Source organism: Liolophura sinensis, chromosome 3 (genome assembly GCF_032854445.1).
Source record: "Liolophura sinensis isolate JHLJ2023 chromosome 3, CUHK_Ljap_v2, whole genome shotgun sequence".
NCBI classification, from domain to species: domain Eukaryota; kingdom Metazoa; phylum Mollusca; class Polyplacophora; order Chitonida; family Chitonidae; genus Liolophura; species Liolophura sinensis.
Window position 1 is genome coordinate 24,474,313 of NC_088297.1, and position 144,179 is coordinate 24,618,491.

At 41.2% G+C, this 144,179-nt stretch overlaps 4 protein-coding genes and 1 long non-coding RNA gene across 12 annotated transcripts in view; all 5 read right to left on the reverse strand.

Moving 5' to 3' along the window:
* Nucleotides 1–24,981: 24,981 nt before the first annotated feature.
* On the reverse strand, nucleotides 24,982–50,348 carry LOC135463494 (receptor-type tyrosine-protein phosphatase epsilon-like). The gene is made up of 19 exons (XM_064740751.1): nucleotides 49,937–50,348; nucleotides 47,756–47,888; nucleotides 44,974–45,041; nucleotides 43,925–44,064; nucleotides 43,466–43,553; nucleotides 43,072–43,148; nucleotides 42,813–42,849; nucleotides 40,746–40,843; nucleotides 40,067–40,186; nucleotides 37,324–37,472; nucleotides 35,274–35,409; nucleotides 34,268–34,417; nucleotides 33,273–33,372; nucleotides 32,309–32,382; nucleotides 31,494–31,622; nucleotides 29,461–29,586; nucleotides 28,522–28,679; nucleotides 27,432–27,567; nucleotides 24,982–25,059 (listed from the first exon to the last, which is right to left on the reverse strand). The coding sequence occupies exons 1-19, from the start codon at nucleotides 50,346–50,348 to the stop codon at nucleotides 24,982–24,984; spliced, it is 2,409 nt and encodes an 802-aa protein (XP_064596821.1).
* Nucleotides 50,349–54,633: 4,285 nt separating this feature from the next.
* Nucleotides 54,634–60,426, reverse strand: LOC135463780 (uncharacterized). Its single transcript, XR_010443592.1, has 3 exons — nucleotides 60,354–60,426; nucleotides 56,896–57,024; nucleotides 54,634–54,650 (listed from the first exon to the last, which is right to left on the reverse strand). It is a non-coding gene; the product is annotated as an uncharacterized LOC135463780 (long non-coding RNA).
* Nucleotides 60,427–67,928: 7,502 nt separating this feature from the next.
* Nucleotides 67,929–71,842, reverse strand: LOC135464228 (uncharacterized). Its single transcript, XM_064741735.1, has 4 exons — nucleotides 71,771–71,842; nucleotides 70,889–71,029; nucleotides 69,514–69,655; nucleotides 67,929–68,758 (listed from the first exon to the last, which is right to left on the reverse strand). The coding sequence occupies exons 1-4, from the start codon at nucleotides 71,835–71,837 to the stop codon at nucleotides 68,686–68,688; spliced, it is 423 nt and encodes a 140-aa protein (XP_064597805.1). The 5' UTR covers nucleotides 71,838–71,842; the 3' UTR covers nucleotides 67,929–68,685.
* Nucleotides 71,843–78,147: 6,305 nt separating this feature from the next.
* Nucleotides 78,148–85,911, reverse strand: LOC135463736 (uncharacterized). Its single transcript, XM_064741147.1, has 3 exons — nucleotides 85,357–85,911; nucleotides 82,076–82,219; nucleotides 78,148–80,780 (listed from the first exon to the last, which is right to left on the reverse strand). The coding sequence occupies exons 1-3, from the start codon at nucleotides 85,658–85,660 to the stop codon at nucleotides 80,308–80,310; spliced, it is 921 nt and encodes a 306-aa protein (XP_064597217.1). The 5' UTR covers nucleotides 85,661–85,911; the 3' UTR covers nucleotides 78,148–80,307.
* Nucleotides 85,912–94,910: 8,999 nt separating this feature from the next.
* Nucleotides 94,911–144,179, reverse strand: part of LOC135463290 (MYND-type zinc finger-containing chromatin reader ZMYND8-like) — a 51,490-nt gene continuing 2,221 nt past the window's right edge. For 2 of the 8 annotated variants that reach the window (XM_064740541.1, XM_064740535.1), the window contains 22 exons: nucleotides 131,348–131,418; nucleotides 130,798–130,878; nucleotides 130,406–130,555; nucleotides 127,635–127,759; nucleotides 126,832–126,975; nucleotides 125,383–125,496; nucleotides 124,575–124,667; nucleotides 123,979–124,066; nucleotides 123,328–123,383; nucleotides 122,531–122,611; nucleotides 120,536–120,595; nucleotides 118,767–118,822; nucleotides 117,925–118,050; nucleotides 110,409–112,120; nucleotides 108,570–109,674; nucleotides 105,799–106,057; nucleotides 104,931–104,999; nucleotides 103,075–103,159; nucleotides 102,303–102,427; nucleotides 100,765–101,016; nucleotides 100,103–100,234; nucleotides 98,176–99,260 (listed from right to left, as the gene is read on the reverse strand). In XM_064740541.1, the coding sequence (XP_064596611.1) occupies nucleotides 98,712–99,260; nucleotides 100,103–100,234; nucleotides 100,765–101,016; nucleotides 102,303–102,427; nucleotides 103,075–103,159; nucleotides 104,931–104,999; nucleotides 105,799–106,057; nucleotides 108,570–109,674; nucleotides 110,409–112,120; nucleotides 117,925–118,050; nucleotides 118,767–118,822; nucleotides 120,536–120,595; nucleotides 122,531–122,611; nucleotides 123,328–123,383; nucleotides 123,979–124,066; nucleotides 124,575–124,667; nucleotides 125,383–125,496; nucleotides 126,832–126,975; nucleotides 127,635–127,759; nucleotides 130,406–130,555; nucleotides 130,798–130,878; nucleotides 131,348–131,417 (5,532 nt within the window). In that variant the 5' untranslated portion in view covers nucleotide 131,418 and the 3' untranslated portion in view covers nucleotides 98,176–98,711. Of the gene's footprint in view, nucleotides 95,390–97,184; nucleotides 97,223–98,175; nucleotides 99,261–100,102; nucleotides 100,235–100,764; nucleotides 101,017–102,302; nucleotides 102,428–103,074; nucleotides 103,160–104,930; nucleotides 105,000–105,798; nucleotides 106,058–108,569; nucleotides 109,675–110,408; nucleotides 112,121–117,924; nucleotides 118,051–118,766; nucleotides 118,823–120,535; nucleotides 120,596–122,530; nucleotides 122,612–123,327; nucleotides 123,384–123,978; nucleotides 124,067–124,574; nucleotides 124,668–125,382; nucleotides 125,497–126,831; nucleotides 126,976–127,634; nucleotides 127,760–130,405; nucleotides 130,556–130,797; nucleotides 130,879–131,347; nucleotides 131,419–134,384; nucleotides 134,499–138,297; nucleotides 138,542–141,083; nucleotides 141,520–144,179 lie in introns of those variants that run through there. The other 6 variants (XM_064740542.1, XM_064740536.1, XM_064740538.1 and 3 more) reach the window with 6 other exon arrangements.

A 144,179-nucleotide genomic window follows, 5' to 3' on the forward strand; every position in this document is an offset into this window, starting at 1 on the left:
TTTATTTATTTATTTATTTTATTTTATTGGGGTTTTACACCGTACTCAAGAATATTTCACTTATACGACGGCGGCCAGCATTATGGTGAGTGGAAACGGGGCACAGCCCGGGGGAACCCATGACCATCCACAGGTTGCTGGAAGACCTTCCCACTTACGGCGGGAGAGGAAGCCAGCATGAGCTGGACTTGAACTCACAGCGGCCGCATTGGTGAGAGGCTCCTGGGTCATTACGCTCCGCTAGCGCGCTAACCAACTGGGCCACAGAGGCCCCTCATTCAATTTTTTTTCCTTTACCTATTTGTTTGTCGTTTGACGTAACATGTAAGATAAATGTATCTATACGATGGCGGTAAGGTTCAAGGGTTCCGGAATCTATATTTTGGACTTCATACCGGACCGAGTGAGTGAGTGCATGGGGTTTAAGGTCGTACTTAAGGTCGTTCAGTCATATGACGACGAAGCTGTTCTTAGAGTGTTTGTAGTGTCTCCTTGTTGCAGGGCGGATTTCCACATCTCTTTGCTGCTTCACTGAGACGAATTACCGAAGGCAAATAAGCGGCCCCGTCCGAGCCATTATACTTTCTCTTAACTCTGAACGCCAAGCGAAGAAGCAACACCTTCCTCTTCTCAGGTTTAGGTGTGACACGACCCAGGATTGAACCTGGATGTATGTAAATATTAAATCTGGTCCTTAATTTAGCAACTCCCCGAGATGTTTTGGAATTGGAAAAGGCACGGAATTTTTCAAAAATACGATTCCAGGCGTAGATGTATTCGACAAACTGCCTACCTTCCCTGCCGTGGATAGCGTGTAGATCTGGAGGGAGGACGACAGCCGTTTCTGTGTAAAACTCCGACGTGGCGTTAAACTCGTGCTTCTCTACGTCAGCTCCATAACGGTTGAAGATGTCCTGTAGTTCCGCGAGCCATTCTGATTAACCAAAATTATGCATCCAATATTTAAATCAAATATACATGAATAATAAAGTTACAAAGCTAAATACCCGACCGCAATCCAATACTGTAAACCTACAGAACTGTAACCCTACAGAACTGTAAACCTACAGAACTGTAAACCTCCAGAACTGTAGACCCACAGAATTGTAAACCTACAGAACGTACTTCTGTGTGGAGAGTAATTTTTGTAGATCTACTCCATTCGTTTTTATAAAAGATTTGCAGCATTTACGTAAATCACAGGGCCCACTTGTGCGAAAGGGTATTAGCCAGCACTGGTATTTGTTCATGTTTTATATTTAAAATTGTAGCCAATCTCACCAGCCAATGCAGTTCTCTAAAGTCAAAGTAGGCTATAACAGCAGCAGTTTCAGTTCATATTTAATATGTTATACAATTCTTTTAGGTTAAGTGCAAAATTGAAGATTTCATTTAAAGTTTAATCTTAAACAAGTTTTGAGCAACCGGGCCCAGACAAATATTGTGTAGATATAGAGAAATAGTAAATAGTGAAGTATTATTAAACTAAGAGATTGTACTCCTAAGAGACCTCTGTAAATGGACACCAGCTGGAATGCGGACACATACACGCACTTGTACATGCTCCAGACACTTGAGCAAACATTTACCTTTGGACTGAGTTCTACAAGTAAATATTCAGTGGAATTAAGTTTGTTTAAACACGCCAACAAAACAGAAAAATCTACCTTCTTTCCTGAAGGCCCACGCGCCTCCGAAGACAAAAACAAGAAAGAGCACGTTGGAGAGCACCATGTTTCTGAGGCTGAAAGAGAATGATTACAGCTGGTTACAGCTGTGGAATCATGTTTTATTTATTTATGTGATTGGTGTTTTACGCCGCACTCAAAAATATTTCACTTATACGACGGCGGCCAGCATTATGGTGGGAGCAAAGCGGGCAAAGCCCAGAGGAAACCCACGGCCACCCAGCCGGAGAGGAAGCCAGCATCAGCTGGACCGCATTGGTGACAGGTCACTACTTCTAGGTCACTACGCTGCGCTAGTGCGCTAACCAACAGAGGCCCCGCGGAATCATGTGCTTATGCGTGCATACACAGAATAACATGTGGTTACATCTGTGGAAACAGAATGGCTTGTGGTTATAGGAGCGGGAACAGAATGGCATGTGGTTACATCTGTGGAAACAGAATGGCTTGTGGTTATATCAGCGGGAACAGAATGGCATGTGGTTACATCTGTGGAAACCGAATGGCAAGTAGTTATATCAGCGGGAACAGAATGGCATGTGGTTACATTTGTGGAAACAGAATGGCTTGTGGTTATATCAGCGGGAACAGAATGGCATGTGGTTACATCTGTGGAAACAGAATGGCTTGTGGTTATAGGAGCGGGAACAGAATGGCATGTGGTTACATCTGTGGAAACCGAATGGCAAGTGGTTATATCAGCGGGAACAGAATGGCATGTGGTTACATCTGTGGAAACAGAATGGCTTGTGGTTATAGGAGCGGGAACAGAATGGCATGTGGTTACATCTGTGGAAACCGAATGGCAAGTGGTTATATCAGCGGGAACAGAATGGCATGTGGTTACATCTGTGGAAACAGAATGGCTTGTGGTTATAGGAGCGGGAACAGAATGGCATGTGGTTACATCTGTGGAAACCGAATGGCAAGTGGTTATATCAGCGGGAACAGAATGGCATGTGGTTACATTTGTGGAAACAGAATGGCTTGTGGTTATAACAGCGGGAACAGAATAACATTTGGTTACATCTGTGGAAACCAAATGGCATGTGGCTATAGCAGCGGAAACTGAATAACATGTGATTACATCTACAGAAACAGAATGGCATGTTGTTATATCTACAGAAACAGTTCTTGTTTATATCTATCAGCGGTAACAGAATGGCATGCGGTTACATTTGTGGAGACAGAATGACTTGTGATTGTATCTGCGGAAACAGAATGGCATGTTGTTATATCTGCGGAAACAGAATGGTATGGTCTTATATCTACAGAAACAGAATGGCATGACGGTATATCCACTTAAACAGAATGGCACGTTGTTATATCTACAGAAACAGAATAACGTGGTTATATCTGCCAGTGACTCCTAGTTATACCTGCGGAAACAGATCATTTAATTACACTTATAGGACGCGATACAATTACACCTGTGATAAACACCTTCACGGTATGAAATTCAAATTACGTGATACAAACAGCCTCTGGCTGGAGAACATTGAAAATCCATAAAAAATATCACCGATTAACAGATTTAATGCGAATGAGTTAATCTCCAATACCCACGGGAACATAGCATAATGGATTTTCTGAAACTCTGAGTGAATGTTCACAGTTATGCTTAATCATAGACCAAGTAAACTCGTATAAATCCTGTAAGTGTATGACTCCGGAAACACAACCGTACTGCGTTCTCAACGGTATCTTGAGGTCTGCTCTCCATTTCCGCTTTTGAAACCATCTGTTCGACCATACTTTTTTCCATTAAACGTTTCGTCATGTTTGTCTTCATAGCATTTGTCTGCTAGAGGTTGTCCATTCATCGTGTTAAATTAGATCGCCATGCTGGATATATGAACAGCAACCAAAGCACATCTGAGATGCATGTTTTGTTATGGACAACTGATATTCTAGCATGGTACACGATTTGAACCTATGCATCGAAACAGACATTCATATACCAGCCGTCAACCACTAGGGAGGTTCCAGGTCAATAACTGGAAGACCAATTCCCCGAAACGACGTCTAACACGAACCACCAAAGAACTAAGAAAGTATTTAAAGTACGAAAATAGGAAAAATCATACAAAGAAAAGCAATCAAGTGTTTCTCAAAATCAATGATGTTGGACAGATGCAAGTTGTGTTCTAGGCAACTCAGTGAAATTAGTGATCAGTATAGTTCCTTACATTAGTACATGTAAACAATACAAAATGCTGATTTAGACAATTTCTACACACTAACCGTCTTGAGGACGTATCCCAGAGTGTTGAACGCTTCACGCTATCGATAGGAAGAACCCGGACTAAATCCTGCCGGACTTCACGCGTCCCCTCTTTCCAGTGAAACAGTTGTTCATTTGGTGCCCACACGTACATATAAACTCACTTTTTAATGATGTTTTCCTGTCAACGCTTAAAACGTTTTTTTCTATCATTTGTCCGTTTTAATTAAAAATCTCGTCTTATAACAATCTGGACATAAATGACAGTATGATAAGCGATCTTCCACATGCAAAATCAATACTTTTTGTATTTTTACAATATGTTTTACACCGGAGGCATGGAAAAAGTTTCATTTCAATATGCCTTTACTGCATTCTAAAAGGGATAACGTATTAATTTGCGTTTGTGTTATTTTATCCTAATATTTTCCCAAAAAATATATTAAAAAACGTTTTTGTCTAATTTGTTTATGATTATTTTAACGATTTTGGTCACATGACACGTATACATGTATATCGTACATTAACATCACATCTGATAAGATATCTCATAAGCAAACAACTTGTTATAGTTTAACAAAATGTTACAAAGGGACCAAAAGCTACGAAAATGTATACGACAACCTAAGTTCGACTTTTGCGCGGGCAGGAGCGTGAACTCTTCAGAGCCGCGCAAAAAGAGATCAGCCTGTATATTCCTTCAACAACATGTACTTATTGTCCGAGGGCGTTGTTACATCCTGGGGTCAACTGTTAACTGATATATGGCCTGACATCAGACTATTTTAAAGCGGTCTCTGACAGCACACGAACCCTGTCGTCTGTTCTGTCAATGTTTGACACTTTCAGTTGAGAAATGTCAGACCAAAGTGAGAAAGCGATCGATGAATTCGTTTAATTAGAAATATATACCCGGTCAAAAAGTTACTGTGCATTAACGTTTGCAGAATTTCAAAAACGTTTGAACGAATGCCGCAGGATTAACGCAACAGGAGATCGTGAGGCGGATGCATTGTCACAGAAACACCATAGCAACGCTCACCCGACGCTCTTGGCGCCCATGGCTAATGACGCATGGGCAATATCGGTGGATTTGTTTGAACCATTCCAGACCATTATCCCATAAACCCACAAACCGTAAGAAATCGTCTAACGGAGAAAGGGTAGCGCGCATGTCGTCCTCTGAGGCTGCAGTGGTGCAGACAGCGCGTAAGATGTCCTTTACACTGGTGACAAAATGCACTGTCTAGGGACGAATCCGCTTGCCAACGCTTGTCCCCATACAGCTAGAGTGACGAGAGCATTCATGGGTGCAAACCACCTTCATGTGAACCAATTTTGCATACAAATTCACCAGATTAAGCCCCTACTGAGCCCGTTTGCGAGGAAATGGGCCGACGCTTGAGACGACACAGACGCCGGCCCCAAAATGTTGACGGAATAGCTCTAGACCCAAGCAGAATATGACGGAGACTGAAATGCACAGAAACCTTTGAAGCTCGTGGTTGACACCGGTTACTGAGCTCGCCAGCATTCACTTTGACCCTTCCACCGTCACTGATCTTGAAAACACGTTTGCGACGTCACTTGAACAAACATTTTGGCATTTTATTTGACGATAGGGTCTTCGGTCATGAATAGAAAAAAAATACAGTATGTATTCGAAAATGGAAAAAAGAATATATTTATATCTATGCACAGTAACTTTGTTGAGTTAGTTTAATTCGGGCTAAGTGTCCAGCTTGGTGAGGTCAACACAGGTACAAGACTTGAAACGATTATAACATGCATACAGTGTGTTTCGTTAATCGCACTGTATTAAGGCAATACCACAAGCAGTTACATGAATCGAGGGGCCTATAATTAAAAGGCGGTGTCACGAGGATTGCTTGATACAAGATGCGATCTCGGAGCAGTCCACCCTAGAATTCCGCTTGCCTGATGTAATTTTCATGTACATGTAGGCCTAGATCAAAAACAGTTAATAATATGTTATCTCTAACCAAAATCTACCTATTTTAAGTACAGTTGGCCACATGACGAGCTCGTTTATTCTCGGATTCTCTCGCAGTTTTGCAAAGTTTCCTTGGGCTATATTTTACATACATAGCAAACAAACTTCACTGGGTCGACTTTTGAAGGTAAACATTTTAGGTAAAAGAAATGAAAAAAGGTCAGCCTTAGCTAAAAGACCATTGAAAACTATCTCCAAACTATTAATGGGTAAACTAGTTAAAAGTTTTCCATCGGGATTCATCCACTTAAAGGCTTAACTGTTTTGGCCAATACTGATCAATGTAGCTGTCTGGGATGGTAAACCGAAAGTTTCTAATTTAAAAGAGAGGAAAACATAATAATGTTGTCAAAATCAATCGAAAGAGCGTCAACTTTCCTGAAAATATGGTCTTTAATATTTTTCAGATTTTGCATAATGTTCTAAATAATGATGTGATGCTTGTCTTATAAATTTATTTGACATTTCTTAGCTGAAAAACCGAAGTCTAGTGCAAATATACTAGTATTTATTAACCATGTATTACATCTTATTCATAAAATTGTTACACAACGGTTACATATACCAAATACCTACCACACAGCACATTGCCACTTGTAGTCTTGAATGTGCTTCATTTTCTGTTTCTGTGCCGCATTAAACCCATTACTAGGGATTTAAATGAGTGGTTATCTCCCATATAGCGTTGGTGCTTGGTTACCTCCAACATAGGCTACTTCTCATATAGCGGTGGTGCTTCTTTACCTTTGATATGGCGGTGGTATTTGGTTACCTCCCACATAGCGTTAGTGCTTGGTTACCTCGCATATAGCAGTGGTTACTTGGTTACTTCTCATATGGCATGGGTTACCTCCCACATAGCACTTAGCTCTTATATAGCAGTGATACATGGTTACCTTCCATATGGAACTGGTGCTTCTCATATAGCGCTGGTACTAGGTTATCTCTCTTATGGCGTTGGTTACCTCCCATATGGCGTTGGTTACCTCCCATATGGCGTTGGTGCTTGGTTACCTCCCAGACAACAGTAGCACTTAGTTTGCTCACATACACAGGTGGTGCTTGGTCACCTTCCATACACAGGTCATGCTTGGTCACCTCCCATACACAAATGGTGCTTGGTCACCTCTCATACACAGGTGATGCTGGGCGATCTCCCTTACCCCGGAGGTGCTTGGTGACCTCCCATACACAGGTGGTGCTTGGTGACCTCCCATACACAGGTGGTGCTTGGCCAGCTCAAATACACAAGTGGAGCTTGGTGACCTCCCATACACAGGTGGTGCTTGGTCACCTCCCATACACAGGTGGTGCTTGGCCACCTCCCATACACAGGTGGTGCTTGGTCACCTCCCATACACAAATGGTGCTTGGTCACCTCCCATACACAGGTGGTGCTTGGTCAGCTCAAATACACAGGTGGTGTTTGGTCACCTCCCATGCACAGGTGGTGCTTGGTAACCTCCCATACACAGGTGGTGCTTGGTCACCTCCCATACACAGGTGGTGCTTGGTTACCTCCATACACAGGTGTTGCTTGGTCACCAAGCAGCGGGGATCAAAATTTGGGGTCCAAGACCAGCTTTTTGAGCCTGTGGTTAAAACAAAAGACAACCCCTCTTACAACTGGTCTTCCTTTATATTTTGACTAGAAACTGTGGAACAAACGTACACATTTTCAGTAATAATGTTAAGAGAGACATAAACGTATAAGAACTTTCTTTTATTATCAAATATTTTGCATGCCACACTAAATTAAGATTATGTACAGCTTCCATATCCACTACATTAGATGCAAGCTGAATGTGTTTCTTGACAACAATAACATGACCTAAGAAAAAATGATAAAATACAGGTTAAACTGTGATATGGATAAAACATTGACATGATATACATGCAGATTCTTAAGATCAATTTTAATTTCTTATTTCGTTCGTTTATCATCCTTTAATGAACATGCAGGTATTGGAATGTACAATCACGATGATATAATGCAACAAAATACTTCGTTAACATCGCCTCCATATAAACAGGGAGAGATATAAACATGTTAAATCATATTTTACATGATAATTATGGCCATCGCACTTGGTATGGATTGAGTAACGTAATAAATTCAATATGTTCTGCTAAATATGCTTCAATGTGCACAGGCCGAAACAGAATGTTTATACTTACATCAAGGTTTATGTGATGCCGATCTGCTCTTTTATTCATGGCCCAAATTTTCACAAAATAGCGCTGGATTCAATAGTCTGGTCTTTCCTTTTGCCCAAAAAAGTATGTGAACTGTTTACATGTACTTATTTTGAAGAAACAGGTAATTATTTTTACATCTGCGTGAATTATGTCCTGGTCGTGAGTTGTAGTCATCCTGGTCTCTGCTGACAAACCAATAGAAGGTACTGTGTGAGCTTATGAAAGGAAACAAAATTGAATGGAATGGCATCAATATTTAAAAGAAGGGAAAAAAATAAATGCCCTTGATAAAATATAATATGATAATATGTTTGACAGTTCTATTTGTATTGGAATGAAACTGGTTTAATTTTATCTACTATTCGCTGATGCCCCTTTCAAACTTCTAGTATCAGCACTGGTATACTTACAATATTCTAAATCCTCCAAACACCCGGCCATGCAGAGAAAGTATTATAACTTGATATATAATTTAAAAGACATATTTGATATCATTTTGAAGATTCAAATTTATTGGTCCTGTATGCTGACTTGTCCTGTTTACCTGTTCATATAACAGAGCACTCTTCTAATTCATGTACACCACAAAAGATGGCATGATGGTGGTTGAATTGGCTAAGGATTTAAATGTAGGCCAGGTGCACACATATACAATGTATGCTATTAAAGGCATTCACTGATGAAAAACCCAAGGATACCACGATATTAAAGGGCAACAAATATTATTTGTTTGGAAATTCAGAATGATTGAAAAGGACAAGACTATAAATAACAATTTTGCCCGCTTTCCTCATATTGGGCTGTTAAAAGGACCAATGAATTTGAAAGTTGAAAGTTCTGTACAGGCTTTCTAAACACAAAGCACTCAAATCTGAGCATTTTGTCTGCGTATACATATCTCAAGATTCAGAGAGAAGTGTTCCACAGCTGAATTCTGCATTTCAGGGAAAAGAATCTCACGAAATCCCAGGCGTCACGTGAACACTTGAAAATCTGAATCGTATTTGGGCCAGTGACTTCATACCAGGTTTTTATCATTTTCCACACACAGACCGATAAATTTCATCACTAAACATGTATATGCATATACATTTATGAACAGATTCGCCGAATTGACCTTGAAACCAGCTATTTGAAACAAAAACATATACATGTGATATCTCTCACACCCTCTACTTCACAACAGACCACCATATAATGCGATGTTTTAAAACTACTTTACTCTGTTGGAAAAATTCTAAAAAATTAAATCAAAGTATTTTCTGGAATTGTACACTTGTCTTTCATCTGATGTACATTTGATTCTTTTCTTTGCCTTTAATGACTTTTCCTACCACCCACACTAAAGCGACACTTCTTGAGAGCCACCGTAACTGCCATGTAATCCTGGGGAGAGATTGGAGCTGTATGGGGTGAGACTCTGGGGGGGGGGGGGTGGGGGGAGGGCTCGCTAAGCACCACCCCAGGGAACCCATGATCGTCATCTCTCATCTGGGGCAGGGTAACCATGGGTGGGGCTGGTACAGGCCTACCATAGGCTTTACGGTCTTGCGGTAGTCATACTGGCGGTAGACGGTCTCATCATCCAACGGGTGGTATGGGGTGCTCCGCACGTACTCCACAGCCCGGAGGGTGCGACAAAACTGCATCCAGAGGAGGACGGCGCTGGCGAGGGTCATGACTGCGCCGATAATGGCAATGAAAAATCCCCAGGTGAGCGACTCCAGACTGACTGTGGTATTCCGCCACATATTGTTACACCAGTTGTTACTACACGATGACCACAGAGAGCCCAGGGAGAGTAAGACGCTGGCTGCCAGGGAAACACCTGAGGGAAAATAACGTGATAACATCAGGGCAGAGAAGACTGTCTGACTGACTGTCTGACTGACTGTATGGCTGACTACCTCACTGACTGACTGACAGCCAGGCAGACCCCTGAGGGAAGATAAGGTGATAACATCAGGGCAGAGAAGACTGTCCGACTGACTGCATGGCTGACTGGCTCACTGACTGACTGACAGCCAGGGAGACCCCTGAGGGAAGATAAGGTGATAACATCAGGGCAAGACTGTCTGACTGACTGCATGGCTGACTGGCTCACTGACTGACAGCGAGGGGGACAACTGAGGGAAGACAACGTGATAACATCAGGGCAATGAAGACTGACTGACTGACTGACTGACTGACTGCATGACTGATGAGTTCACTGACTGACTGCCAGCCAGGGAGAGACCCTGAGGGAAGATAACGTGATAACATAAGGGCAGAGAAAACTGACTGACTGACTGACTGCATGACTGATGAGTTCACTGACTGACTGCCAGCCAGGGAGAGACCCTGAGGGAAGATAACGTGATAACATCAGGGCAATGAAGACTGACTGACTGACTGACTGACTGCATGACTGATGAGTTCACTGACTGACTGCCAGCCAGGGAGAGACCCTGAGGGAAGATAACGTGATAACATCAGGGCAGAGAAGACTGACTGACTGACTGACTGACTGACTGCATGACTGATGAGTTCACTGACTGACTGCCAGCCAGGGAGAGACCCTGAGGGAAGATAACGTGATAACATCAGGGCAGAGAAGACTGACTGACTGACTGACTGACTGACTGCATGACTGATGAGTTCACTGACTGACTGCCAGCCAGGGAGAGACCCTGAGGGAAGATAACGTGATAACATCAGGGCAATGAAGACTGACTGACTGACTGACTGACCGCATGACTGATGAGTTCACTGACTGACTGCCAGCCAGGGAGAGACCCTGAGGGAAGATAACGTGATAACATAAGGGCAGAGAAGACTGACTGACTGAATGACTGCATGACTGATGAGTTCACTGACTGACTGCCAGCCAGGGAGAGACCCTGAGGGAAGATAACGTGATAACATCAGGGCAATGAAGACTGACTGACTGATTGACTGACTGACTGACTGACTGCATGACTGATGAGTTCACTGACTGACTGCCAGCCAGGGAGAGACCCTGAGAGAAGATAACGTGATAACATAAGGGCAGAGAAGACTGACTGACTGACTGACTGACTGCCAGCCAGGGAGAGACCCTGAGGGAAGATAACGTGATAACATCAGGGCAGAGAAGACTGACTGACTGACTGACTGGCTGCATGACTGATGAGTTCACTGACTGACTGTCTGCCAGGGAGAGACCCTGAGGGAATATAACGTGATAACATCAGGGCAATGAAGACTGTCTGACTGACTGACTGACTGCATGACTGATGAGTTCACTGACTGACTGCCAGCCAGGGAGACCCCTGAGGGAAGATAACGTGATAACATCAGGGCAGAGAAGACTGACTGACTGACTGACTGACTGCATGATTGATGAGTTCACTGACTGACTGTCTGCCAGGGAGAGACCCTGAGGGAAGATAACGTGATAACATCAAGGCAGAGAAGACTGCCTGACTGGCTTCAGTGATGCTACAAAGATCTCTTTAGATCTTAACATGAACTGGCAAGAGCTACATGTAGTCAGATTGCAGGCTTCAAACAACCACCCTTTTCCAGTCTTTACTTATTCCAAATTCTCAACAAATTTGACCCCTAAAGTATAACTACATGCAATTCCATACGTATAATTCATACGATGTTGAAGACTTAAATGCACTGTTCGTGTAGGGCGCATATGAACTTTACAGGAATTTTAAAATAACCTGTTCGCTTTAATTAAATATGGCTCTAATATGACAAAATTATACCTTTTGTGTCCAGTTGAATTTGTTGGGGATTTAGTGTAAATACAAAGGTATACATGCATCACAAGCTCAGCACAATGCAGAAAAAATGGCTAACAGTTACCTCCCCCTGAGTGTATTACAGACAAAGCTATCCTGTACAGCAATCATGGAAATAATTCTCAAATTGGTACATGATAAAATGGCAAATCTCCTGGTATTTACATTATTAAAAACAACTAATCCTGGTAAAATACTATTTAGTGCAGAACATCGTCCTTGTCCTGCTACTTATTTTCAGTCTTGTACAGGTAAATGTATGTGTATAGAAAGAATATTAGAGACAAAAATTGTTACCTGCTCCTGACAAAGCCGCAGAAAATCCAATCTCGGCTACCAGGTGGAGGTAAGGATTGAGCGCCACGATGAACAGTCCAGCACACGTCGCACCACCCACTGTCGTCCCCAGGAGCCACAGGATCTGGGCAACTTTTCAGGTGTCTGAAAATTACTACAAAACTGTAACACTCATTCCAGTATGTATGAGGTTATGTCATGAATTTTTCTGTGGATTGTCATAGGTTTCCTCTTTGATTTCCTTCCTCCGTAACGCTCATATAAGTGAAATATTCTTGAGCATGGTGCATAACACCAATCAAATACATCAAATCAATACACAATTCAATTCAATTTATTTACACTGCTATGCCATTTGACCAAAAATAAAGCACAAAACAGAAATATAAAACCACATAAGTACAGTATACAGTGTCTTACAATCCCACAAAATTGCCAAAAGGATAGCTATGGAAATAAATTTACCGTAGTTCTTAGCTAAGTAACGTACGTTTTAATTAAAGTATGGTGTTTATTTATTTATTTATTTATTTATTTATTTATTTATTTATTTGATTGGTGTTTTACGCCATACTTAAGAATATTTCAAATATACACGACGGTCAGAATTACGGTTGGAAGAATTGCACATAGCTGCAACGAAACCCACAACCATCCGTAGGATGCTGAGAGACCTTCCCACGTATGACCAGAGAGGAAGCCAGCATAAGCTGGACTTGAACTCACATGCATTCCACTGTGCTGCGCTAGCACGCTAACCATCTGGTGAAGAATTAAGGTATGCATTTATTTATCTTATTGGTGTTTCACGCAGTACTCAAGAATATTTCACTTATACGACGGCGACCAGCATTATGGTGGAAGGAAACCGGGTAGAGCCCGGGGGAAACCATCCGCAGGTTCCTGGAAGACCTTCCCACTTACGGCCGGAGAGTTAAGGTATGTAAAACCTAAATATTCAACTTTTCTCATATAAAAGACCAAATTTCAGTGCTATTTATTCACCTTTTCAATTTGATTTTGAGGACAAAACTACACTGGTTGGGTTGGCCAATTTCAGTGCTTCAGAAAAAGTACAATTTTGTCAGTCTACATAGAACAACGCCTTCAGAAACTGCTTGAATAAACACTTTGCAAGCATGTTGTCTTCATGAGAAAACCTGAAGCTCTGCATTTATAAATAAAATCAACATTGGATTACTACATTCCACCTAAAATGTAGCATTTATCAAGAGACACTCTTTGCTTTATTCTAATTGATTCAACCACGTTTTAGCTTTTTGTGAAGATTAATTAATTCATCACAGATACCAGGAAAACTGCAGTGTTGGAACGAAGTGTGTCATTTTAAAGCCTTCATATCCTTCTGAAAGCACAAAACTACACACCAAACTAGGTGAAATGCAGCATCACTCTGCAGCATGTTGAGCTGTTGAAGGCTTCATGACCTTCTGACAGCGCATATTTACACACAGAACTACGCGAAATGCAGCATGACTCTGCAACATGTTGAGCAGTTGAAGCCTTCATGTCCTTCTGACAGCGCATATTTACACACACAACTAGGTAAAATGCAGCATTACTCTGCAGCATGTTGAGCAGTTGAAGCCTTCATGTCCTTCTGAAAGCACAAAACTACACACCAAACTAGGTGAAATGCAGCATCACTCTGCAGCATGTTGAGCTGTTGAAGGCTTCATGACCTTCTGACAGCGCATATTTACACACAGAACTACGCGAAATGCAGCATGACTCTGCAACATGTTGAGCAGTTGAAGCCTTCATGTCCTTCTGACAGCGCATATTTACACACACAACTAGGTAAAATGCAGCATTACTCTGCAGCATGTTGAGCAGTTGAAGCCTTCATGTCCTTCTGAAAGCACAAAACTACACACCAAACTAGGTGAAATGCAGCATCACTCTGCAGCATGTTGAGCTGTTGAAGGCTTCATGACCTTCTGACAGCGCATATTTACACACAGAACTACGCGAAATGCAGCATGACTCTGCAACATGTTGAGCAGTTGAAGCCTTCATGTCCTTCTGACAGCACATATTTACACACAGAACTATGTGAAATGCAGCATCACTCTGCAACATGTTGAGCAGTTGAAGCCTTCATGTCCTTCTGAAAGCGCATATTTACACACAGAACTAGGTGAAATCAGTATGACTCTACGGCATGTTGAGCAGTTCAAGCCTTCATATCCTTCTGAAAGCGCATGTTTACACACCGAACTAGGTGAAATGCAGCATTACTCTGCAGCATGTTGAGCAGTTCAAGCCTTCATATCCTTCTGAAAGCGCATGTTTACACACAGAACTAGGTGAAATGCAGCATTACTCTGCGGCATGTTGAGCAGTTCAAGCCTTCATATCCTTCTGAAAGCGCATGTTTACACACAGAACTAGACGAAATGCAGCATGACTCTGCAACATGTTGAGCAGTTGAAGCCCTCATGTCCTTCTGAAAGCGCATGTTTACACACACAACTAGGTGAAATGCAGCATCACTCTGCGGCATGTTGAGCAGTTGAAGCCTTCATATCCTTCTGAAAGCGCATGTTTACACACACAACTAGGCGAAATGCAGCATCACTCTGCAGCATGTTGAGCTGTTGAAGCCTTCCTGTCTTTCTGAAAGCGCATGTTTACATACAGAACCAGAAGAAATGCAGCATCACTCTGCGGCATGTTGAGCAGTTCAAGCCTTCATGTCTTTCTGAAAGCGCATGTTTACACACAGAACTAGACGAAATGCAGCATCACTCTGTGGCATGTTGAGCAGTTGAAGCCCTCATGTCCTTCTGACAGCGCATATTTACACACACAACTATTTGAAATACAGCATTACGTTGCAGCATGTTAAGCATTTCGAGGCTTCATGTTCTTCTGAAAGGTACGTGAGAAGGTCTGTCAGCAATCTGCGGATGGTCGTGGGTTTTGGCGGGCAGAGCCCGGTTTTCTCCCACCATAATTTTCTCCCACCATAATTTTCTCCCACCATAATTTTCTCTCTCCATAAATCTGGCCGCAGTCAGTAAAAAAGTAAATAAATCCTTCTGAAAGCTCATTTTTACACACCAAACTAGGTGAAATGCAACATTATTCTACTCCATGTTGAGCAGTTGAGGCCTTCCCAGACACCTTTTGGTCCTACTAAATAATTACATGTAGTCTATAACGGTAATACAGAGTATTCTGTAGTAGTTCTCTGATTTAAAGTAGTCAACATGGCCTGCCATGTTCTGTACAGGAGATGTTAATTGTGACACCCATTTTTCAACTTTAAAAAAAAAGATAACAAATATATATAAACTGAAGTTATTTCGGAACAGTCGAGAAAACAATTGTAAACGATCACAGACACGGTTGGTAACTCTACATATCAACTTCTCACACGGCATTCAGAGAATTCCGGTAGCTCCTGCTCGCCTCATTGAGCAGTTTGTCAAACTACATAGTGTTGAAGTCATGTAATACATTCAAATACTTACGTCTCCACCAAGATTTCAACGGATTATGGAATTGTAAATCATTGTGGTGGTAAAAAGATACTATGGGGAGTCAGTGCACAAATTGACCACAGAGGTCTATGATATGCGAATCGCGAACTGCATTTACCTTCCCTGTACTATGGGAGGAAACTGCAAACTGGGTGTTAGGTTTGGTATGTACATGTATGTATATGTATGAATGGGTTTTCACATCGTGCTCAACTATTTTTCAGTCATATGAGGAAGACGAGTCATTTGGTTTTTACCTACATGTATATATATATATATGTCTTCTTGTGGTAGGGCTAGTCCATGTCGCCAAAGTCCAGCCTTTAATGGCTGACTATGACTCGCTCAGTAATGTGTGCACATGTATGTATCCTTGCGGTTTAACGTCATATTTAACACTTTTTTTAGTCCTATGACGACGAGAAGTAAGGACGAGTTCATGCCGTCAAAGAGCTGCCGCTACTGAAATATCATTCCGAAGACACCAGACGTGATACCCCACCCAGTAGACAACGGGCCACCAATCGTGTTTCTTTGCTCTTACCTCTCCGTGCTGAGCAGCAAAGTTAGGCAGCAATAAGTACCATTTTCAAGGTCTCTAGTGTGACCCAACCCGGGTTTGATCCCGAACCTCCCGGCTTTGATCCGGACGGTCTAACCATTAGGCCACTGAAACTGTGTCATGTCTGGTGTCATCGGCATGATACTTTATTGGAGGCAGCACTTTGGTGGCATGGATTCACTCTCCCAGATTGTACATGTATGTACACAACTACAGGATGGCCCCAAACCAACGTCAGGTTTAAAAACCTGATGCAGGTGCTGTGGCAATGGGTTCATGAGACAAAAATTATCAAGTATGTCTTCACGGCCTTAAGTCAGCAGACGCTTATGTTCCTTGTCTTCTCGCCTGTCGATTTATCGTTAGCACAACGTCGATCTGTTATTTCCCAGACCGCATGGGTCCGATATCCCCCTGATGCTAAAAGCGAACGACTGTACTGACAGCTTAACATGTTTGGGCAGGTAACTATGTCAGGTTTTTTAAATGGAGCTCACTTTATTACAACTCGGGGTCCCGAGTTTACAGGTCGGGTCGGCGACTTAATTGACCAATCATAATTAAGGGTTACGGTAAGATCTTATCTATATAAAGGGGCCTACTCACTGATCGTCAGTGACATTATGCCTTTGCAAATTAACTTTTGTCGCTTGCAAATTATACTTTCCCAGTAGCAAAATGTTCTCTTAGACGACGATGACCGCCAACTCGATTAATAGTACAACCTTCAACAATCTGGGATTGCTATTAATAAAGTAAACACTCAATCAATAATTACGATAATTTTAAAACTTATCACAGCCGTCCTCAGACATTCTATGTGACATATGGTCTTCGGTCCTAACGTATAGATAGCTTGCCTGAGTTCCACCCTGTCTGGATCACGTATATGAGGTCGAAAGAGATCAACTAGGCTACGTGAGGGCGGGGCTGCACCCTATATTTAGTGGGTTTTTTTTATTTTGTCCATACATATGTCTTTGAATCTATCAATAAGCTGCCTCACTGATGTAGGGAAATGCATTTCCCGCCTAAAGACGAGTCGGTCTATAGCGAGTTACACTGTTTCTGCGCAGACCTAGTCGTGCTCGTCCATGCTGGTCAAAGCCCACCGAAACGTACCAATATCTACACAGGGGGTCGGCACACCACCTGTCCTGCTTTTAATCTTTTATCTGCGGTGAAATCACTAGGTACTGTCGACCCTGCAGCAATACGCTGGATTTCTTTAAGAAATCAGCACTCTTCAAATCTAAATTGCTCATCAGAGGATACTCGGAAACTGAAGTTGATTCCACTGTCAAAGTGAAATTTGAGGACCGTGCTATGACTTCTCCGAAAAAACAAGACTACCAAACACACAAATAAGTTTTACAACCACTTATCACAATCGTCAAAGGAATATTAGAAGCATCCGTAACACATACAAGCATCTAATTGAAGGAAATAAAGACTCTAATGAAATATTTCCTCTTCGTCCTCTAATCGGCTAATCCAAATTATAGCATATGCTAACATTGTCTTTGCCGTGGACCCGTGGATTTATCTCACGGTGAGACCCTAGTCAGTGAGTGAGAGGTGTTTGTCCGTGGCTGCCCTATTGGCTGTTCGATGGCAAACGACCTGTGATCGGTCAGTTTAATCGAGTTCCCGACTTGTTAACTCGGGGCCTCGATTTCAATGCTATGCTACTCTTGTTTAAAGGGAGCGCGAGTCTTCACGAGAATGCGGTTAGCTGTTTGTGATTTAATGGCGGAACCAGCGATCGCACTGAGGATAACAAAAGTAGAGGATAAGATCTAAAGTGCCACATTCTTCAGGAAGCATTCTTCTTTCCTTGATAGTGGATCAAATCCAAACAAGTGGGGGGGGGGGGGGGGGGGCGAGCCGTTACCAACCACGTCTTTAAATATTGTACAATATTGTTTTATTTGTTCTTGAGCTTACCTGATCAGTGTCTGACCTACATTTTCCCCTGTGTGTACGTAATACAGTGTGTTGTAATTCAGTCGAGCGTTCTCGAAGCTTCGGTGTGTATGAGTTTCGTGTTATCGTAAATAGGGTATACATTCTGGTAATATGTATCGGTGTTGTAAACATGTTTAACCATCCAGAATTCTCTTTACATTAGTCTGTAAATATGAGTGACGGGGCTGTGAAGCTGGCAGTCATTTACTCAAGTTCACTTGGAGCAGTCATATTTACTGTCATCCACTGTGAAGGATTTTACTGGGTTTGGAGACATCGGCTTTAACGCCATTCGCCGTTCATCATTTGTACTCCATTTTCTGTACGTAGCACTTTGTGAGCTTGTGTTTTGCCACATGCTAATTTCTTGAGACATTATTTTGGAGCTTGTATCGCTCATTGCCTCTCTGTTCGATTACGTTCATTTCATCCAAGTTTACCCTGAAAATGACTGTATATATTTCCGTGGAGTAAAACATACATCGCCAGCTGGGCATCACTGACGCTAATGTCAACCCGACCGCCCTGAGAAGTTACACCGTTACATGCAGTTGGGGATCAACCATCTTCAGAATGTCGTGCCCACTATAGCTTGTCACTTATCGGACTATCATCCGTCCATTGTGGAATTCCTCTTAACTGTGGATTCTATATTTACGTGGACTGACTCACCTGTGGAAGTGGAATATCCCATCCGGATTTAGACCCTGTATTCATTAAGAGACTATATATTTGTAATTATTTGTATTGTTTTGTATATTATTATCAGTTCTATTTTTTTGTCTATTTTGTTCAAATGTATTTATTGAACTAATTCAAGCGTGTTTGTCTTTATTTGTTTGATCTTGTGTAAGACCTATCGCTGATTTGAGAGTTGAAAAAGCCAATTGTTCCTCATCCTTTCTCTCCGATAGTGTTCTCATCTTTACTCTCCGATAGTGTTCTCATCTTTACTCTATGGTAGTGTTCTCATCTTTTCTCTACGATAGTGTTTTCAGAAGAACGTTTGCCGATAGAGTTTTTGTTATGATTTATGAAACCCATTGGCGTGGAAATTCTCTGTATACCAAACATTTGAATGAGCTGGATTAAGTAAATAAGTAATATTGAGTAAATACAAACACCTACATAATTAATATGACAAATATGTCGAACTGTATGTTGTAAATGAGCCCGATTGGCAGGGCGGTTTATTTCACTTATGCCCACGATTCGAAAAATTAGAGAAGAAAAGTCGAAATAGAATGTAGGCATAAGTGGAATGGAGGGACAAGGGATCAGGATTAGGATAAAATCATGCTCACTGTCAGAAGACATACGTCGTTTCCAAATACAAAGATCAAAAGCCGCGTCCTAATGACGTGATCTGTGTTAGCTTGACATAAAACGATAACGATCGACAAAGAGCTGACAGGGTGCTGTGGGACTGGGTGGGTCGGAGTGGGTGGTCTGGCTCGGGGAGGGAAGGACACTTGGGAATTCTCACACATGTTAAATAATGCGCCTACATGAAAACCTAATTCTGTTACCAAAGGCCAATACAAAACTCAGTCCAAGTGTCAAGTCCGGCACTCGTACACCGTTCGTGAACAATGAATGCGCGTTCCGATAGCAAGATACACTTCCAAAACAACCAAAAACACTATTTGTTCCCAAAGGACCATTTAAGGAATAATATATAAATGGTAAATAAGGTTGCTAAAATACACAAGAGAAGCATTCATTAGTTTTCAGTTTTCAATGATGCGCAAGACTTTCTAAGCAAGAAGTGTAATTCAAAATTCAAACTCGTAGTTCGTGAACAATTACCAGGTCAGATACAAACAAAGTTTGACTGGGGTGGCGGCCACATCGAGTCCAACACCTACTGCTTGACATATATGACAGGAAGAATTACATATTATCTTGTGAGGAAGCGACCGAGGTGACAAAAACGGCAAAAGTTAGTGATCATCTACATGTAGCTTGGACATCAAAAACTAAAAGCGGTAGTTGACTTACACAATGTTTTCATTGCTTGGTCATTCATTTCATGAAATCTCCAGTGTAGCGTTTGAAGTTGGAAAGAGTTTTCTATATTTTGAAATACACCGTAAGATATGTGACATTTTATTCGTATGTATAGGTTTGTAAAACTACACATTTTACTAATTTCAAGAAGTTGAAGAAGGTTTAAGAAGCAAGATGATACAACATTAACACCGTATAGAGTCAAATACATCTGTGTGGATTTCTCTGAAGCCGTCGAAATGAGCTATATGTCGATATTGATGTGGTTTTATTTAAGTCTGTTAATACGTCTGTTATCCATTACACTGGTGCCTTGACACGGTTTTACCACATCGTGTTACTTCGTGTTATCGTTTAGGTCCGCTTTTATACAATTTAGTAAGGTGTTCCAACAGAGTTTAAAGGAGCAGAAAAACTCAGCTTATATCTTACCTTGATTTCATGGCCTAACCAAAGAATGTAGCAAATTTTTATATTTTAAACAGATCTCAAACATGATTGTCTTCCCAGCAGATCTTGGTCTAGTGAGAGACCAAACCAAAATGACGTTTTCTAAAAACGGTAATTTCTTTGAACAAATACCACGGACAAAAATATCCAGCAACATTCTTTGTACTGCTACAAGTACGTAATATTCTATACAGATACACATAACAGCTCACTTGAAAGTTTTAATAGTAGATATTTCTTTATTATTGCAAATAGCAAATTTGTTCGATGAAAATAAACCCTGCTGTTCGTAAAATTTATTCTGCTAAACTAAAAATGGTAACCTATTTATCTTTTAGTCAATCAATAGCTGTATAAAAGAGCTTGGGCGAAGGGCTTTATGCAAGTGTTAGTGTTGTCGTTGAGAAACGCAGGTACCGGAAAGATAGCACGATGGTACGATGATGGCCTTTCGGGCTTCCATAGAAAGACGGAGCTACAGGTAGCTCAGATGCCGGAGAGTTTGTCGTTGTGGATCATATTTCTATGTATCTGGTGATACACCCGTCACCTCCCCAATCAGGATTGCTGATTTCGTCCACAATAAAATGTGGTAGAACACCTAACAAACTCCAGGAGGAAAAGAGACTTTCCCATTACCTTTTCCATCCTGTCTAGAATACAGAGTCATTTCCGCCCGCCATGACATCTAATTATTTATCTCATTGACTTTGTGCCGTATTCAAGAATTTCTTAACGTATATATGATGACTGTTGGGTTTATTGGTAGAAAAGGGCGTCCTAAATTCTGTATAGAAAACACCACCCATCACTAGGCAACAGGTAAAACTCTGTGCCTAGAGCTGAAGCTTTATTTGCCAACGAAACCTGAATGCGAACCCTCCACTTTTTGGCCAAGGGCTTTGTTCGAAATACAAACAGTTGCAATCAAAGCACAGCTGAGATACATATTTTTACTATAGACAACTTTTACGGATAGAAAATTGATTACACTCAATCGCCTAGAATACACCTTGCGTCTTTCAAGCATCATTGAAAATTGTTGACTATTTCTCTTTGCATAATTCCGTTTTGTTTTCGTATTTTATATGCTTTCTTAGTTCTTTGATAGTTTGTGGTAAACATTGTTTTGGGAATTGGCCTTGCCATTATTGACCTGGAACGTCCATCTTGGTTGACGACTGGTGCAGGAATGTCTGTTTCGACGCATAGATTGTAATATCAGGTTGTAAAAGTCATTAGTTCAAAGTTTTATCGGTCCGTTAGAATTCTTCACTGCTATTAGTTTACCTTAAAATATAAATTTTTTGTCAAGATTTCTTTAAACGGAATTGCATTCATGTTATTTGCGAAGGCTTTAACACAGTTTTTGACTATTTTGCGAATTTTAGTTGTTTTATGTCGGTTTGTTTTTTTTTTTTTTCGTTATTTTTCTCGTAATTGTCCAATTACGAAAAGGCTTCCGGAAATATCTATGTGTTTAGAATCCACTTTAAAAGCCATACTGATTGATGGCGTTACCACGGTCCTGTCCTTTGGTTTATACCTTATCCGTATTGTTTATAGAGCGTGTTACCATAGTCTCGTTCAGTCATCCAATCTTTTAATATTCCATGTTGACAGCCATCATATATATGGTAAATTTTTGACTTTGGATATACATGTGTAAGTAACGAACAAATAAATAAATAAATGAATAAATAAATAAATGTACTTGTAAGTTTTCAAGCGCCGTCTTGTACTTACGTGTGCATGCTTACATAAGGTCACTAATGAAGCGATGAAATGTATTTCCCGCGTTTACGGCGTATTATCCAACGTATCCAATATCAGTAGATTTTGTCAGCTTAATGACATTTGTTAATCGCATTTGTTACCTGATATATCATGAATGTTATCACTTTACCTACCACGCGCAAAATTAACCATCCATATTCGTTCTGAGACACTTGAGCCCATATTAAGATATAGCCATCTAAAACAGCTTTATACCCCAGGTACACTTTCGTTCTGAAACACGTGAGCCCATATTAAGGTATGCCCATCTAAAACACCTTTATACTCGAGGTACACTTTCATTCTGAGACACTTGAGCGCATATTAAGATGTACCCATCTAAAACAGCTTTATACCCCAGTTACACTTTCATTCTGAGACACTTGAGCCCATATTAAGGTATACCCATCTAAAACAGCTTTATACCGCAGGCACACTTTCATTCTGAGACACTTGATAGCCGCTTTGAAGAAAGCAAATAAAACACGGATGGTTGATTAAAAAATTGTGCATTTTATTAAGTCTGCGCCAAAAGTGGATATAACATCACAGGATAAGTAGCGTATATATATGATTTAAACAATTATATATAATTTGTTAGCAGAAAACAAATACCGTGTCCGACCCACAGCTTTGACGCACACATAACATACATTTAGATTTTAATCCTGTGTTACCATGGCAACTGGATGTCATAACAGGAAACTTTTATCCAACTGCATCGAGTGATGATATGACAATTTCAATATGTCACACCAAATGTAAAAATGACAGTAAGTTAATTTAGAACAGAATGCGTAAATAGTGCGGAAAGATTTCACGTGACACAAATTAAACTAATGTGTCATGAGGTAGTAAGTCTGGTAGCCATCATCTTTGTTATTTTGTTATCACAGTCAATTCACATGTAATTGTGTTATTTTAAATTTCAACATAATTCAAATGTAACTTTAGTCAATACAATTGTTCTATAGAAAGGGCTGACGGCAATGAAGAAGAACATACAAAACTGAACAGAATTAGATAACACTTAATGAAACACAATCAGCATTTTCCGACACGTGTTTTTAAATAATATTCCATTCCTTATCGCAAAGAAACGTAGCACATGCAAATAAAGACAACAAAATCTACCGATAGATTAAAAGCTTGTCTGCTCTCGTTGTGCCAATTCATTTAGTACAGCAGCAACAGCGGCAACCTCGGCAACAGTATATAACATCATCTGATCATATTAGATCTATGTGTAATTTGAATAAAAAAGTATTCTATAAACAATCGCAAAAACTCAAACCATAACCTAATTATATCAGTAATAAAAGTAATATGCCACTTAGAAATGGGTTGTATTTCTGTAGTTTCAGTTTCATAGTAAGATGTACGAAAAAGGCACTGCCTGATTCATAATACAAAGTGGTAAATACAAAAGTGTGCATAGCATACAACGTTAGTGTGCAGAAATCTAAAATTCATTCCAAAGGAGTCTGCAAGCTAGTTGAACAAGACATTGATATCGGGTAGAAATCCGTAAATTTATGTGAGCTGTTAACCCTTTGCCCGGCTGGCTTTGTTACTATGGAATGCTGGGTAATATTTCGTGGCACAGTTTCAATCGATCATACACATACATAAACTATACACACAATCTGGATCGAGAATTTTGCAGATGCCAAATGAAAATGTTTTCATGTATTTGACGTTTAAATCTGTGTTACACGGTGAAGGTCAAACCTCTTACCGTGCTACACAGTGAAGGTCACACCTCTAATCATGTTACACGTTGAAGGTCACACCTCTAATTGTTTTACACAGTGAATTATATTTATTTATTTGATTGGTGTTTTACATCGTACTCAAGAATGTTCCACCTATATGACGGCGGCCGTTATGCATGGTACGGTTATACTTAGGCCTACTATTTATTTGGTTTGTCTGTAATGTCATACCAGGACAGTTACTAACCTTTATTATGGTGGTTTATGTTTAAATGAATAACTATACTCCGATACGAATAAAGGTCTTGTATAAGGGTGGATGGGATTGAATGAGAGAACGAAGCAACAACAACGGTTTAAACACGGGAACTTTTATATTATATGACTTATATGTAGCCTATTTTATTGCAAAACAGATGTAGAACTTAACAGTGAGAGGGTAGATAGAAGTAATAAGAGTTATAAGGTGATGAACAGCGTGCTTCTGAGAGAAAATAAAACTGAGAAAGGAGGAAAGAGGGAAGAGCCTGTGGGTTCGTAACCGAGTTATCTCCCTTAAACAGCTTCCAGATGGCGCTATACTTATGTTGGTCATTTACCAAAGCTGGGTATTCTTTCCCATTTGTAAATATCGTACATGTATGTAAATAAAATGAAAACTTCAGACAAGTACATAATAGTGACAGCAAAGTCGGAAGCTAAGTTATAATTGGTGCCTCGCGCTGGCAGTCAGGCGGGGCTGTTGCTAAGACCCACAGAAGACTCAGTTACTTCCCTTTGTAAAGGTCGGCCTCGCTCAGGGGACAAAGTTGGCGTACGTATCGAAACTCTCAATGAACGTCCTAACAACTTCATAGCAAAATCCATACTGCTCCTGAAAAACAAAAATACAATAGGTGCTCACAAGGTAAGCATGGGGATCTATCCCATGTTATGATCGCTGATAATGGCCACAATATGCCTGCCGTAATACCGATGACAATGAAGCGATGAGGCGAAGTGGCGATACGAAAAGGCGAAGTTGTGATGCGATGGGGCGAAGTCGCGATGCAACTTCGCCCCTTCGCTTCGCAACTTCGGTAGAAATACATGTTTACAAAAAGACTGATGTTCATTGTTTCAGCGCTTGCTCTTACGGCTGCAGCTTAAATCAAGAGCTACTTTTTTCAGCTACCCTGCGAAGGGTCAGCGTGACTCCAGGTAATCTGGTCGCGTCCAGCCATACACCTGACCGACGTCACATAGGTGAAAACTTCTTGAGCATAGCGTTAACGAACAAACGAACAACAATCCAATCAATAAGGTCGGGGGTTCGAATCCAGCTCTCGCTGATTCGTCGGCAGCCTTAATTTTATTTTTTTTTATTTGACCGGTGTTTTACTTCGCACTCAAGAATATTTCACTTATATGACGGCGGCTCAGCAACATAAAGTTAAATGGTTTCTGGTGATCCTGGCGAAAGACCTTGTGTTAATCCAAGCATTTCTCTTTCAGCCACCCAAAAATAATCGATTTTAGATATGGGGAAAATGTTTAAATGTGGAAATAAACAAAAAAATAAATAAATAGGACAGGACGAGAAAGGTTCTGTAAACATGGCTGTGGTTTGCAATTGACGTCCGCTTTCCCGTGTGAAAATAAGTTACCTAAATTTTAAGGAAAATATCACATGCCTCCAACACAAGCCAAAATGTTCAAAGTAAACTTGAATTCCATATTCTACAATCTAAATTACAAAAACAATTTGTTGGTACATTGTTGTGTCACCGTATAGGTTAAATGGTGATGTGATACCTAATGAGGACAAGGAGAAAACCTTTTGTCTACAGGCGTCTGGTGCTTTACTTTAAAGTTCAAGGCCAATACTTTTATCATGCTCACACTAATTGTGTCTTGCAAAAAGCGGCTAGTTCTAGTTTTTGGGGATTTATTTATTTATTTATTTGCTTATTTCATTGGTTCCTTTCGCCGTACTCAATAATATATAACTTATAAGATTGCGGGCTCAGGGAAACCATAACCATAATAATAGTATCCAATATTCTGCTTGAAACATTGGCAAAAATTGATAAGAACGATGACAAAGCACTCTTGTTTGGAATGTATCCGGAGTAACTTACGACGTTAGGTAGAGCCCCGGGCCAGTGTTTCCGGTTGGTGTTCCCAGTATTCAGTACAATAACTTACCACGTTAGGCAGAGCCCCGGGCCAGTGTTTCCGGTTGGTGTTCCCAGTATTCAGTACAATAACTTACCACGTTAGGCAGAGCCCCGGGCCAGTGTTTCCGGTTGGTGTTCCCAGTATACAGTAAAATAACGTACCACGTTAGGTAGATGTCGAGGTTGGTGTTTGTCATTGTTGTTCCCAGTATACAGTACAATAACAAATCACGTTAGGTAGATGTCGAGGTTGGTGTTTGTCATTGCTGTTCCCAGTATACAGTACAATATCTTACCACGTTAGGTAGATGTCGAGGTTGGTGTTTCTGATTGTTGTTCCCAGTATACAGTACAATAAATTCCCACGTTATGTAGACCTGGGGATTGGTGCTCCCAGTATTCAGTACAATAACGTACGACATTAGGCAGAGCTCCGGGGCGGTGTTTCCGGTTGGTGTTACCAGTATTCAGTACAGTAACTTACCACGTTAGGAAGGACTCCGGGGCGGTGTTTCCGGTTGGTGTTCCCAGTATATAGTACAATAACTTACCATGTTAGGCTGAGCTCCGGGCCGGTGTTTCCGATTGCTGTTCACAGTATTCGGTACAATAACTTACCACGTTAGGAAGGACTCCGGGGCGGTGTTTCCGGTTGGTGTTCCCAGTATATAGTACAATAACTTACCATGTTAGGCTGAGCTCCGGGCCGGTGTTTCCGATTGCTGTTCACAGTATTCGGTACAATAACTTACCACGTTAGGAAGGACTCCGGGGCGGTGTTTCCGGTTGGTGTTCCCAGTATACGATACAATAACTTACCACGTTAGGCTGAGGTCCGGCCCGGTGTTTCCGGTTGGTGTTCACAATATACGGTACAATAGCTTGTCACGTTAGACTGAGCTCCGGTCCGGTGTTTCCCGTTGGTGTTCCCAGTATACAGTACAATAACTTACCACGTTAGGCAGAACTCCGGCCCGGTGTTTTCTGTTGGTGTTACCAGTATACGGTACAATAACTTGCCACGTTAGGCAAAACTCCGGCCTGTTGTTTTCTGTTAGTGTTACCAGTATATGGTACAATATCTTACCAAGTTAGGTAGAGCTCCGGGGCGGTGTTTCCGGTTGGTGTTTACAGTGTACAGTACACTGATCATGTGTTCCGCTTTTAGTTTCTCCAACACAGTGAAACAGGTACACAGCAGTACGGTTTTGTCCACGCCATTCCTACGAAGATAAAAAAAGCATACCTGTCAGAAATAAATGTGTGGCAAACTGAGCCCGGTCAGCCAAAGCAACGACAACAATATCATAATAGGAAACTTTGAGTTCGAACTCTTTTACTGCTAAAGGTAAAAAAGTGCAATAGTGTCATGTGACCTGTAAAGTACTGCAGGGTCGCACTTTTTTATAGCTGTAAAAAGATTCGCAAAAAGTTGTTTAGAGTGAAGAAATGATGGGGAATTTTCAGGAACTGAACGTTTGTGAACTTGAGAAGTTTCTGAAGGAAAGAGGCGTCATTTTTGTCTCTGGAACACCGCCATGTCATCTTGTCATATGTAACGATATATATAATACAGATACATGACATATCTCAGGATGGATTTTGTACCTTATCTCAAGATGGATTTTGTACCTTATCTCAATATGGACTTTGTACCTTATCTCAACATGGATTTTGTTCAGGGCGATGCTTTAATCCTAACAACATGTATCGTTCATCCTACATGAGTGAAACACATAAAAGTTCGAGCACGAGGAATGTAGCTGTGGATGTACACGTGAGCAAAAGGGGAGATAATTTTATGTAAAACCATTGAAGCGAACACGCGATACCTTTCATGAAATAACGGCTTCGACTGTGCACGTCTTACCGTTCAAATTTGGGAATAAAGTTTGTTTAGTTCAAAATGTGGACCTCTTTTAAACGTTTTCAAACATTATAAATAGTCCAGATACGAGCCTCGGCTAATTTTTGAAAGGCAGTGATTTGCGTTTTTTTTTTTGTTAAATAGGGACGTGGAGTGTATTTGTGATGGCTCAAAGAAGTGCAGGGTCGTATATTTAAGAAAAATGGCGTATTCTGTATGCAAAGTAGGCAGTGATGACGTCACAAACAGGCACTTCACTAGTGTAAAGTATAAGAGGTCACATCCGTGCTGGCGGCCCGGTGGTTCTTACACGCAGTGAACGATGATGGGCCTGTTGTCATTCTGTCTCTGCCATTCCTGAACAGTCTTCTGCAGGTTGATCAACCGCTCTGCTGAGACCGGTACCACCGAACCGGGCTTCCATAGGTTCACACAGAACTGACGCAGGATCTGATCAGTCTTGTGCTCCTGCCAAATCCAGGAAACAAAAGGAAAACTTTAAAAAATAACAAGTTTTTAAAGTGAAAGACAGCTAAGATTGGTCAGACAGACTTTCAGTTAGATGTTTAAATCCTTCTAAGAGAGTAAAGTGTATTCACATGCTGTCTGTGGCAGGGTACTCTTAAATCTCATCGTTGTTTTATTTCGTACAAACTATGCGCCGGAACACACATTCGCAAGGCTTGTTATCACCTTTTACAAGAATGTATTTTTTTTACATACGGTAATTCAGATTACAAATTGGAACATCTGTAATTGCTGGCTTCATTTGCAAAGGTACCCTTCCACATGAAACGCTAACAAATCCAAGAAGCCATAGTTGAGTGGTTAATGTTCTCGCGTTTCAGTCTGTAGGACACACGAGGTAGCAGGGCCTTTATAGATGAAAATTTCTATTAGTGGGGTGTAGGTGACCATTAGCGCTCGACAGCGCATGCGCGGTCTTTGCGCACTGTAAGGTTTGTTGAAGGCCATGCACTTTTCTCATACCAATATGGTATACAAATCTTTAATTGACATGTGGAAAGGTTCGTCAGTAAGTTGCCAAAGGTCGGCGGTTTATTGTGGGTACTCCGGTTTCCCCCAGCCATAAACTGACTACCATTATCTAAGTGAAATCTTCTTGTGAATGGTGTCAAACAAGTATGGCAATTATCAATAAAGAAATAAATCAGATATATAAAACCTATAAAAGGGAGATCGAAATACTTCCGGTTTACCGGTATGAATCGCTATTGTTACTACTCACTCCTTTCTCATAGGATAGGTTGAGCTGTCGAACAAGATTCCCTGCATCTGACGTCGTCCATTGATGCTGTACCTCAAACGGACCGAAATTTCGAGTTTCATCATCAGCCGGCCAATACTGACCGTCCTGGAGAGACAAGTGGGCAATATTATGATAGCAATAGAACTAAGGGAAGCGGAGACAATCATGATAAGGAAAACCGAGCGCTACATGTAGCTGAACAGACACACAGTGACTGAGCAAAACCATGTGTTAACTCAATAGGCCCATATAGTTACTGAACAAAAACATGCGTTAGCAGAACAAACCCACACAGAGACTGAACAAAACCTTGTGTAGCTGAACAGACCCATATAGTGACTGAACAAAAACATGTGTTAACTGAACAGACCCACACAATGACTGAGCAAAACCATGTGTAGCTGAACAGACCCATATAGTAACTAAACAAACACATGTGTTAACCGAAAAGACCCATTCAGTGACTGAACAAAAATATGTGTCAGCTGAAAAGACCCATTCAGTGACTTAACAAAAACATGTGTTACCTGAACAGACTCATACAGTGACTGAACAAAAATATGTGTTAACTGAAAAGACCCAAACAGTGACTGAACAAAAATAGGGGCCCCGTGGCGCAGTTGGTTAGCGTGGTAGCGCAGCGTAGTAACCAAGGAGCTTCTCACTAACGCGGTCGCTGTGAGTTCAAGCCCATGCGGCCGTAAGTGGGAAGGTTTGCCACAAAACCTGCGGATGGTTGTGGATTTCCCCTGCGCTCTGCCCCGTTTCCTCCCATCATAATGCTAGCCGCCGTCGTATAAGGAAAATATTCTTGAGTACGGCGTAAAACACCAATAAATAAATAAATGAACAAAATAGGTGTTAGCTGAACAGACCCATACAGTGACTGAACAAAAACATGTGTTAGCCGAAAAGACCCACACAATGACTGAACAAATACATGCAGTAGCTGAACAGACTTAAAAAGAAAATGAACCAAAACATGTGTTAGCTGAACAGACCCATACGGTGACTGAGCAAAAATATGTGCTGGATGAAAACACCCAATCAGTGACTGAACAAAAACATGGATTAGCTGAACAGACCCACACAGTGACCGAACAAAAATATGTGTTAGCTGAACAGACCCATATAGTAACTGAACAAAAATATGTGTTAGGTGAAAAGACACACACGAAGACTGAACAAAAACATGTGTTAGCTGAAAAGACCCATTCAGTGACTTAACAAAAACATGTATTAGCTTAACAAACCCACACAGTGACTGAACACAAATATGTGTTAGCTGAAAAGACACACACGAAGACTGAACAAAAACATGTGTTAGCTGAACAGACCGACACAGAGGTTGAAAGTAACCGTTCCTCCGCTGAACAGAACGCAGTGATTGAACAGAAACGTGCTTTAATTAGCTAACTAAATTTATAAATAAAGCCGTGTGTCAGATGAACGGAGGACTACAATGACTGAGCAGAATCGTATGCGAGCATCCTGTGGTGATTGTTCAAAACTGTCCTTTATAATCATGTTGCAGATTAAAACTAAACCTTAAATAATTAGAATAGATCGTTAGCTGAAAGTGGAATCGCTCATTAGCTGGAGAGAGCCGCTCATTAGCTGGACAGAACCACTAATCAGCTGGCCAGAACCTCTCATCAGCTAGACAGAATACCTCATCAGCTGGACAGAATAATTCATTAGCGCGAAAGAACCACTCATCAGCTGGACAGAACCGCTCATCAGCTGCACAGAATCGCTCATCAGCTGAACAGAACCACTAATCAGCTGCACAGAATCGCTCATCAGCTGAACAGAACCACTAATCAGCTGGACAGAACCTCTCATCAGCTGGAAAGAATCGCTCATCAGCTGGACAGAACCTATCATCAGTTGGACAGAAGCGCTCATCAGCTGGACAGGACCTCTCATCAGCTGGACAGAACCTCTCATCAGCTGGACATAACCCTCTGGGCGGCAGGACATAATCCTCTGGGCGGCCCCACACAGCTTACCTCGTTTTGTCCTGTATTCAGCATTATTATCGTTGACGACCTCTGTTCGAGAACAAGCCTCCAAAAGTCGATGATAGTGTCCGGTAAAGGCATCTGAGTGGAGATGTAGGCGAACTTGTTCTCGTAACCCTGCCATTCAAAAGACATAATCCTCATGAACTGGTTATGGCTGGAGGGTACCATTAATTTCATTTCGCCTCATACTAAACTCATACTAAAATTCGCCAGTACCCTACTTAAATTTCACCAATCTCTACTTAGCTCTCTTAGATTTGCCATCCTCTTTGAAGTCTCCCATTGTCCTCTTAAATTCCAAACTTTATACTTAAATTAACCACACTTAAGCTCCCGATACAATCCTAAGACTAGCCGATAGCATACTTAAATTTGCCAATATCATACTTAAATTAGCCGATTCCATACTTAAAATCACGGAAAACTTTATTTACATTCACCAATTTCTTTTTTTTTATTATTATTTGTTTTTTCTCTGGGAGGGGGGAGGGTAGAGAGTTTAGTCTCTTTTATACTGTAGGCATAGCTTTTGCAAACTTCTATGGACGGCTCGGGAGGAGTCAAATCTAGTTCAATTTTCATTACATCTAATTGTAATTGTCGATTTAATATATGGTCAGACTTTAGTGACAATCGTATATTTCAATACCTAGCAGAATTCAGTACAATGTAACAATCGGATTGAACCAGTCAAGACTATCTTGTGGTAATCCTCTACTGCAACAAATAAGGTACAGTCTTCCTCACTTCTTGATAGCTGAAGGGGTTTTCACTGGCAAGGGGAGATTACTCAGGCTTACCCGTAGATAAACGGCGTTGATATAGTCTGTTCTGCCGGGGATGTACGTTGACAGGAATGTACGGCTTTTGTCGGCTGTAATCATAAATCATAAATGTTATGTATATTTATTTATTTATTTATTTGATTGATGTTTTACGCCGTACTCAAGTATATATATATATATATATATATATATATATATATATATATATATATATATATGTTGTTTTATAAATTAATGTTTTATATAAACTGGAAATTATGTAATATAAATTGTTTAATACCAGGTGGTTTCATGTTATAATTTACTTAATGTAATGATCAAACAGCAGTATGAGTAACTGTAGGCCATCACTTTTAACATTACTGTAAGTTGTTTTCTGATTCTGCTTAAGCCGTAGACGTCAACGTATGTATGTGTAATTGAGGTTTAACTTACTGCTTAACAATTTTTCCGTCATATGACGACTATGTCATATGACGAATATGTCAAAGTTACTGCTATCTTAGCATTTACACCAGTACGTGATGAAATTTAGTCGCCTATAGCATTCAATTACAATGTTTTGTTTACATGATGAAATTTACTCGCCTGTTGCATTCAGTTACAATGGTTTGTTTACATGACTCCGTATTACTTTATAGACTTTCTGAGTTCTTTGGCGGTTTGTGTTGAGTATTGTTTCGGAAATTGGTCACGATTAATGGCCTTGAAGGTTCATTATGGTTCACAAGTCACCTTTTAGGAACATTTGCTAAGAGCCTTAATTTCACTATTACTTTTTTGCACACATTGCCTGTAATAAAGCTATTCTTGATTTTTAGATGTTATATTCTAGATGTCAGATTTGTCTTCTCAGATTCTTTATAAAAAGTATGTTCACTTGAAACTTTAAATGAGCTTTCCATACTGTAAACTGTCAATCATTTGAAAACTATTTCAAAACCGAGGATGAACGCTAAACCTGTGTAGTTTTACTTACGCGGCAGATGGTCGGGATCTCTGTTCTTAGAGATGTTCTTCTCTGTACACGCCGCCTTGAAATCCTCAGAGCTCGACTTATTCTGTAGTACCTCCAGTGCCTGAAAGCAAAGAGGCAAAATCCATACAACTCAGTATACGACACCTCAAGTGCGTGAGAAAAAAAAACGTTTTATTTCTCATGCATTTAATAATATTTTATTGTTCCTCCTTTAGATGTTATAAATCCTCTATACCTGTACGGAAATGAAAAAGTTAAATCTAATTTTAAAAAAAAATGACAACCACATTCAAAGCTCATTATGCATTCTTTATTTTTATCTGATTTGTGTTTTACGCCGTGCTCAAGAATATTTCACTTATACGACGGCTGCCACCATTATGGTGGGAGGAAACCGGGCAGAACCCGATGATAAACCCATGACCATCCGCAGGCTGCTACAAAACCTTTCTACCTTCAGCCGGAGATGAAACCGGCTGAAACCAGCATGAGCTGGGCTTGAACTCACATCGACCGCATTGGTGGGGAGCTCATTATGCAATACGGAAAATGGTAGAGATCATACAAGCCATATGCAACTGGTTCAGCGCTTGCTAAAATAAAACAAGCATCATCATGTGAAACAATGGCAGGATCTGAACAGTTCTATATCTAACTTCAAATGGAAATACATGTTTGCTGAGAAAAAATGTTAAGGTCATAATTATAAATTGTATCAAACATATTTTAAGGCTTTATTCTTTGACACGATGACTAAAAGTATAAAATTCAAATACTGGAAGGTACTTTGGACGGCACAAACAAGTTTAATAAAAAGTTTATGCAAAACAATTACAAATTATGATTCTTATTTTTATTCGCTTACATTTACAATAAATAGTCCTGAAACAAATGACACATTTATCTACTGGATAATGAAAAGCGGAAAGCACAGTTGATTGAGAATATTGCATTTTGATGTTTTTGTTCTGAACAAAATGTCCCAGTCCATGTACCTCAAATTCTGACTGGATCTTGGGTACATTGTTAGGCGGGACAGGCCGGAAGTAAGATGTGGATTGCTGCGCAAACTCCGGGGTTGTGACAATGCTGTCAGCTCCAACCCAGGCATCAAGGAGTACACGGTGAAGGAAGGTAAACTGACCCTAGCAAAGAGAAACACATTTAAAACATTTAAACATTTCAAAGTCGTTGGTGAAGAGAAATTTAAATATTGAGAGAATAATCTAACCTAGCAGAGACACCATCTGCCTGCTCGGCTAACAGTCAATCAAACATAATGATATTCCTTACAAGAATAGATTTTCAACTGTAGGTTGCGTACTTTACAAAATTTAAAGTATGGAAAATTTTCAGGATTTATGGTGTTTAGATAGAAAAATATAAGTAAATCTGCAAAGATTAATTAAATGATGTCTACTCTAGCCACATTAGTACGTATATTATACCATTGTACTGAAACCGGGAATGAGGTAAATTTTCCCGCGTAATGGCGACTAGGGTCCAGGCCGGACTGACCATTGTTCTTTCCTAATATATGAATACTACGTCACCATTTTGCACACAAAACGTCATCACAGAGGTAGGAAAGAACAATGGATTGCACAAGTTAGAGGTGGGTTACTTTAGGAGGGAAAGGTTTTCCGCTCAGCTATGACACACTGTTGAGATATGGAGAAAACAATCTCAAAGTGACAAATGTTACCTGAGTTTAGTAAGCCTCAAGTCACCTGGTTTGTTGGTGGAACCGTCGAAAGGTCTTAAATACAACAGGGAAATATCCGCTTTCCTAAACGATGTCGTACCTGAATTCGAACTTGTTTATTGGCTTCTTCATGCGATCTCGACGAGGCATTACAAAGCAGGAAAACATTCTAGAACATGTCACGCAGGTAACAGCCAATCGGTAAGTTCACACCTGCCTATGTTGCCGATTCTGTTACAGAACTCTCCGCTCGACGTTAGGTATTGCGAGACTGTACAAGATTTTGCGAGGCTAACCTGAGTCTGGATCATATTTGCCCTCTGTGACCGGATGCGTGTCACATACTTGGGAATGTCAACTTGATTCTCGGCCCGAGCTTGCTCCAGTAAAATGTCCAGGGCGATGTACGTGCCTGTCCGGCCCACCCCAGCGCTGTGGTAGTGTAAAGACAATGTGAAATGATTGAGTGAGTACTTGGGGGTTAACATCATACTTTAACATCGTAATTTTTTAGTCATATGACCACGAAGGTTATTACCGTGCATGTACGTGTAATGTGCCGCCTTGATGCAGGACGGATTTCCACCACTCTTTTACCTGGTGCTGCTTCAATGAGACGATTTACGGAAGGCAAGTAAGTCGTCCCGCCCGAGCAATCATACTGATACTGGTCAATCAGTCCTGGCACTAAATGCTAATTAGTAACTAATCCCCTTAATGCTGTTACAACTTCCTCTGTTTTAAGGTTTTAGGTGTGACCCGACCACGGATTGACCCTGGATCTACCACCCCGAAGTGGATGTTCTACCATCCATCACAAACAGACATTCTATAGTGCCTACAGCGATGTACAACCGGCACGAACACTGTGATGGTGTACAGACAATGCGGGCTGATAACACTCACAAACAGACAAATATTCTATTGGACCTAACCAGGCACTTACTTTAAGACAAGTTAAAATTACTTTGCTTGCAGATATAATTGCCAAAATTTATGCACCAATTTGATTAGGTTCAATGCAAAAATCAAAATGTAATGAAAATGCTGCGGTCATAAACAAAACTTTATGCAAGTAAAATTAAGAAAAAATTTCGATTGTAAAGTGGAATTTTAGCTTTGAACATAGCAAGTAAAAAGTGTTGTGGGGCACTGAAATTGATCCGTCCGTTAGACTAATAATGTTATAGTTAGGGCCATTGTGGTACAATTTGGTATAAACATGCAGCAATATTTTACTGACGCAATAATGCTAGTGTTATGAATTCTGGAAACCAACAAGTGGGCTCACATGTACTCAAAGGAAAATATTGACCCAATAGCCAATTACATGTACCTGAATGAGTCTCATCTTAAAGCCGCTGCCTAACCAGTGAGTGATAGATTCACCTGACTGGTCAAAGCCTAATCGTCATACACAAACGCGTTCTGGATTCAAACACGCTACCTGACCGGCCGATGTCTGGTCACCAATCCCGAGCGAGTGCTAAATTTAAACACGCTATCTGATTGGTTAAGGTCTGGTCCCCATCCACAGGTGGGTGATGGATTCAAACACTATACCTGACTGGTCAAGATCTGGTCATCATCTACAAACAGGTCGCCACGATATGGCTGAAATATTGCCGATGTGGCGTAAAGCCATAATCATTCATTCATTCATTCTACAAACAGGTAATGGATTCAAACACGCTACCTGACTGGTCAAGGTCTGGTCACCATCCACAGGTGGGTGATGGATTCAAACACGCTAACCGACTGGCCAAGGTCTGGTTAACATACACAGGTGGGTAATGGATTCAAACACGCTACCTGACTGGTCAAGGTCTGGTTACCATAAACAGGTCGGTAATGGATTCAAACACGCTACCTGACTGGCCAAGGTCTGGTCACCATCCACATGTAGGTGATGGATTCAAACACCCTACTTGACTGGCCAAGGCCTGGTTACCATCCACAGGTGGGTAATGGATTCAAACACGCTACCTGACTGGCCAAGGTCTGGTCACCTACCACAGGTGGGTGATGGATTCAAACACGCTACCTGACTGGTCAAGGTCTGGTCTCCATCCACTGGAACTCAGTATCTGTACAGGTCAACGATCGCTGTTCTATGTCCAGAATTTACTATTTTGATTGTTGCATGACATCAAAATGTGCCGGGTAAACGATCGTTATCACAATGCGCACACGGCCATACGAGCGTCGTCGGCTGTCACCAAGGCCCCATATACAAGAGGATATGTACGTTCCGTGTCCCGGGCCAGTCTTGAACCAGCACATCGTGTGTCCTACAGATTGAAAGCCAAATATTTTTAAGTGGTAACCGAATGAATGAGGTGCTACCTGCAGTGGACGACAATGGGTCCCTTTCCTTCATCCTTGGCCTCCTGTACCCGAGTCAGTAAGGAAATTACCCCCGTGGTCTCAGCCGGGGCATCATGATCACCCCAATGGGTAAAGTGGAACTGTTTGAGCGTCCGCACCTTGCCGTCCTACAACAACAAAGACGTGAATCAGTCACACTAAGTTGTCGTTGAAATGCAGGCTAGGAACTAGAATTTCAGCGTCGAAACATTTGTGTATACAAGCCGTCAACCATACTGAACGTTCCCGGTCAATAATCAGAAGACCTATATCTTCGACACAAACCACCCAAAAAACTATGAAAGTATATAAAAATAGGAAATTAAGACAGACTCATTCAAAGGGAAGCAGTCAACAGTTTTTTAACGATGACTAAAGGACACAAAGGAAGTTCTAAGCCAATAAATTAAATCAGTATTTAGTTTATGTACCATGTTATCTCATAAGCTGTCTTTAATAACAAAAATATGTGTAGCATACTGGATTTGTAGAAGGCACCCTGTGACCAAACATCTATATCACGGCTAAATGTACTAATTCTTGCACTAGAAACAAAGGGACAAAACTCCGTATTTCTGTTCAATTTGCCAGTGGTGAAGAATCACCTCAAAAAAACGTGCTTAATTTTTGACTATAGTAATTCACTGGATAAGTCCGTAGCCGAAGGTCAAATCCCAGTACAACTTTTCTCTTAATCTAAATACGGTGTATACGCACTTATATGCCAGGGGTGTGGCAAACAATACACTGGTCAGACAACAGATTTAACTGATCCCCGCTAGCGGTACACAGACAACAGATTTTCAATGGAAATCACTGTTCTCTTCCTGTTAGTCGACACATTAGACAATGCTTTCTCTCTTTAACACCGCCTTTAAAGTTTCTTTTTCGTTTTGCAAAGTTCAGGATGGAAACCAGGCTTTGGTAGATGTCAAAGAAACTTTGTTTATAAAATAAGTATCAACCCGGTCTGAATGGAAGCCATTGGCCAAGATTAGTATTATTATCCTTTTTGATCTCTCTCCGTGTGTATAGATGTTCACAACACTTTGGCATGTCCGTACTTGAAAATCTATTGTCCCACTGACAATTTACTCCCTGAAAACATGCCCACATATAAAGCTTGTCGAACTGTTACAATTCACTCCTTGATGGGAACAAGACGTTCGAAACTGCAGTCAGAATACAAAGATGTAGAAAATCTAGGACAGAGAATTGACCACGATCATGTACCTGTCAAACAGCAAAACTGCAACTACGGCCGAGTCATTGAGAGCTGGACTCGAACCCGCGATCTCCTTGGTCAGAAGCCGATCCGCGGCGTGGAAAGCAAGACTCTAGCCGAATAGGCTACTATTAATCCAATGCTATATTCAGCTGTCTGTAAAATCAGTCAAACTCACTACCAAAATTTCCTTTGGTCAGTGACACGTAATAACTGAAACTCTACACATTGATATCTTGTGCGTCTTTAATACTGCAATTCATAACGTTAAACTTCATAAGCTTTATTTCGACATCAAGAATTCATTGCCTCAGGTGACGTCATAATTATTCAAAAGCAAGTCGCACGCTTGACATTGGGCGTGGATAGTAATTTGTTTTTCAATAGCTGTACCAGCATGCGGTTAGAACAAACTCCACATCGTAACAAGACCTACACTTCTGTCTCAGCAAATAGACTACATTAAGGTTTTTCTTACATCCAGTTCTAAAACCATACTGGAAAAAATAAAATAAAACTCATTTATGAAGGTTATATTATGCTAAGCCATGCAAACAGTGTCAAATATGGCACTGTCATAAAGTACAGTAAAAGTAGGTAGCAGTTTATGTAACAGGTGCCACTTTTCTCCAACCACACTGAATTCCGCCCAATATCCAGCATGCCACTGGTTTTTCATAATAGCCACGTCGCCCGAGGCAATGAGTTCTTGCCTTTAAAACAGAAATTGTGCAGTTTAGCATGATCAATTAGAAAAAGAGTGTTCTAACTTCATTTTCTGTGCAAGAATCCAAAATATCTGAGAGTAGAGCTTGTGTTGTTACGTGTCACTGACTACAGGTAATTTTGAGAGCGAGTATGACTGATTTTACACACACCTGAATATAGGCGACTCGTTAAAAGAAACAGACTATATCAAATGAATGAGTGTAGACGTTAGTGGGGTTTGTCATGTGGGATATTTGGAAAGTACAGTTACGGTAACCTTCTGATCCAGAGGAAATCAAGAAACATATAAATATATACAACATTGAGCATATATTACACGGGAGAAATTATATCCTCTCCGTAACCCCAAGAAAACTGGTCGGTCCTCATAAAATCATGACTGGTCTCAGGAAAACTCATTTTTGACAAATCGGGCCATGTAAGGCATGCACCGATCCCTTCACTGACGTCACTCCACGGTAACAACCACAGGAGTTTAATTTTTCATGTGTGACACGTTCGCTTCTTTCGTTGGCGTGCCCGTTCTCGGCCCTGTAATCATCATTTATCATTAAACTTGCTTTGAAATGTCATTGTTAGTACTGTGCAAGATTTCTGTAAAACTTTCCCTGGTGACGGGAGTCATTGTAAATCAAACGCTGAGAGCTGAGCATGCGCTGTGAAGGTCCTGTGCGCAGGACCAATCAGGAACGCCAATCCGCTCTTTCTGCTCCACCCAGCAAGTCACCTGATGGTTTTCATTGTGCGTGTACTCAAGTAAGTACTCACCGCTCGAACAGTCAGGGTGCGCACACAGAAGTCCTCAAACTGGTGTGTGGCCAGAAGTTCCACAGTGACGTGGCCGTAAACGGTGCTACCTGACTCCGGCCAGTACTGGTCACATTTGATCTAAAACACATAGAATAATTTAAAAAGATTGAACTAGGTAGGAAAACGGGTTTTAAAGCTATAATGAGACGTGCAGACAGTTTGCAGAAAAACGTCTTTACTTTGGCTTTGTTATCTGAAATTTCCAAGTTCATAGTGAAAGTAGTCTGGCATCTGAAACCATGATTTTTGTTTCGCGACATGCTATAGCTTTACGTTGTGGATATTCACTGAAAGATCGGCCGGTAATCGGGTAAGTGAATTCATCCTGAACCAGCTTCAGCGTCGCTTTAGTTTTTAAGTTTGCCACGTGTGCATTTTTTCTGCTTCTGGCATTCCCCTTTTCTGATGGCATAGGGATTAAATGAAAAATACAAACGCGCTACAATGTATCAACAAAAACTGCATTTATTCTAATCTTGAAACTATCATTGTAAGGTACATTGCGTGGGGCGTTTCAAAATGTGACCGGTTTACCATGTTTGTAAATGCCAGAACCAGGCTTAAATTGATTTGTCAGAATCCGAAACATTTACACGAGACAAACCATAACCTGGGGTTATTGTGTAAAAATAAACACCTTGTTTCCCTCCTTTAGTTTTGTCAGCATAATGATGATGTCCGTATTCAGTTGCCAAACCATACGCCAGAAATCGTTCATGATGAACGTCGTGGGTCCTGTGAATACAAATGCCCTGTTATTTTCATGCAGACTTACATGTAGGACAAATAATATAAGGCCGAGTAAATAATCTCCTCAGAAAGAAACCCATAGGTGAAAAATCGCGGTCACACCAGATCTTAGGAAGCCATATGTGGCACATCGACTATTTAGTTATATACATACAACTAAATGTTATAGACATTGGAACGTCACATAGAAAGTTTTAATATAATAAACATGCATACCAAATATTTATATGGCTCATGATGGTCACACCATATGCTCAAAACACACAGGTGACACATGGTGGTCACATCAGATGGTGAGAGCACACAGGTGACACATGGTGGTCACATCAGATGCTGAGAGCACACAGGTGACACATGGTGGTCAAAACAGATGCTGAGAGCACACAGGTGACACATGGTGGTCAAAACAGATGCTGAGAGCACACAGGTGACACATGGTGGTCAAAACAGATGCTGAGAGCACATAGGTGACACTTGGTGGTCACACAAGATGCTGAGAGTACATAGTTGACGCATGGTGATCACACCAGATGGTGAGAACGCATACCTGACACATGGTGGTCACACCAGATGGTGAGAACGCATACCTGACACATGGTGGTCACACCAGATGCTGAGAGCACACAGGTGACGCATGGTGGTCACACCAGATGGTGAGAGCACACAGGTGACACATGGTGGTCACATCACATGGTGAGAGCACACAGGTGACACATGGTGGTCACACCAGATGGTGAGAGCACACAGGTGACACATGGTGGTCACATCACATGGTGAGAGCACACAGGTGACACATGGTGGTCAAAACAGATGCTGAGAGCACATAGGTGACACATGGTGGTCACACCAGATGGTGAGAGCACACAGGTGACACATGATGGTCGCATCAGATGGTGAGAGCACACAGGTGACACATGGTGGTCAAAACAGATGCTGAGAGCACATAGGTGACACATGGTGGTCACACCAGATGGTGAGAGCACACAGGTGACACATGGTGGTCACACCAGATGGTGAGAGCACACAGGTGACACTTGGTGGTCAAAACAGATGCTGAGAGCACATAGGTGACACTTGGTGGTCAAAACAGATGCTGAGAGCACGTAGGTGACGCATGGTGGTCACATCAGATGGTGAGAGCACACAGGTGACACATGGTGGTCAAAACAGATGCTGAGAGCACATAGGTGACACTTGGTGGTCAAAACAGATGGTGAGAGCACGTAGGTGACGCATGGTGGTCACATCAGATGGTGAGAGCTGACAGGTGACACATGGTGGTCAAAACAGATGCTGAGAGCACATAGGTGACGCATGGTGGTCAAAACACATGCTGAGAGCACATAGGTGACGCATGGTGGTCATATCAAATGCTGAGAACACATACGTGACACACGGTGATCACACCAAATGCTCGGACCACATAAGTGACACATGGTGGTCACACCAGAGGGTGAGAACTCCGATGGTAAGAACACATAGGTGACACATTCTGGTCATGCTAGATGCTGAGAACACATAGGATGTACTCGATGGTCACACCAGAGGGTGAGAACGCCGCACAAGGTGACACATGCTGATCACACCAGATTCTGAGATCACATAGGTAGCACATGGTGATCACAACAGATTCTGAAAACACATATGTGATCATATCAGATGCTGAGAACGCACAGACGGCACATAATGGGAACACCAGATGCTGGGAACACAGCACATGTTGAGAAGTGTTGAGAAGGCATAGGTGGCCAAGAACTAGATATTTTATACATTGAAGCGTTACATACTAAGGTTTGAAACAAGTAAACATCACACCAAATATTTAATAATCAGTTACACAAACGTCGAAACATTACAGCTCATGATTCAAACAAATTAACAAGCAACCCAAAAGAAGCAAAGTGTAATACAGTCAAGCATTTTGATCGAGAATCCGGTATCTTGTTTAACTGACCTTGTGCCGCTATAAACTTCTTCTTCGTAGAATATCCCTGCAATAAATCATACAAATCGTATCAGGAATCGAAAAGTTCGGTGAAACCTGTATTAACATGATATGTAATCACAGAGCTAAATCCTTACTGAAAGACTACTGAAAACTGAGTCAAAACAACTTTTATTTCCTCATTTATTAATAGATTGATTTGGGCTAAATTAATTACAGTCTCATGGTTTAGTTCTATGATAAATAATTATCAGCAATGAGAACCTACATCAATGTAACTGGCATTGATGAAATCCGAATAAGGATCGCTGTCACGTGGCTCCAAGACAACGCGAGAGTGGTCATCTGTAACGAAAAAAATGATCATGTAGGGTTTTGGAAGGAAATACACAAAATATAATTGAGTAATCTGCGTCAATATAGTTTTAGTGCTGCCTCAGTGGAATGCCATAGCCATCAGGCATAACGGTTCGTCCAGACATTGTTTACGGACACAGCGCTGATGGCACATTGTACAGATCGCTTATCCCATTTCTGATGAATATCAAATAATGAAATACCAGGATTACTGATTTAAGAGTGGAGTATAATGAGAAGGATCATTTGAAACAAAAATAAAACCAATAAGAAAAAACCCACAAAAGGTCTTGAGATATACGCACATGGAACCATTCCTTTGTACCGGCATTTGTGCGCGTGTTGGGGTAAGAATGCTGTCTCTGACTTCTTCGACACACCTCCAGGTAAATTCTGACAATCAGAAAATAGAGGGTGCATTATCACCCAGGGCCAAATATAGCGCCTTCTGCCTCGTGGAAATTATTTTTCAAAAACTAGCTCTTTTTTGTCTGAATTAAACCTTACACACACAAGAAACGAGAAATCAAATAGTTCACCTACTCATATTGTTACATGCAGAGGAACTTAAATAACAATGACTCTTGAAGACGAATAAAAAAAGCTTGATACAGTCAGAACAGCTATATCTTGCTTAGTTTCATGCACACACTTTCGATGAAATTTTACATTGCGTTTCCTTTAACATACCTCCTTCTACACACAGTGTTCTGATAAAATTCATCGATGAAAGAATACACACAAACACACACACACGTATTTACCTCAAATTCATCCGCCAGGGCTTCTGGATCCGCGTCACAATAGCCGACAATTGTCACTAGTTCATTTATACCAATGATCTTGGTTAACATGACCGAATTCGTGGCATGACTGCCCCTTTTATTTGAACCCGTGAGACTGTCTGCAATTCAGGAAGAAGGGACATATGTATACAAAGTGTTTGCTGCAAATGTCTTCTTAACCACAAATGTCCAGAGCTTTATTCACCCGGGGCTTGGGAAGGGGAGGGGGGGCCCAATGCCGACGGTGTAGCACGCCATGACCCATCAGCTTCCTCTCCGACCGTATGTGCCACGGTCTTGAGTACGGCGTAAAACACCCATGAAATAAATAAACAATTAAAGTATTCACACGGTCAACTCTGTAAGCCTGATAAAACCTGACCCTAATTCTGGCCCTTCGATCATTCCTCCGTTAACCTCTGAGGCACCCATCTGCTTGACGTATTATCAAAGCCACTCACAAAGCGATGAGGATATCATGACCATGATAACCCGGATAAACATTACACGTGGACATAGAACACATACCATGGTCCATTTGCAAAAAGCTTTGCAAATCTGGTTTTCAAAACATATCCCTGAATTGCTTCATTTGTTGCACTATAATCGAGATCTACAAATATAGTACATTCTGTGTTTCACGTCACTTCATTGTGCCATTGCGTCCCAAACAGTGATTGGCTTACACTGACAGTACTAGAATAGTGACGGATAGTGATCTTTTGCTGACACTCCATCATTAATATGACACCATCGGACACATCACTGAAAAATTCGTGAAGGAAATACCAGAAACCTACTAAATAAATAAATAAATAAATAAATAAATATTATTTATTGTTTACGCTGGAACATGCCCAACCTATTGTTTGTGGTTTGTTTCGTTAAGCATTATGATTTTTTACTTTAAAATCTTCCTCAGAAACGAGGTTGTAAATTACAACAGATTCACATCCGAACAAAGCATTTGTGTGAATTAGAGAATAGCGGAGTAACACTAAAACTCCGCCATACTTATATAGACGCACCAGTTATGATGATTGGCCTGTTGACGATATTGTCAGAATCAGATTCCGAGTTCCTTCGTGCAGACCTCCTGTGGAATAAAGAATGTACATAGTTAATTTTGTAACTACTACTTTTTCTTTCCTTATTTCATTTATTTGGTTAATGTTTTAACTATACACAGATACCCGACAATGTTATGACACCTTCGTAATCCTGAGATTGACTAATCGTTTGATTAATTGGTTAACTGTTGTTTAACGCCATTCTCAAGATTTTTAAGGAACGGCAGTGTTCTGATTCACCATACGACACCATATTTGTTGAAGGCAAATGGTATTCAGTAAACGCAGGGCTATGCAAACAGCCGCATGAGCACAATCGGCCGCATATTGCCACCAAGGCCTGAATTAACAGTGAGAGATGAGCATCTACAAATTCCACGTCCAGGGCTGGCTTTGAACTCTCAAGTCACGTGTGTCTTGGTTACATTGGATGAATAAATGCTTGGGGTTTAAAGTCGTGCTTAACAATGTTTCAGTCATATGACGACGAGGAATCATTAGGTGTGTGTACATATACTGCGCCTTCTTGTGGCAGGATGGGTTCATGACGCAAAAGTGCTGACGCCACTGAAGTATCATACCGAAGACACCAAACATGATACGCCACTCAGTCACATTATACTGACACCGGGCCAACCGGCCCCTTTTCTTAGCTTTTACCTTTCTGCCGAGCGCCAAGCGAGACGGCAACAATTACCGGCAACACAGAGTTATCTCCGAAATAACTCAACCATCTCCCAAACCGAATAAGCATCTACGACCAAAATAAACATCTCCCAAGCTAAGCAAACATCTACGGCCATATCAGACAAGCATTTTGCAAATCAAAAATGCATCTCCCAAACTTACCACATATGTCTAAAACCGAATAACCGAATTTCCCACACCAAGCAAATATCCCCCAAACCAATCAACCATCTCCAAAACCGAATAAGCATCTGCAAAACCAAACAAGCATCTCCCAAAGCAAACAAGTATCTCCCAAACCACATAAGCATCTCCCAAACCATACAAGCATCTCCCCAAACCAAACAAGCATCTCCAAAACCTAATAAGCATCTCCCAAATTAGGTAATCATCTCCCAAACCAAACAAGAATCTCCCAAACCGCAAAAACATCCCCAAAACCGAATAATCATCTGCAAAACCAAACAATCATCTCCCAAACCAAAGCAAGTTCCGCCAAAAGCACTCGGACAGCATGTTGGAGAAGACTCACCGCCTGGTAAACCTTTTAGTCAGTGGAATTTAAATCAGTATAATTGAACAAGTTAGGGGTTAAATATTTAGTGTGTATCGAATCTGTAGTGTTTGCTGTATTTTGGCACATACTGCCTTGTTTTCTCTCCTGAACCAATCAGTCGACAGGATTTCCCTGTAGTACCTATGGTCTTTGACAGTTCTACATTCTGCAATGAGTATGATACTTTGTTGCTCGACACTGCGTCTAGGGGAAATATTTATATTGTTGAAGCGAATCTGAGGCCTTGGTGTAGATAAAGATAGTATTAGGAGCAATGTTTTATTACTTTTTTCCTAGCCCTGGAAATACAACTGGGCAATTATAGGCTGTTGACCACGAATTTACAGTGCACCCAGAATACTCACGTGGCCTGGGTACAGGGGATGCCGCACATAGGCTACTGTTTAAAACGTTGTTGTAATAATCCTGGCCTATCTATACAATGTTCTCATGATAATGTTTGAAAGTTAGAAGTGATAATCGCCATCAACAGTACAAATATTCCACAATGTTATACAAGTATGTACTGAGACAGGGACAGTCCTGTCGGAGTAAAGCTGGATATGCAGAATTTCATATGTCCTTAAAATAAACCCATGTACTTCTGTTGTCTTCGAGTGATCGTTTCCGTTTTAATATAGCATGCTTCTACATGTATAATGACTTATACATACGTCTATTAATATAAATGAAGTGTGTATTTAATATAAAGGCACTAATTTCATTGTTATGAACGCCATGAAACAAACAAATATGTTTATCCACATATTATAGATCACCACGTAAAGTTTTGTTAGTGTCAAGTCGAAGGGAGCAGTCCAAAGCTAACAATAATGAATGACGTCATACAATAGAACAACAATATACTTGCACTTTCATTTGCCACGAATCTGGTCTAATGTTATACAGTAATCAAAAGTTAAATGTAGAAAGAACCGAACCATAACCTATGCCCGCCCCATTATATTACCTCTATTACAATTTAAATGGTAGGGACATGCAAACACCTAAATTCAATTACATTGTAAGCTGTTAGGCACATCAATGATAGTGTCGTATGTAATTAAAGGCATTTCGTTGTACATTGTCTCAGAAGATCGAGCAAGTTGGCAATGCTTAATTGCTCAATTCATTTACCCACTCCTGTTAATTACCTATCCTGATTTAGTTGCCAAAAAGCGCCCTTTTTGTTGATGAAGTTTCTTCTTTCACTTAGCTTTATCCGGGAGAAGCCTATTCCGTTTGGGATGCTAATCTGGTGGACCTTTATTTGGTTTGACATATGCTTGCTTAGCTGACGAGATGTTTATACAAGCTCCAAATGGCATGTCATTAGCGCCCTTGTATTCAGTGCGTCTTCACCACTTCAGGACGTATACTCCGCCTCAGTTCAGTAAAATGCCTTGCCTACATGTCCCGCATACAGTGTTTTCGGGGCTATATTTATGCAGCAGAAAGCTCATGAATAATAAATGACACCCAGTTCTGTCTACGTACCGTCTTCGCCTCAGGAATATCACAACAACAACAACAAGGGCGAGAAGAACAGCGAAACCCAGTACTCCTCCCACAATGGCCCCAGTCGTGGACGAGGATAAAGCTGCAGTGCTCATGTCTGTGGCTCCAGTTGCTGATAAAACAAATAACGAAGGGCACAGGACCATAGGCGATTGTTATGGTAAGAGATCTGATTGATAAGGTATAAATGTAAAGGCGGAATTATAACATACAAAACTGGGATGATATGAGAACGCATAGGGATAGAACGATTGTGAAAGTCAAGTGGTCTTTTCGTTCGTTTCCGGAAACGGACACACGAGCAACACAGACAACAGTCAGAGCGGAAAAATTTACAAATTCTTTGTCCAAGCCCGAGTTTAAACCTCCATCTCTTATGTCCTAGTAACTGAAAAACCAGCACCTCTAACCGGTAGAAAACGGTCAATTCAACACAAAGGACCTGGTGAAGGCGGGGAATCGGCCCCGGTGCAAGAAACTGTGCACCTTAAGGTTGACAGCTGCTGATACCTTCATGAATCCATATCTTTTCTCAGTTCTATTTTAATCCTCTTTACTCGATATTTGGCAAGAGTTACAAAGCTCCAAGAGAATCTGTATCTGTGGACGTTCGCGATGTATACGTCATACAATCTTAAACTGGTGGCAAATTCCAGTCACACCGAAATATATTTTTGAGGGCAGGGGTGGGGGTGGGTGAGGGGTTAGTGACTAACTGTATCACAAATGAAACTTCTTGATAAATTCTTGGGTTCGTCGTTAAACACCAATCAAGTAACTAAATATCTAACAATAGTAACTTTCAACTTTATTATTCCGCTACATATTACACATATGATGACAACACGATTTGCCACATGTTTACACATAGGATGACAAGCAGAGTTGCTACATGTTACACATAGGATGACAAGCAGAGTTGCCACGTAACACTTTAGCATACCATAACAATTATCAGTTGTAATTTATGATAATACTTATTTAATACAGTTTGACTACATTTCACAAAAGTGTCTTTCAAAAGTAAAAAAAATCAAACTAGTCAGATTCGAACTCATTCCAAAAGTGCTAGGAGCTTTCTAATGTGACTCCAATGTAAGTTCAATGCACTATGAAGGATGTCAAACAGACATTTTCACAAGTATGGACTTTAAACTTGCCAAGATATGACAAAATTGAGTTTATGTCTTGCTTATAAAGACAAACATTAACCAAAACGAAACAATGATAGCACATAAAAATTCATTAATGATGGGTTATTACTAAGCAGCCATCTAGTTTATGGCCATACAACTTTTTCTGGCGCTTCGACCAAGTCTTATAATTCTGATTTGGAAATTTACAGAATTGTGCTGTATTTTGAAATTTGCACTTTCACATCGTACTTCTCTGGGACCAATTCTCCGCCGTACCGTACCAGGTCCTTTGTCGCACGATAACTACTGTGGTCGCCATTGAATAAGTGAAGAATTTTCAAGTACGGCGTAAAACACCAAACAAATAAATAAATAATTCTAAAATAAACGAATAGGGAATAATGCTGAGATGAGAACATTATTTCGAAATGATAATGACAACCTTAATCACAAGGGCCACATGGCAACATGCAGGAGTGCAAATCGGTGCTGGCAGCTCAGCTCCGAGACAATTACGGCAAATTTTTTATGAGGTTACAAAAAATAGGAAAACGACAATTTTTATTTTATTGTAAAACTGCTCTTCTTTTTGCAGCGGAAGCCCTTCCGGCACTCCAGTTTTCTCTCACCTTAAGCCTTACCACTGTCAGAAAAGTTAATAATTGTTCTTAAACAGGAATCATAGAAATAAATAGATAAATAAAAACACTGTATATAGAGTAGAGGAGCTTCAGTAGGTTATTGTTAAGTACCTTAAAGTTAAGTTCAAGTCTTACCTTCCTTACTTTCGATCACTCTCGAAGTCAACGTTCCAAGAAAAGCCCGAATGATAATGTACATCTCACAGAGAAAACCCGAGATTCTCCAACACCGCGTGCGTAGTGATGATGCTCAAGACGTGTGCGTGTTATGTCGTATATGTTCGTTATTATAATCATACTACTATCTGATGATTCTTGTGTGTTTCGTAACCCCGTTACTGAGTAGAAACTAAAGAAAATATATTGCATTTCGCACCGCTTACATTGGTCAGAGACATGTGTCCTCTTCACCACTTTTAAACAGGGGAAATGATATTTTACCTGGGTTTTCCTCACAGTTCGATCCAGTATAGTTTTGGTTACACATTCCTGTACATGCCCCAGTCGTCTTGTCACAGATGCTTGATTGTCGGTTCGGACAGTTACATGTGTTCTGGCATGTGGGTCCGTATCGCCCAACTTGACACGTGCCACAATCTTGTCCAGTATAGCCGGGGTTACACTGTTCTGTACACACCCCAGTCGTATTGTCACAGGCGGTTGATTGTCTGTTCGGACAGTTACAGTTGTCCTGACACGTTTTTCCGTATCTACCAACTGGACACGTGACTGTATCAGGTTGACAGTGTGGTCCAGCATAGCCGTTGTTACAATGCCCTGTGCATGTCCCACCATTCTTCATACATATGTTTGTTTGTCTGTTTGGACAACTACAGTCGTTTTGACACGTGGGGCCGTATTTCCCGACAGGACAAGTGACGGGTTGACAGTCTGGTCCAGCATAGCCGTTGTTACACTGCCCTGTGCATGTCCCACCATTCTTCATACATATGTTTGTTTGTCTGTTTGGACAATTACAGTCGTACTGACACATGAGGCCGTATTTCCCGACAGGACAAGTGACGGGTTGACAGTCTGGTCCAGTATAGCCGGGGTTACACTGCCCTGTGCATGTCCCACCATTCTTCATACATATGTTTGTTTGTCTGTTTGGACAACTACAGTCGTACTGACACGTGGGGCCGTATTTCCCGACAGGACAAGTGACGGGTTGACAGTCTGGTCCAGTATAGCCGGGGTTACACTGCCCTGTGCATGTCCCACCATTCTTCATACATATGTTTGTTTGTCTGTTTGGACAATTACAGTCATTTTGACACGTGGGGCCGTATTTCCCGACAGGACAAGTGACGGGTTGACAGTCTGGTCCAGTATAGCCGGGGTTACACTGCCCTGTGCATGTCCCACCATTCGTCATACATATGTTTGTTTGTCTGTTTGGACAATTACAGTTGTACTGACACATGAGGCCGTATTTCCCGACAGGACAAGTGACGGGTTGACAGTCTGGTCCAGTATAGCCGGGGTTACACTGCCCTGTGCATGTCCCACCATTCTTCACACATACATTTGTTTGTCTGTTTGGACAATTACAGTCATACTGACACGTGGGGCCGTATTTACCATCGTCACAGGACTCTGAAACAGATCAATACAAAACATGGTCCTATAACTCTTAAATATAAACGCTTCAATATCATAAGAGTTATAGCATAGAGTAAAGCCAGAGCAGCGACGACAATGACTTATTGTCAATTTACCTAAGTTAAAGTTTTCTAACTGTCCATTTAAATGCTTAAATAATAGTAAGTTACAGGCACCTTGGCACCTTGGCACCATGGCACCATGGCACAAAGGCTTAAACAGAATCAGGTTAAAAAATTCAGTCATGAATATATCACTTATGGTCAGTTTTGTTTAAATATGTGACTTAACGTGTCCACGTGATATAAAGGTTCAGTCACACAAAGCCTGTAAACAGGTTACTACCTAGCAGTAAATTGGTAATCGCGTGCAAATCGAAGGAAGAACGTGCGACTGTTCACAAAGGTTGTTGATGATCACCAGAGCAAAATCAGTCGCCACAAGGTCGACGGTTATATTCATAGCGTTATATTCATAGTATATTTTGCCGCTCCCACCCACCATTACAACTTCGGCCAGGCAAGACCTGTCTGCATGATCGCACCTTCAGTCGTGGGTGAATATGGTCACCAAGATTGATTGTACGATCGGTCGCCAATCGCTAGTACTAGTCACACGATTACCTATTACTTGTCTAGCCATCGATCTTCTCCAGTCGTTGGTGATCGCTCGACCACACATACCAACAGTGGTACGATGACCTAGTACCTGTATAAAATAGATCGTAGCAAACAATGGCGATCGGTCGTAATTCAGCCAAATCGAAACCAATTGCACGATACAGAACTTCTTTTGAGCCAATTTGTTTGAGGCTTTACCTAACTACGTAATTATTGGGTGCTGAACCAGATATGGACGTGCCACTGATACTTTCTATAGTGTGATCTACCAGAGGTGCTTATAGGTAGTTTTAGGATGGTCACCTTTAGCATTCACGATGTAAACGTGACTATAAGGTTATAAGGTGAGATGTAACCCATAGCAGCCACAGTGTGGACACAGACATAGGCTGGTCACCAGTAGCGGCCACGATGTGGAAGTACTTAGACTGCTCACCCATAGCAGCCACTATACGTACGAAGGTTACAAGGCGGTCAGTCAACCATTCAGGTGAACTGCTGGCTTTTCTACGCCAGACAGTTCAAGTAACTCTCAAACTCTCGTTTGCAGCCTATGCTGCAATATTACAAATCTCTCGTGATAATGCGCGACAGACAGATAGTGCACCTAGCTCCAGACAGGGTAGTAATAAGGTAAACGTTATTACAGAATGGCAAAACGCAATAACCACCTTATGGACGTAATAGATTCATAGAGTGGTGAATCAGAGCAGCCGTGGTACAGAGGTACCACTTTATGGGTATAATTACAGAGTGGTGAACGAGAGCAACCACGATACGGACGAAGATATACAGTGATGAACCAACGCAGGCATGTCGCGCAGGGGAAATTACAGAGTGGTGAACCAAAGCAGGCACGGTACAGAGGTTATTATAGAGTGGTCAACCAAAGCAGGCACGGTACAGAGGTTATTATAGATTAATAATAGTTATTAACTATTATAGTGATAGTGATTAACCAAAGCAGGCATGGTACAGAGCTTTTTATGGAGTAGAGAACCAAAGCAGGAATGACACAAAGCTGCCATGGCACACAGGTTATTATAGAGCGGTCAACTACAGCAAGCATGGCACAGAGGGTTTTTTTTACAGTGGTGAACGAAAGCAGGTATGCCACAGAAGCTGTTTTAGAGTGGTGAACCAAAACAGGCATAGCACAGAGGTTTTTACAGAGTGGTGAACCACAGCAGGCATGGCTCAGAGGTTATTATAGAGTGGTGAACCAAAGCAGGCATGGTACTGAAGTTATTATAGAGTGCTGAGTTAAAGCTGGCATTGCAAAGAGGTTATTACAGAGTGGTGAACCAAAGCAGGCTTGGTACAGAGGCTATTATAAAGTGGTGAACCAAAGCCGGCATTGCACAGAGATTATTTTACAGATTATTTTACCAAAGCTTGCATGGTACAGAAGTCATTATAGAGTGCTGAGCCAAAGTTGGCATGGCGCAGAGGTTATTACAGAGTGGTGAACCAAAGCAGGCTTGGTACAGAGGTTATTATAAAGTGGTGAACCAAAGTAGGCATGGTACACAGGTTATTATAAAGTGGTGAACAAAAGCAGGCATGGCATAGGGGTTATTATAGAGTGGTGAACAAAAGCCGGCATGGCACGGGGGCTATTCCAGAGTGGTCAACAAAAGCAGGCATGGCACAGAGGTTATTTTAGAGTGTTTAACCAAAGCAGGTGTGGCGCAGACGTTATTATAGAGTGGTGAATCAAAGCAGGCATGGCATAGAGGTTATTATAGAGTGGTGAACCAAAGCTCCCATCTGGATAACAGTCTTTTGACGTTTACTTCTGCGATGTCCACTGATACAAAACAATAAACTATTATAACTTTATTCACATCTATTAAGGTATGCGAGGCATCAAAATGATATTTGTGATATCTTTTACGCCTAAATTTTTTTAAAAAGCAACCATGATTCACAAACTTCAGTCGTCATTTTATCTTATCAAACGTTCTATCCGTTGACATTAAACGGTGAAACTACTTTAAACTTGAGGAAGAATTTATATATGACAGTTTCGGAGAGATTTGATAGTAAATCAAGTCGTCACTAACACGACTTACAGAAGCTACAAATGACATTGCTGTTCTTCTTTAGCCATCAAGACTACGTCTCTCCCTGCTGTAACAACTCTGGTCGAGAAAAAAATGCCTCTCTCCGTTTTTACAACTCTGGCTGAGTAAGACTACATGTACACCCTCCTGCTGTAGGAAGCCAAAAACTACTCCCTTGACTACAGTGACACTGTTGATACTAGTCTGGCTTAGTACGACTGTACCTTTTCTGAAATGTTTGGACATTGGTTAAACAAAACTACGCAGCCCTTGTTTCGACTCAGTACGACTATGCCTCTCTCTGCCGCTACGCTGTTATGACGAACATGGTGGCAGCCACAAGGTGGCGAGAACAAGCTAGGATGAGGCAAATTTTAAACTAAACCATTACTTAAATAAATACTGTTACCTGTAGGTATCTGACAGGTTCTCCCTTCCCACCCTGGAGAACACCGTCTTTGCACACAAGCAGCAAGGCCGCCTGAGAAGGTTCAGTCTTCTCCACATTTGGTCCTTAGTGGTCATATGACAGAGTAAATATTGTTATATTTAGGTGTCTGACAGGACCACACCCTTCTCCCAAACAGACATCAAAGCGAAGATATTATTACAGTGACATTCTTCGCCACATTTGGTATTAACTGGCCATGTGATGGAGTAAATACTGTTACCTGTACGTGTCTGACATTCTCTCCCTTCCCATCCTGGAGCACAGCCCCCTCCCAAACAGCGATCAAAGCCACAAGAGAATGATCTATTACAGTGACAATCCTCTCCACACTTGGTAGGACTCTTTACATTACACACTGAAACATAAAGAGACGAAACTGTAAGTGTGGTAATGGGTCACAGAAAAACATACCATAAAGCTATACCATACACACAGTATAAAAAATACATTCATCAAGAGTGCAATGTTTTCAGTTTTTTCTCTTTTTTGGTTTCTTATTTTCTACATGTCCGCCGTCAAGGGAAGTCATCAGTTTTCTGATAAATCACCTGATGCAAGGCCTAGGTGAAACCACGATACGCAAGTTTTTAAGTGGCATGCCTGCTGACACACAATTTAGAGAAAAATACGGGGTATCATCCATTGCCCACATCTGACAAATACCTCATACAAACCTTAATATAAACAAGGAGGCGTCACTAATTATCTTCAATCCCCCGACTTAAAAATAAGACAAATCTTATTAAGAATATAACTCAGGATATTGTAGCCTGTATTTCAGTGATTTTAGATCCGTCACCAGGAAAAAACGTGCAGGTTTATGAGTGGGGCAAAACGGAGTGTAAGGAGTAATGTATTATGTCGCACGCGTATGTTATTAGAACTATACTAGGCCTATTGCTTGATAATTCATGTCTGTTTTTTTAATTCGATCATTTAGTAGACACTAATGAAAATATATTGCATGTGATACAATTAATATTACTCAGATAAGTAAGTTACGCGTTAAATCTGCCAAATGTCATTGGAAAGTACAAAAATTAAATGTAGAAGAAATGGAACACACAACAGGTCCAAAGGCAAAATCGGTACCGGGTATGACCACCCACGTTTACAATGCATACTGTCCAACGCTTTCTCATGAACACTTTTTTATTAACAGCTTGTGGTATCCTACGCAACTCACGTTGTAGGACAAATGGAGGATCTCTAACGTTGGTGACATGAGGTCGACGTGCAATGTGCCGTCCCAGGTAATCCCGCAAGGTGCTCGATGGGCGAGCAATCGGGAAATAAGGAAGGCCATGGCATACATTATTCTGTGGCTGGAAACCCATGGGAGGACGTGCTCTGGATTTGTCCTGTTGGAAAACTTTGCACCTCTTGGTGTTTAAGAAAACAGGGAACAACGCGACGTCTTAAAATGACGCCCCTTTAGTAAACTGCATTAACACAACTAGTGCATACATCAAACTGTGTTCTGTGATGAAAAGTGATACCGCCGCAAACAATCACCCTTCCGTCGCAAACCATCACCCTTCCGCCGCCCCATTCATCGGTTTGCACAACAGTCATCATGATAATGTTCACCACCGCGTATACGTCCGTCGGTGTTTCTGAGGTGGAATTGACCAGAGAAGAGAACGCCATACCAGCGTCAAAATAACCATTGTCTGTTCAGTGCTGTAATGGTACTGTGGTGACATCCAAACGTTCCGCAGATATCAGTCGCGGCACTGCGTTTTTAGTGCTGTTCCGCTGCTACAACGATTGTGCGGAGAGCCATTGAATGCCTTCGTTTTATACCCCATTTTTACACCTAAAATTAATGGCTCTTTGAATTTTTCGAGCTTTTCAGGTGTAAAAATGCGTTTTCCCGTCCAGTATCTATGGTGTCTTGGTAACGAACCTCACATAGGCTATCAGACCTGCCATCATATTAGGATATTTCCGTTGTTATTCTCAGACAATCACCATATCTTTATGGATTCATGTTGATGTGTTTTAAAGCGGTTCAGTAAATATACAGCGGCCACGCAAACACATACTTATTCCAAACAGAAAATATCATTTTGATCGGGAATACCGTTTTGGTGGTTGATAACTATCCAGTCATTTCTTCTCTGGCCATGAATCTTTTGTTATCGCTGCCAGCAAAATGTTTACCTCGGGTATGTAAATGAGTCTTGCTCGGATCTGAAATTTGCTTTTTCTTATCGCACTGTTTTGAAACTTTATCTATATACTGATACATTATTATAACTTCATTTTCTAAGAAGGGGTCACCAACCAGATGCATGCCAAATCTCCCGACGTACAGCCTGCGGAAGCATGTACAAGACTTCCCCACTTACCTGGAAGAATCCCCCTCACAGAAAATGCCACATGACCATTGTAAACACCGGTTAGAGAACCTCGGCGAAAACAGCAACAGGTAAGTCATCAGTAAATAAAAGCAGATGTACCTGTATGAACAGGTGGGTGTACAGTGTAACTATACAGGCCTATGCTTTAGAGGAGTATTCTGATTCGTCAAAAGATACCAATGTGTTTTGAAAGTATGCCCTCGTGTAAGTGTTAGCATGAATATCTACACTTACCTTGCTGACAGTCACTGCTTGTCCATCCGTCCTGACAGCCTCCCTCACAAAAGCCTGCTGTTCCACACATCGTCCTGTCCACACAGTGACATTCATCTCCACATTTAGTCCTTGATGTCAGGTCACAGTCTAAAACATAATAGGACTCATAGCTTAAGTGATCTTTTTGTGAGAAGTTTTTGCACCTGCAAAACGTATGTAGATGTACTTTAACTTCATAACCAGGTGAAAATGTACTCAAAGTCAATCGCACGTAAAGGACTTATAAATTGTCCGAGGCTGATGAGGAAGTATTGGCCCTATTACAGCATAATTCCCAGTGCATACATATATACATGTTCTAACAAAGGTAACGGTATCTCAAATGGACCTCGATCAATATGATCAAGGTACAACAAAAAAAACGCCTCAGACAATATCAGCAAGGGATTAAACCACAAGCGTGAAAAGTGTCGTCTCTGCATTTTTGATTGGTGTTTTACGCCGTACTCAAGAATATTCCACTTATACGAAGTCGGCCAGCATTATGATGGGAGGGAACCTGGCAGAGCTCGGGGAAAACTCACGACCATCCCCAGGTTGCTGACAGACCTTCGCACCCCGCCGTAAGTACTCAACGGGGCATTTCTGGAGGCTTTATTCCGCCGATGTTATTTGTAAAGAAAATATCATGGGATTAATTGTTTTGTGGTTTCCACACTGAAATGTAAGGAGAAAACTAAACGCCTATGAATGAATACTGACAATTGTTCTCATTCTGATAGCGATGACTGGTGCCGAAGTAATATAGACTGGAATAAATAGGCCTATAGACCTGGAGAACTGGCGTGTGAGAGTACATGTGTGAGCGTATGATCGAAGCCCATTGCTCATTTTTGTCCCAGTAGGTGCATACCATGGTATATTCTAGGTGCCGTGCAGTGGACCATTGATTAGGCTAAGCATGCTCTACGCCCTTCTGTCGATGTGTCATGCGATAGGCCAAAACAGCTAAGACTTAGACGCTCACTGGGCCGGATAGTGTAATATTCATATACAATATGATATAGGAGTAGACTGCGAGCTAAGGATTATATCCACATTTAGGCTTTGTGCGTTTGTTACAGGACCAACATAGATTATACAACGTACTGCAGGCCTGTATTAAACGCTCAATATATAATGTTTTTTTTTATTAATTTTCATTAATAAATCGTTTTTTAATGAGATGTCGTCTGGTATTTTCATTTGTGGCGTTATGCTACATGCTACTTGGGCTATGACTTCTGCCAAAAAGGACTTAAAATCGGCCAGTGAACTTTCAAATGGATCACTACAACTTGGCTAATACAATCTTGATTTGGAAGTGTATAGGGAGTATTGCCAGACTGTATCGACTGTATTTTGGGCAATGAAATACTAAATTAATAAATCTGGTTACAAGTAACAGGCATTATACCCACAGGCGTACAATTTGAGTGATGAGACATCTCACATCTACATGTGCAAAATGTTTTATTAAAGAATACTCCATACCTTTTTGCCATACCTAATTCTACTTCATCCGTGCTGCTAAGCTCCTGTAAATAGCTATACTATATATACTATATTAAGCATTTCCATGTTAGAACAGTTAGAATAAACATCTCAGGCAAATAGACAAGAAGCCGATTTTCACCTGTTAGTGAGGTTGGTACTCCGGCCCATTTATCCAAAACGATTTGGGCTTTTAGCCTACAATTTCAATCCAAATTAGAATGTATACCTTAAATCAATAACATTTTCTAGGCTGATTTTTCGCTGTTGCTGTGCAACTTGAACATCCAGATTTGCAAATGTTCTGTTCTGTGAACAAGTTTTGGGGTCCATCTGGACAAATTCAAGAAATACTATGGCGGTTAGTTGGAGGATACCTGAGTGCCTGAGGTGAACCAGCGATCTTTGGTAAGTTACTGATAGAGTTTCCCATATGTATGTGACATACACAGACGCTCTCCATATGCTGGTAGGATACCAATGGTCATTAGTGAACGTTAGACTGCTGACAAGTAGTGCCGGAGGGAGGGAGGGGGAGGGAATGTATAAATTATCTGTTCAAAATTGAGTATGAGCCTGCACATACTAACTGAAGTTAGCAACGAGTTAGTTGTTAGTTATTAGTTATTCGAATAACCAATAACTAAGCCAGCACCGGGCTAGTTATCTGAATAACTAATAACTAACTAGCAGTGAGTTAGGTAATCAAATAACAAATAACATACTTGCTGCTCTTTAGTTATTCCAAACCAGTTATTGGAATAACTAATAACGAACAAGCAGCGGGTTAATTATTCGAAATAGCAGCGTGTTAGTTATTAGAATAATTAGTAACTAACCAGCTGCGGGTTTGTAAATCGAATAACCAATACTTAACCCGCTGCTGGGTTAGCTATTAGTTATTCAAATGACTGATTTCGAATAACTAACCCGCGGCGTTTACCAGCAATGCTTTGCAACAAACAACCAGTGTACTTATTGTGAACAGTATTTGGGGTTGGGACTAAGAACAGCGGCGGAGATTAACGTGAAAGTCCCTCGAAGTCAGGAAATCCGGGATCAAACCCGGGTCGTGCCTTACCACAGACTTTATACTATACTTGCTGCTGCCCCACATAGCGCTCGGAACTGAGAGTGAGTGAGTGAGTGAGTGCTCGGGGTTTAACATCGTACTTAATAATTTTTCAGTCATATGACGACGAAGCAGTCCGTAGAGTGCATGTAATGTGCCTCCTTGTTGCAGGACGGATTTCCACCGCTCTTTTATCTGGTGCTGCTTCACCGAAGGAAAGTAAGCCGCCCGCCCGAGCCATTACACTGATACGGGTCAACCAGTCGTTGCACTATCCCCTTCATGCTGAACGCCAAGCGAGGAAGTTACAACTTTCTCTTTTAAAGTCTATGGTGTGACTCGACCCAGAATTGACCCTGGGATCTACCGCCACGAAACGGACGCTCTGCCGACTGTGGTATCGGCCGGAACTGAGAGGCTAGAGCAGAGGAACTAGTTGTCCCAGCTGGATGTGAATGAGCATATGTATAACTGAAAATTATTGAGTACAATGTAAAAAGCCAAACACAAATACATTTGAAACATACATACAGCCTTTCAATTTAAACACAGGGTGCAGCAAAACTAGGTAATCCTGTAAAGATGCTCTCATAAAAATATAACCGGTATGCCTTCTGTACTATTCATGCCACGGCGAGCATCATCCGTACCACGGTCTGTACCATGAAATTTGTTAAATCAGTAACACTTAATTCTAAAAAAAATCATTAAATTTGATCAAGTGTATCAATGAACTCCATTATTAGATCTATATGTGTTTCTCCGCACTAAATTCCTTGTAATATATGTATGGTAAGAGTTTTATCGAAAAGGAGGCCTCTACGGCAGATGAAATTCCGGGTCAGCGAGAATACTGTCACGTGATATTTACCTTGCCCGTAGCAGACCGGAATTAACGTCAGAACTACCAGGGTCAGCAGGAGTGACGAGAGCGTGGCCATCGTGTTCGGACAATCCTGCGGTACCGTCTCGTGACAGGCACAGACAGTGAAGACTGAGCTAGCAGCGCAGTTTTCAGCGTGATCAAACTTACCTTAAAGTTGCCTGAGCAGGAAGTAAAAATATATTCTTCACAAATATTGGTATTTATGATGGCATAGCCGTCCAGCCGCATGCTGCGCTGCTGTTTGTTCCGCATAAAGCGAGATCTAGACCTGTATGGGCTCTATTCACGGAAAAAACACGATGGTGGTACTAAGGGCCTATACACCTGAGGGTCAAGGCCTAAATAGGCGTTCATGCGTGCAGGTTTATACATTATCTAGCTCTCGTGTTATTTATAAAACCTCGATATAAGGTTGTGACAATCTTAACACGGCTTTATACACACAGGAGAATAAGTCCAATCTACCTTATAGTCATTCTCACACAGGGCTTTTTACATACTGCTCGTGTATTGAGTTACATAAGCAAAAACATATTTGAAAGGCACAAAGGTATATTGGCGTCTTGAATAGCGATGGTTTGATGGAGGGGGTATAGACATATTTGTGTTCAAGCTTCAGCAAATATAATCTGGCTAGTTTGATGTATGGGGGAAAGATATCTGGCTACCCTTTAAAGTATGTCAAATGAAAAAGACACAATATTTATGTGTCACCACCATACATTTTCGCACAGCGCTATAATTTAGCTTGGGCCGGATAAAGTCTATATACTGCGGCACTTCGATACATATCTTGGTTGGAGGGGAGGGGGGGAGGGTCTTGCGGGAAGGGGCTAAGGTGGGGGGGGATGTGAAGGGTAGCCTACAGTAAAAGTGCAATATTTACGGCATCGAATCCAGCTCTTTGTATCAACCCTAATTATAGCCCATAATTACGTCACTGTTTTTACAATCACCGCCCCTTGGTATCTGCTTTGCATTATCTCCGGTTTTCCTGACGGTGTTTGTAAGTTTAGCTGTGATATATGCCACGTAATTATTGTTGTGTGTCGTCACTGGAAATATTAGTCTCTACAATGGCCAGGAAGACCCTGTATGTTTTCAGTCTTCCTGGATCAGATATTGGCTGTAAGACTGAGTGCTGAAAATACATGAATTTAATAATTACAGGTAACAGTAAGATTGCATAGGCAGATAGTTTCATTTTTTAAATTTATTTTCGTACAATGTTTCGGCAATATAACCATAAGGCTTGGAGAAAAACATTCAGACATGCGCTTAATCATTTAGTATACATTAGTTATCAGTACAAAGATTGAAGGAAAAGAAACATATATGTGAATTTTCACATGATCAATCCGCTTTCATCAAAGCTGAGAGTTTAAGCCATGTTTGACAGTGAGAATGTCAGAGTGTCATTAATCATGACAGAGATCGTACATAGGATGGTGGCTGTGGGTTTCCCACGGGTTCTGACCGATTTCCTCCCATCATAATGCTGCATGACCGCCGTTGCATAAGTGAAATACTCTTCAGTGCGGCGTTTAACTCAAGTAAAATAAATAAATAAATTATTAATAAAATAAGCAAGTAACGTGGAATGACTCAAAGTCACAGATGGACGTTCATGTCAGCGTCTGGAGACAATAACATACCATTATGTTTAAGCGGAAGGCGACACTTCCCTGCATGTATAATCCGACAACAGCATTTCAGACACCTGTTGTAAGATCTCATGTACTTGGCCTCATATTGAAAAAAACAGTAATATAATTTATAATTGAAATCGGGAAATGACCTAGTTGTTCAGGCTGCGTGGGAAAGGCCGGGCTCAATGCGAATCCCGCTAACGCCAAGAGTGGCCAGTCTCTAAAGGACTTTCTTTAAAGGATACATGAAAAGGGTCATGTAAAACGACGAGTGTGGTTTCACAGCAAATGATTGAAAAATATGCCAGAAAACTGAGATTTTTTTGGAATTTTTTTAATCTTATGTTATATTTCTTGATAACCCTCGGTCATTTAAAGTTGTCTTGACAGGTATCACCGTTGACTTCACCACAGCAAGACCGACTACTGGGACCTGAGAAAAACTGTAGTCTAAAGTCATAAAAAAACTGAGGAGATTTTTTGTATTTTTACATGTCAGGCCACATTATATATTACATATTAAGAAATAAAAACAAGCGTTTAATGTATCCTGAAACCCTTAACGTTGGTGGACAGGCCTGATAATGGTCAACCACAAAGTGGAGTCCCATGTCGGCCTGATTTCAGTGAGGCAGCATGTCGTACCTAGGAGACACCGTCTTTTACAATGAGGAACATTTCCCTGCCTAAAGTCATTCGGGTCCAAGCCGTGTATTCTGAAGCTCATTCACGTTCATTCATTACAAGAGGACAATGTTTACTCCAGCTTGGACCTGAGTTGCCACTGGGTGGGAACACGAATCCCATTGGTGACCAGAAAAAGGTTAACGGCGACAATATAGCACCAAGCGAGGAACAAAACGTCATGGATCGCTTCGGTGGCCTAAAGGTTAGAGCGTATGCCCCGAACTCGGGATCAAACTCGGGGTCATACCAAAGGCTTTGAAAATGATACTTGCTGGTGCCCAGTACTGAGCATTGGTTGACCCTGTGTCAGTATAATGTGACTGGGTGGGAAGTCTTCATACTACTGAAAAATTGTTAAGTATGAAGATAAACCATAAGCACTCACTCACTCACTTATAAACTCAACAATAAGGCCATCTTTTTCTATAACTTCAGATGTTTAAACATATGGATCCCCAGATCCCAGTACCCTTTTTGACAACACAGTTTATCACCTCCCTCCAGGTAGCCTACTGTATCTGATGTACATATCCAGTTGTATTAATCTCCACCAGGAAGTCTCTGACCTAACCCCCAAACTGGTTAACCCCGGTGCTGAACAGGCTCGCACACTTTTCTCTGCACACTCATGGATCCGTTTCAATGCAGCAAACATTCGCTGTAAGTCTTGACAAGGAACCGGTTTTTCTTCAAGTTTTCTTTGACACTTAAATATAGAGACAGATTTTTAGTGAATAAGTTGTTGAACTGACCCGCCATTTCAAAATAGGCCATGCTAATTATCAAGTGATGAATGCGCCGGTGTGGGTTTATGTACATTTTCAACAGTTCAGTCACATGTTGACAACGTGATTCTGTATTAGTCTTCTACAAAGACTTCGTAAAATCATGTTATATTGCAGCGTCAGGTGACAGATCAAGGAAGGTAGAGGGGATTTCCCCAGAGGCCGCCAGTCACAATTATTTGAGCTCTATGTCTGTGATGATAACGTACACTGGATGACTAATTTGCTCAACCAACTAATTTATTGAAACATTCATTCATTCATTTGTGCATTTTCCACGCCGTAGATGAGAGTGTTTTTACCGTGTTCAGTTTTCAGTGTGAAACGAACCCGAATTTCAAGAGCAAACCACTGGCCTCTGGCAAGTAACTGAAGAACATCTCCTGCCTATGACGTATAGATCTTCGCAGGGCGAGTGTGAAAGCCAAAATGGTGGAAGATAGGTGATATCCGATGAAGTTCATGTTCAGCTGGTTTGTAAGCCTTGTAAACCCTATGTACCCTGTGTACCATGTGTATCCTGTGCGTCCTGTGTGTCCTGTGTGTCCTGTGAGCCCTGTTTGTGCTGTGTACCATGTGTGTCCTGTGTGTCCTGTGAGCCCTGTGCGCCCTGTGTGCCCTGTGAGCCTTGTGTCCTGTGTAACCTGTGTGTCCTGTAAGCCATGTGTGTCCTGTGTGCCCCATGAGTCCTGTGTGTCCAGTGTGTCCTGTGAGCCCTGTGATCCCTGCGGGCCCTGTGAGCCTAGTGTGCTCAGTGTGCCCTGTGAGCCCTGAGTGTCCTGTAAGCCCTGTGTGTCTTGTGAGCACTGTGTGCCCTGTGAGGCCTGTGTCCTGTGAGCCTTGTGTGTCCTGTGAGCCTTGTGTGGCCTGTGTGTCCTGTGTGCCCTGTGTGTCCTGTGTAACCTGTGTGTCCTGTGTAACCTGTGTGTCCTGTAAGCTCAGAGTGTCCTGTGAGCCCTGTGTGTCCTGTGTAACCTGTGTGTCCTGTAAGTCTTGTGTGTCCTGTGAGCCCTGTAAGCCCTGTGTGTCCTGTGTGCCGGGGGCCTCCGTGGCTCAGTCGGTTAAAGCGCTAGCGCAGCGTAATGACCCAGGAGTCTCTCACCAATGCGGTCGCTGTGAGTTCAAGTCCGGCCGTACGTGAGAAGGTCTGACAGCAACCTGCGGATGGTCGTGGGTTTCCCCCGGGCTCTGCCCGGTTTCCACCCACCATAATGCTGGCCGCCGTCGTATAAGTGAAATATTCTTGAGTACGGCGTGAAACACCAATCAAAAAAAAAAAAAAAAAAGTCCTGTGAGCCTGTGAGCCTGTGAGTCCTGTGAGCCCTGTGTTTCCTGTGTGTCTTGTGTAACCTGTGTGTCCGTGGTACTGTGTGTCATGTGAGCCCTGTGTGCCCTGTGTGTCCAGTGTGCCCTGTGAGCCCTGTGTGCCCTGTGATCTCTGTGTGTCCTGTGTGTCCTTTGTGCCCTGTGTGTCCTATGAGCCCTGTGTGCCCTGTGTTTCCTGTGAGCCCTGTGTGTCTTGTGTAACGTGTGTGATCTGTGTGTCCTGTGTGTCCTGTGTGTCCGGTGTGCCTTGTGATTCCTGTGTGCCCTGTAAGTCCTGTGTGCCCTGTAAGCCCTGTGTGTCCTGTGAGCCCTGTGTGTCCTGTGTGTAATGTGTACCCTGTGTGTCCTGTGTGTCTTGTGTACCCTGTGTGCCTTGTGCGTCTTGTGTGCCCTCTGTACCCTGTGAGCCCTGTGTGCCCTGTGAGCCCTGTTTGCTCTGTTTGTCCTGTGAGCCCTGTGTGGCCTGTGATGCTTTTGTGCCTTGTGACCCCTGTAAGTTCTTTAAGCGTACTGGATCAATAAGTGACTGAGGGCGGTGAAAACATGGAATCTCGAAAGTTTTCCCGTCCAAGGCTGTTACACGACAGTGTCTCAATTTGCACTTGCCTATCGTATCTCGTGGGCAGAACATAAAGTGACAGCCGCTTGTCTGCTGTATACTGACATTTATTCATTTGAAATGGATAATGGATTTTAACGATGGATTATGGATAATATTTATCCATAACGAGTGGCATTTGTCCATATGAATAATTCAGTTAGGCCTATCGGTATAAATAATTCAGTTATCAGTATTAATAACTGATTTATCGATACCAATAATTCATTAATCGATGTCGATAATTCATTTATCTATATCGATATTTCATTCTTTGATATCATTAGATTCATTTGTCACCTTTGAGATAATAATCTTCAATATGACAATACGGTCAAACGCATATTCTGGATTGATGGTTTGATGGCTTTATAAATTTGAGCCTATAAAAGAGCCGTGACAATCATGTTGGTTATTGAATGCCTAATACTCCATTCCGGTGATATTTATACCAACCGTACTGAGTTTGTGTCGCAAGGACTTCGACTGAGAGTCGATCACGCTCTTTACCTATCAGTACATGTTTGGACATTGACCAACCCACCTACACCTCCCTCAAATCCATCCACACGCGCGCACACACCACCCTTTTTAGCTATTCGTGGAGAAAGCTCAAATGACCGTTTGCGCAATCAAACGTTCCTCGAAGACCACTTGCCTGCCACCAATATGGCGTGTATATCTATCTATACGTCACACGTGGGTAAGTTCGTCAGTAACATGCCCATGGTCGATGGATTACCCCGAGCACATCGGTTTCCCCCATACATCAAACTAACCACCTTTTTGTAGATGAAAACTTCCTGAGTACGGCGTCAAACAAGAATCAATGATTATCTAAATGTATAAATATCAGTACATGTAAGTTTGATGTTGGTGTCGAAAGATTGTGTTGGCAGTTGCAAAGTCCACATGAGTCCTGTGGACTGTCCAGTGTCAAATCCCGCAAAGGAAGGCCCATCGGCTATTGGAAGCGAAAATACACACTAATTTTACCACGCCAATTCTGTTGTGGATAATGCTCTTTTGGAGATCTGACGGACGTAAGGTTTGTGTACTTTCACTAGGCCCTTTTGGACATCTAATGGAATCTGTTGGTGTATAAACCCAGCGTGTTGAAAGCAGCTCCTGTTGATAAGATACTTGACATCACCGTGACCTAACATACTTAAAGAAGAAGAAAACATAACCATGATGCCAAACTCAGATGAGTGGATAGGTGAATGCTTAGGGTTTAAAATTGTACCGGTACTTCATAATTTTTTAGTAACATGACGACGAAGGAGTCCGTAGAGTACACGTACGTGTAATGTGCCTCCTTGTTGCAGGACGAATTTCCACCGCTCCTTTTTCTAAGGCTGCTTCACGGAGACGACTTACCCGAGCCATTATACTGATACGGGTCAACCAGTTGTTGCACGACAATCGAACGACAATCGAGGAAGCCTACAACTTCCTCATTTTAAGTCTTAGGTGTGACCCGACCCAGGATTGACCCTGAATTCCCCGATGCGGAAGCTCTAGTAACTCAACCAAAAGGTGGTCCCAAATACCCACCATACAAAAATTATTTTGATGCGTCTTTTTCTCTTTAAAGAAAAATCGGGAACAAATACTGAACACAACACTTACAACTAACTTTCGGCAGTCTTTCATCTAAACTTGATGTAATTTTTTTTGTACGTTTTTCTCCAGACAGACAGACAGACATAAAGGCAGACATAAAGACAAACATACGCACACAGACATACAGGCGGACAGACAGACAGACAGACACAGACATACACACGGACGGACATACAGACACAAAGACATACACACACATACACACACACGCATACACAGACACACGGACAGACACACGGACAGACACACAGACATACACACACACGCACGCGCACATGTATAGACAGATATACACATAGACAGACACACGGGTATAAGCTGACAGACACACGGACATACACACACACGCACGCGCACATGTACAGACATACACACGAACATACACACAGACATACACACAGACAGACACAAGAATTTCTCATTCGCCTGCCACCGCAGGCCGATCTGCATGGAGAAACTCAAAGTGTCTGAGTAAAACTATAGATCCATGGCACGATACTGACAAGCTTTCTCACGTGCATACGTGCATACCATATATATCCCAAACGGTCCTACGAACTCTGGGGAACACTTTTTGTCACAAAGACCACAAAAAGATTGGAAACGGGCAATCTTGAATTCCTTGTCCAACGACGGGACTGAACTTCCGCCTGGTGGTCGGTAATCTATCGACAACATTACTTTCTGATCAATATTCCGGCATACATGCCCTTTGGAGAGTAATATTTTTAATAGATAGAACTTGTACCTTCAAACTAGAATAGATTAACTACGTTAAAAGTTACAACTTGTAACTACAGATGTCTAATATTCTTGCATAATTTTTGCTTGAAACAAGATAGATCAAAGACAAAAGAAAGTTTATTTATTTATTTATTTGATTGGGTGTTTTACGCTGTACTCAAGAATATTTCACTTATACGACGGTTGCTGGCCGGAAGTCACAGTGTCCGCATTGATGAGAGGCTTCTAGGTCATTAGAGCCACAGAGGCCTCATAAAAGAAAATGGATGAATGATAAGTTATGAACTTTTTCCTGAAGTGACATGGAAGAGAGCTGCCAAGACGTAGCCCTTACAAATATCAAACCTCTTCCTATTTCATTCATTTATTTATTTGACTGATCTTTAACTCTATCATAAAAAGTTACATGTATGTGACAGCAGTCAGGCTTATGGATAGAGGAAATCGGAGTGCTCAAAGTGAGTCACCAGGTACGAGTCAGTTACGTTCACCAGGTACGAGTCAGTTACGTTCACCAGGTACGAGTCAGTTACGTTCACCTGACAAAAATCTTGACTTAGAAAGGCTGGATTTGTCAATGGCCAAGGGCCTGGCGATAACTCTGGGAGACTGGTTGTAGTGGTAAGATTCCAACCTTTTCTCCGGGTAGGCGTGACTTATTCATGAATATTAATGAAACACGTCATCACTGGAAATATGTTTTAGGGTTGGGGTTAGTGTTCGGATTAGGAGATAGGGTTAGGATTACGGTTAGACGTGTTTCGTTCATATTCATAAAGGAAAGGGTCGTAATCTTACCGCTACCGTCGCCTCATTAGTTTGCCTTCAGCTGTTGGTATTGTACAAAACTGCATTTGAATTCTTCCATACTGACAGTTACAAAAATCAACGTGATGAACAGTTCAGGAATTGTAATTCCAGATCTCCATCTCAACGAGAGCTTTTCCATCAACTTTCTTTAGCAAGCACACGTACCTGTAAAAACAAAGACGTTTATTCTGGTAAACTACAAATGTCCTAAGTTAGGTAACCCTTCATGTAATATCTACAGATTTAGAAATTGTAGTCGTATTACAAATTGTTCCCTGAACTCCTTTACTTTCCTGGAACACTTAATATCTGCCGTGAGGACTTGTTCCTAGATTAGACTAACTGCTTTCCGTAAAGTGAATGATTGGAACTTTTTGGCTTATTTCATGAGTGTTTAAAGCCGAATGTATCACTTACTGTATATGACGGCAGGAACTTTTATGATCCCAACAGGAAACCAGATGCTACTTTTTATCGTACTGGATTCTGAGACTCATACAGTCAGTAGACAAAGCTTGTATATACGAACTTCTAGACCCTAAACTGTGTAGGGCCACTGATATTCGAGTGGCATGTGAAATTCCCCATCAGCCGGCAGGATGAAGGTTACACCTTTGAACCAGTAAGGTCAGGAATGATCGCAATACGAGATGCATAACGGTACTGATGTTCAAAAGAAACGCTACCAAGGCTTTGAGAGACTACCGAACAAAAGCAACCACATGTTGCATATGCAAGAGACATGTATTCAAGAGAGTGATATTTTAGAATGGTGTGAACTAGATGAGACTACATGACAGGAGAAACATTTTGATGGACAGTCACACAAAGACGTCTGTGTTTCCAAATGAAACGAGTTCAAATGGCATTTGTACCGCTTCCTTTGGACGTCAGTATATATGAAATTCAACTCGGCTTACTTTCCCTTTAGAATACGTCCATCGTCGTACAGCTCTTTGAGTTCAGCCCAAGCTACCGCAAATTCCTGGGTGTATTCCAGTATGTCAATCACTGTCAAAATGTCCCCCGACTCACCATGCTGGCCTATGTAACTCGGGAATTCTTGAATGAATGGATGAAAAGACTTTAGCCTGTATATTTGTCTTAAAAGATAAAAAGTTTTAAGTTTCTCAGCTTTTTTCTTGAGGCCTAAAAATGGGTGTAAAGTATTTTCTTCTAAGATGTCAACAAAGATAGCTGTCAAACCAACTTGAGGGCCGTTAATCTCTCTGTTCCGGTAATTTCGTCAATGACGTCAGTTTTGGAAATTTCCGACAATTGGTGGAACATATGCATACAGAGCAGTTATTAAGAGATATAAACTTCGTTTTTAGAATTTCTTTCAACATATCTCTGAACACTGCTTAGGAGTTCCGGGTCAATCTTTGGTGACTCTTTATCATTAAACCTCATTCTATCAAAGTCCAGCAGAACTGGAGAATTTCTTGAGTATAACATCGACATCATTCAAGTTCATTCAATTTTTATTTACTTATTTATTTATTTATTTTATTTAATCGGTGTTTTACACCGTACTCAAGAATATTTCACTTATACGACGGCGGCCAGCATTATGGTGGGTGGAAACGGGGCACAGCCCGGGGGAACCCATGACCATCCGCAGGTTGCTGGCAGACCTTCCCACTTACGGCGGGAGAGGAAGCCAGCATGAGCTGGACTTGAACTCACAGCGGCCGCATTGGTGAGAGGCTCCTGGGTCATTACGCTCCGCTAGCGCGCTAACCAACTGAGCCACGGAGGCCCCTCATTCAATTTTTTTTTCCTTTACCTATTTGTTTGTCGTTTAACGTAACATGTAAGATAAATGTATCTATACGATGGCGGTAAGGTTCAAGGGTTCCGGAATCTATATTTTGGACTTTATACCGGACCGAGTGAGTGAGTGCATGGGGTTTAAGGTCGTACTTAAGGTCGTTCAGTCATATGACGACGAAGATGTTCTTAGAGTGTTTGTAATGTGCCTCCTTGTTGCAGGGCGGATTTCCACATCTCTTTCACCTAGTGCTGCTTCACTGAGACGAATTACCGAAGGCAAATAAGCCGCCCAATCCGAGCCATTATACTTTCTCTTAATTCTGAACGCCAAGCGAAGAAGCAACACCTTCCTCTTCTCAGGTTTCGGTGTGACACGACCTAGGATTGAACCTGGATGTATCTAAATATTAAATCTGGTCCCTAATTTAGCAACTCTCCGAGATGTTTTGGAATTGAAAAAGGCACGGAATTTTTCAAAAATACGATTCCAGGCGTAGATGTATTCGACAAACTGCCTACCTTCCCTGCCGTGAATAGCGTGTAGATCTGGAGGGAGGACGACAGCCGTTTCTGTGTAAAACTCCGACGTGGCGTTAAACTCGTGCTTCTCTACGTCAGCTCCATAACGGTTGAAGATGTCCTGTAGTTCCGCGAGCCATTCTGATTAACCAAAATTATGTACCCAATATTTTAAATCAAATATACATGAATAATAAAGTTACAAAGCTAAATGACTGTGACCCGAGCGTAAGCCAATACTGTAAACATACAGAACTGTAACCCTACAGAACTGTAAGCCTCCAGAACTGTAAACCTTCAGAACTGTAGACCCACAGAATTGTAAACCTACAGAACGTACTTGTGTGTGGAGAGTAATTTTTGTAGATCTATTCCATTGGTTTTTATAAAAGAATTGCAGCATTTACGGAAATGACAGGGCCCACTTGTGCGAAAGGGTATTAGCCAGCACTGGTTTTTGTTCATGTTTTATATTTAAAATTTTAGCCAATCTCACCAGCCAATGCAGTTCTCTAAAGTCAAAGTAGGCTATAACAGCAGCAGTTTCAGTTCATATTTAATATGTTATACAATTCTTTTAGGTTAAGTGCAAAATTGAAGATTTCATTTAAAGTTTAATCTTTAACCAGTTTTGAGCAACCGGGCCCAGACAAATATTGTGTAGATATAGAGAAATAGTAAATAGTGAAGTATTATTAAACTAAGAGATTGTACTCCTAAGAGACCTCTGTAAATGGACACCAGCTGGAATGCGGACACATACACGCACTTGTACATGCTCTAGACACTTGAGCAAACATTTACCTTTGGACTGAGTTCTACAAGTAAATATTCAGTGGAATTAAGTTTGTTTAAACACGGCAACAAAACAGAAAAACCTACCTTCTTTCCTGAAGGCCCACGCGCCTCCGAAGACAAAAACAAGAAAGAGCACGTTGGAGAGCACCATGTTTCTGAGGCTGAAAGAGAATGATTACAGCTGGTTACAGCTGCGGAATCATGTTTTATTTATTTATGTGATTGGTGTTTTACGCCGCACTCAAAAATATTTCACTTATACGACGGCGGCCAGCATTATGGTGGGAGCAAACCGGGCAAAGCCCAGAGGAAACCCGCAGCCACCTAGCCGGAGAGGAAGCCAGCATCAGCTGGACCGCATTGGTGACAGGTCACTACTTCTAGGTCACTATGCTGCGCTAGTGCGCTAACCAACAGAGCGACGGAGGCCCCGCGGAATCATGTGCTTATGCGTGCATACACAGAATAACATGTGGTTACATCTGTGGAAACAGAATGGCTTGTGGTTATAGGAGCAGGAACAGAATGGCCTGTGGTTACATCTGTGGAAACCGAATGGCTTGTGGTTATATCAGCGGGAACAGAATGGCATGTGGTTACATTTGTGGAAACAGAATGGCTTGTGGTTATAGCAGCGGGAACAGAATAACATTTGGTTACATCTGTGGAAACCGAATGGCAAGTGGTTACATCAGCGGGAACAGAATGGCATGTGGTTACATTTGTGGAAACAGAATGGCTTGTGGTTGTAGCAGCAGGAACAGAATAACATTTGGTTACATCTACAGAAACAGAATGGCATGTTGTTATATCTACAGAAACAGTTGTTGTTTATATCTATCAGCGGGAACAGAATGGCATGCGGTTACATTTGTGGAGACAGAATGACTTGTGATTGTATCTGCGGAAACAGAATGGCATGACGGTATATCCACTGAAACAGAATGGCACGTTGTTATATCTACAGAAACAGAATAACGTGTGGTTATATCTGCCAGAGTGACTCCTAGTTATACCTGCGGAAACAGATCATTTAATTACACTTATAGGACGCGATACAATTACACCTGTGATAAACACCTTCGCGGTATGAAATTCAAATTACGTGATACAAACAGCCTCTGGCTGGAGAACATTGAAAATCCATAAAAAATATCACCGATTAACAGATTTAATGCGAATGAGTTAATCTCCAATACCCACGGGAACATAGCATAATGGATTTTCTGAAACTCTGAGTGAATTTTCACAGTTATGCTTAATCATAGACCAAGTAAACTCGTATAAATCCTGTAAGTGTATGACTCCGGAAACACAACCGTACTGCGTTCTCAACGGTATCTTGAGGTCTGCTCTCCATTTCCGCTTTTAAAACCATCTGTTCGACCATACTTTTTTCTATTAAACGTTTCGTCATGTTTGTCTTCATAGCATTTGTCTGCTAGAGGTTTTACATTCATCGTGTTAAATTAGATCGCCATGTTGGATATATGAACAGCAACCAAAGCGCATCTGAGATGCATGTTTTGTTATGGACAACTGATATTCTAGCATGGTACACGATTTGAACCTATGCATCGAAACAGATATTCGTATACCAGCCGTCAACCATTAGGGAGGTTCCAGGTCAATAATTGGAAGACCTAATTCCCCGAAACGACGTCTAACACAAACCACCAAAGAACTAAGAAAGTATTTAAAGTACGAAAATAGGAAAAATCATACAAAGAAAAGCAATCAATTGTTTCTCTAAATCAATGATGTTGGACAGATGCAAGTTGTGTTCTAAGCAACTCAGTGAAATTAGTGATCAGTATAGTTCCTTACCTTAGTACATGTAAACAATACAAAATGCTAATTTAGACAATTTCTACACACTAACCGTCTTGAGGACGTATCCCAGAGTGTTGACCGCTTCACGCTATCGATAGGAAGAACCCAGACTAAATCCTGCCGGACTTTACACGTCCCTTCTTTCCAGTGAAACAGTTGTTCATTTGGTGCCCACACGTACATATAAACTCACTTTTTAATGATGTTTTCCTGTCAACGCTTAAAACGTTTTTTTGTTTATCATTTGTCCGTTTTAATTAAAAATCTCGTCTTATAACAATCTGGACTTAAATGACAGTATGATAAGCGATCTTCCACATGCAAAATCAATACTTTTTGTATTTTTACAATATGTTTTACACCGGAGGCATTGAAAAAGTTTCATTTCAATATGCCTTTACTGCATTCTAAAAGGGATAACGTATTAATTTGCGTTTGTGCTATTTTATCCTAATATTTTCCAAAAAAATATATTAAAAAACGCTTTTGTCTAATTTGTTTATGATTATTTTAACGATTTTGGTCACATGAAACGTATATATGTATATCGTACATTAACAACAAATCTGATAAGATATCTCATAAACAAACAAGTCGTTATACCGACGAGTTTTTGTCAAACCTCACAGAGGCAGTTTAACAAAATGTTACAAAGGGACCAAAAGCTACGAAAGTGTATACGACAACCTAAGTTCGACTTTTGCACGGGCAGAAGCGTGAACTCTTCAGAGCCGCGCAAAAAGAGATCAGCCTGTATATTCCTTCAACAACATGTACTTATTGTCCGAGGGCGTTGCTACATCCTGGGGTCAACTGTTGACTGATATATGGCCTGACATCAGACTATTTTAAAGCGGTCTCTGACAGCACACGAACCCTGTCGTCTGTTCTGTCAATATTTGACACTTTCAGTTGAGAAATGTCAGACCAAAGTGAGAAAGCGATCGATGAATTCGTTTAATTAGAAATATATACCCGGTCAAAAAGCTACTGTGCATTAAAGTTTGCAGAATTTCAAAAACGTTTGAACGAATGCCGCAGGATTAACGCAACAGGAGATCGTGAGGCGGATGCATTGTCACAGAAACACCATAGCAACGCTCACCCGACGCTCTTGGCGCCCATGGCTAATGACGCATGGGCAATATCGGTGGATTTGTTTGAACCATTCCAGGCCATTATGCCATAAACCCACAAACCGTAAGAAATCGTCTAACGGAGAAAGGGTAGCGCGCATGTCGTCCTCCGATACGTCCGTCGTTGCCGACACGTTATCGCCAAGCAAGGCTGCAGTGGTGCAGACAGCACGTAAGATGTCCTTTACACTGGTGACAAAATTCACTGTCTAGGGACGAATCCGCTTGCCAACGCTTGTCCCCATACAGCTAGAGTGACGAGAGCATTCATGGATGCAAACCACCTTCATGTGAACCAATTTCGCGTACAAATTCACCAGATTAAGCCCCTACTGAGCCCGTTTGCGACGAAATGGGCCGAGGCTTGAGACGACAGCGACGCCGGCCCCAAAATGCTGACGGAATAGCTCTAGACCCAAGCAGAATATGACGGAGACTGAGATGCACAGAAACCTTTGAAGCTCGTGGTTGACACCGGTTACTGAACTAGCCAGCATTCACTTTGACCCTTCCACCGTCACTGACCTTGAAAACACGTTTGCGACGTCACTTGAACAAACATTTTGGCATTTTATTTGACGATAGGGTCTTCGGTGACGAATAAAAAAAATACAGTGTGTATTCGAAAATGGAAAAAGAATATATTTATATCTATGCACAGTAACTTTGTTGAGTGAGTTTAATTCGGGCTAAGTGTCCAGCTTGGTGAGGTCAACACAGGTACAAGTCTTGAAACGATTATAACATGTCTACAATGTGTTTCGTTAATCGCACTGTACTAAGGCAATATCACAAGCAGTTACATGAATCGAGGGGCCTATAAATAAAAGGCGGTGTCACGAGGATTGCTTGATACAAGATGCGATCTCGGAGCAGTCCACCCTAGAATTCCGCTTGCCTGATGTAATTTTCATGTACATGTAGGCCTAGATCAAAAACAGTTAATAATATGTTATCTCTAAAAAAACTACCTATTTTACGTACAGTTGGCCACATGACGAGCTCGTTTATTCTCGGATTCTCTCGCAGTTTTGCAAAGTTTCCTTGGGCTATATTTTACATACATAGCAAACAAACTTCACTGGGTCGAATTCTGAAGGTAAACATTTTAGGTAAGAGAAATGAAAAAAGGTCAGCCTTAGCTAAAAGACCATTGAAAACTATCTCCAAACTATTAATGGGTAAACTAGTTAAAAGGTTTCCATCGGGATTCATCCACTTAAAGGCTTAACTGTTTTGGCTATACTGATCAATGTAGCTGTCTGGGATGGTAAACCGAAAGTTTCTAAGATAAAAGAGAAGAAAACATAATAATGTTGTCAAAATCAATCGAAAGAGCGTCAACTTTCCTGAAAATATGGTCTTTAATATTTTTCAGATTTTGCATAATGTTCTAAATAATGATGTGATGCTTGTCTTATAAATTTATTTGACATTTCTTAGCTGAAAAACCGAAGTCTAGTGCAAATATACTAGTATTTATTAACTATGTATTACATCTCCTTCATACAACTGTTACACACCGGTTACATATACCAAATACCTACCACACAGCACATAGCCACTTGTAGTCTTGAATGTGCTTCATTTTCTGTTTCTGTGCCGCATTAAACCCATTACTAGGGATTTAAATGAGCGGTTATCTCCCATATAGCGTTGGTGCTTGGTTTTGCCCCCATATAGCGTTGGTGCTTGGTTACCTCCAACATAGGCTACTTCTCATATAGCGGTGGTGCTTCTTTACCTTTGATATGGCGGTGGTATTTGGTTACCTCCCACATAGCGTTAGTGCTTGGTTACCTCGCATATAGCAGTGGTTACTTGGTTACTTCTCATATGGCATGGGTTACCTCCCACATAGCACTTAGCTCTTATATAGCAGTGATACATGGTTACCTTCCATATGGAACTGGTGCTTCTCATATAGCGCTGGTACTAGGTTATCTCTCGTATGGCATTGGTTACCTCCCATATGGCGTTGGTTACCTCCCATATGGCGTTGGTGCTTGGTTACCTCCCAGACAACAGTAGCACTTAGTTTGCTCACATACACAGGTGGTGCTTGGTCACCTTCCATACACAGGTCATGCTTGGTCACCTCCCATACACAAGTGGTGCTTGGTGACCTCCCATGCCCAGGTCATGCTTGGTGACCTGCCATACACAGGTGGTGTTTGGTGATCTCCCATGCACTGGTGGTGCTTGGTCACCTCCCATACACAAATGGTGCTTGGTCACCTCTCATACACAGGTGATGCTGGGCGATCTCCCTTACCCCGGAGGTGCTTGGTGACCTCCCATACACAAGTGGTGCTTGGTGACCTCCCATACACAGGTGGTGCTTGGCCAGCTCAAATACACAAGTGGAGCTTGGTGACCTCCCATACACAGGTGGTGCTTGGTCAACTCCCATACACAGGTGGTACTTGGTGACCTCCCATACACAAGTGGTGCTTGGTCACCTCCCATACACAGGTGGTGCTTGGCCACCTCCCATACTCTGGTGGTGCTTGGTCACCTCCCATACACAAATGGTGCTTGGTCACCTCCCATACACAGGTGGTGCTTGGTAACCTCCCATACACAGGTGGTGCTTGGTTACCTCCCATACACAGGTGGTGCTTGGTGACCTCCCACACACAGGTGAAGCTTGGTGACCTCCCATACACAGGCGGTACTTGATGGCCTCCCATACACAAGTGGTGCTTGGTAACCTCCCATACACAGGTGGTTATTAGTGTCCTCCCATACACAGGTGGTGCTTGGTAACCTCCCATACACAGGTGGTGCTTGGTCACCTCCCATACACAAGTGGTGCTTGGTGACCTCCCATACACAGGTGGCGCTTGGTGACCTCCCATACACAGGTGTTGCTTGGTCACCTCCCATACACATGTGGTGCTTGGTATCCTCCCATACACAGGTGGTGCTTGGTGACCTCCCATACACAGGTGGTGCTTGGTGACCTCCCATACACAGGTGGTGCTTGGTAACCTCCCATACACAGGTGGTGCTTGGTAACCTCCCATACACAGGTGGTGCTTGGTGACCCCCCATACACAAGTGGTGCTTGGTAACCTCCCATACACAGGTGGTGCTTGGTCACCTCCCATACACAGGTGGTGCTTGGCGACCTCCCATACACAGGTGGTGCTTGGTGACCTCCCATACACAGGTGGTTATTAGTGTCCTCCCATTCACAGGTGGTGCTTGGTGACCTCCCATACACAGGTGGTGCTTGGTAACCTCCCATACACAGGTGGTGCTTGGTCACCTCCCATACACAGGTGGTGCTTGGTTACCTCCATACACAGGTGTTGCTTGGTCACCAAGCAGCGGGGATCAAAATTTGGGGTTCAAGACCAGCTTTTTGAGCCTGTGGTTAAAACAAAAGTCAACCCCTCTTACAACTGGTCTTCCTTTATGTTTTGACTAGAAACTGTGGAAAAAACGTACACATTTTCAGTAATAATGTTAAGAGAGACATAAACATATAAGAACTTTGTTTTATTATCAAATATTTTGCGTGCCACACTAAATTAAGATTATGTACAGCTTCCATAGCCACTACATTAGATGCAAGCTGAATGTGTTTCTTGACAACAATAACATGACCTAAGAAAAAATGATAAAATACAGGTTAAACTGTGATATGGATAAAACATTGACATGATACACATGCAGAATCTTAAGATCAATTTTAATTTCTTATTTCGTTCATTTATCATCGTTTAATGAACATACAGGTATTGAAATGTACAATCATGATGGTATAATGCAACAAAATACTTTGTTAACATCGCCTCCATATAAACAGGGAGTGGTATAAACATGTTAAATCGTATTTTACATGATAATTATGGTCATCGCACTTGGTATGGATTGAGTAACGTAATAAATTCAATATGTTCTGCTAAATATGCTTCAATGTGCACAGGCCGAAACAGAATGTTCATATATACATCAAGTTTTACGTAATGCCGATCTCCTATTTTATTCATGGCCCAAATTTTTACAAAATAGCGGTAGATTCAATAGTCTGGTCTTTCCTTTTGCTCAAAAAAGTATGTGAACTGTTTACATGTACTTATTTTGTAGAAACAGGTATTTATTTTTACATCTGCGTGAATTATCTCCTGGTTGTGAGTTGTAGTCATTCTGGTCTCTGCTGACAAACCAATAGAAGGTACTCTGTGAGCTTATAAAAGGAAACAAAATTGAATGGAATGGCACCAATATTTAAAAGGAGGGAAAACAATAAATGTCCATAATAAAATATAATATGATATGTTTGACGGTTCTGTATGTATTGGAATGAAACTGGTTTAATTTTAGCTACTAATCGCTGATGCCCCTTTCAAACTTCTAGTATCAGCACTGGTATACTTACAATATTCTAAATCCTCCAAACACCCGGCCATGCAGAGAAAGTATTATAACTTGATATAAAATTAAAAGACATATTTGATATCATTTTGAAGATTCAAATTTATTGGTCCTGTATGCTGACTTATCCTGTTTACCTGTTCATATAACAGAGCACTCTTCTAATTCATGTACACCACAAAAGATAGCATGATGGTGGTTGAATTGGCTTAGGATTTAAATGTAGACCAGGTGAACACAAATACAACATCTGCTACTGAATGCATTCACTGATGAAGACCCCAACGATGCCATGATATATTAAAGGACAACAAAAATTATTTGTTTGAAAATTGTAGATCAAAATTCAGAATGATTCAAATGGACAAGCCTATAAAATAACAATTTTCCTGCCTTGTCTCATAATGGGCTGTTAAAAGGACCAATGAATTTGAAAGTTGAATGTTTTGTGTAGGCTTTCCAAACACAAAGCTCCCTAACCTGGGCCTTTTGTTTGCGTATATGTACCTCAAGAATCAGAGAGAAGTGTTCCACGTGCTACATGTTCTGACAGCCAATTTCTGCATTTCAGGGAAGAGAATCTAACGAAATCCCGGCACTCCAAAATATATGCATGTCTTAGATAACCTACAAAATTATGCTTCTCAAAACCTGGCAACTAAGCAACCCTAATTTCTTTTGAACTAATCTCTAGCTATATATGGGAGCATGTTTTTCTTGCAGAAGAATATTTCATCAGAGTAAAAGATGGAAATTATTTGCACTTTTGCTAAGAAAGGTATGAACTTAGGCATCACATGAAACACTTCAACTGTGAGGTTTGAAGGCAAAGAAAACACTGTACATAAAAACAGTCTGATTTAATTCTTTAAAATTTTTTCAACCCAGTAAAATACATTTGAAAATCTGGATCCTACGGTGTGGCCTTTTCTGGCAATATTGGGGCCAGTGACGTCAGATCAGGTTTTTGCCATTTTCCACACAGACTGCCACATTTCATCATTAAACATGTATATGCACAGATTTATGAACAGATTTGCTGAATAGACCTTGAAACCAGCTATTTGAAACAAAAATATATACATGTGATATCTCTCACACCCTCTGCTTCACAACAGACCACCATATAATGCGATGTTTTAATACTACTTTCATCTGGTGGAATAATTCTAAAGAAATAAATCAAAGTATTTTCTGGAATTGTCTTTCATCTGATGTATATTTGAGTGTTTTCTTTGCCTTTAATGACTTTTCCTACCACCCACTCTAAAACGACACTTCTTGAGAGCCCCCATAACTGCCATGCAATCCTGGGGAGAGATTGGAGCTGTATGGTTTGAAACTGGGGGGTGGTTCGCTCAGCACCACCCCAGGGAACCCATGATCGTCATCTCTCATCTGGGGCAGGGTAACCATGGGAGGGGCTGGCCGGTAGAGGTCTACCATAGGCTTTACGGTCTTGCGGTAGTCATACTGGCGGTAGACGGTCTCATCATCCAACGGGTGGTATGGGGTGCTCCGCACGTACTCTACAGCCCGGAGGGTGCGACAGAACTGCATCCAGAGGAGGACGGCGCTGGCGAGGGTCATGACTGCGCCGATAATGGCAATGAAAAATCCCCAGGTGAGCGACTCCAGACTGACTGTGGTATTCCGCCACATGTTGGTACACCAGTTGTTACTACACGATGACCACAGAGAGCCCAGGGAGAGTAGGACGCTGGCTGCCAGGGAAATACCTAAGGGAAAATAACGTGATAACATCAAGGCAGAGAAGACTGAGTCACTGACTGCATGGCTGGCTAGCTGACTGACTGACTGACTGACTGACTGCCAGCCAGGCAGACCCCTGAGGGAAGATAAGGTGATAACATCAGGGCAAAGAAGACCGCTTGACTGGCTGCATGGCTGACTAGCTCACTGACTGACTGCGAGCCAGGCAGACCCCTGAGGGAAGATAAGGTGATAACATCAGTGCAAATAAGGCTGACTGACTGACTGCATGGCTGACCGCCAGGGAGACACCTGAGAGAAAATAACGTGACAACATCAGAGCAGAGAAGACCGACTGACTGACTGCAAGAATGACTGGTTCACTGACTGACTGTCTGCCAGGGAGATACCCAAGGGATGGTAACTTGATAACATCAGGGAAGAGAAGACTGACTGACTGACTGACTGACTGCATGACTGATGAGTTCACTGACTGACTGCCAGCCAGGGAGATACCCTGAGGGAAGATAACGTGATAACACCAGGGCAATGAAGACTGACTGACTGGCTTCAATGCTTCTACAAGGATCTCTTTAAATGCTAACATGAGCTGATAAGTGGTAAGAGATGCATGTAGTCAGACTGCAGGTTTCAAACAACCACCCTTTTCCAGCCTTTAGTTATTCTAAATTCTCAACAAATTTGACCCCTAAAGTATAACTTTACACGCACTTCAAAAAATAAAATTCATACGACTTTGAAGACTTAAATACACTGTTCATGTAGGCCACACATACGAACTTCACAGAAATCATAACATAACCTGTTCGCTTCAATTAAATATGCCTCTAACATGACAAATATGCCTCAAACATGACAATTAAATAAGCCTCTAACATGACAAATATGCCTCTAACATGACAATTAAATATGCCTTTAACATGATAATTAAATGTGCCTCTAACATGACACATTATGCACTTTGTGTCCAGTTGAATCTGTAGAGGGTTAGGGTAAATACAAAATGCATACATGCATCACAAGATGAGCACAATGCAGTGTAATCCTGGGTGTAATACAGACATAAAATTATTAAGAGTTACCTCCCCCTGACAAAGCTATCCTGTACAGCAAGCATGGAAATAATTCTCAAGTTGGTACATGATAAAATGGCAAATCTCCTAGTATTTACATTATTAAAAACAATTAATCCTGGTAAAATACTATTTGGTGCAGGACATTGTCCTTGTCCTGCTACTTATTTTCAGTCTTGTACAGGTAAATGTATATGTACAGAAAGAATATTAGAGGCAATTGTTACCTGCTCCTGACACTGCCGCAGCCAATCCAATCTCCGCTACCAGGTGGAGGTAAGGGCTGATCGCCACGATGAACAGTCCAGCACACGTCGCACCACCCACTGTCGTCCCCAGGAGCCACAAGATCTGGGCAACCTTAAAGGCGTCTGAAAATTACAAAAAAACTGTAACACTCATTCCAACATACATGAGGTTACGTCATGAATATTTCTGTGGATTGTCATAGGTTTCCCCTTTGATTTCCTTCCTCCGTAACACTCATATAAGTGAAATATTCTAGAGTATGGTGTATAACACCAATCAAATACATCAAATCAATGCACCATTCAATTCAATTTATATACACTGCTATGCCATGACCAAAAATAAAGCACAAAACAGAAACATAAAACCACATAAGTACAGTATAGAGTGCCGTACAGTCCCACAAAGTTGCCGAAAGACTAGCTGAGGAATAAATTTACGGCATTGCTTAGCTAAGTAACGTACATTTGAATTAATATGGTATTTATTTATTTATTTGATTGGTGTATAATACTCATACTCAAGAATATTTCACTTATACATGGCGGCCAGACTTCTGGTGTTAGGAAACAGGTCTTTGATACACAAATCGCGAACTGCATTTGCCATCCCTGTACTATGGGAGGAAACTGCAACCTAATGAATAGGTGAGTAAAATGTTGAGCTAAGACTTCCTTGGCCTTTGATATGCTAATCGCTTCCAATGATTGGCTATCTGTGTGCTATGGGTGGCCACTGCAACCCTATGATTGGCCAATAACTTTACCCAAACTGGACACCCCCACTGAACGACTACGCCGACAGCATCTGATCCCCCTCTCAAAATACCTTTCCTTACTTCTTAAGACCAGCTAAAAAGGAATTCTTCCTAGGCCATGGCCATACCCAATGCACATATGGCTAAAGGGCTAAACAAGATTTGGGCGACTGATGTCTGTATGTTCAAGCATGATGGCACTTTTGATTGACTCAATCTGCATGATCTGCTTACAGTGAACTGTTATGCTTTTCAAAATAGGTGTGGATTATTTTAGAGATGTACTTGCATATATATATATATATCTGGCCTTATGTTGTATTTCCTTTTTCTGGACGTTCCACGTTCCCCACAAATTAGATAATTTTTTAGTTTTATTTTTATACCCTCCTCCAATACTGAAAAGACAAATCATTCTGCCTGTAAAACAAACATTTAAATTGGCATGGCATGAAAGAATCCTATGGCAATGATCACTACAGGTATTACCTGGTCAACCTGACGGGAAACACTGTGCCTGAAAGTTGAGGGCAGGACAAATACCGGACAAAGCATTACACCTTATGTTAACTCCGGGATGATTTACATGTTGAAGCATCTTTTTAATATAAAACTGGACACCCAATTTAAAACACTGAGTAAATTCTGTTTTCTTGTATTCGTCCTAGCAGTAATAAGACCTGATAAAGTGGTATACCATTAACCCTAATTTTTCAACCTTTTCCGACAACTGCCTCTGCAAACAATATTTTGAAACATTCAGAGAGAACTATGGCATGTAGAGAAATGATTAGTACAGTTTTATGAACCTCACATCTGTAATGACAAAAACAAATAATTTTAAGCTTTAAGCATCACTTTCATAATAATTGTATGCTTGAATTCGGCAGACAAAAAAGTGCCATAGTGGTTGAACAGGTTGAAGATTCACGGTAAGATGGATACAGGGCCTTGTTATCATCACCAGATTTCTAAAAAATCAACTGGACAAAAATTTGGTCAGAGCAAAGAAACAGAACTGGTTGGTCCGCTGTCAGTATAATGTGACAGGGTTGGGTGATATGTTTGATATGTACATGTATAGGTATGTATGAATGGGTTTTGACATCATACTTAACTATTTTTCAGTCATATGAGGAAGACGAGTCCTTTGGTGTTTACCTACATGTATATATATATATATATATATATATGTCTTCCTGTGGCAGGGCGAGTCCATGTCGCCAAAGTGCAGCCCTTAATGGCTAACTAAGACCCACTCAATAATGTGTGCACATGTATGTATGCTTGGGGTTTATCGTCATATTTAACAATCTTTCAGTCTTATGACGACGAGGAGTCAGGACAAGTTCATGCCGTCAAAGAGCTGCTGCCACTGGAGTATCATGCCGACGACACCAGACGTGACACCCCACCCAGTCACATTATAAAGACAAGGGGCCAGGCAGTTGTGTTTCCTTGCTCTTACCTCTCAGTGCTGAGCGCCTAGTCAGGAAGCAATAAGTACCATTTTTAAAGTCTCTAGTATGACCCAACCCCACTTTGATCCTGAATCACTTATTTGATTGGTGTTTTACGCCGTACTCAAGAAAATTTCACTTATACGATGGTGGCCAGCATTATGGTGGGCAGAACCCGGGCAGTGCCCGCGGGATACCCACGACCATCCGCAGGTAGCTGCAGACCTTCCCACATACGGCCAGAGAGGAAGCCAGCATGAGCTGGACTTGAACTCACAGCAACCACATTGGTGACAGACTCCTGGGTAATAACGCTGCGCTAGTGCGCTAACCAACTGAGTCACGGAGGCCCTTCGCGACTTTGATGCGAAGACTCTAACCATTAGGCCACTAAAGTGGTTGTGTCATGTCTGGTGTCATCAGCATGATACTTTATTGGCGGCAGCACTTTGGTGGCACGGATTCACTCTCCCAGATTGTACACGTATGTACACAACTCAAGGATGGCCCCAAACCAACGTCAGGTTTAAAAACATGACGCAGGTGCTGTGGCAGTGTGTCAGGGCACGAGACAAAAATTATCAAGTATGTCTTCACGGCCTTAAGTCAGCAGACGCTTATGTTCCTTGTCTTTTCACCTGTCGATTTATCGTTGGCACAACGTCGATCTGTTATTTCCCAGACCGCATGGGTCCGATATTCCTCTGATGCTAAAAGCGAACGGCTGTACTGACAGCTTTGACATATTTGGGCAGGTAACTGCATCAGGTTTTTAAACGGAGCTCACTTTGACATTGGTTTGGGGCCATCCTTGGCCGAACCAAATTTTACCAAACCTAACGTCTGAGTAACCGCGAACTACTTTTACCAATATGTTCGATTGCAGGAGCCACCACCTTGTCTCGCCTATGTCTGTGTGAACTCATGCGAACCCTGCAATGCCCACTGGTCTTATCACAGTAAGACTGGAAGACTGCTTTCATTAACATATACCATATACTATCCAACTTAAAAAAAAGTTTGTTTTTTTAATAAAATTTACCTGGTACCAGCATGGCATTGGACGCCTTTTGCACCCTGTTCAGTTCCCTCAGACCGGCTTTGTCGTACACTGTGTGCTGGCCGTTCTTCTTGTACAAGAACAGTCCCAGGGTGTCATAGGACACGGATTGTTTGGGACCATCTATTCCAAAAGTAGACTTCACGTTGAACCAGTATGGTAGCACCAGAGCTACTATGTTCACCAGCGTAGCGAGCAGCATGATAATTGCAGGAAACGCTAAAAACTTCGCCGCTAAAAACCTGGCGCAGACGTTCCCTCTGTACGGCTTCGGAGCTTGGCCCATTGTTGTTGTTGTTGAAAAAAACCCAGCGAAAATGACTCACAGCTCGAACTTTTGAGACTGACGCCTTCAACTTTTCGTTCGTTTAACGCCGATTCAGACTAAAATTTTCACGTGAATTGTGTGACTGTGAGAAAGGCCTGGTTCACATCGCCAGATCTGGGTATTTCTGCCCGGTGTGAACTCATTTATCCGATAGTTTGGGTGACATTCCTGAAGAGATGACACAATTTTCACCTGTGTAGGTCATCGGCCATTTTGGACTCACCTGGATAAATTCAAGAATTTCACAGGAAGGGGAGGTAACCGCTACTTTGCTCAAGTCACTACCTGTTTGATATTGTGTTTTAAAAAAACTTATGGTTAATCCACCGTTTAGCATAGTGCAAAAGCATTCATCTCTCTCTCTCTCTCCCCCCCCCCCCCCACCCAAAAAAAAACAAAAAAAACTGAGAAGTTACGTTTCAATATTTCGTATAAAAATAAATTCTGAGATAGTGTCGAAATCTTGAAACGCCAAATATAGGACTTCTCATGTTTCACATGTTCGGAGTATCTATGTTTTGCACTAAATCCATTATTTTTTTCACCTGGCCTATAATTAAACTGCTGGAACGGGGTCAAGTCATAAACGGTAACGATAGGCCTACAATATGATAGGCCTACACTATGATGGGCCTCCTGTAACATACTGCGCCAACACGTACCTCGTCCTGCTTGGCAGCACGTTCACTCTGATATTATTTGGAAGTCACTACGGCATACCGGCAGGCTTACGTGCCTTCAGATAGAGCTACTTGTATACAGCTGAGGTAATATGTTGTATAAAAATAAATTCTGAAATATTGTCGAAATCTTGAAACCCCAAATATTGGACTTCTCATTTTTCACATGTTCGGAGTATCTATGTTTTGCACTAAATGCATTATGTTTTTCACCTGGCCTATAATTAAACTGCTGGAACGGGGTCAAGTCATAAACGGTAACGATAGGCCTAGAATGTGATAGGCCTACACTATGATGGGCCTCCTGGTACATAGCCTACTGCGCTACTTGTATACAACTGAGGTAATGTTGGCCCTAGGTCTATATATATAGACCTACATGTAGGTCTTCATACGGTAATTAAGCTATACAACATGCATATACAAAAGGCACTGGTACCAGCCTGGTGTATAATATTTTCTTGTCACTTATTTTTTAATGTGCCTCTGAATATTGTTTTTTAAATATCCGGTTTAATTAACACTATCCATACATGTATATCTGGTGTTAGGCCTATTAAAGAGGTACTAGTACCAATCTGTATGTATTCCACACGGCTTACTCGTCCTGCTGTAGACCTACATGCATAGCTGGTGTTAGGCCTATTAAAGACGTCCCTGTATGTATTCCACGTGGTTTACTCGTCCTGCTATAGGCCTACATGTATAGCTGGTGTTAGGCCTATTAAAGACGTCCCTGTATGTATTCCACGTGGCTTACTCGTCCTGCTGTAGACCTACATGTATAGCTGGTGTTAGGCCTATTAAAGATGTCCCTGTTTGTATTCCACGTGGCTTACTCGTCCTGCTGTAGGCCTACATGTATAGCCGGTGTTAGGCCTATTAAAGACGTCCCTGTATGTATTCCACGTGGCTTACTCGTCCTGCTGTAGGCCTACATGTATATCTGGTGTTATAGGCATATTAAAGGCGTTCCTGTATGTATTCCACGCGGCTTACTCGTCTTGTTGTAGGCCTAGATGTGTATATGGTGTTAGGCCTATTAGACGTCCCTGTATGTATTCCACACGGCTTACTCGTCCTGCTGTTGGCCTACATGTATAGCTGGTTTTAGGCCTATTAAAGACGTCCCTGTTTGTATTCCACGCGGCTTACTCGTCTTGTTGTAGGCCTACATGTGTATCTGGTGTTAGGCCTATTAAAGACGTCCCTGTTTGTATTCCACGCGGCTTACTCGTCCTGCTGTTGGCCTACATGTATACCTGGTGTTAGGCCTATTAAAGACGTCCCTGTATGTATTCCACGCAACTTTCATGTCCTGCTGTTGGCCTCCATGTATATCTGGTGTTAAAGGCCTATTAAAGACGTCCCTGCATGTATTCCACGCAGCTTGCTCGTCTTGCTGTAGGCCTGCCAGTATATCTGGTTTTAGGCCTATTAAACACATACCCGTATGCATTCCACCGGCACACAGCTTACTCGTCCCACTGTATGTTTGTTGAATACGGTATTTATTTTGTTCATTTTCTGGTTCCGGTATTCAGTTCTATTTGTTAATGTAGGGCCTAATTTTCTTTATAAATTATATTTAGTAGCTTGTTTCCTATTGTTTACTGTAGTAAACATGTGTTTACTATAGTAAAATATGTAAAATGCTTACATGGTCATGTGGTGGAATGTTTAACAACAATAATTTACTTCACATCACAGTGTAAATTTATATATTACTGGTATATATGTGTAAAATGCCAATAAACATAAACGTGTTTGCCAGAGGAGATAATCCTAATATGTGTAACCATGCCTACCAGAGTGGTTATGTAACACGCATGTAAACATGTCGTTAGTCAGGTGAATGTCTGGACGGAGGAAACTGTGACATCAGCCGGGTGTCTAAACAGAAGGAAACGGGACGCTGGTCAGGTGTCCCGAAGGAGGAAACCTGAAGCCAGTCTGGTGTCTCAATGGAGTCGCGGTTTCCTCTGTCAAGACACCTGACTAACTTCCCAGTTTCCTCTGTCCAGACACCTGTTTAGCTAAGGGTTTCCTTCATCCAGATATCTGACTGGCATCCAGGTTTTCCTCCATTCAGCTTTTCACTGACATCCCGGTTTCCTCCAGTCAGGGGTCACGTTTGTAGGTGGACGGAAACAGGCGCCAGACACGTTAGTGGGGTGGAGAGAAACCAGCGCCAGGCACGCTTGTGGGTGGAGGGAAACCAGCACCAGGCACGTTTGTGGGTGGAGAGAAACCGGCGCTAGGTACGTTTGTGGGTGGAGGGAAACACGTGCCGGACACTTTTGTGAGTGGAGGGAAAGACCCCAGACGCATTTGTGGGTGGAGGAAAACAGATGCCAGACACTTTTGGACGTGGCGGGAAAGGCGCCAGAAATGTTTGTGGGTGGAGGAAAACGGGTGCCAGGCACTTTTGGGGGTGGAGGGAAAGACGCCAGCCACGTTTGGGGGTGGTGGGATACAAGTGCCATAGACTTTTGGGGGTGGAGGGAAGGTCCCCAGACACATTTGTGGGTGGAAGGAAAGACACCAGACACGTTTGCAAGTACAGGCAATACCTTATATAAATCATGCTTGCTGTTGGCCTCAATGAAGCTGTATTGGTAGATATACACGCCTTGTCGATGACAGCTATAGTGGTCTGAACATAAGGCAGGTGCTAGACATGTGTCTTGGCAGAGGAAACCGGGTACGGCGCCAATTGATCATGCAGGCATGTAAAAGATTGGCATTCAATGGAATGCCAGTCAGGTGTCTAAACGAAGGGAAATGTAATGCCAGTCTGGTGTCTGAACGAAGAGAAATGGAATGCCAGTCTGGTTTCAGAATGAAGGAAAATGGAATGCCAATCTGGTGTATGAATGAAGGCAAATGGAACGCCAATCAGGTGTCTGGACAGAGGAAAACGAGACCCCAGTGCAGTTGATCCATGGGGTTGTAAACAAACGATCCAGCAATCCATCAATAGGTCTGTATGCAAAAAATCCAGCAGCTGATCCATATACAAACGATTCAGCAATTGATCCTTGGGGCTGTATACAAACAATTCAGCAATTGATCGATGGGGCTGTATGCAAACGATCCAGCAGTTCACCCATGGGGCTGTCATCAATGAGACTGTATACGATCCAGCAGTTGATCCATGGGGCTGTATACAAACAATCCAGCTGTCCATCAATGGGACTGTACACAAACAATACAGCATTCCATATATAAACAAGTCCTCACTTATTATGGGTGGGTCACAAACATGCAGATGCGATCTCTAGACCCAATACTGTTGATGTAACTCAGAATATGACTGAAATCAAAAAATTAACGCGGAGTACAACTCTCATTACTGCTAGACATCAGCAGTTTTGAAGTTTAATTTTCCATTTATACAACATTATACACAGTAACATTTCTATCCAACTAACCTCGTATCAAACACAATAGGAACAGAAAATCACTGATCGGAAATTACATACGTCATTGAAAATTTCAACACAAACTTTATCTTTTATCTGTCTTTAAAACAAAAGGTTCTTGAGAAAACAAAACAAAATTGCTGAAAGATCAAATTTCACAACTGTCTTTAACAATTCGAACATGATTTTGCAAAAAAAAATTTAAAAAATGCTCTCACTGATATCACTGAAAGATGATGAATGAACTTGGATCAGAATGAGTATATCATCAATGCCACTTTGTGACAATGATAACGTTATTCCCCCATCATAGAATATCAACAATCTGATTTGCCAGAATATAGAAATGTATTTTTCTTCAATTCACTGTTGATGGATTCATCACTTCATGCAGGACAAAACATATACCACAGCTTCTGTTGCCAAACTGTTCGTGCAGGACAAATGTATACCACAGCTTCTCCTGCCAAACTGTCCGTACAGGACAAAATGTATACCACAGCTTCTGCTGCCAAACTGTTCGTGCAGGACAAAACATATACCACAGATTCTCCTGCAAACTGTTCGTGCATGACAAAATGTATACCACAGCTTCTCCTGCCAAACTGTTCATGCCGGACAAAATGTATACCACAGCTTCTCCTGCCAAACTGTTCGTGCAGGACAAAACGTATACCACAGCTTCTGCTGCCAAACTGTTCGCACAGGACAAAACACCTTCTGATGCCAAACTGTTCGCACAGGACAAACAGCTTCTGATGCCAAACTGTTCGCACAGGACAAAAGGTATACCACAGCTTCTGCTGCCAAACTGTTCATGCAGGACAGAATGTATACCACAGCTTCACCGTTTGGCAGCAGAAGCTGTGGTATTTGTTTTGTCCTGCCAAACTGTTTGCACAGGACAAAACAGCTTCTGATGCCACTGTTCACGCAGGACAAAACAGCTTCTGATGCCAAACTGTTCGCACAGGACAAAACGTATACCACAGCTTCTGCTGCCAAACTGTTTGCACAGGACAAAACAGCTTCTGATGCCAAACTGTTCGCACAGGACAAAACAGCTTCTGATGCAAACTGTTCCCACCTGCACTATCAATGCCTTTGGATGGTTTAGCTTGAGCTTTCAGTTTCCAGCCAACATCAGTATAAAAACCGGTCAATATTTCTGAGCTGGAGACAGAAAACTGGCACTTCTATGTCCCATTTATCGGAACGGTCTGTTCTGTATCTGGAATGGTTTTGAGCGTCCATCGTGGCAGGCGATCGTTCCTGTTGATTTTGGAGAACATTTAGAGAACTCTCATTACTGCTAGACATCAGCAGTTTCGAAGTTTAATTTTCCCATTTATACAACATTATACACAGTAACATTTCTATCCAACTAACCTCGTATCAAACACAATAGGAACAGAAAATCACTGATCGGAATTACATACGTCATCGAAAATTTCAACACAAACTTTATCTTTTATCTGTCTTTAAAACAAAAGGTTCTTGAGAAAACAAAATTGCTGAAAGATCAAATTTCACGACTGTCTTTAACAATTCGAACATGATTTGCAAAAAAAAATTTAAAAATGCTCTCACTGATATCACTGAAAGATGATGAATGAACTTGGATCAGAATGAGTATATCATCAATGCCACTTTTGTGACAATGATAACGTTATTCCCCCATCATAGAATATCCAACAATCTGATTTGCCAGAATATAGAAATGTATTTTCTTGAATTCACTTGTCGATGGATTCATCACTTCGTGCAGGACAAAACATATACCACAGCTTCTGCTGCCAAACTGTTCATGCAGGACAAATGTATACCACAGCTTCTCCTGCCAAACTGTTCGTGCAGGACAAAACAGCTTCTGCTGCCAAACTGTTCGCACAGGACAAAACGTAAACCACAGCTTCTGCTGCCAAACTTTTCATGCAGGACAGAACGTATACCACAGCTTCTGCTGCCAACTGTTCGCACAGGACAAGAACACCTTCTGATGCAAACTGTTCGCACAGGACAAAACGTATACCACAGCTTCTGCTGCCAAACTTTTCATGCAGGACAGAACGTATACCACAGCTTCTCCTGCCAAACTTTTCATGCAGACAGAACGTATACCACAGCTTCTGCTGCCAAACTGTTCATGCAGAAGCTGTTTTGTCCTGTGCGAACCGTTTGGCAGCAGAAGCTGTGGTATTCGTTTTGTCCTGCCAAACTGTTTGCACAGGACAAAACAGCTTCTGATGCCAAACTGTTCACGCAGGACAAACCAGCTTCTGATGCCAAACTGTTCACGCAGGACAAAACAGCTTCTGATGCCAAACTGTTCGCACAGGACAAAACGTATACCACAGCTTCTGCTGCCAAACTGTTTGCACAGGACAAAACAGCTTCTGATGCCAAACTGTTCGCACAGGACAAAACAGCTTCTGATGCCAAACTGTTCCCACCTGCACTATCAATGCCTTTGGATGGTTTAAGCTTGAGCTTTCAGTTTCCCAGCCAACATCGGTATAAAAAACCGGTCAACATTTCTGAGCTGGAGACAGAAAACTGGCACTTCCTATGTCCCATTTTATCAGAATGGTCTGTTCTGTATCTGGAATGGGTTTTGAGCGTCCATCGTGGCAGGCGATCGTTGCTGTTGATTTTTGGAGAACATTTTGGAGAACTCTCATTACTGCTAGACATCAGCAGTTTCGAAGTTTAATTTTTCCATTTATACAACATTATACACAGTAACATTTCTATCCAACTAACCTCGTATCAAACACAATAGGAAACAGAAAATCACTGATCGGAATTACATACGTCATTGAAAATTTTCAACACAAACTTTATCTTTATCTGTCTTTAAGTCTTTAAAACAAAAGGTTCTGAGAAAACAAAACAAAATTGCTGAAAGATCAAATTTCACAACTGTCTTTAACAATTCGAACATGATTTGCAAAAAAAATTTAAAAAATGCTCTCACTGATATCACTGAAAGATGATGAATGAACTTGGATCAGAATGAGTATATCATCAATGCCACTTTGTGACAATGAAACGTTATTCCCCCATCATAAAATATCCAACAATCTGATTTGCCAGAATATAGAAATGTATTTTTCTTGAATTCACTTGTCGATGGATTCATCACTTCGTGCAGGACAAAACATATACACAGCTTCTGCTGCAAACTGTTCATGCAGGACAAATGTATACCACAGCTTCTGCTGCCAAACTGTTCATGCAGGACAAATGTATACACAGCTTTTGCTGCCAAACTGTCCGTGCCAGGACAAAATGTATACTACAGCTTTTGCTGCCAAACTGTCCGTGCAGACAAAATGTATACTACAGCTTTTGCTGCCAAACTGTCCGTGCAGGACAAAATGTATACTACAGCTTTTGCTGCCAAACTGTCCGTGCAGGACAAAATGTATACCACAGCTTTTGCTGCCAAACTGTCCGTGCAGGACAAAATGTATACCACAGCTTTTGCTGCCAAACTGTCCGTGCAGGACAAAAATGTATACCACAGCTTGCTGCCAAACTGTCCGTGCAGGACAAAAATGTATACCACAGCTTCTGTTGCCAAACTTTTCATGCAGGACAGAACGTATACCACAGCTTCTCCTGCCAAACTGTTCGTGCAGGACAAATGTATACCACAGCTTCTCCTGCCAAACTGTTCATGCAGGACAAAACAGCTTCTGCTGCCAAACTGTTCGCACAGGACAGAATGTATACCACAGCTTCTGCTGCCAAAACTGTTCATGCAGAAGCTGTTTTGTCCTGTGCGAATCGTTTGGCAGCAGAAGCTGTGGTATTCGTTTTGTCCTGCCAAACTGTTTGCACAGGACAAAACAGCTTCTGATGCCAAACTGTTCACGCAGGACAAACCAGCTTCTGATGCCAAACTGTTCGCACAGGACAAAACGTATACCACAGCTTCTGCTGCCAAACTGTTTGCACAGGACAAAACAGCTTCTGATGCCAAACTGTTCGCACAGGACAAAACAGCTTCTGATGCCAAACTGTTTCCACCTGCACTATCAATGCCTTTGGATGGTTTAGCTTGAGCTTTCAGTTTCCAGCCAACATCAGTATAAAAAACCGGTCAATATTTCTGAGCTGGAGACAGAAAACTGGCACTTCCTATGTCCCATTTTATCAGAATGGTCTGTTCTGTATCTGGAATGGGTTTTGAGTGTCCATCGTGGCAGGCGATCATTGCTGTTGATTTTTAGAGAACTCTCATTACTGCTAGACATCAGCAGTTTCGAAGTTTAATTTTCCATTTATACAACATTATACACAGTAACATTTCTATCCAACTAACCTCGTATCAAACACAATAGGAACAGAAAATCACTGATCGGAAATTACATACGTCATTGAAAATTTCAACACAAACTTTATCTTTTATCTGTCTTTAAAACAAAAGGTTCTTGAGAAAACAAAATTGCTGAAAGATCAAATTTCACGACTGTCTTTAACAATTCGAACATGATTTGCAAAAAAAAATTTTAAAAATGCTCTCACTGATATCACTGAAAGATGATGAATGAACTTGGATCAGAATGAGTATATCATCAATGCCACTTTGTGACAATGATAACGTTATTCCCCCATCATAGAATATCCAACAATCTGATTTGCCAGAATATAGAAATGTATTTTTCTTGAATTCACTTGTTGATGGATTCATCACTTCTTGCAGGACAAAACGTAAACCACAGCTTCTGCTGCCAAACTTTTCATGCAGGACAGAACGTATACCACAGCTTCTGCTGCCAAACTGTTCGCACAGGACAAAACACCTTCTGATGCCAAACTGTTCGCACAGGACAAAACGTATACCACAGCTTCTGCTGCCAAACTTTTCATGCAGGACAGAACGTATACCACAGCTTCTCCTGCCAAACTTTTCATGCAGGACAGAACGTATACCACAGCTTCTGCTGCCAAACTGTTCATGCAGAAGCTGTTTTGTCCTGTGCGAACCGTTTGGCAGCAGAAGCTGTGGTATTCGTTTTGTCCTGCCAAACTGTTTGCACAGGACAAAACAGCTTCTGATGCCAAACTGTTCACGCAGGACAAAAACAGCTTCTGATGCCAAACTGTTCGCACAGGACAAAACGTATACCACAGCTTCTGCTGCCAAACTGTTTGCACAGGACAAAACAGCTTCTGATGCCAAACTGTTCGCACAGGACAAAACAGCTTCTGATGCCAAACTGTTCCCACCTGCACTATCAATGCCTTTGGATGGTTTAGCTTGAGCTTTCAGTTTCCAGCCAACATCGGTATAAAAACCGGTCAATATTTCTGAGCTGGAGACAGAAAACTGGCACTTCCTATGTCCCATTTTATCAGAATGGTCTGTTCTGTATCTGGAATGGGTTTTGAGCATCCATCGTGGCAGGCGATCGTTGCTGTTGATTTTTGGAGAACATAATTGGACCACGGTGACCCACCTGACCTTGTGAACTCTGGCTGACGATTGGATAAAGCATGGAGTTGTTTTGCTGCATAAGTGGTCTCTGCTGAAGCAATGTTATACCCTGCTGATTCGTCATTGGGAAGCCAATCTACAAAGAAAAGTAATGAAAAAAATGTGTCAGTGTATTTCTTTGTTTCATTATAAACTGCGAGTGGATTAGAGCAATGAAAAAATGTGTCAATGTATTTCTTTGTTTCATTATAAACTGCGAGTGGATTATAGCAATGAAAAAATGTGTCAATGTATTTCTTTGTTTCATTATCCACTGAGAGTGGATTAGAGCAATGAGAGCAGTGCGTCAGTGTTTTTCCTTGTTTCATTATCCACTGAGAGTGGATTAGAGCAATGAGAACAGTGCGTCAGTGTTTTTCCTTGTTTCATTATCCACTGAGAGTGGAATAGAGCAATGAGAACAGTGCGTCAGTGTTTCTCCTTGTTTCATTATCCACTGAGAGTGGATTAGAGCAATGAGAACAGTGCGTCAGTGTTTCTCCTTGTTTCATTATCCACTGAGAGTGGATTAGAGCAATGAGAACAGTGCGTCAGTGTTTCTCCTTGTTTCATTATCCACTGAGAGTGGATTAGAGCAATGAGAACAGTGCGTCAGTGTTTCTCCTTGTTTCATTATCCACTGAGAGTGGATTAGAGCAATGAGAACAGTGCGTCAGTGTTTCTCCTTGTTTCATTATCCACTGAGAGTGGATTAGAGCAATGAGAACAGTGTGTCAGTGTTTTTCTTTCTTTCATTATCCACTGAGAGTGGATTAGAGCAATGAGAACAGTGTGTCAGTGTTTTTCTTTCTTTCATTATCCACTGAGAGTGGATTGGATTTGATCTGATTCTTGTTTGACATCAAACTCAGATTTTCATGAATATGGCGGCAGTGAATGGAGGAAACTGAAATGCTCATTGGAAAAGACCAACCTCTGGCAAGTTACTGATGAAGGAGTCAGGGCGAGTTCATGCTGCCAAAGAATCATGCCAAAGACACCAGACATGACACCCCACTCAGTCACATTATACTGACACTGTGCCAACCAGTCATGTTTCCTTGCTCTAACTTCTCGGTGCTGAGAGACAAGTCAGGCAGCAGCAAACTACCATTTTAAAATGTTTTGGTATGACCTGACCTGGGTTTGATCCCTGGTTTCCTGATTTTTAGGCAGTCAGACCATTAGGCCATGGAAGTGGTCGTTCAATAATGAGGGTCAGGCAAAGAAGTGGACGCGCACTTGACACCAATATGTCACCTCATGAAGAGTAACAAAAGTTAAATCATAGGAAGCTGAATTCTGGAGGAGGAGGTGAAAGTGTGGAAACACTCTCAACTCGTTTCACACAAGTACATTTGTAGATCATGTGTATATCACTGAATAACAGTCTCTACACGTAGTTCACGTGACAGGTTAACCTGTCTTGTGAAATGGTGGCCTCCACAAATATCAATGTATTCTAACACAAACAGCTACCGCTGGTCAGATTACTTTGATTGGACAAGTGGTAATCGGTCCTGAGAGCAAATAATCCCAGACATACCACCACCTTCACACAGGGCAAAAACCTCATGACTTGCATGTAAAACCAGAGCCAAACTCACAAAAACTAGATCTGAACCTGCGACAATCTGTCAGAGGCTGGATAAACCAGTGAGGAGCCCCACTGATGCATTAAGACATCTTAATTCCTCAGTGAAACTTCTTCTGAAAACTGTTAATGTTGGCATTTAACATGCAAATTGCTTGGAGGTACATGTATGTGCACCCTTATAGTCGTGTTTCTTTCTAAAGTAACACCACAGTTCACCACGCCCATCCAGCCTCAAACCTTGCATGCACCTAAAGCATCGAACATGCAAATGATCAAATAGTCCTGGAGACCTTACTTGGTACTGAATTGGTGACACAATCTCTCCATGCCTTGCTGTGACGAAAACCAGAAAACATCCATGGTATACTGGACCACAACCAAACCAGATCCCATCCACGCCCCAAAGCCATGCAGATATTTCAGACACTAGCTCACCACCACCAGACTTTTAGCAGGCTTTTCCAAACATGGAGCAAGTTTCTAGCATGCCTCTAACTGACAACCAGCACACTTGTAGCAGGTTTCTAAGATGCCACTAACTGACAACCAGCATACTTGAAGCAGGCTTTTAGCATGCCACTAACTGACAACCAGCACACTTGTAGCAGGTTTCTTCTATGTCACTAACTGACAACCAGCACACTTGTTGCAGGTTTCTACTATGCCACTAACTGACAACCAGCACACTTGTGAATGTATCTAGCATGTCACTGACTCGCTAGTTCAGTACAGGCTTCTAATTCTCCTGTCCCATTCATCAATGCCTAGTTTCACTTGCCCAGATCTAGAATTTCTGCTGTTGTCTTGGATAAGCTTATCCACCAGGGAGAGCTTTCTACACTGCTGGCAAACTACTAGCCAACTAGTGGAACAACAGTAGCCAGCTGGATAGGTGCACACTACTGTACAGCTAGGAGCACACTACTTGCCAGCTAGTGGCACACTACTACCTAGCCAATGGCACACTACAAGGCAGCTAGAGGCAGATTAATAACCAGCTAGAGGTACACTACTAACCGGCTAATGGTACACTTTCAAGCAAATGCCAGATTAATAGCTGACTAGTTGCACACAACCAGCCGACTGGTGGCACACTGCCAGCCAGCCAGCTGGTTGTCGTACACTGGGCAACTACTAGCCGGCTAGTAGTACACCAATTTCAAAGACAGTGACACACTAGTAGCCAACTTGGTGCACACTATTTTTCAGCATGTGATACAATAGTAGCCAGCTAGTGGCACACTATTCATCACCTTATGGCAAACTATCTGTCTGCTTGTGGTACACTAATAGCCAGGTAGTGGTGCAATACTGGAAAGTTTCTTGAGTACTACCAACTTATCACATAACTGCCATGCAAGATTTGATGTAAGAGTGAGTTTCATGCTGATCTACATGAAGGATACTACCACCTGATGATAGAGCATGCTCTGTTGAAACCACAGCAATCTGTCTGAATTTTTCACCCTTTTCACATGTTGTCAAGTGAATATTCACATGTTGTCAAGCAAATATTTTCAGAAATCCAGAAAATCATTATTTTAACTACTGAATTTCTTGTCCGTATTTATCTGCAATGCTACACAGAAGACTGGGCAACTAATGAAATGCGTTTTAGTATCAAGAATAGACACCCCTAAACTTTTGTCCATGAATAAGTTGCTCTTACTGCCAGATTCACTGTTTCTACTTTTTACTGGTATCAAAAAGATGTTTTGAGGCTTGTTTGTATGGTAAAATGGTATACAACTGGAAAAACATATACTTCGGCACCAACAGTAATGCTTTAGAATGGTTCTTACAAATAACACAATAAATATGTCTAAAGTTGTAGTTGTTGTTTCACATGTGAAAAGGTTGAGAAAATGTCCAGCCTACTGAACGACACTCCAGCGAGTAGATCCATGCATGAGTAGGGTAGAGATACCTGGTGGACAGCGGAGTGATAGCCTCGCAGATGGGAGGGCAGTGGTGGGTGTGGCTGAGGGTGGGGCGAGGGGTGAGGGTGAGAGAGTTGGGCGTGGTGTGACTGTGGGTGAGGCCCAGTCACCTGACAAGCCTGGAGGTGGGGTGCCTGCCCCTGCTGCTGAGTGATGAACTGTAGCTGTAATGTGTCTGCCTGCAGAAGTTGTCCCCCTTGGCCAGTCTGGAGCATTTGGCGGCTCTGTGACAGGAGTTGTCCTCCTTTGTTCCCGCGTAGCATCTGTTCCGTCAGGCCCATGGTTGGTTGAGTCAACTGACGGATTTGTCCCGACATGACCTGACCGACCTGGGGTAATGGGGTCTGATCTCCAGCCAGCTGTCGCGTCCCACTGTATGGGCTTGGGTTTGCCGATCCCCCGTGAACCAGAGTGGAATTCGAGGTGAGAATCTGAGAAATACAACACACAGTTCAGACCATTCTATTTGGCCTAAGATTTTGCTCTGCCTGGGATTGAACCCCTGTTAAAGTGATTGAGGGCTTAGGCTTTAACATCACACTTAACAATTTTTCAATCATATGACAACAAAAGAGTCCTTAGAGTGCATGTATGTGTATTTATTTATTTACATACTCATTTATTTGATTGGTGTCTTAGGCCGTACACAAGAACATTTCACTTATATGACAGAGGCCAGCATTATCGTTGGAGAAAACCAGGCAGAGCCCAGGGGGAAACCTTCTGCAGGTTGGTGACAGACCTTTCCACCTACAGCTGGATAGGAAGCCAGCATCAGCTGGACTTGAACTCACAGCAACCGTTTTGGTGAGGGCCTCCTGGGTTATTACACTGCACTAGCGCCTTAACCAACTGAGCCACCAGAGGCCCCTAATGTACGTGTAATGTGCCTCCTTGTTGCAGAATGAATTTCAACCACTCTTCACTAAGCTTCACTAAGACGACTTACCGAAGCCGCCCCGCCTGAGTCATTATACTGATACGGGTTAACCAGTTGTTGAACTATACCTTTCACGCTGAACGCCAAGCCAGGAAGTTACAACTTCCTCTTTTAAGGTCTTTGGTGTAACCCAACCCAGGAAGTGGACAAATCAGGGCCATTTCCTGATTCTTAGAGTTCAATACATCTTAGAGAGGTGTTTTGAGGTTGACTTGTCTGATTGTTTCAAGAATATCTGTCTATTTTTGTTTGACTCTGGATGTTTTCATTGCAATGAAAACCATTTACAGTCTCATCTTCAAAATATGGCTGCAATACTGATATCAATGATACCTGATTGGATGAGTTTCTCATATGCGATGTCCCATTGGCTGACACACTGAGCAAGCCACGCCTTCCAATATCATTTTGTTCCTGCTGAATTAGAAGATCTGATGACATATTGTCTCGAACCCAATCATCTCTCTGGAAAAAAAGAACAGATAATCAACACAAGTTTGTTACTGCACAACTTTATCGCATAATTACACAATGTGAATTAAAGAATATCCTGCCTGTCAGGAGGTATACACCAACACTTGTATGCACCTAGGAATGCTGAGGCCCTGGTTGTTCAGACGTGGATGAAAACTTCAAACAGACCTTTTTGTTCGATGAATATATTTGATGTTTAATGCCACACTTAAGACAGAGGTCAGTTTTATGATTGGAGGAAACCACAGTGCTGGGAGGAAACCACCAGCCCTTTACCAGGTATCTAACAACTCTCCTGACTTAAAGCAAAAGTCAAAATAGCAAGACCTGTATTTGAACTCCCTGCCTCATTGGTCAAGGTCCTGACAGTCAAAGCTACAGCTAGCTATCATCCAAGTCACCAGGGGCATTCATGCGTACGAGTCAGTCTGGTTCTTGGAACAGCCTTAACAACTACAGCGGCCACTGATCCAGCTTTCATTATCTATCATCTGTTCAGTTGTCACCACTCTTTAACACACCTGTGTTGACCTTGAATTTCCCTCCTTGTTTGCTGATATGGCACTTCCCTGCCTAGGCACAGTTTTCCCAGCTTGAGGTGTTTGAGCATTTGTGGAATGTGATTGGTTGGTTTGGACAGCTGACTGCTCAGGGCTCTGTGATTGGGTACAGCTATCCATGTGCTGTGGCCAATGAGCTGTCTGGCAGGGATAGTCACAGTAGCTGGTGTTCCAACAGCAGTAGAAGATGGCCTCCTTCCCACAGTTAGAACACTGTCAAGAGAAACAAAATTAAAGGACTCAGTGAAAGAAACTCTAAAACGAAATTAAAGAATCTTAAACTAAGCTTACATTTCGTAAGCAAAGCTACCAAACAGCTCGCCCGTAGGAGACATATAAACGCAGAACAAGCTCAATACATAGAGTACTGAAATTGTGAATTTGGTAATTTATGGTAATTAATATGCTCACACAGCATCAGCAATGGAACATCTCCCTTGTGGCAATGTGCTTTATATGCATGTAAAACTTCAGATCAATACATGCAGTATTTTTTGAGATACCACCCTTAACATGTTGTTTAACCTTGATTCTTATTCACAATACACTATATGTAAGCCAGGAATTTGGGAATTTATGGTATTTAATATGCATACACTGAATCAACCCTGGAATATTCCCCTTGTGCTACTGTGCTCTGCATGTGTGCAAACCCTGAGCTCAATAAATGCAGTACTTTTTAAGATACTACCCCTGACACTTTGATTAACATTCCTTTCCTGTGATTGAACGCCGACACCCAGGGTATGACATAAGCTATGCCTCTACACTGCACAATTTTTAATCCATTTTAACAAAAGGTATTGAATGCTGAAGACTTAATTTGATTTATTCATCTAACTGATTCAAGACCAAACTCAATAATTTTTCACAAATAAATCTTGGCTCAGTTTAATGGGTAGTGGTAGCCTGATTGCCCGGGGTAAACCACCCACCTTTGGTAAGTGAATGACAAATGTGCTTACGTGTGATGTAGAGATATGCACAAAATATCTGCGCAACATACGTGGTCTTCCACTACAGTTAAGACCACATAACGGAACACAAGCATCAATGATTAATTATTGTCAGCAAGGCCCTGTGAACTGTGAATGCAGTGAAATCTATAAATTCCCTTCCCAAGGTCGAATTTGAACCCAGACCTGGAGTTTTGAAGCCACACCTAGGGTTTTGAACCCATACCTGGGGTTCTGAACCCACATCTGGGGTTTTGAACCCACACCTGGTGTTCTGAACCCACACCTGGGGTTTTGAACCCATACCTGGGGTTCTGAACCCACACCTGGGGTTTTGAACCCACACCTGGGGTTTTGAACCCGCACCTGGGGTCAACTTTATGAAGCCTTCATATCTCTACACCATAGGTCTTCATGGTAGTCTTCATGGGCTCACTTAGCTAAGTGAACTTCACGAAACCAGCCCCAGTTGTGTCTCAGCAATCAAGACGTAAGCACTTTACCCACTTGACCAATGCCATCACCCCATCCATGCTGTCTTACCCACTGTTTTTTCTTTGTCTTCTCAACAGCTTTTTTAACATCCTTTTCGTATTTCTTCTTTAGTTCTTCCACCAATGCATGCTTTTCTGTTTCCATCCCTTTCCTCATTTCTGATAAAGTCAATTCTGTCCAAGGAGAGATTAAATATTATTTAATTAAATTACTTTTCACTAAATTTAAAACAACTTTTAATTTTCTTTTTCAATTGCAGACAGGCATGTTACATCTCTGTGTTAAACAGACCATCAAGCCGGGGACACGCCAGACAGATTGTTTTCGCTTGAACAGGCATATTTTGTGAATTTCAAAAAATCTACCAAGTGTGTCCGTGACAGCGACAACATATTTTGTTGGCGATCTTGTCCGCCATGATATCTGCTTGCATCAAACATGTCAGATACTAGCAAAGAAATATGGCAATTTCACTCTGTTTACACAATGTATCTGCTCCAGTGAATTCCAACAATCAAGACTGATATAGTTGACCAATCAAACCGAGGGATTATGTTGATCTGTGACAGTTTGTTTGTGTCACATGGTTTACAAGGTCACATGACATAACCTAATGATGACGATCACCGTAAAAATCTGCCTAACATGTCTGCAGCTATGCTGTGAATATCGTCAGAGCATTTTGCAGGTGATTAAGTCCATCCCTACAAGCGATTTGCGTGTTCCCGGCTTCAAGCTGAGTATGATGTATAACTTAATTATAGTCCCACTAAGATTGTTCTGAAAGAGTCCGAGTACAAGGTTGTGACGTCAAACTTACCCACATTGTGTTTAATCTCTTCTATCTCTCTCTTATGTCTCCACTTTAGCTGCTCCAATTCCAGCTGCAGGTATTTCATGCCAGTCTAAAACACATAAGACATTTACTCACGTGAATTCCTTAAACGCATTGATTGATTGGGTATTGCATATTGAACTCAATTGCAGTTTAATAATGCTCTAGGGCAAAGGAAACCGGAATTCACACAGCAAACCCCCAGCAAGCCACTAGTGGTGAACTCTCCCATAGAGGATAGACACATAAATTCTGAATAGCAGAACGAGCTCCAGGTGTATGCCTTTTGTGAAAAGCAACTGATCTAATGAACTGTGGGCAAGGCCTCCTCTACTGTTGACTGTGTGTTTCTACAATAGTACCAAATACAACATGAAAGCATGGGGAAGCTGGACAAATCCCTGTCTCTAGCTGCACTGGACCAGTTTTTCTACTAGACTTGTCATAGGCCTTACCCCATGTGGCACGCCCTTTTCGGTAAAATGACACAAAAACACCATAAATAATCCAGAATTGAACCACCAGCTCCCACTTCTGTGTCTCGGTTTATCCATGGCTATGTTGATAGCGAAATTTCCACATAAAGGTATCAACAAAACAAACATTACTAAATACTTAACAATACTCCTTTTGTGAAGTACTGCTTGAGCGAAGTGCAAAAATCTCAAAAACATACTGGTTCATCACAACTTGTTAAACTTTTCACTTCAAATTGCTTTCTTCAGTGTCTGGGATTGTCACATACGTTTGTCCTCTTAATTCCTGACACACTTTAGCATGTCGGTGGTGTGTGGCTTTGCGTTTCAACCCTTTGGTAAAACTTCACAGAAAGTCAATGCAAATGCAAGTTGGCATTTCAGGAGTCCTGCAAGTTCATGCTAACATGAGTGAGACAGGGTGGGGATCTCACAAACTAAGGCACCTAAATGCAGGTGAGATTTTACACTACCTGCTAGTCTGTATAAACATCTCGCATAACCAGATCTGGCCCAACGGCACAGTTAGCAGCTACTGTAAAATCACGTCTTTTAGCTGTGTTACTTCGTGAGAGGCCCACCCTGTCTCGTCCATATTTGCATGAACTCACGGAAATTCTGAAATGCCAACTCGGTTTATCGACTTTCATGCGAGGAAAAAGGAACAACACGAAATAATGAAGTCTCTTGCAGGAAATACATTACCGGTTTCTAAATACATTACCAGTTTCTAAATACATTACTGGTTTCTAAATACATTACAGGTTTCTAAATACATAAGTGGTTTCTAAATGCATTACTGGTTTCTAAATACATTACTAGTTTCTAAATACATTACTAGTTTCTAAATACATGTACAGGAGACTGAATATTATACAGAGATAGATACACCGTACGTCAGGTTTTTACAGTGTGAAATGTAATATTTTTCACAAGACCGGTGGACCAGTAGCTGAAGTTTTATTAGGCTTGGTCCAATGAACCACCCGGAAAATCGATCCCTGGTTGTCTTCTTCTTTAATTTTTTTTTCTGTCCATTCTGAAGGCTTCCTTGCTGGAACTTTGACAGGAAAATATAATCTGCTCTCTGCAAGGCACGCATTCATCTGTTGGGGCTTCTGTCAGTGTTGATGAGACTCGTGTACACTTAAACCTCACCAAGTTGGACCCCACACATAGTGCATGTTTTGGCATATTAGATGAATGTTCTCTGGGCAGGTTATTTTAGAATTTTTGTGCACTTCACATTCGCCCCTATGTAAACAAAACGTTTCTTTCACCAAAATCTTTTAAATTATGTTTTAAAACTATATTTACCGGTCAAATTTATTGACGGCTTAAGGGATATGCCATTGTATACAGTACCTGGAAGGTGTTCTTGCTAGACAAGTCTCTGTACATCTCATCTACAGACTCCTTCACAGCCACTGCTATCTGAAAAGAGAAATTCAATTAATATTAATTTGACCACTGCCATTCAGTGCCTGATTCTCTATATGCCCTTTCTCAGTATTTCTCCCTTGTTAATCCTGTGCTCTGACCCTTTCTCAGTATTTCTCCCTTGTTAATCCTGTGCTTTGACCCTTTCTCAGTATTTCTCCCGTGCTTTGACCCTTTCTCAGTATTTCTCCCTTGTTAATCCTGTGCTTTGACCCTTTCTCAGTATTTCTCCCTTGTTAATCCTGTGTACTTAGTATTTCTTTCTGTTAATCCTGTACACTGACCTTTTCTGAGTATTTCTCCACCTTAATCCTGTGCACTGACTTTACCTGGGTTTTTCTCCACATTAATTCTATGTACTGACCTTTCTGAGAATTTCTCCACTTTAATGCTGTGCACTGACCTTTTCTGTGTATTTCTCTGTGTTAATCCTATGTACTAACTTTAGCTGAGTATTTATCCACCTTAATCCTGTGCACTGACCTTTTTTGTGTATTTCTCCACCTTAGTCCTAGGTACTGACCTTTTCTGAGTATTTCTCCAGCTCAGTCCCATGTACTGACCTTTTCTGTGTATTTCTCCATTTTAGTCCTGTGCACTGACCTTTTCTATGTATTTCTCTGTGTTAATCCTATGTACTAACCTTAGCTGAGTATTTATCCACATTAATCCTGTGCACTGACCTTCTCTCAGTATTTCACCATGGTGATCCTGTGCGCTGAGTATTTCCCCATGTTAATCCTATGTTCTGACTTTTTCTGACTATTTCTCCACATTAATTCTATGTACTGACCTTTTCTGAGTATTTCTCCACGTTAATTTTGTGCACCGACGACAGGTCTAAGGCGGTCTGGAGCTGAGGCTGACACGGGCTTGTCACCCCTGGTGGCAGAATGGTTCCTGGCACAGCTGTCTGCCCCTGAGCTAGCTGCTGTGACCCTTTCCTCTGCGGGCTCATGATAAGGGGTAGGGGTGGGGGTACGGACACCAGAAAGGCGTTGCTCGGCAGTGTCTGGGTGCTGGGGGCAGGGGCTATGTGTCGAGGCGTGTTCCTGAAAGTATCAGGATGATCAGCAAAAATTAAAGGTTTAAATCTATTCTTTAAAGCAGTTAATTCTGGGGAAATCTAACTGTTTGAGAAATCTCTGGCTGTGATAAAGGCGCATGCTCTAACCATTAGGCCACTGAAGTGGTCAGAGATGTGTACCAATAACACACCTTATAATTTTCCTTCCACTGAAATGCCCTTTACTTTTTGTACATATCATTAGGGGCTCAAACCATTCAGACCTGAATCCTTATTGCATCTGTTTGGATTATTATTACTATTATTATTATTATCACCAATTTTGTGATTCATTTTGTGAGAAAATGACAAACGGTACATTCCTGAAACTTCAGTATGTTTTAGAAAAGGATCCAACGTTTTGCTTTATAGCTTTTGGAAACATTTGGTCATGTGACCTGGTGGCCTTATTGGATTTTGTTCCAAACCTAAAAAAATCTTCTCTAAGAACGGCTGATGTGACTGAGCTGAAATTGTTGCACAAAGCCTTGGCACATTTAGGATGAGACTGTGTACGTTCTCGGCTGACAATTGTACAACCTTGCTACAGGGTGAAAGTGACCAAAAAATTTGTTTTTTTGCTACTAATTTTATAACTTCAACAGATAATGTCCGCAAATAGTCCTATCTGATGCAGTTTTGGACGCTGATTATGAAAATGCAATGTTTGCAAAATCTGAAGTGACGACATCAAACCAGAAGTGGGTATATTTCCTGAACCAATGAAGCTAGAGACGCAATCTCAAGGCCTAACATCATCCCTAGGCAAGGAGACAAATTCTGCATAACCACAGATGACAGCAAAAAGCTGGAAGCAGTACATGCCAAAAAAAATTCGCCATTTCTACTATTTTTTTAAATTGAAAAAATTCTAGAGCTAAAAAGGCCCAACAGATTTACCACATTTGGCACATAGACATGTACATGCCATATGGTGTAATACAATGTATGAATGGCTATGAAGAATATACTTTCTAATGAAGTTGAAGTCTAATAATATACCAATTGAGAAACACACAATTCAATTAACCTGAAGTGATGCCGCATGGGCCGGAAATACCAGCTTGAGCCCTGGCATCGCTGCTTTAGTAGCTATATTTACTTCTGGATATGTTAGTACATCTGGACTTCCTGTTATTTCTGGATATGTTAGTACATCTGGACTTTCTGTTAATTCTGGATATGTTAGTACTTCTGAACTTACTGTTATTTCTGGATATGTTAGAACATCTGGACTTTCTGTTATTTCTGGTTACGTTAGTACATCTGGACTTACTGTTAATTTGGGATATGTTAGTACTTCTAGACTTCCTGTTAGTTCTGGACATGTTAGTACTTCTGGACTTAGTGTTAATTCTGGATATGTCAGTACATCTCGACTTGCTGTTAATTCTGGATATGTTAGTACTTCTGGACTTCCTGTTAGTTCTGGATATGTTAGTACTTCTGGACTTAGTGTTAATTCTGGATATGTCAGTACATCTCGACTTACTGTTAATTCTGGATATGTTAGTACTTCTGGACTTCCTGTTACTTCTGGATATGTTAGTACTTCTGGACTTACTGTTAATTTGGGATATGTTAGTACTTCTGGACTTACTGTTAATTCTGGATTTGTTAGTACTTCTGGACTTCCTGTTACTTCTGGATATGTTAGTACTTCTAGACTTCCTGTTAGTTCTGGACATGTTAGTACTTCTGGACTTCCTGTTAATTCTGGATACATTAGTACTTCTGGACTTCCTGTTACTTCTGGATATGTTAGTACTTCTGGACTTAGTGTTAATTCTGGATATGTCAGTACTTCTGGACTTACTGTTAATTCTGCATATGTTAGTACTTCTGGACTTACTGTTAATTCTGGATATGTTACTTCTTCTGGATATACATGTATTATTATTTCTGAACGTCTCATACACACAGAGGTCATATTCATTTCCTGGACTTTCTATGGGTTAAAGAGCAGATGCCAGATTATTCATGGACCTTTTACCACAACCTCTACCATGTTATGTCAAACTAATCTGACATCAACTAGCAGTCAAAATACTATACTGACCAGCTATAATTAGGAAACCTAACATTCATCTGCCTGTCAGACAAACAAGTTTGAATCGGAGCATGTTTTGGTGGTTAATAATGCATATCTAGAGCCATTCTAAAAGGCATTTAGAGCCATCCCAAACTGTTTGGTACCCAAGCTAATCAAGCAGTGTTAAAACTGACAAGTAAAACTGAAAAAAAAGATATGACTGACTGCCTTCATGAAAAGTAAAGTTTTCATGCAATCTTCTTGCATAATTTACAGACTCTACAGCTCTCAGAAAGCATCATTTTGAGTTGCGCTATATTTCTCAATAAGTTTGGAATCACGTCAGCATTTTTTTTTTTTTGGCCCCGTACATGCATGTCAATCTATTACGCAGTAAAGGTGAAGAGACTATTTTCGGGCCCTGGATGATGGCCCGGGCGTAGCATTATTGTAGTACAACACTTACCCAAAAGACATGACTTTAAGGAGTTGATTGGAGCCATCTATGCCCTTCAGAGTAAGTAATGTGGGTGTTGCAGATACTAAAGTTGGCCGCACGTTACCACTGTGCGAGGTGACAGTAACTGGGGGTGTGGCTACTGCAGTAGGCGTGGTCAGACCTGAAGATGCTGTTACAAACTTAGAGGACACACTAGAAACTGTGCGCGTTGTGTTCAAAGATACAGCCACAGACGTGATGTTCTCTAGCGTGGTAGTTGGCGGGTCAGACACTTTAAATGGTCGCCACGTTTTAGTTCCAGACACGATCGCTCTACTGCGACTTACGTCCTGGCATCCACTCCTTGGTCGACCAACTCCTTTTTTGGGACAACTGTTCAACTGTTGCGCCCCCTGAACGCCTAAACTAGACAATGTTGCTATGTTTATCGCCTCTTTTGAGGCTTTGAAAGACTTTGTGGCACTATCCATGTGTTTATCCTTTGGTGGGGAAGGCGTCCCTTGGTTTTCACAACTTTTGTCCTGGCTTACATCAGGACTTCTTTGGGCTGCGTTCACCTGAGAGTCTTTTTGAGCACTGGGTTTCCTCGGTGTCAACACTACATCGTTTTCATCAAGGTCAATCACCAGATTGTTACTGTCTGTATCCGTGTCCACCTCCATTATCAAACCACCTGTCTCTGACACGTCCTCAGTATTCTCCGCATAACATTTTGACACAACTGTCTCCCTTGCACTGCTGACCTTCGACTTGTCTGAGCTTTCCTCCAGCTTTGCCTTTTTCACACTACTCTCCTCAGCAACGTGTGAATTGACAGCTTTTCCTCCTGGTATACTATCATCATCTTCAGACAGTCTCTTTCTGCACACAGCACTCTGACCCCCTGTGACATCACCAGAGCTGCCTTGTGTACTCTTACTCGTGCTACCTTGAGACATCTTCTCTGCGATGCTCGTCCCAGATTCCTGGGATGACATGCTCAGACCAGCATCATCGCAGTTTGAATCTTCATCTTTCTGCGTATCTTGTCCTGACACCTGTTCAGTTTTCTCTTGCTTCTGATTGGTTGATTCTAAGGTAGTCTTATCTACTTCTGTAGAACTAGCTGGATCTGGAATAAAAAGGTCAGAGGTTGAAGATTTATTTATGAATAATGTCAGCAAAGAAAATGTTTCATTTTTTTGTCATTTGGGCAAAGTATTGATTTCTCAAAAACTGCATTTTGAAACATACATGTACCTAAAGGGAAAGATAAATCCTGTTAAATATACATGTACCTGACTTTGTTCACCTGAGTCTCAATACAGCCAGCATTGTCATTCAAAACGTTACACTTTACACTATTCTTTTCATCCCTTATTCAATAATATGCTCCACAACTAATATAAATGTATGCAGTAAAACAATAACAATTCTACAACCCATACCTTAAATAACCTAATGATCTAGAACAAACACTGTAATACCACTAAAGTTTGACAATTTTTGTAACAAAACAAATGCTCTGTATAAAACATATACGATAACAGAAATGTGCTAGATTGTCTCTGTTTTCTTCAATCCCGAGTCCCTGATGGCACTTTGGGTTACAGTGATGTCCTGACAACCCCTCCCCACCCTCAATCTCCTCCATCCCCATTTGACCCAAAATTTCACCATGACTGAAGTTACTCTTTTTGTCAGTTGACCTTATAAAGGTGTTTTTAGGGTTGTTTTGAAAGGTACGATGAAGTCTGGTGCAAACAATGTAAGTGTAACACTTTATAACCTGTATTTGCCTTTAAAAAACACTGTATCAGGGGTGTTATTAAGTCAAATACAGTAACTTAACGACAGCTGTCATACCCTCCAAATCTTCGTCACTGTCACTTCCAACCTCAGAGTCGCTCCGATCCTCAGAGTCCTCCTCCGTCGAGGCGCCGTCCAGAGGTAAGGGGAGGTCATCCAGGTTCCCGTCTATCCCCAACTTTGCCTTGCATGACTCTATCGTCTTGCTCAATCCTACTAAATACTGAGACTTTCCCGGGGAAACTTCTGCACTCTTCTGAGCTTGTGATGACTCCTGAGTTCTATTCTCAGTCGTGACTTGGTCCCATCCAGGTTTTCCGCCCAGCGAGACCTCTGTACTTCTGCCAGCAGATGTCCCGTCATCAATCGTAGATTGTTTTACAGAACTGCTTTGACTGTCCTCAAATATGGCACTGTCGCTTACTTCCCTATTTTCAGTCACACTAGCAGCACTGTTATCCCTTACTGAAGTGTCCTGTTCCAGTTTTTGAGCAGGAAATTCATCCTTGACATTTTCAATACGATCACTGTTATCACTTGCAGCTATCTTGCATTCTGTACCAATTGTACTGTCTGTGTTTTCATTTGTCTTTCCAAGACAAGCACTATTTTCACTGCCCTTGATATCTGTTCTAGCCCAGTCACCAGTGGCACTGACACCGTAATTTGCATTACTTTCCTTTGAAGTCACATTGCTTTCATTTGAAGTCACATTACTTTTGAATTGCAATACACTCTTATGGTCACCACTACCACTGCTTGCATGTTTTTCACTCAAACCTCTTCCACCTTCACCCTGTAAAGAATTCATCACACCCACATTTGTATTAGAAACAGCCCTTTCACTTGTGACAAGCCCTGCAGAGTCTACATGACCCATGCTTGCATTGCACACAGTTGAAGTCACATTTTTACAGTCACTTGTGTGTGGGTTTACGTCTCCACTAGAAACAGCCTTGCTCAAAGTCGGAGATAAACTTACTGTCTTTAATTCATCACCTGATTTTGTCTGAGTATTTTCAACATTATTTTCTTTATCTTTCATCACACTGCTCTGCAACAAACCCTGACCTGTCCTTAATCTCACACCAGGATCTTTTTCAGCCATATTCGTCAGAGCCTGTTCAAGCTTGGGCGCAACAGCTATTTTCTGGATTCGCAGCCGATGAATATCTCCCGGTTTCAGCGTCAGTACCGATGGTAGCGTTGTTGTTGCAGCCTTACCACTGGATGCTGGAGTGGATCTAATTGGAACTATTGATCCAGTGGGAATATGTACTATTGATCTAGTGGGAACGGACAATTCTGATCCGGCAGGAACCAGTTTAGGCTGGATTGGGTCAGCATTGTGGGCTTTGTCTGTCACAGAAACACTGTCAGGCGTAACTGAGGCACCCACTGTTGAGCTCACAACGGAATCACTCTCCGTCTCCATTGGTGTATTATCAACTGCAGCAACTTTTGCAGCTGCAGCTCTCCTGGTAGTGATAATACTGCTGTACTTGATCTTCACAGCAGATGCAGTTTTGGCTGCGGTTGATTTGGGTTCTCCTGACTTTGCATCGGATGCTCCTTTGAGTTGAACAGGACTCGCTTTAATTTGTTTGGCGGTTTTTGGAGAACTTGCAGTCTTTGGAGACTTGGCAAGAAGTGTTTTGGCGGACTTTGCTGCTGTTTTGTCGTTGATTTTCATCTTGTTGTGCAGATAGACATTATTCTTGTCATACGGCGTGCGGAATTCTGCATATTCATATGATCCAAACTCCTCCCTACAAATGGGAAAAAGCACACACGTTACTGTAACCTTTTGGACATTTCAAGCTCTTCAGATCAATGGAATTTATGCATACAAATATGAAAATGACGCTAAATGATTCATATGTGTCACTAAAGATGCAAGCTTCCTGAAACTGTACAAAATTTTTCTCTACACCCTACAGTTTTCTCATAATGATCCAAAATATTGGCTGCAAATGTGGTTTAAAAAGTTGAAGAATTAGGGTACGTTGACAATGTCTTCCAAGTGAACATGGTTGAAGAAACAAACAAAACATCGGTAATTTTTTTCCCCCCACAGATACAGGCCATACGTGGAAAGTCTAATCAAAACATGGAGCAAAATTACATGGTTAATATTTTGAGCATACACAAATGTTTTTGGGTCTAAGAAGACAAAAAAATCATCATATGTGAAAGTACATCGTGTCAAATAACAGCACCCTAAAACAATCCTCCACCTGTGCAAGGGGTCTGTGGTGGACATCCCAGACAGAGAAAAATGTGGGGTAAAATAGGTAACAAAAATATAGAAGATTTAGCCAGAGCTGACATAAAGTCCATGCAGGACATATTGAAAGATCTGTGCTCACTTTGTGCTCCTTATACATTTTGTGTCCTGTCTTTTGTCTGTATGTGGTCTCCAACCCTACATTGTACTTGTCTGTATGTGGTTTCCAACCCTACATTGTACCTTATCTTGTCCGTATGTGGTCTCCAACCCTACATCGTACCTTATCTTGTCTGTATGTGGTTTCCAACCCTACATTGTACCTTGTCTGTATGTGGTCTCCAACCCTACATTGTACCTTATCTTGTCTGTATGTGGTTTCTAACCCTACATTTTACCTTATCTTGTCTGTATGTGGTCTCCAACCCTACATTGTACCTTATCCTGTCTGTATGTAGTCTTCAACTCTACATTGTACCTTATCTTGTCTGTATGTGGTTTCCAACGCTACATTGTACCTTATCTTGTCTGCATGTGGTCTCCAACCCTACATTGTACCTTATCTTGTCTGTATGTGGTTTCCAACCCTACAATGTACCTTATCTTGTCTGTATGTGGTCTCCAACCCTACATTGTACCTTATCTTGTCTGTATGTGGTTTCTAACCCTACATTTTACCTTATCTTGTCTGTATGTGGTCTCCAACCCTACATTGTACCTTATCCTGTCTGTATGTAGTCTTCAACTCTACATTGTACCTTATCTTGTCTGTATGTGGTTTCCAATGCTACATTGTACCTTATCTTGTCTGTATGTGGTCTCCAACCCTACATTGTACCTTATCTTGTCTGTATGTGGTTTCTAACCCTACATTGTACCTTATCTTGTCTATATGTGGTCTCCAACCCAACATTGTACCTTATCTTGTCTAGATGTATTTTCCAACCTCACTTTACCTTGTCTTTATGTATTTGCACTTCCTCACCTTGTCTTGTCTTTATGTATTTGCAGTTCCTCACCTTATCTTGTCTATATGTATTTGCAGTTCCTCACCTTATCTTGTCTTTATGTATTTGCAATTCCTCACCTTATCTTGTCTTTATGTATTTGCAATTCCTCACCTTATCTTGTCTAGATGTCTTTGCACTTCCTCGTCTTGTCTGTATGTATTTGTAGTTCCTCACCTTATCTTGTCTAGATATACTTGCAGTTCCTCACCTTCTCGTCTCTATGTACTTGCAGTTCCTCACCTTATCTTGTCTATGTATTTGCACTTCCTCACCTTATCTTGTCTAGATGTATTTGCAATTCCTCACCTTATCCTCTCTATATGTATCTGCAGTTCCTCACCTTCTCTTGTCTATATGTATCCGCAGTTCCTCACCTCTTGTCTATATGTATTTGCACTTCCTCACCTTATCCTCTCTATATGTATCTGCAGTTCCTCACCTCTTGTCTATATGTATTTGCACTTCCTCACCTTATCCTCTCTATATGTATCTGCAGTTCCTCACCTTATCTTGTCTAGATGTATTTACACTTCCTCACCTTATCTTGTCTAGATGTCTTTGCACTTCCTCACCTTGTCTTGTCTGTATGTATTTGTAGTTCCTCACCTTCTCTTGTCTATATGTATTTGCACTTCCTCACCTTATCTTGTCTACATATATTTGCACTTCCTCACCTTATCTTGTCTAGATGTCTTTGCACTTCCTCACCTTGTCTTGTCTGTATGTATTTGTAGTTCCTCACCTTATCTTGTCTAGATGTACTTGCAGTTCCTCACCTTCTCGTCTCTATGTCTTTGCACTTCCTCACCTTGTCTTGTCTGTATGTATCTGCAGTTCCTCACCTCTTGTCTTTATGTATTTGCACTTCCTCACCTTATCTTGTCTATATGTATTTGCAATTCCTCACCTTATCTTGTCTTTATGTATTTGCAGTTCCTCACCTTATCTTGTCTATATGTATTTGCAGTTCCTCACCTTATCTTGTCTTTATGTATTTACAGTTCCTCACCTTATCTTGTCTTTATGTATTTGCAGTTCCTCACCTTATCTTGTCTAGATGTCTTTGCACTTCCTCACCTTGTCTTGTCTGTATGTATTTGTAGTTCCTCACCTTATCTTGTCTAGATGTACTTGCAGTTCCTCACCTTCTTGTCTCTATGTACTTGCAGTTCCTCACCTTATCTTGTCTATATGTATTTGCAGTTCCTCACCTTATCTTGTCTTTATGTATTTGCAGTTCCTCACCTTATCGTGTCTATGTATTTGCAGTTCCTCACCTTATCTTGTCTTTGTGTATTTGCAGTTCCTCACCTTATCTTGTCTTTGTGTATTTGCAGTTCCTCACCTTATCTTGTCTATATGTATTTGCAGTTCCTCACCTTATCTTGTCTTTATGTATTTGCACTTCCTCACCTTATCTTGTCTTTGTGTATTTGCAGTTCCTCACCTTATCTTGTCTTTATGTATTTGCACTTCCTCACCTTATCTTGTCTTTGTGTATTTGCACTTCCTCACCTTATCTTGTCTTTATGTATTTACAGTTCCTCACCTTATCTTGTCTTTACGTATTTGCAGTTCCTCACCTTATCTTGTCTAGATGTCTTTGCACTTCCTCACCTTGTCTTGTCTGTATGTATTTGTAGTTCCTCACCTTATCTTGTCTAGATGTACTTGCAGTTCCTCACCTTCTCGTCTCTATGTACTTGCAGTTCCTCACCTTATCTTGTCTATGTATTTGCACTTCCTCACCTTATCTTGTCTAGATGTATTTGCAATTCCTCACCTTATCCTCTCTATATGTATCTGCAGTTCCTCACCTTCTCTTGTCTATATGTATCCCAGTTCCTCACCTCTTGTCTATATGTATTTGCACTTCCTCACCTTATCCTCTCTATATGTATCTGCAGTTCCTCACCTCTTGTCTATATGTATTTGCACTTCCTCACCTTATCCTCTCTATATGTATCTGCAGTTCCTCACCTTATCTTGTCTAGATGTATTTGCACTTCCTCACCTTATCTTGTCTAGATGTCTTTGCACTTCCTCACCTTGTCTTGTCTGTATGTATTTGTAGTTCCTCACCTTCTCTTGTCTATATGTATTTGCACTTCCTCACCTTATCTTGTCTACATGTATTTGCACTTCCTCACCTTATCTTGTCTAGATGTCTTTGCACTTCCTCACCTTGTCTTGTCTGTATGTATTTGTAGTTCCTCACCTTCTCTTGTCTATATGTATTTGCACTTCCTCACCTTATCTTGTCTACATGTATTTGCACTTCCTCACCTTATCTTGTCTAGATGTCTTTGCACTTCCTCACCTTGTCTTGTCTGTATGTATTTGTAGTTCCTCACCTTATCTTGTCTAGATGTACTTGCAGTTCCTCACCTTCTCGTCTCTATGTCTTTGCACTTCCTCACCTTGTCTTGTCTGTATGTATCTGCAGTTCCTCACCTCTTGTCTTTATGTATTTGCACTTCCTCACCTTATCTTGTCTATATGTATTTGCAATTCCTCACCTTATCTTGTCTTTATGTATTTGCAGTTCCTCACCTTATCTTGTCTATATGTATTTGCAGTTCCTCACCTTATCTTGTCTTTATGTATTTACAGTTCCTCACCTTATCTTGTCTTTATGTATTTGCAGTTCCTCACCGTATCTTGTCTAGATGTCTTTGCACTTCCTCACCTTGTCTTGTCTGTATGTATTTGTAGTTCCTCACCTTATCTTGTCTAGATGTACTTGCAGTTCCTCACCTTCTTGTCTCTATGTACTTGCAGTTCCTCACCTTATCTTGTCTATATGTATTTGCACTTCCTCACCTTATCTTGTCTTTATGTATTTGCAGTTCCTCACCTTATCGTGTCTTTATGTATTTGCAGTTCCTCACCTTATCTTGTCTTTGTGTATTTGCAGTTCCTCACCTTATCTTGTCTTTGTGTATTTGCAGTTCCTCACCTTATCTTGTCTATATGTATTTGCAGTTCCTCACCTTATCTTGTCTTTATGTATTTGCACTTCCTCACCTTATCTTGTCTTTATGTATTTGCAGTTCCTCACCTTATCTTGTCTTTATGTATTTGCACTTCCTCACCTTATCTTGTCTTTGTGTATTTGCACTTCCTCACCTTATCTTGTCTTTATGTATTTACAGTTCCTCACCTTATCTTGTCTTTACGTATTTGCAGTTCCTCACCTTATCTTGTCTAGATGTCTTTGCACTTCCTCACCTTGTCTTGTCTGTATGTATTTGTAGTTCCTCACCTTATCTTGTCTAGATGTACTTGCAGTTCCTCACCTTCTCGTCTCTATGTACTTGCAGTTCCTCACCTTATCTTGTCTTTATGTATTTACAGTTCCTCACCTTATCTTGTCTTTATGTATTTGCAGTTCCTCACCTTATCTTGTCTAGATGTCTTTGCACTTCCTCACCTTGTCTTGTCTGTATGTATTTGTAGTTCCTCACCTTATCTTGTCTAGATGTACTTGCAGTTCCTCACCTTCTCGTCTCTATGTACTTGCAGTTCCTCACCTTATCTTGTCTTTATGTATTTGCAGTTCCTCACCTTATCGTGTCTTTATGTATTTGCAGTTCCTCACCTTATCTTGTCTATATGTATTTGCAGTTCCTCACCTTATCTTGTCTTTATGTATTTGCAGTTCCTCACCTTATCTTGTCTATGTATTTGTAGTTCCTCACCTTATCTTGTCTTTATGTATTTGCACTTCCTCACCTTATCTTGTCTTTATGTATTTGCAGTTCCTCACCTTATCTTTATGTACTTGCAGTTCCTCACCTTCTCGTCTCTATGTACTTGCAGTTCCTCACCTTATCTTGTCTTTGTGTATTTGCAGTTCCTCACCTTATCTTGTCTATATGTATTTGCAGTTCCTCACCTTATCTTGTCTATGTATTTGTAGTTCCTCACCTTATCTTGTCTTTATGTATTTACAGTTCCTCACCTTATCTTGTCTTTATGTATTTGCAGTTCCTCACCTTATCTTGTCTTTATGTACTTGCAGTTCCTCACCTTCTCGTCTCTATGTACTTGCAGTTCCTCACCTTATCTTGTCTTTGTGTATTTGCAGTTCCTCACCTTATCTTGTCTTTGTGTATTTGCAGTTCCTCACCTTATCTTGTCTTTATGTATTTGCAGTTCCTCACCTTATCTTGTCTTTGTGTATTTGCAGTTCCTCACCTTATCTTGTCTATATGTATTTGCACTTCCTCACCTTATCTTGTCTTTATGTATTTGCACTTCCTCACCTTATCTTGTCTTTGTGTATTTGCAGTTCCTCACCTTATCTTGTCTTTATGTATTTGCAGTTCCTCACCTTATCTTGTCTATATGTATTTGAAGTTCCTCCATGGCCTGGTCAAACCCTCCAGCTTTCTTGTTCCGAAACGCTGTAGGTATTGTTTCACTGAGAAGGAAGACTTGTGATACTGGAACCCAGGACCTAAGGGAAAATAAATGTTAAATAATGTTATTTACACCCAAAACAGACGACTTATAAACCATGCAAATACAGAATCATTTCATGTTACTTCACATTCACAATAAGACAAAAAGATAATCCGTTTGTTTAAACAGTAGATGATCTGTTGACAAGTTATTGTCTATTTCTCACGAGACACACAGATATGGGACACTATCTTGGTGGACAACAAATGGCCTTGTCAAATGTTAAAGAGGGCTGTCAACTGCTTGTTGTCCCAAAGATCCCACAAGCAGAAACAGCACTGAAGCCCTCTCTTTTGTGCAACGCATACAAATATCAATAGGTTAGAGCGTTAGCGAAGTGGACAGGTGAAATAACAACCTCGTGCTATTAGGACACCCTGTTTTCAGGACTTTTTACACGGGAGAGATAGGAGAAAATGAAATCTGGACACCTGTTATAACAAAATGGCCTCAATAAGGGATGTTTGGACACATTTCTGGCCAACCCCCTGCCCAGTACATAAGCACATACCAGGCAGCACAGTTACAAATAGATAATTTCCCAAGTTCAAAATTTAATCAGGTCATGTACCAAATCTGGAAGCCTTATCTCAAACAGATGAACTGCAGATATCATGTATGTACAAGTAACCAACACACACAGATGGACAGATGCAAATCACAAAGGGGGATAACAATTACATCAATGAGGCACATGCAAGCTCAACTCACCTGTCATGAGCACCAAAAAATCGCACATCTACCTGACCATCCACTTCCCTGAGAGCCTGAACAGCAAACACACAAACACAAAGTGTAATTCTACTTGTTCATTTACCTACCCTTATTCCTACAAGTTTTAGCATATGAAAGAGCAACTTTCAGTGCAATTCATGCATATTTTTGATCTGAGTTTAAAGACAAAATTACATTAGGTGTGACGGCCAATTTAAGAGCTTCAAAAAACTATAATTTTATCAGTCTGCACAGAATAATGCCTTCAAAACATGCTTGAATAAACATAAACAAAAAAACATACACTAAACTTGAACATTGCAAATGTGCCAAACAATAACTGTAGTCATAATTTATTTGACGCAATACTTAAGAACTTATGACTTATGCAATGGTGGTCAGTTTATGGGTCCAGATTAAACCATCAACATTTGGTGAGTTACTGGTGAACTCTTCCACGTGTAACTTTTAACTTATGCAATGGTGGCCAGTTTATGGGTCCTGATTGAACCATCAACATTTGGTGAGCTACTGGTGAACTCTTCCACGTGTAACTTTTAACTTATGCAATGGTGGCCAGTTTATGGGTCCTGATTAAACCATCAACATTTGGTGAGTTACTGGTGAACTCTTCCACGTGTAACTTTTAACTTATGCAATGGTGGCCAGTTTATGGGTCCAGATTAAACCATCAACATTTGGTGAGTTACTGGTGAACTCTTCCACGTGTAACTTTTAACTTATGCAATGGTGGCCAGTTTTTGGGTCCAGATTAAACCATCAACATTTGGTGAGTTACTGGTGAACTCTTCCACGTGTAACTTTTAACTTATGCAATGGTGGCCAGTTTATGGGTCCTGATTGAACCATCAACATTTGGTGAGTTACTGGTGAACTCTTCCACGTGTAACTTTCAACTTATGCAATGGTGGCCAGTTTATGTGTCCAGATTAAACCATCAACATTTGGTGAGTTACTGGTGAACTCTTCCACGTGTAACTTTTAACTTATGCAATGGTGGCCATTTTATGGGTTCAGATTGAACCATCAACATTTGGTGAGTTACTGATGAACTTTTCCACGTGTAAGAGTTCAAAATGATCTCCAGCAAATTTCATGTAAGACCATACAGAAAAGAAGAACCAACCACTAATTACCACCCAGTCCCCTCCCTCCCCCTGCCCTCTTATAGTTAAGAGAAAGAGACTTAACTCTTACACTCTACCTATGAAGATTTTCAGGATTGCCAGTCCTCCAGAATCTGCAGGAATTTCAAATAACACCTGATACACACAAAATTACATACAGAGAGTTTTAATAAGGATTTTGTGTATGGTGTCCACCGCATGTAATAACACATGTGCCACGTCTGGTGTAATGGCTGACGGAATCATTCTCTGTGTCACACCAGGATTTGAACTCGGATTTCCTCATCCAAGATGCAGCGTTATGAGCTGCAGAGCGAATTCCCACTAGCTGCTGCTGGCATGATCCTTGCGTAGCTGCCTCTGGCATGATTCTTGCATAGCTGCTGCTGGCATGATCCTTGCATAGCTGCTGCTGGCATGATCCTTGCATAGCTGCTGAGACTGAATTATCATACTGCAGAAACCAGACCCCCCCCCCCCTCCCCAATGTCACATTATACTGACACCAGACCAACCAGTCCTGTTTCTTGCTCTAGCCTCTCAGTGCTGAGTGCTATATGAGGCAGCAATAACAATAATGAATAAAAACTTTTCCCAAAACTTGTAATATAAGCTTACCTTTGCAGGCCAAAAAGGATAGCCTTTAAGTTTGGCCCAGACCAGTGTGTGTGGCGTTCTCTGTTATATAGAACAAAAAAAGCATAACATTGTAGAAATTAACATGAAACTTTCTCCAAGATCAGTTTGTACTAAAAAGGATAACCCACCTGCAAAATGTGTAAAAAAATGAAATGAGTCCATTCTCAAAGGGCCTTACAAAAAAATGTCAAAGGGCGTTAAAAAAATCTCAGTCACAAATCTAAGCTGTTCTTCTCAGTCAAATGCTAAAACTACATTATAACTCCCAGTTCTTAGTCTCCCAAGTTCAAACTGTACCATAATTATTGAAACATAACACTAACTGGGTTTTCTTAAAAGCCTTTTGAGTGGCCGAGAAGGTTAGCACACCAGCATGGCGCTATGACCCAGTAGCCTTCAACCAAAGCTCATGCTGGCTTCCTTTCCAGCTGTACGTGGGAAGGTCTGCCAGCAAGCCTGCGGATGGATGTGGGTTTGCCCCAGGCTCTGCCCGGTTCCTCCCACCATAATGCTGGCCATCATCGTGTAAGTGAAATATTCACCAGATGAGTGAAACACTGATTTACCGTCCTATCCCATCTCCAGCCGGCCGTCTTGTACGGCTCAGTTGGTGACGTCTTAGATGGCCAACACATGTCTAGCTGGCCTAAATAACCTGGCAACTTGAATCAAAAATGATATCATTGTCGAGATGGATTCTAGCTATACAGAGGTAAATATACTGCTATATCAATTTGAATCCATCATGGACGACATTGAATTCTGATTTATGACATTGCGGTCTAACCAGACTTTAAATTCCAGACATTTAATTTGAACTTTGTCCAATTCGGACCTGGCAAACTATGGCTTTATCTTGTGTTACACTATATATCTCGCGTGTTTATCTTAAGATTTAATACTTACTTAATATTCTTTCCCTGCTTCACAAAAAATATTTTATTTACAGTGGGATTCTAAATTCATACCTGTGTGCTATGACAAATATGGTGCATTTCAGAGACGCCAATCCGAATGGCCCATGCCTATAGAGGCATATAGTACATGTACATACTGTAATTCTTCAACCTTTTCTCATGTTTGCAACGTGTTTATTCAAGCATATTCTGAAGGCATTACTCTACATGTATATGTCAACTGGTAAAATTGTACCTTCGGTGAAGCCCTGAAATTGTCCAATCCTACCCATGTAGTTTTGTCTCCAAAATCAATTGAAAAATGCGCATAAACTGCACTGAAATTTGCTTTTTACTATGAGAAAAAGTTGAAGTATGAGGGAGTATTCAATAAGAAATAGATGTTCGATGTGGACGTTGGCGTAAATATATACACTGACTTACTACCTATCAGTTCTGTTAGTAGTATTTTATCAGCACTATGCGCAGGTGCTATTGTTGAAAGTCAGCAGTATTCCTCTCATAGGTGTCAGCTATAAAATGGCAGATACATCTGGTTTGGGTGGGTACAAAATCCTTCTGTCTTGTGCTGGAAATCCATGACCTCTTCAAGGCCATATCCTCTGGAAATTTGTATAACTCCAGGGTTCTTCCACCGCCTGTTTTCACAGCCGTATGCAGAGCAGTAGACCATTTTGTGGACAAATTCGATATCTTTGTTGTCACTCTTGTAGCTTTTCTTAACACTGAACTAAATGATGAAGCTCTGACAGCTCGTAAAGGTTGGACTTGCATGACGGAGGCAACCAAGTGTTGGCAGAAAATAAGTTAGTCCTTTTAAGTGCCTTTTTTCAATATTTTTTAAACTCAATTTAACAAATATATACAGGGGTTATTCATTATGAATAAATAATAGATCTGGACTATATTTTTAAAATTTGTCAATCATGTCAGGAGTCATCATATTATGTCATCCCTGTCTTCAGGGGAGTATCATGCCAAGGACACCAGACATGACATCCCACTTTAAAAGTGTGAATTCCTGAAAATGCCAGCAGTAAAGAAAGTTTCTACCTACACAAGGCTCACAGAACCAGTTGTCATTCCTCTGTAGACATGAGTTCATGTAACAGTCAGGGCAGATCTCTATCTCGTTTGTCTGAAACAGCAGTAAAATACACATGTCATGGCAAGTATGGCTAAATGACCAAAAATTTGAGCCAAAGAATGCAAATGGCAAGAAAATATCATAAGATATTAAGTTCTGTACTGAAGTTTTTCCAGTGAAATTTCAATCCTGCTTTCAACTGAAATACGTTTTAGCAAGGTGCTGTCTTGTCCTTTAAATGAACTCAGTGCTTACGTACGCTTGGCGTTTTATGCCGTATTGAACAATTTTTCAGTCATTTGACGATAAGAAGTCGTTATGTGTATAGGTATATATATGTATATATACATTATGTTTTCATGTGGCAGGGTGAGTCCATGTCCCCAATGAGCTGGCGCCACTGAAGTTTCATACTAAAAACCACTAACGCGACACTCACTCAGTCACCTGATACTGACAGTGGGACAAGAGGTCCTGTTTCATCCCTCTAACCCTCTCAGTACTAAGCGCAAGCAAGGCAGCAACAAGTGCTATTTTTTGTTTCATGTCTTTCATCTGAACCAATGCGGAATTGATCCCAGGTTTCTCAGCAGAAAGATACAGGTGGAGTAAGCATACTACAGGAATTCATGGTTTCACCTGAAGATGGTGAAGAACATAATAACGAATGGATGCTGAAGTATCAATGGCTGGTTATTATACTGGCTCATTATTATTTGGCAGAAATTTTAGATTTCCAAATTTCTGTCGTCACCAGAGCAACTTACCTCATGTTTACAAATCTTAACAATCAACTTAGCGCTGGAAGTTAGTTTGTGGTGGGCTGTAACAGATAATAATCTCATGTTACAAGTGAAGGTACATGGATCAAACATTATCCACAGAGGTGTAACGACTTACCACAGAGCTACATCCATTAGGTACATGTACTTAACATTAGATGATGCCAGATGACTTGGGATCTTATTCAAATTACCGTATGTGGGAAGGTCTGTCAGCCACCGGCAGACGGTCAAGGGTTTCCCCTCCAGGCTCAGCCCAGTTTTCTCCCACCATATATGTGAAATACTCTTGAGTACGGTGTAAACACCAATCAAGTAAATAAATAATTCAGCTTTAGTCTAATACTTTAACCATCTTAATAGAAAACAAATATTAGAAGCTCGATGATGAAACAAGGCTTGTATCACATGTACCACAGCATAAAGTCAGCGGTCAAAAATCTAATAACGAATAGCAATGAATCAAAATCAGAATTCTCTAGTAAAGTTATGACTTAACATGTTTCTGTATTTCAAACTCTGCACTTCTGGTAGCTTACTCCTATAATCAACCAGGAAGTCTGCTTGATGCCAGGCAGTATGTGGTTACATTTGCAGAGCTCCCAAGGGAGACAACTCTTGTTCCGTTATACTTACTCCCGTTGTAGATAATACAGTTGTGCAGAATCCACTTGGCATCAGCCAGGAAAGCTTCTGTACAGCCATACATCCTACTGTCTATGTTCTGAAAAACCAAAGCAACAAAACCACCCATAGTAAACACAGCCTATACATGGAGGTAAGCAAATCAACACACTGAATACAAGTAACATGTTTATAATCTGGTTTTAATCGCATTCTTATATGCAGTTTGCACCATATTCAAATGTTTATTAAACTTGGAGAGGCGTTCTCCTGACCAGGTTATGTGTTCTCACTAGCTCACCACTACACGACGTGTAGATTTGGGGAAGAAGTAAAGATAGGAACATATTGTCTATTAGATGCACTAACCATGTTAGCTAAATATTCCTGCTACAGTTACATGTATGAACTTCAGCTTTCACATTTTCCAGCTGAGATAACTTACTATCTGTCTGAAGATAATGAAACATCCAATGTTCCCCAAATCTACCCTAATACTGGCACTGATAGATGTCCCTAGTTAAGCAGCATGGCAGCGGTCGTTAGCCGGTCCCCTACAAGAAGATTACACCCAGAGGTCTGAGCAGAAAGCTTGTGGGATACATTACCTTCTCTAGCAGTCCTAGGTCCATGGGGTTATAGATGTAGTCCCCATACAGAGGTACAGCAGCCAGGTCTACAGGCTTCTCAAACGGCCCACTCTGAAATCACACCCACAAAACCAGGATTTATTATATAAACTGAGTTCAATTTTCTCAGCTGAAGACCGTACTAAAACCAACGTACTGTATGCTGCAATCACAGAAAAATCCAGGCACATCAGTTGAAAACAACTCTGTGTTTAAAATCTAACAATGTAGCATAGTTAGAATGGAATTCACTTTCAACCGCCATTACATACAGCGTTGGTTCAGTTTCCGTCTGCAACAGAGAAGTTTTTAGTTTCTATGCTTCCAAAGTACTCAGAACCGTCACACAGTAGCTAAGTGTACAACGGCCAATAATAATACGGAAGACAAGAAGCCAGCTCAGCAAGCACCAGTTTCCTATGTGGGAGTCATGTCTGGTGTCTTAGGCTTGGAGCACAGGTTGGGCAGCACTACAGGTATGTCAGCTGTTAGAATGTTTTGAAACAGTTGTACACATAATTCTTGACACTGCTGTGATATATTGTTAAAAGCAACGCTAAACTATAAGGAAAGAAACATATTTTTGCTAAATACAAATACATTTTATTTGTCCATTTGCTTATTAAAATGTTTTCTTCTTTGTACGTGAAAATGTCTGAACATATAAATGTGAACTACTGCAAAATTTATGTCCTATATCGAAAAAAAGGATCCATTTTTTCAAGTATTAACCATACATTTGCATATTTTCTTCTGAAAAAAAAAAAGAGGAATCATGTAGATTTACCGTGGGGTGCTGCATTCTCTCCAGGGCAAACTTCAGCAGCATACACAGCTGGTCCAGCGTGATCATTGACATAGATTTGGACCTCGTATCCACGCATTCTGCCCGTAGAATTTTCTGCCAAAACACAAACCATCTCATTAGTCAATACTCATACATAAATGTACGTAGTTCAACTTTGCTATCACTGTATTCCAACAGCTGTCACTGTAACTGGCAATCGATACTCAAAAGAGGCTGCTACATAATTTAAAAGTTTAGCTCGGTGTATCTGTACAGTCTTAAACCTTATCAAAGTCACCAATCACTTGCCTACAAAGCCATAATTTTTTGATATTTCTACACTATTTATTTCATTAAATTATGCCTATATAAAAATCAAACAGAAAATTACCAATCAACTTATAAAGGAATAGTTTTAAAAACAGAAGATTGTCAGAGTGCAGAAACAGAAGGATTGTCAGAGTGCAGAAAACAGAAGGACTGTCAGAGTGCAGAAAACAGAAGAATTGTCAAAGTGCAGAAAACAAAAGGATTGTCAGAGTGCAGAAAACAGAAGGATTGTCAGAGTGCAGAAAACAGAAGGATTGTCAGAGTGCAGAAAACAAACACACACAAACCCACACACGAACCCACACAGAAACAAGGAGGGTTGAGACAAAAAGCTGAAGAGACAAACAAATAAACAGACAAACACGCAGAGAAAGACGCAGACAGAAAAGAAGGAGGGTTCAGACAAAAGTTGAAGAGACAATGAAAAGACGGACTAACATGCAGAGAGACGCAGACAGAAAAGTAAAAGAGTTCAGACAAATGTTGAAGAGACAACGAACAGACAGACAAACATGTAGAGAGACACAGACAAAAAAGTAGGAGGGTTCAGACAAAAGTTGAAGAGACAATGCACAAATGGACAAAGGCACAGAGAGAGACGCACAAGGAAAAGGAGGAGAATTTAGACAAAAAAACTAAAGAGACAACAAACAGACAGACAAACAGACAGACAAACGTGCAGAGAGCGATGCAGACAGAAACGTGGGAGGGTTTAGATAAAAATCTAACGAGACAAACAAACAATCACACAGAGATGTTCAGACAGAAAAGCAGGAGGGTTTAGACAAAAATTGAAGAGACAACATACAGATAGACAAACACGCAGAGAGAAAAGTAGGAGGGTTCAGAGAAAAGTAGGAGGGTTCAGAGAAAAGTTGACGCGACAACAGACAGACAGACAAACATGCAGACAGAGACACAGACAGAAACGTAGGAGGATTTAGACAACAGCTGAACAGACAACAAACAAACAGACAAAAACGCAGCGAGACGCAGACAGAAACGTAGGAGGGTTTAGACAGAAAGCTATAGATACAAACAGACAAACAAACACGCAGACAGCAAGCAGAAGGATTGAGACAAAATGTTTCTCAGACAGGTGGCCCTACAAACAATCACCTCACACTCTGGGCACACCCAGTCCTTGGGCTGGTTACTTTGCAAGCCTAGGCATTTTGTATGGTAGACTCTGGGACAGACTTTACACACAATCACGTTGCCTTCCCTGTGGCACATCCAACAGAAGTAATCGTTCTTGTTGTTCTGAAAGCAACAAAACACACGACTGGTTAATTGATTAATTAGTTAATTAATAAGAGTTTTTCAGTCATACAATGGTGGTCTGGTCTATGGGTGGAGGACACCGGAGTGCTCTGCATAAACCACCGACCTCTGGCAAGTTACTGACAAACCCCCGGACTCACAACTGCTGCCTATCACAATGTATGCATTTGTGGCTTCCAAAGCAAACCCTTTCTAATAAATATGCTGCCTTAGTTTAAGGAATATTAAGTTATGACCTCATGGTCAACCTGATCACAGTATGTGGCTATAATCACCTAACCTAAAAATGTGGACCACTGGCTGCACCTCATGGCCACATGAGCAAACAAGCTGAAGTAAAAGGATTATCATGTATTATCATTGTTGTCAAACAAGCCATTTCACTGAATTCATATCCAATGCTAGCTATGCAAGATTTATGACTGGAGCAAGCTGGTTTTAATTTTTTTTTTCAAAAAATTTATAAAAATCCAACTATTTTGAGGCGATATTCTGTAGAATCAAAGCATGTCAGATAAACAGATGGACAGACAGACAGACTCACATACCCAAATTCATCACCCTGAATTTCCACAAAAGGACAGAATAAAATCCTTCACAAGTAATCTTAGTGACTGTTTCATTTTGAGACAACTTACCACACCAGTCCCATCATTCTTGCCTATCTTCCTCAGTTTGGGGGGTGGGACAGTAGGGGTGTCACCTGCCTCCAACATGGATGCCAGTGACCGCTTCTTCCCAGAAGATGGAGTGGGCTTAGAGTCTGCAAACAACATGTTTACAGCACACTTCCATAAATTCTTCTTGTAAACAGTTACTTTTGACATCTAAACCAAATAATGCAACTTACGACAATAGCTACAAGAAACTTTGTGAAAGAATTACAACACTGGTTCCAATTTTTTCAATGTTTTCGTTTTCTTCACTTCATAAATCTTAAGGTCTGGCCAAGCATCTTGTGAAGAGAATTCAGCCCAAAATAGGACAGTTTACAGCTGTTTGATGCTCACTTTTTCACGACCGACAACGTCAGCTTCTCTACAAATTTTCTCTATCTTATGACTGGCGGTAGACACACAGCTTCCCTGTAGGTTATAAATATTAATGAAGACACAACTCCACTCAGATCAATGGAAGTTTTTCCTTTTATTCTTTCACCTGTATTAGAAAACAGTGTGTCTTTCGACACAGGTAGATATGCCTTACGGTAGACAGAGCAGGCTCAGATGTATACTATAACATACAACTTATGTGATGACTGTTAGGTTTCTGACTGAAGGGTCTTAATCAGAATCAGGTGACACCACTGCTTACAACTTGCCACCTGACAAACCACAAATGTATATGCACTGTAATTTCCTGACCTTTTCCACCAACTGTGCGCCAGACTGTGAAATTTGCCACTTTTACAACGAATGATTGAAACAGTGCCGCAATGGTGGGGTGGGCAATTGTTTTCTTGCCTCCACTGATGGCTAGATCCATGATTGGAGGGATTAAAGTTGTCAGTACAGGCTTGACACCTTTATTTTATCCATGAATTAAAATGAAGAAAGTATCGAGCCACAGTTGTTTACATACCTGAAAATTCCGAAACTTACTCAAAGCACATTCCTGTGAAACTGGCAAGCTAACAACTGCTTCCCTGGCTGTCAGCTACACTACATCGGTGAATGCATTATACAGGGAACAGTACTGTCTGTTCACAGTCCCATAAATAAATGTAACAAATCAGCATGAAAATGTGTTTCAGCTACAAAGACCTGACTAACAAGAATCTGTCATTAAGCTCCAATAAAATTCGCTGTACCTGCACGAGTGTTCCTGGTTTGCTGCACCAACTCATACAGATGCACGAGTGTTGTTGGTTTGCTGCACCAACTCATACAGATGCACGAGTGTTGTTGGTTTGCTGCACCAACTCATACAGATGCACGAGTGTTGTTGGTTTGCTGCACCAACTCATACAGATGCACGAGTGTTGTTGGTTTGCTGCACCAACTCATACAGATGCACGAGTGTTGCTGGTTTGCTGCACCTACTCATACAGATGCACGAGTGTTGCTGGTTTGCTGCACCAACTCATACAGATGCACGAGTGTTGCTGGTTTGCTGCACTCATACAGATGCACAAGTGTTGCTGGTTTGCTGCACTAACTCATACAGATGCACGAGTGTTGCTGGTTTGCTGCACCAACTCATACAGATGCACGAGTGTTGCTAGTTTGCTGCACCAACTCATGCAGATGCACGAGTGTTGCTGGTTTGCTGCACCAACTCATACAGATGCACGAGTGTTGCTGGTCTGCTGCACTAACTCATACAGATGCACGAGTGTTGCTGGTTTGCTGCACCAACTCATACAGATGCACGAGTGTTGCTGGTTTGCTGCACTAACTCATACAGATGCACAAGTGTTGCTGGTTTGCTGCACTAACTCATACAGATGCACGGGTGTTGCTGGTTTGCTGCACTCATACAGATGCACAAGTGTTGCTGGTTTGCTGCACCAACCCATACAGATGCACGGGTGTTGTTGGTTTGCTGCACTCATACAGATGCACAGGTGTTGCTGGTTTGCTGCACCAACTCATACAGATGCACGGGTGCTGCTGGTTTGCTGCACCAACTCATACAGATGCACGGGTGTTGCTGGTTTGCTGCACCAACTCATACAGATGCACGAGTGTTGCTGGTTTGCTGCACTAACTCATACAGATGCACGGGTGTTGCTGGTTTGCTGCACCAACTCATACAGATGCACGGGTGTTGCTGGTTTGCTGCACCAACTCATACAGATGCACGGGTGTTGCTGGTTTGCTGCACCAACTCATACAGATGCACGGGTGTTGCTGGTTTGCTGCACCAACTCATACAGATGCACGAGTGTTGCTGGTCTGCTGCACCAACTCATACAGATGCACGGGTGTTGCTGGTTTGCTGCACTAACTCATACAGATGAGCTTATATAAGAACTAAAGTTGTGCAACATGCTATTACAGAGTCTTGCTGTCCATCACTGGCCGCAGTGAGCAAATGATAGCGCACACAAGCCATGTGGCTCTGAAAATCACCAGAACAAATGGCCCTACATTTTTTGCCTTGCGTGTTGGCTCAGACTGATCACTCAAAGCCTACACCGCCCATTCACTGGCAAGAGTGTAAACATGCACATTGCTGGCCAGTTGACACATGCCAACTTTTTATTTTGTCCATATTTATATGGGTGAGAACTATAAACCGTCTGCAGTGCGCTATTCAACTTCTCTGATGAGTTCCCCAACAGCCTCTGACCTTGTTTTGTCAACTTTTCTTCAAGTATTCTGACAACCAGTGCTGCTCAGCTGGCTGAAAAGGTCAACAAATTACTGTACCTGAAAAGTCAGTACCAGTACACATAAGTGTTTACCTTTTGTCTTGTGTGTCCCAGTGACTGGTGTACTTGGGTTTGATTGTCTCCCCTCCTTGCCAACAGGTGGCGTTGGTGTGTTTGATCTTGAGGAATTAGCGGATGACCTTGTTCTGTGGTGACTTTTGACTGTTGGAGTGGTCTCTGAATCTGAAAAATAATCAGAAACACTAGAATCAACGATTCAATCCCATTTTCACATATTACTGAAGTTTCACTTATAACACTGAGGTACCTGCAAGCCAACCAGAAACCTTTAGTGTACTCACAAATACTAGCTACATCCAGAAACATTTTGCATGTTGAATTCACTCACACTGGGTTGCTTGGACGATCTTAATACTGTTTTACAGCTAGAGATTCACGCAGACTGTAGAGTTTTTAGGACTTACTGCTGGTATGACTTGAAACACTGGAGAAACTGTTACTTCTGCTGACTCTTTTAGCACCACACACTTCATCATTCTCAGCTCCTTAAAATAAAGATGATACTTATTCTTGGATTGATGACTTTAAATATTCTCCAATTTTCCAGTTCTATTATCAGGAGTTTAGGTGAGGTAACACTGAATTCCTACTAAAACCATCAGAGCTAAGAAGCTGCACACAGACTTAAATATACCAGTCACATTCAGATCAACGTGGTGTCATTTAAGTTTCAATCAAGTTTACCCAGAAAAATCAAGATTTGTGCACTTGCATGGTCCACTGGCAACACTAATCTTGCAGAAAGAAGACACACCTGGCGGAAAAAAACAACACTTCTGCAGACGGTTGTTTGTCTATAGTGCAAGTTGAATATTCAAGTTCTTCAGTCAATGTATGGCAGACATGGGGAACATATTTACACACATTTTCATGAGTATTAATCATTATCACCTCCAATAATACACGGACAACTCTGCATAATTACAACACTATCAGTAAATAATTAATGTTTACCTGTAATGTTGTGAGCCTGGGAACCTTTAGACCGTGTGGTCATGGAGGAGTCCATCTTCCTACCATTCATCCTGCAACAACAACAACACAAGTCAACTGGTTAACAGTATGAGTGCAGCTATCCCCAACTTAATAATGTAACACTGTATAATGAGCATGACAAACTGCTAAAACCAAAACTTTCCTAACAATGTAGATATGATGCACCTAATTATGGCTGTCTGGGTGGGGGTACGAGTCTAACAAAGGTCAGAACTCCATCTCCACGAAATGTGATTGGACCACACCCAATCAACGTTATGAAGGGTCTACGCAGTTTTATGTCACATAAGAACTTTTTGACAAAACTCCGTCAAAATCAAGAAACCCTGATTAATCTACTGACCACAGCCCCAGTCAACAAGCTAATTCTTCATCATATTTGTTACATTTGTTGTTTCTCATAAAATTATGAGTGCCAGCATTAAACACAAGAACCATGATCTTTCTTCATCCCAAAACGAAGTTCAAGAAACCCAGTTGTTTTACTTGGATTCTCATTAAATTCTAAACTTTTCAAAAACCTTCAACTTTCCCAAATATGTTTAAAGACCTCTATTAACTTTCAAGAGAACTCTGGGCAACTTAATGTCTAACTCTTGCACAGTCTAAGTACTTAATATTCATCACTAAGCTGGATGACCTGTATATGACACATCTCCATCTCTGCTGCAATAGATGCATGCAAGCTAGAGGTAACTGCTGTTCTGTAATTTACATGTACCTACATCTGCATTCAGAAAATAGCCACCTGAATCATACCTGCATTGGCCGACCATTCTGTAACTGTGGATAATAAGAGAATAATTTGAGGGAAAGTCACTTCTCTCTGTACGTGTCTACCATTGGCGATTCTGAGTTAATACATCGTCTAACAGCCTGACCTTACCTGTGATTACCACTGGTGATTCTAATTTTATATAGTGTCTAACAGACTGACCTTACCTGTGATTACCACTGGTGATTCTGATTTTATATAGTGTCTAACTGACGGACATTACCTGTGATTACCACTGGTGATTCTGATTTTATATAGTGTCTAACACACTGACCTTACCTGTGATTACCACTGGTGATTCTAATTTTATATAGTGTCTAACAGACTGACCTTACCTGTGATTACCATTGGCGATTCTGATTTTATATAGTGTCTAACAGCCTGACCTTACCTGTGATTACCACTGGTGATTCTAATTTTATATAGTGTCTAACAGACTGACCTTACCTGTGATTACCATTGGCGATTCTGATTTTATATAGTGTCTAACAGCCTGACCTTACCTGTGATTACCATTGGCGATTCTAATTTTATATAGTGTCTAACAGACTGACCTTACCTGTGATGCAGACAACTGTATACCGATATCTTGCAGAAGTCTAAGATTATGTGATCTTTTTCACTCATAAATTACCAACAGTTTGTGTGCGTGTACATGTACTTCAGTTCTACATCCGTAACATGTCAAACTACATCTACATGCATACTACCATTCCGACCGGATCAAGTGTTATTTGTTTATTTATTTGATTGGTGTTTTTACGTCATACTCAACAATATTTCATGCACTTATCATGACGAGAGAAAACTGGGCAGAGCCCGGAAGAATCCACAACTATCTGCAGGTGGATCAAATGTCATTTATTTATTTGATTGGTATTTTACGTCGTACTCAAGAATATTTTCCTTAAACAACGTCAGCCAACATTATGGCAGGGGGAATCTGGACAGCTAGACCCCGGGGGAAATCCACAGCCATTCGGCTCGAGTGTTATACTGAAACAATGTGTATTTAATCTCTAACAACATTATGAGCCTGCTTAGAATGTATTGACACTCCGTGCTTTCACACGCCGTGCAGCTGCATGCAGCCTAGAAACGTAATGTATTAACCACTGGATAAACCTGCAGGCTCTATAAGTTACACAGCGATTCTCAGTCAGCTTGAATATACATGTTCATCATACTGCTGTCTTACTCTGACTACAGGTCTGCCAGCAAATCTGCGGATGGTCATGGATTTTAGCAACATTATGCTGGTGTAGCATAAGTGAAATATTCTTGATTAGTTTGTAAAACACCAGTCAAGTAAACAAAGAAATTAATATTCTGACCCCAATGTCACTGCTCTGAGCAAATTGTCAATGTAAAATGTACATGTATATCTGTCTCACTACGAATGTTAATAGAACACTAAGGAGATAACCCTGCTATGTGCACAATCCTGAGTTACTTAAGGAGTACATTAGTCTGAAACAACACATTACTGCAACTTTTCAACCTTTTCACATGTTTGCAAGGTGTTTATTTCAGCATATTCTGAAGGCATTGTTCTGTGTAGACCAATAAGTCTTGAAATTGGGGAGTCTAACCAATGTACATATAGTATTGGCTCCAAAATCAAATTAAAAATGTGCATAAAGTCTTGTTCTTTCATATGTGAAATTGTTAAGGATTTATTTATTTATTTATTTGATTGGTGTTTTACGCCATACTCAAGAATATTTCACTTATATAACGGCGACTAGCAGTATGGTGGTAGGAAACCAGGCAGAGCCCTGGGGAAACTTAGACCATCTGCAAGTTGCTGACGGACATTCCCACGTATGAGCTGGACTTGAACTCACAGCGACCGCATTGAGGAATTAGGGTGCAGTGATATATTAATTATTCCAGTATTTGCATCTACTTATATAGAATAGTGACTGATCATGATCAACGGCAAACATCGCACTCACAGTGTAGTCATTTTACACTGGTCAATCAAAGCTGATCATCATAATTTAGTTATAGTGGCCATGCAGCGAGATGAACCATTTCCTTCTCACAAACAAAAAACTGCTATGTACATTGTAATCTCTGTAAGTTAGCTTATAGTCGAAGCAGACTAGAACCTTTGCGTGAAGTTTATAGCTCAGTATATATAATTATTATATATGTTACAACGCATATGACATGTCAGAAGCGCTAACGCCGACGTACTGGTGTCTTCCAACTTACAGGCTATGTGACAAACTGCCATTACAACAGGCATTCCCCTCTGACTTACTCACAGCAGCTTAAAGTGTACCACCAACCACAATGGCAACAACAACAACACTACTGTATACTGTCTCAATATGGCTGCTTGCTGCCCCCAGCTACACGCTGCCTGCAGTCTAGCTTCAGCTGAATTTACCATACACCTAGCCCCCCCCCTCCCCCCTCCAATTCAATTGCCTCTCACACACAATGTTCACACTGTACAGAGACCTGGCCTGGCCTTGACACTGGGCAGCAGGGGAGGGGCTTAGACACATTAGGTGCTGTCAATCATCAGAGGGTTATCTGGGGTGCTGCCCCATGATTGGCTGATAAGAAGCCAAGGAGTGGGGAAATGAGCTCAGGCAGACTTACAAACAGAGGGACTTGGTCAGAACTGCTCGCAACAACCCAAGATGAGATTCAAATTAGCATACATGTACATAACAACGTGCTGTAGTGACATACCTGTATATTGTCTTACAAACTACATGTATAAAGGTTTATACTTTTTTTTGGGAGGTAGTTAAAAGCTTTTCTTATGCATTAAGTACAATACAGCTATAATTTTATTAGCGGTGTTCCACTGTCAGAAAATGACTAAAAAACAGTTTTGATTTTAATAGCCATTTACTGATTTTTCTGAATTTTCATATGTTTTCATTACATTATGTACACCGCTACTTTTAAAGCTGAACATTTCATTTGATCAAGTTACAAAACACAACAGAATCTGAACTAATCTGACAGCGTTACACAAATATATCAGAATAACTTTTTTGCACAATTTATTTATTTGATTGGTGTTTTACGCCATCTTCAAGAATATTTCATTTTATAACAACAGCCAGCATTGAGGTGAAGGGCAACTGGGCTGTGCCTGAGAGAAACCAAAGACCATTCACAGGCTTCTGGCTGATCCCACACAATTTAAATATTCTAACCAAACTTACCAAACGCCTTAATTGAGTATTTCATTAATGATTGAACATCATGTTTCCCAAACCTCCTATACTTTGAGGACAGCCAACAGTTGACATTTTGACTGATGTCTATTTCACGTGTATGACCTACACACATTAAACATTCAGTGGTCTTGGTTTCATGAGGTAGTCCTCCCAGGAAAAACCAGTGGACTTCACAGGCTCATTAATGACTAATAACGTTTCCTAATGAACTCTGCATGTTCAACATGAAATATGTGCTGGTCAAATAATCTCCTTATTCTGAACTGTTCATCAATACAACATGGGCACACCGATCATTTATCTAGGAAATTTATACATAATGCGATGGCAAGAAAGCTCGAACATGTGATACCTGGAACAACTAAAGCTACAGGTATGCAAATTTGGAATTTGGTTAATGAGTCATAATGTAAACTATTAAAATGTAATTTATAAAGCAAGTTTACCAGTGTGTCGATCAGGCTACCAGTGTGTCGATCAGGCTAACAGTGTGTCGATCAGGCTACCAGTTGTGTCGATCAGGCTACCAGTGTGTCAATCAGGCTAACAGTGTGTCGATCAGGCTACCAGTGTGTCAATCAGGCTTCCAGTGTGTCGATCAGGCTAACAGTGTGTCAATCAGGCTTCCAGTGTGTCGATCAGGCTAACAGTGTGTCGATCAGGCTACCAGTTGTGTCAATCAGGCTACCAGTGTGTCGATCAGGCTACCAGTGTGTCGATCGGGCTGATTTAAAATCACTGCACACAATCATGATGTCCCAAATGATCGATCAATTAAAACAAAGTGATGCAAAATTGCTGAGTCTTCAATGCGCTGGCATGATGACAAGCATTAACACCATATATACATGTGAATATCTTACGAAAAGTCTCCGGTTTAAAGCTAATGCCACACTGACAAGAAGAATTATTGTTATATCCAGCACACGTGAGACATTATCCCTAGTAGTATCAGAAGGGTCAAATTTACTTGCCAGGGTTTGGGATAATTTAGAATAAACAGAATTAGCTAGCATTTCAGGACTGTCATGAGTTCAATCAGGTTTGGACAAGACCGCTAAGGTGAGGGCTCTCAGACTGTCATGAGTTCAATCAGGTTTGGACAGGACCGCTAAGGTGAGGGCTCTCAGACTGTCATGAGTTCAATCAGGTTTGGACGAGACCGCTAAGGTGAAGGCTCTCAGACTGTCATGAGTTCAATCAGGTTTGGACAAGACCACTAAGGTGAAGGCTCTCAGACTGTCGTGAGTTCAATCAGGTTTGGACAAGACCGCTAAGGTGAAGGCTCTCAGACTGTCATGAGTTCAATCAGGTTTGGACGAGACCGCTAAGGTGAAGGCTCTCAGACTGTCATGAGTTCAATCAGGTTTGGACGAGACCGCTAAGGTGAAGGCTCTCAGACTGTCATGAGTTCAATCAGGTTTGGACAAGACCGCTAAGGTGAAGGCTCTCGGACTGTCAGGAGTTCAATCAGGTTTGGACAAGACCGCTAAGGTGAGGGCTCTCAGACTGTCATGAGTTCAATCAGGTTTGGACAAGACCGCTAAGATGAAGGCTCTCAAGACTGTCATGAGTTCAATCAGGTTTGGACGAGACCGCTAAGGTGAAGGCTCTCAGACTGTCATGAGTTCAATCAGGTTTGGACGAGACCGCTAAGGTGAAGGCTCTCAGACTGTCATGAGTTCAATCAGGTTTGGACAAGACCGCTAAGGTGAAGGCTCTCAGACTGTCATGAGTTCAATCAGGTTTGGACGAGACCGCTAAGGTGAAGGCTCTCAGACTGTCATGAGTTCAATCAGGTTTGGACGAGACCGCTAAGGTGAAGGCTCTCAGACTGTCATGAGTTCAATCAGGTTAGGACAAGACCGCTAAGGTGAGGGCTCTCAGACTGTCATGAGTTCAATCAGGTTTGGACGAGACCGCTAAGGTGAAGGCTCTCAGACTGTCATGAGTTCAATCAGGTTTGGATGAGACCGCTAAAGTGAGAGCTCTCACAAACTAATGCAATTAAATAAAAGGCATGATTTAATGAGGTCTGGTGGCTCAAAAGAATGCAGTATGCAAGTCTTGTTAGCAGTTACCATAAAACCTCTTAGTGTTAGTTAGCGAGAGCCCCTACCTTATCTTGCCTAAACCCATGTGAACTCGCAAAACTCTTGAAATGCCGATTCAGCTTATTCCGTGCTTGCGGACACAGAACAAGAGGGGGGGGGGGGGGGGGGACTCTCGAAGCTCACACAGCTCTTAAACAAGATTCAAAATAAAAAATATTTCTAAGAGGAAAGGTGATTTTAAGACAAAACTGAAAGACTGCCAAACAGGCCTCATCTGAGTTGCTTCTCTTGTCCCACTGTGACTTAACACTAGATCAGTTTTTGAAAAGTGAAACTGCAAGACAAGGCTAACAGAACCATCTATTTCAACACAACCACCATAATGTGGCATGTTTCCTCAAATGATCAACAAAACACTATAGCAGCTCCACTCGCTCGGAGCAAACATTCAAAACATTGTACAGGAAGCTAAAAACATAGCACTGAGATTCTGGTTTATGGCAGACACTTAATTCGATGAAATCTGGATATATTTTAGAATATTCCACACCCTTGGAGAAATATCTCCATTGTTTTGCAAAGGTAAGGGGATTTTCTTCAATTCAGAAACTTCTAGCTGCCAGCCTGGATATAATTTCCTGTGATAGGCAAATTTTCCCTAACCTACAGGTTATATTGAGGTATTAATGTAACACAGATTATTCCCACGCTTGCTGGTAAGTTTACTGAAAGACCTTGGCATCAGAAGGCTTGATACCAGTAATGGTGGTCTACTTGTGGCTTTAACTTCATTAGTGACAGCATACTCTAATGCTGAGATCACATAAATGTACCACTTAATAAAGTATAACGTTGCGCACAAATGGTTACCTTACTCCCCAAAGAGCTGCAGTTTGTCATCAGTCCATTACTGAGTTCGTGTACGTTGCCTTGACCACAGCATTACGCCAGGAGGTGTGTCGGGTGCACATGTACCCGTAAGGCGAAAAGCGTTGACTTACTCCCGTTCATTCTGATCATGAACTGAACATGAAAAGTTCTCAAGAGCTGCAGCAATCAAAAATCAAACAAATGGCATTCGCCAGTAATGTGGATATAATCCGAAAGCACTCAAAATGTAAATACTTTACGAAATGTCAACCAGGCCTAATTCAAATGTAACATGGTGTTAACATTTAATGAAATAGCAACACTGTACCTTCATTTCCTTCAAGTTGAATATGATTGAATGAATGAATGATTAAAGCTAACATGCCACACTAGCAATGCTACACCCATAACAAAACAAAATGGAGACCCACGCCTGGGACATCAGGAGAAAAACCCATACGTCTGCCACTCCGTCAGCAACCACTATGCCCTGGTTGTTCAGGAAGAACATCACCTAAGCCCACAGAAACATGCACTCAGACTAACTGGAAGGCTGAAAATTATACAAATCTAACGAGGACGCTATCACTGACAGCCATACAAAAATAGACACCTTGTCCGTTACAAACGAGATCATGGGGTCTCTAGCTTCTGGTCAGTCTTCCAATATATTTTGTAACATATAACACAGCTAGAAGTTAAAAAATTCCAGCCAGGAACAACTTATTGCTTTTGTGTGTAAATTACACAAAAATTTTGTATTTACTACTGTAGTATTTATGTCAACTATAGCAACATGTAAATATACAGGTACATGGTATATACAGGTAACAATGTTAGACTACTATCATGCCTGCATCTATATGGCTTGAAAACCTGGACATTTCTTCTCGCATAAAACACACTACACAGAGACGTATATACTTCAAATGGCTTGTCGATACTCATTATAATAGTTAATTTTCAAACTGATTGTTTATATCTGTGAAGGCTGCAATTTTGAAATACAACACATGTACAATACAGCCAATATGGTTGTACGTTTTGTATCAAACCTGCACACACCGCAGCTGCGACTGTGCCGCAGTCTGCATCTTTACCTGTTTCTTGCTGCATCACAGAGGCTACAGTCAAACTGAACACAGCTTGCAGTGTTCACGCTTCTACTTCACATCATACACTAGTTATACACAGCACACAAAATGGCTTCCAGGGCAGCATGTGAGCAGGAAGGGACTGTCAATGTGAGGGTCATGTGACATGCTACAGCACGGCTGATTGGCTAACCCTGAGAAATAACATCTGGATGCAGTGTTACTGTATATAAAGGTCAGAATGAACCAGGGGAAAGGCTTAAAGGCCACATCAGAGGGAAAAATGTTCACAGGTAAAGGTGGACTTAAGAACTACATGTAAATTAACTATTCCAATTAGTTACACAGGATTTTTACAAATCATATTTTAGGGATAGCTACTAATTGTCTAAGCAGTTTCAATAGTCAGTCAGATTTTCACAGGGTAAAAAATACATACAGTTGATAGTTGCCTTTAAAATTAATTTAAATGAAAAGTTAGAACAAAACATATTTGTGTGATGGTAAACTGACTAAGGAAGAATTCAATTTTCGTCTGAACAAGGCAAATACAGTAGAAAACTGAATGCATAGAAGACCGATCGATGTATACCTGTGTGTGTATCTACAGCAGGTGGTGTTCCCAGAAGCTGCAATAATATGGCAGACGGAAAAGGTAACTAAATGAGGACTGACAATTGCAAATTGCAAAGACTGTTAACAGGTAAATTAATTGTCCAATGGCCATAAATTTAACCTAAACACAGTGACACAAACATATATGCTTTCTCTTTTGCAGTGTTTTGTCTTTTGATAATAACGCAGTGTCTGTTGCGTATAATGAACATTACAGCACTAAACTCCTTTACTGAAAGACTATCTTTAAGAAATTCCAAGCGGCTTAAAATTTTATCAGGTGTACTTGATTGAGCTGTATAGATAGACTACACTATTTTCAAATTGACTAAGTTCAATCAGTGAGTGTTTATGAAATGTGTATATGCATACATGGTTTTTACATGTACCTCATCGTACATGTACCTCATCACACATGTTCATCGTCATACATGTTCGTCATACATGTACCTCATCATACATGTACCTCATCACACATGTTCATCGTCATACATGTACCTCATCATACATGTACCTCATCACACATGTTCATCGTCATACATGTTCGTCATACATGTACCTCATCATACATGTTCATTGTCATACATGTACCTCATCATACATGTTCACCATACATGTACCTCATCATACATGTACCTCATCATATCTGTACCTCATCATACATGTGCCTTATCATACCTGTACCTCATCATACCTGAACCTCATCATACCTGTACCTCATCATACATGTATCCTATCTTACAGGTAGGAGCTGAAATTGTACTCTGGCAGACATATATATATATATATATATATATATAGACTTTTATCAAACCAATTAAATACAGTGAATGTATTTAACACGACGCATTTAAAATTCACATGTAAGTATAACAAGAGATGTGATACAATTAGCACAGAGCTTGTATCGCACTGAAATGTCTATAACTGACTGAATTTAAACACATATGTATCCATGCTTGGTTCCCATACATCTCAGTATTTTCAGCAATTAACTGCACACAGAAACCAGAATTACTCTAAACTGCAGCAAACCGTGCACCGCAACTGCAACTGTGCCGCAGTCTGCACCTTTACCTGTAACTTTTGGTTCACAGAGGCTATAGTCAAATTCAACACAGCCTGCAGTGTTCACAGTTCTAATTCACATCATACACTAGTTTAACACAGCACACAAAATGGCTTCCAGGGCAGCATGTGAGCAGTAAGGGACTGTCAATATGAGGGTCATGTGACACGCTACTGCACTGCTGATTGGCTAGCATTGAAAATAACATCTGGAAGGAAGGGTTGAACTCAGGTCACCAAAAAGGGCAAAGGTCATGAAAGGTCAGACACTGTCTACCAGTTAGGGTAGCTGAATCTTCTCTAGCTGATCTCCAGGACTGTATACAGTATATTATACTGTTAGTTTAAAAATAGACGGCTGCTTCATTATACATGTAGCCTTGATTTAATCGCACCAAATACAGCAAAAATGAGCTGAACTAGCTGCGGCATCTGCGTACAGGAATTTGTGGTATCCATGCTAACTGTTATATTCATTTATTTACTTATTTATTTATTTATTTGATTGATGTTTTATGCGGCACTCAGAAATATTTCACTTACAGGAAAGCAGCCAGCATTATGATGGGAGGAAACAGAGCAGGCTAATTGTTACAATAAAGGTAAATTTTAAAACATCCAGCTTACAGTAATTAATACATAAATGCTCCCCTATACTGATTACAACTTAGTTCATGATTTTTTTTCTGAGCCATGTTTAACATGTGACACACACATATGTCACATTAACTTGTTCATCAGTTTCCACTAATTTAAATGAGGTCCATAAAATTAAAATCTTATAATCTACTTGCCAAGGTTAAACTCCTTAAGCTAGAACATGTGTACTGGCACATGCGCTGTCTCATAAACCTGTATGCAATTTAATAAGTGTTGTTTTCACAACGTACATATTCACATGTTATCCAAGTGTCCTACGCACGGTGTCCTGCGCATGGTGTCCTCTTCACGGTGTCCTGTGCTCATGTGCCATATTATTAACCCCTGGTAAAGTGTAAGTGTAAACGCAGGCATGTACATATAGATTACAGAAATAGCAGATCGCCACGTCCATTTTTACCAAGCAAGAGACCTGTCCGTTCTCCAAATAGTATGAAAACACCTCTGCACTTTTTGTAAACACAGGTATAATCTTCTCCTTTGCTTAATTATTATCATAACTGAGAACGTTAAGCGTAACCGGAGACTTACTAAGTGTATATTTAACACAGACGAGGAGTGTTAAATTGATTTTAAATACTACTGAGTGCTTGTGAACACGACCGCAGCTGCAGAGGTTGTCACCGCTGCGCTTTCGCATGCTATTAAGTTTTAAGTGAGATTGTGTCTTGTATCGCACACTGTCATTGGCCAAAATTTCCCGATTCAACCAATTAAGGAGTTTGGAACAAATTCAACTGACAGAAGTTGAAACCGAGTGGCTATAATCATTTAAAATTGAATTCATCACGGTCCTCGGGGAAAGACTCGGAAGAACCAAACAAACACTTCTTCTTTGTGGATTTTTGTAGACAAGCACTGCGTGAGTCTTTGCACAAATCCATTCCCGGATTCACGTTGAAATTCTAGGCCTGCATATCTACTGCTACTGTAATTCTTTAACCTTTTCGCATGCATGCAATGTGTTTATTCAAGCATATCCTGATGGCATTATTCTGCGTAAATTGATAAAATTATACTTTCTGTGAAGCCATGAAACTGGCCAATCCAACCAATGTAGTTTTGTCTTCAAAATCAAATTATACATAAATTGCACTGAAAGTTACTCGTTCATATACGTAAAGGTTGAGGAATTAGGGAAGATCCAGTCAGTTATATTCATTGATTGATTTATTGATTGATTCAATGGCATATCACACTGTGAGTTTTTCAATTGTAAGACGGCACTGCCAGTCAGGTTTATGGGTGGAGGAAAACTAGCCGAGTGCTCGGAGTTACCTTCCCCAGGTACATGAATCTGACACATCTGACACATCTGGAGTTATTTATTACACTCAAGATTTCAGGGATGTGAATAATCAGTGCATGAGGAAATCTAAAACTTTGTCTTTACTGTAAGTCAGTTTCATTATCAAAGCTTATCTTTAGCATTTCATTTGTTAAGGAATAAATGAAGAGGAACTCTAAAAGGAAGAATATGGCTTTAAGGGAACTAAGACATTTTTATATCCGGTCTCTAAATAAACTCTCTATTTAGGGATACAGAATTGACACTGATTGACTGACAGTGCAGACAGGGTTTCCTGGGTTAAATGTTGCAGCCTTGCTCATGCTTCAATAAACATACCTAAAATTCAGCTTAGGCAACCACAGACTGGACTTGCCTGTCTCTCACACCAACCAATTAGAATTGATCCTCTAGCTCTTTAGCGCCTATCTTCTGTCAATGGTGAGAAATTTTTGAAAATTTCAATGATGAGCATAGTATAAACAGAAGTAATATTGTATTTTGGGCCTGAGCTGTGTAGTCTTGTCTATTGTTTAATCCTACCTTCTGTCTGTGATGACATTATACTCTTCAAACTTGATTGCAGAGAACGCACAAAAATGTGTACAGAACTGTTAACTCTTCCACCTTGTCCCATGTTTGCAAGGTGTTTATTCAAGCAAGGCTGATATATAGCATTAATCTTTTTGTGAAACCCTGAAATTGTAATTTTGTCTTCAAAATCAAATTAAAAGTATGCAAAAACATAAAATGTGCTTAAAGTTGCTCTTTCATATGCAAAAAAGACTGAGGAATTAAGGTATATTTAGGCGCACATTGTGCTCAGGAGACTGCTTAACTCCGAGAGGCGTATTCTGCGAGAGGCGTATTCTGCGAGAGGCGAATTCTGCAAGACGCGTATTCCGATCAATGAGACATAAAAAGTGCACGTCACATGGACGGAGATGGGACAAGGAAAAATTGGACTTGAGCACATAATCCTGGTATGTTATAGCATTTAAGCAACCTGTGGCCTAAAACGGCAACGATTAAAGAAATCAGATAAAATACAAAACAACGGCCTGCTTTCAGAACAATCATTGATGAATACGAAAGGACATACCAACGTGACACAATGTCCGAGTTCAGTGTCCGAATATGTAGCCCAATGGAATGTA

Coding starts and splice junctions, on each gene's coding strand:
- LOC135463494 (XM_064740751.1), bottom strand. CDS start 50,348: ATGGTGGGACATGCACAGGGCATTGTAACAACGGCTATGCTGGACCAC. Junction 42,850..43,071: donor TCAATGCCAGTTACATTGAT/GTAGGTTCTCAT, acceptor GATTTATTGCAG/GGATATTCTACGAAGAAGAA. Junction 29,587..31,493: donor TGAATACAGGACAAAACGAG/GTAAGCTGTGTG, acceptor TTGTCTCTCCAG/GACGGTCAGTATTGGCCGGC.
- LOC135464228 (XM_064741735.1), bottom strand. CDS start 71,837: ATGGTGCTCTCCAACGTGCTCTTTCTTGTTTTTGTCTTCGGAGGCGCG. Junction 69,656..70,888: donor CGCTATTCACGGCAGGGAAG/GTAGGCAGTTTG, acceptor CATTCATTCAAG/AATTCCCGAGTTACATAGGC. Junction 68,759..69,513: donor GGACGTATTCTAAAGGGAAA/GTAAGCCGAGTT, acceptor TTGTTTTTACAG/GTACGTGTGCTTGCTAAAGA.
- LOC135463736 (XM_064741147.1), bottom strand. CDS start 85,660: ATGGGCCAAGCTCCGAAGCCGTACAGAGGGAACGTCTGCGCCAGGTTT. Junction 82,220..85,356: donor CAATGCCATGCTGGTACCAG/GTAAATTTTATT, acceptor TGTAATTTTCAG/ACGCCTTTAAGGTTGCCCAG. Junction 80,781..82,075: donor TGCGGCAGTGTCAGGAGCAG/GTAACAATTGCC, acceptor ATTTTCCCTTAG/GTATTTCCCTGGCAGCCAGC.